This window comes from Zingiber officinale, chromosome 5B (genome assembly GCF_018446385.1).
Source record: "Zingiber officinale cultivar Zhangliang chromosome 5B, Zo_v1.1, whole genome shotgun sequence".
NCBI lineage: Eukaryota > Viridiplantae > Streptophyta > Magnoliopsida > Zingiberales > Zingiberaceae > Zingiber > Zingiber officinale.
This window is the reverse complement of record NC_055995.1, coordinates 49941680-50085858: the sequence shown is the minus strand read 5'-3', so window position 1 is coordinate 50085858 and position 144179 is coordinate 49941680. Positions and strand designations below refer to the sequence as shown.

General features: G+C 38.2%; 1 protein-coding gene, 1 long non-coding RNA gene and 1 other non-coding gene across 3 annotated transcripts; 2 read left to right on the top strand and 1 right to left on the bottom strand.

Moving 5' to 3' along the window:
- Window positions 1-2216: 2216 nt before the first annotated feature.
- LOC121984397 lies at window positions 2217-4308 on the top strand. The gene is made up of 2 exons (XR_006112886.1): window positions 2217-2531; window positions 4108-4308. It is a non-coding gene; the product is annotated as an uncharacterized LOC121984397 (long non-coding RNA).
- Window positions 4309-17483: 13175 nt separating this feature from the next.
- Window positions 17484-17589, bottom strand: LOC121988115. The gene has a single exon (XR_006113875.1). It is a non-coding gene; the product is annotated as a small nucleolar RNA R71 (small nucleolar RNA).
- A 25439-nt stretch (window positions 17590-43028) lies between these two features.
- LOC121984396 (uncharacterized protein At1g32220, chloroplastic-like) lies at window positions 43029-129768 on the top strand. Its single transcript, XM_042537307.1, has 7 exons — window positions 43029-43246; window positions 53335-53422; window positions 53503-53591; window positions 53681-53736; window positions 124733-124879; window positions 129007-129132; window positions 129217-129768. Exons 1-7 carry the CDS (start codon window positions 43107-43109, stop codon window positions 129501-129503), a joined length of 933 nt encoding a protein of 310 aa, XP_042393241.1. The 5' UTR covers window positions 43029-43106; the 3' UTR covers window positions 129504-129768.
- The last annotated feature ends 14411 nt before the right edge of the window (window positions 129769-144179 follow it).

The window sequence follows — 144179 nt, the reverse complement described above, 5'->3', positions numbered from 1 at the left end:
TGAGTGAAGCCGGGTAGAAGGAAAATCCTAGTGAGTGAAGCTAGATAAAAGCCCTGGTGAGTGAAGCCAGGAAGAAAGAAAGTCCTAGTGAGTGAAGCTAGGTAGTGAGAAAATCCTGGTGAGTGAAACCAAGTGAAAGACCTAGTGAGTGAAGCTAGGCAGATGAAAATCCCGGTGAGTGAAGCTAGGTGAAAGTCCTAGTGAGTGAAGCTAGGTAGTAAGAATTTCTGGTGAGTGAAGCCCGACAATGGAAATCTAGGTGGGTCATGGATGACCAAACATCTAGTAATTGGAAGTCCAAGTAGGTTAAAAAATCGACCAGATACTTGGCACAAGGAGAAAAGTCCAAGTGAATCAAGGGACTGACCGGACACTTGGTGAAAAAGTCCCAGCAGGTCAAGGTTGACCGGATACTAGGCAATGAGGAGTCTCAATAGGTCAAAGTTGACTGGATGTTGGGTTTGGGAGTATATATGCACTCTGAATCAATCAGTTAATCGATTCAAGCCTCCCCAATCAATTGGTCAATCGATTGGGATATGACTGTTGCACAGGATGAAGGTGTTGGATCGATGAGTTTCGCTAGAGGGGGATGAATAGCGATTAAAAAAAATCAAGTAAGCACGCAGCGGAATAAGAAAAGCAAAAAAGAAAAAGCAACGCTAACACAAGTATTTTTTTTTACTTGGTTCGAAGCCTTCGGCGACTCCTACTCCAAGGCCTGCACTCGTCGAGTGCTTTCGTTGGGTAATTCACTAGCAATTCGAAAAGGATTACAATAGTAAAGTACAGAACTACTTTTAAGAAATTAATACCGACAATAAGAAAAGGAAAATAGCAGCACTTTATCGGAGAGACGTCGCAAGAGCACGGGAGAGCAGATCGTTTGTTGTTGTCTCTTGACTCCAGCCTTTACCCTCCTTATATAGGAGGTCCGGGGCGCCTGAATCCTTTCGGGCGCCCTGAATATGACGTAGCCAAGCCAATCATGAAGCTCCACGTGTCGATGCACGAAATGGATAAAGTTTGCTTCCGGGCACCCAGATCCATTCCGGGCGCTCGAACCCTGTTTTCCAACAGCTTCCTTCCTACAAGAAAACGTTAATCCGGAGGCAAATACAAGATATATATATCCTGTAAAATATAGTATTAGCACAGTTTAAAATCAAATAGAATATTAATTAGATTTTGTCTCCTCAAGACCGGAATCTAGTCACGATCTCGACTTAGATATCCGAAATGGATCTAAGTCGGATCGACACCTAATGTTCCCTTCCGGGAACGTGTCCTCACAGTCACTCTCCTCTAGTAACTTACCTTCACTTACCTGTCAGACGTCTGGTCAGCCCTTCGACCTGTCTAAACTTCGTGGCAGCTACCTAGTCAGCCTGTCGACCTAGCTGAGCTTCCCTGCAACACTGAGTTAGCATAGTATTAACAGAATTCAAGTATAACCTAGGGTTACCTCCTAGGGTTGTCTAGCTTCACTCACTAGGACTTCCATTGTCTGGCTTTACTCACCAGGACTTCCTCCACCTAGCTTCACTCACTAGGGCCTAACTTCACTCACTAGAACTTCTTCCACCTAACTTCACTCACTAGGGTTTGGCTTCACTCACCAGAACTTCCTCCACCTAGCTTCACTCACTAAGGCCCAGCTTCACTCACCGGGACTTCCACCACCTAGTTTCACTCACTAGGGTCCGGCTTCACTCACCGGGACTTCTATCACCTAGCTTCACTCACTAGGGTCTGGTTTCACTCACCGAGACTTCCACTTTGTCTAACCTTTGGTTAGGACTTACCTTTGCTAGTCATCTAGTCCTGACTAGACTTCTCTCTCCCAAACATCACGTCCTGTTTGGGTCAACCCTTGGTCATATTGTCAAACATCAAAACCCTAGAGGTCAATTGCACCAACAGAAGGTTTTAGACGACTGGGATCACTAGGATCTAATGTGGCAATCAATTGGAATGAGGCATAATCAGTTGAGAGCCCTAGATCGTGGAATATAAATGTAAGGTCTCACAAGCGTAAATAAAGAATTTGTTTACAAAATTGGTTAGGGTCGCATGAGCGTTAATTAAAAATTTAATTATGAAATCTTCCAGGAATTTTGAGAATATTTTTTTTAGAAATTTAAATAAACTTGTTCAACATGATTTAAGGGGATAGAGGAATAAAGTTAGAAGGAACCATATGGAGGATACCTAACTTAGGTTAGGAGTTGATTAACTTTGATTAACCTAAGTTAATTCCATAAGACCTATGTATACAAGCTCCTAGGTCATTAAGTCACTGTTCCTGATCCCTTCTCACTCTCTGCTCGCCCGAAGTCGCGCCGCTGAAGTCAAAGGCATGCCTCGCTGCGGTTGAGCTCAGGCCGAGCGTCGCCCGCAACCCGTTCTGTGGAGGACGTTTGGATCAGGCGAAGGACACCCTCGACGCAGCAATAGGGGGCGAGGTTTCCCGCGGGGGAGCAAAGAAGGACAGGCAAGTACTTCTATTATGTGGGCATGGCTTCTATGAGGTAAGGTTTAGGAACTAGTAGAAGTCGATCGTTGCTTCCGAAGCTTGATTGACTGTGAATGGAATTGGGTTCATTTTGATTGTTGTTCCGTGGTGTTAGTGTTCTGTGTTCCTGCGGATTTCATGTTTGTTTAAATGCTTGAATGAGATGCTCGATAGATGAATGAACTGTGATGTTCTGTTTTCCCTGGTGATGTTTCTGGAATTTTTCTATCGGATTCGGGGCGCTCACAATTGGATTTGGTATAGATCTGTTCTTCTTGATGAATCAAATTTCGGGTTAGAAGATGTTGGTGATTTTGGTTATAGATAACGATGATTGTTCTCCTTACTGTTTGTTTCATTTTGGGTTTTTCGGTGGATTAGGGATTTGAGTTGGGTTGTCGATGCTCTATTTTCATTGAGCCTTCCAGATTATTGATGGAGTTGGGATTCTAAGTTCGTTTCAATGACATTTTCTTTCTTCGTGATGGACTCCGAAATTTGATATTGCTTTGTTTTCCTCTTTACTGCCATGATCACTGTCCGCTTGGGAGGTTCCGATCCAACTCAGATGTTGTGCTTAATTCCTTTGTGTTGATTGAATGTTCTACTATAGAAAGGGGAGGTTGTAAATCCTTTTCGATGAAGCATAGACTATTGTGATGGGTTTTGGAGTTCTGATATCTTGCAATAGATTAGGTTTCGCTTGGATTTTTGGTATTTCTGTTTGGGAGTTAAGTTTGGAGGTTGTGGCGGCGTCATTGCGTGCGAAATTTCAGATCAGTTACGGTTTGATTTCAATGTGTGCTCATTTCTTCGCTGTTGGTAGAATGTTTTAGACAGATTAGCATGGTTCTGAATTTGTTTCAGTTTGTGTTCATGCCTCGGTATTGGTTGATTACTTTGGACAAATTCATGTGTTTTTGGTTGGGTTTTAATGCTGTGTTGGTTTTCTCATGTAGGCTAAATTTTATAGAACAGATTTAATTGATTTCATGATTTCCATGTCAGTTTCATTTTTGTGATCTTCCTCTAGCTGGTTATGCATGATTTTGGTATAGAGTTTAGTTTGGTTTCCTTATACGTATGTATGCTTTAATTGTTTCCCTTCCAGGTAGAGATGTTTATAGAATGAATGGAATGATCAATGAACAATTGTTTATGGTATAATGAGGATAGATTATGTTTTCTTATATAGCTAATAGGATGGGTATGAGCATATGTAGTGGCAGTACGGGTTGGGTGACCCGAGATGAGCTCCAGGGAGGGCTCTTCCAAATATGACTGATACTGTAATTTATGACTGATACTATAATTTATTGTTAGCTTCGGCTATATGACTGCATGTTCTCTAAGAGGTACATCTAGGATCATAGGACTGTTGACTTGTTCTAATTGTGGTTACTGGATATGCGACATGCTCACCCCTTTTAGCTATGTAGGACCTTTTATGATATTGTATTTCGTTTTGTAGTTGTACTGCTTATAAGTTATGATAGGCTCTGCTAGTTATTATTCCTATTACTTTATGGAAGTCATACTTTTCATATAAATTATACTTGCTAGGTTCATAGACTCATGATGCCTACGTACAGGTGAGGATGCCTTCCTGGACACCACGGAAGACATGCGGACGGAGTAGACGAGGAGGCGGGATGGACGCATGGCGCTGTCCGGACATTAGGAGTGCGGAGCTTACTTCTTTCTGGGGTTCTTGGGAGATATTGAGGATGTATTGTTCTTTTTGTTAGGCTCATATGTGAGATGTTGTTCTCTATCTTCTATAAAATGAGACTTGTGATGGGTTTATTCTACAAGTACATGCATAGTTTAAGATTAGTGAGTTGTTATTTTTTTTAAAAAAATTGAGAGTTGATCATGGGATGTTTCAATAAAGGCAACAGTGAGTTCAAATGAAGCAGCGCTTACACGAAGATCTCTCCCGATTCTTCTCCACCAAGCTCACGAGTCTTTTGCCAATTCTTGGAGTATCTTGGGGACAAGTGTTGCTGCACTTCCAAGAGTCAAGAGGCATATACAAGCTACATGAGATCGAACAAGAGAGGTTATTGATTATATTGTTTACTTTTACTTCTTGTTTCGAGTTGTATGTGTTAGTATTAGCCCTAGTACCAATTATGAGATGATTGTAAATGGCTCATTTTGTATCATATATCATTATTAATAAAAAGACAAAATTAGTTATTATATTTATTGCAGTTCAGTGCCGATTGAATAAATATAATAATGTCCTTGGGTAGTAGGTTTTGTACCAATTATGAGAACACTACTCTTAACTATTCCTAGTCGAGCATTAATATACAAGGATAATATTAATGCGTTGAGACTAGCATGTAGGTCAGCGGATGACTTAATCTCATAAGTCATGGATATAAGATATTAGGTTGACACATGGGTATATATTAGAGAATATATACTGAATGACCCACCATGAGAATGTTTCATGGATCATCGTATGAGTGGCATAAATATTCTCATGTGACTATTGGTATGAATAGTCCTTAGACCTGAAGTCACTACGGTTCTCTACATAAGGAGTTGTATACTTTGGTATCGTCAAATGTCACCCGTAACAGGGTGGACTATAAAGTCGATCACTAGGTATGCAATGAATTATGCGAAGGGATGTGAGTGATGTAGATGAGATCTATCCCTTCCATATAACGGAAGCGATATCCGTGGGCTCCTTGATTAGTAGAACACAAGAAAGCATGTCCATGCGTAAATGAATCTGTAACGTCCGCCCCTCTACTACCCTAAGGGAGGGACGGGGTTACTTACTTGAATCATACAAACACACATATATATACATATGAAATCATGGCAGCGGAAGTGAGGTTTAAAAGTTTGATTTAATCATAAACATATTAACTAAACATGACATGTGAATAATATAATCATATCACATATTAAACATGCTAACAGGCTAATCCTTTAACATAACATGTGAACATCCTAGTATTCATGCATATAACTTGATTTACTATCAACCATTTGAGATATGATTCATGATATCATAAGCATATTAACATGAAACAAGAAGAACATAAGTGCATAAACTATCCATACTAGCTCAAGTTATTATCAAAAGCATAAAGTCAAAACATGTTTCTCATGCACAACTTAGATACATATAAGTTTGAAACCCAAATGGATCTATTCCACCATGTCACTGTCGCATACATCCTTGCCCTTCCTGCTGCTCCTCTTAGTGTAGTCATTCCTTACTCTTTTCTGCAGTACAAGGAAAACATAAAACTATAAGCACATAGGCTTAGTAAGTTCCTTTCCTACTCACAAAATCATAAATCATAAACCAGCCATAGAGTAGTGACATGTTCATTTAAGTATCATAGGCATATCTCAAAAGAGCATAAGCATAACATATGAGAGCATAATCAAAAGGTAGTAGCATATTCATCTAGGCATCATAAACATATCTCAAGGGAGCATTTTTTTATAAATCATAAAGATCACATAACATGAAATATCTCCATAGAGCATTCTTCTAAAGCAAAAGAAATCATATATCATGAGACATTTAGATGCAAGATGTTCTTTTGAAAACATGTAACGTATAGCATGAATGAGTAGATGCGAGATGTTCTTTTGAAAACATATATCATATAGGTACTTAAACATAATCTCAACATGAGGGTCCGGCTTTGTACCACATACATGAATTTGTGCGCATCCTAAATAGATTCAAGGTAGCTAATCTTGAACCTACTAGGAACTAGGCCCGTTTCTTTGACCATCGACCTAGGGGCAGCAACTTAGGAGCTCATCCCTTTTTACTAGGCTCGTTTCTTTGACCATCGACCTAGGGGCAACTTAGAAGCTCATCCCCGGTACAAGCCATACAAAAGTAAAATAGCATATCATGATTCTTGTCACATCATAGCATATCATGTTCTTGTCATATCAAAGTATATCATGTTCTTGTCATATCATGAAGAGTGCTCTTAATCCCAACCTAAGGGAAGCATCTCTTAGGCTTTTCATCATACATAAGCCTTACATAAGCATAACATGATGACATAAAGTGCACATAACATATGACATGTCATAAGGAAAACATAACATGATAGCATAAGTGCACATACATATAACATATCATAGGTAAGCATAACATGATGGCATAAGTGCACATATCATATGGCATATCATAAGAAAACCTAGCATGATGGCATAAGTGCACATATCATATGGCATGTCATAAGAAAGCATATAATGATGGCATAAGTGCACATACATATAACATATCATGGGTAAACATAACATGATGTCATAAGTGCACATATAAATTAACATGGTGACATGAAATTCATATCATATTATAAGGAACATATAAGCATGAATCATGGGTTTCAAGCAACATAACAACATGGAATCAATATCCTAATATCTCATAGTATTTAGCATGACATGTGAGGCCCTTTGGAACCCTAGGTAGCTCATTAACATAGTTTCCTTGTCTTGGCCGAAACATGTAAGCATGACTCTATTCTTTTTTTTCCAATTTAAAGCATGAAACCTTTACACCATACATAGCATAGCAAGTGAAACTCTTGGTAAGCATATAGAAGTTTCTAACCCTAATGCACAAGCCTTGGCCGAAACCTATAAGCATGTGTCTAGGTTTCTTTTAACAACCTAAAGCATGAAACCTTTAAACTAACATCATATGGTGGGTTACTTATCATGAGGAATTATAACAAGCATAATTAGGTTTCTACATTTCCTCTAATTGCTTTTATTTTTACTTGGCCGAACCCCTAAGGCATCATAATAACTTCTTGTGCAACCTAAAGCATGAAAACATTTAACTAGCATCATATAGTAGGTTACATATCATGAGAAGTCATAAACAAGCATAGTTAGATCCTAAATTTCATCTAACCCTTTTTATTCTTCCTTGGCCGAAACCCTAAAGCATCATTCTAACTTCTTGTGCAACCTAAAGCATGAAAACATTTAACTAGCATCATATAGTAGGTTACATATCATGAGAGGTCATAAACAAGCATAGTTAGATCCTAAATTTCATCTAACCCTTTTTATTCTTCCTTGGCCGAAACCCTAAAGCATCATTCTAACTTCTTGTGCAACCTAAAGCATGAAAACATTTAACTAGCATCATATAGTAGGTTACATATCATGAGAAGTCATAAACAAGCATAGTTAAATCCTAAATTTCATCTAACCCTTTTTATTCTTCCTTGGCTGAAACCCTAAAGCATCATTCTAACTTCTTGTGCAACCTAAAGCATGAAAACATTTAACTAGCATCATATAGTAGGTTACATATCATGAGAAGTCATAAACAAGCATAGTTAGATCCTAAATTTCATCTACCTTCTTTTATTCTTACTTTGCCGGAACCTTAGGAGCATGGATCTAACTTTTCATTCAACCTAAAGCATGAGATCATTAAACTAGCATCACATAGTAGGTTACATATCATGAAGAGTCATAACCAAGCATAGTTAGGTCCTAAATTTCATCTACCTTCTTTTATTCTTACTTGGCCGAAACATGTAAGGCAAGACCCTAGTTTTCAAGCAAACTTTAAGCATAAAAACATACGAAACTACTTGTACTGCAGGTGAGGGGAATACTTACATCCTCTCGCTTGATTCACTCAGAGAATACCCTTGCTTCGTGAAACTTCCCTAGGAAGGGGACCTTAGCTTGGTTCGGCAATGGTGAGGAAGGATGGCTTGATTTCGGTGGAGAGGAGGAGGAATGAGGAAGAGGGAAGCAAAAATGAAGTTTTCCTTTCCTATTTTCCTATTTATTCTCAATGAAGGAAGAAGGCAAAACCAACTTCTCATTGAAAATGGAAGAAGAAAACATAAATTTTTCCTTCTTAGTGAAAGGGAGTCTTCTCTTTCCCTACCTTTAACTACAATTTCCCTCTCTTTTATAACAGCACACCCCTGCTGGGGCTACTGGTTATTACCTAGAACCACTTGCTAAGAGGTCCAAGGTTCAAACATTGGTCATGCCTCTTTTTGATTCTAATTTTTCCTTTTATTTTGGAAAAATCTACATAAGGCCTATTCTAATCATGCAACAATTCATATGAAATCATTAGGGATCCTATGGGTGTTACAGAATCAATATGAGATATTGAGTTCATTTGTTTAAGTGTGTCTACTTGGAGATCAAGAAATACAAAGATTAATAAGAGGATGACACGGTCTATGCCTCATTGATCAATCTAGATATCAAGGATAGAGGGACCAAGTCATACATGATGAAAGTCACGGGCAGGTTAGGTCGGATCTCGACTTTCTCGTCACTTAGGTAGCAATGATGCCTTGCTAGATGTCACTCATTGTTTATGCATCGCAAATGTTGATTTGGGTACATTTCCAACATTACAAGAGTCTATAGGGTCACACACAAAGAACAAGTTGATATGGAGATGAGTTCATGTGATGAATCAATGGATTAAGTGTAATCCGAATTTGACTCATTGAGTTAGACTCAAAGGGATCCAATTGTTGGATTGAGTCGAGTTGCTTGAGAATCAATGGGTTGGACTCATTGGGTGAACTTGAGTTCACCAAAGAAGTTGAATGGTCAAAATTGAACCATTAGATTGAATGGTTGATTTTGAGCCATTAGATTAGAAGATGAAAGGGTGGAGACTCTTGGTATACCATGGGATGGTTATAAATATCATTTGGATGCTAATTTTGAGAAGATGAGCAAGTGTTGAGACCCTTGGCATTCTTCTTCTTCCTCCTTCCCCTCTTGGCCGAAATCACCATTGTGGTTGCTAGCACAACCTTATGATTTCTTCTCCATCTTGCTTTGTTTGTGAGACAAGCAAAGACAAGGCTTGTTCATGTGGATACCATAGAGGTGTGGACGCTTGAACGCGCTAAGATCTGGATCCAGAGAAAATGGTTATTGTTGGGATTGTGAAGGGCACGTAACAAAGGTATAATCATATCATGTAGCTTAGTATAGTCTTCAGAAAATGTTTCTTCCCTTCGCATGGATCTACTGGATAAGAGGATCTAGTAATTTTTCCGCTGCGTTTCCGCGTCTTTGGCGCGCTAGATCCCAACAGTATGCTTGTGTGAGTTTGTACGAGGTTTCTCCACCTCCGGTAGTTACCGAGAAGGAGTGTTTTTCATAGTAGAGAGTGCTTGTGTGTGTGGATCCTTGGATTAGTCACCTCTTCTTGAGGTGGATACCAAGTAAATCTTGGTGTTAGCATTATGAGCTTGCTGTGAGATTTTTCACTACATCATCATCATCTTCGAAGCAAGCAAACAAGCGTGACAAGTTATTCACCCGCTTCTAGCTCCCGAAGTGACCCAACACTTTTTGACATGCATGATTTGCCTTTCGATATGATATATCTGTTGAGGTTGCAAGGTTGCAAACATAGTCCCATATTGGAAACACATGGGAAAAATCATGGGTTTATAAGAGAAAAGATATCTCCATTGGCATGAGGCCTTTTGGGTAGAGCCCAAGAGCAAAATCATGATAACTTAGGCCCAAAGTGGACAATATCATGCTATTGTGGAGATATCTAAATTCTTTTCGATCCTACAATTGGTATCAGAGCCCGGACTGCCAGAAGGTTTAACCGCCGACTGCGCACAAGAGCTATAGTCTGATTGAACCATGTGAGTACAATATTGACCTCGAACAAAAAAGTGGGGGCTCCTATGTTCGGATCAAGATGACCAGACACCAGGCAGGAAGTCCTAGTAGGTCGGGTAGACCAAGGGGCAGGAAGTCCTAGTAGGTCGGGTAGACCGAGGGGCAGGAAGACCTGGTGGGTCAAGGATCGGACGTGGGAAGCCCATGGTCCTTTGTTTGAGGGGGGGATTGTTGAGGTTGCAAGGTTGCAAACATAGTCCCATATTGGAAACACATGGGAAAAATCATGGGTTTATAAGAGAAAAGATATCTCCATTGGCATGAGGCCTTTTGGGTAGAGCCCAAGAGCAAAACCATGAGGGCTTAGGCCCAAAGTGGACAATATCATGTCATTGTGGAGATATCTAAATTCTTTTCGATCCTACAATATCTACTATAAATCATCTTCTCATATCTTGTTGAATATTTCTAGGTTTATACAAATCTACATAGACAAATTAACTTTTAATCTTAGAAGCTATAAAAGAAGTTGTGTATATAAGATGATCAACATTTTCTAAGAAAAGATCGCATTAGTGTTCTTATAAATATTTTGTAATAGTCAACTCTATTTCTCCCCTTGTAATTATTGCCCATGTGCAATTTACTCCAACACATATTACTTTAACTCTTGTTTTCCTGGAGTTCTTTATTTTGTAAATGAAATGCAGAGCATATTCAACAAGTGCATCTTTAAATTATTTTTGGGTTGGGAATTTCTACACAAGAATCAAAAGTGTTTTTATTTACTAATACTGGCCTTTAGTGTTGTGATGAATATGAAAGTTAAAAATAATACATCTAATTCAAATTAGTACCCATTATATTGTGAAGGGGCAAAAAAAATATCTACACTAGTGTTTAAAATTTAAACAATATGTTTCATATTTACATATTAAAATTTTAATTTAGCAATATGTTGTAGCATCTACAATTTGTTAACTATTACAACGTATTGTTGGTCTTTACAGCCAATAATATGTCATAGCAGCTATGATTCCGTAGTTACTACATTATGTTATTGATCTTCAAAAGACCAGCAACATATTGTAGAAGCTACAATTTCGTAGCTACTATAATTATAAGTTATTGAAGTACAAGACACGTATTATATCAAATGGAAGCTTGTTGAAAGATATTTGATTTGACATATCTTGTGTCCCATTATTAAATCTTACTCAACAAGTGTATCTTTATTTTTTTTTGATTGAGAATTTCTACACAAGAATCAAAAGTGTTTTTAGTTCCTAATACTCCCATTGAATGTTCTGAGGAATATGAAAGTTAAAGAATAATATATCTAATTCAAATTAGTGCCCATTATATTATAAAGGGTCAAAAAATATATCTACACTAGTGTTTGAAATTTAAATAATAAGTTGTTTATTTACATATTAAATTTGAAGATTAGAAATACGTTATAGCAGCTATGATTCCGTATCTACTATATCGTATTGTTGATCTTTAAAGGACCAGCAACACATTATAGTAACTATAATTTTATACCTGTTACAACTATAAGTTATAACTATAAGTACCCCGAGTTAATTTTGATGTGGTTAACTGAATTAAGTTAGGTCATGTTATTTTTGATGCCTTATGTCTAAGTCTACAGGAGCTTAGAAATATAAGAAGTCAACCAAAAGACTCAGTGAGCGAGAATTATGGCACGGAAAGTGAGTCAATAGGCCTGGTGCATCCGAGAGATGAGGAGCTGTGGAAGAGTACACTGGAAAACAAGAAGGAGGCGCATGACACTTTCAAGGGATGAGAAGTCGAGGAGGAAGACTGCTCGAGGAGAAGACCAGAGTTGAGTTCAGGTGAGCTCAACTCTGGACGATCAAAGAATCACCCAAGGCCAACTAGGTCTAGGCGCCTAGAATGTTCCGCCATGTCAGCGAGTTGTTGGTCGAAGAGGATTAGCATAGAGTCTATGTCAGCCGAGTCTAGGCTCTCAGATCGGGTCCAAGCACTCGAATCGAGTCCAGGCGCCCGGGAAGCCTTGATCCATTGGAAAGAAACTATTGCAGAGTGGATCAAGTTAACCAAGTCCAAGCGCCCAGACTGGGTCCTGGTTCCCGGGAAGTGCCATGTCAGTAAATGGCTAGTTGCGACCAGTGAGATAAATAAAGCACTCATACTCGAAGTTTAACAACGCACTCTGTACTTTCATTTACAGATTCTATTTTTATTGTTTGTGCTTAACTACTATAAGAGGCTACTCCACCTTCACGAAGGAGTTCTTTTAGTGATATTTATATTACCTTAGATTAACAACCTCCTTGGTTGCAAACCAAGTAAAATCTTCTGTATCTCTATTTTGTTTATTTTTTTTATTTGTTTAAAATTAATGTGTGTTCCTTGCTAAGTTTGGTAGCAAGAGATTTAAATTTCTAACTTACAGTTTATTCACCCCTCCCCCCCCTCTAGCTAGCCTATCGGGACCTATAATAACATGTTGAGAGAGTCATAACTTTTAATTCAGTTTGAAGTATATGACATATATTATATCAAATGGAACCTCGTTTAAATATCTTCAATTTGATGTATTTTTCCTCCCATACTTTCTTAGTTAGCAAGTGCATCTTTAAATTATTTTTGGGTTGGAAATCTCTACAAAAGAATCACAATTTTTTTAGTTACTAATACTCCCATTGAGTATAGTGAGGAATATGAAAGTTAAAGTCAGTAATAAAGTTGTTGTTGGTTTCCGAAAAATAACAACACATTTAAAAATCATCATCATTTAATTGTTGATTTTCAAAAATCAACAACAATGTGTTGTTGATTTTGAAAATCATTGTGTTGTTGATTTTGAAAATCAACAACATTGTGTTGTTAAAAATCAGCAATACAATGTTGATGATTTATCAAAAATCAACATAAAAAATTAGCAATAGTATTATGATGTTGATTTTGGAAGCAGCAATATTTTGTTACTAATCTTTCAAAATCAACAACACAGAAAAAAAATCTAGTTCAACAAATTTTTAAATGAATAGTAAAGGGAAAGATAGACATGTATAAACAAAGATAATGACTACATTGTTTGGACATTTCCAAAACCACAGGCGTGATCAGGGAAAAGACATATTCACCTAAGTTGTTTGGTAAATTGCTGAAACTTTACATTACCTTACTAGCATAAAAAACATCTCTCTCATCCGGTTCTTCCGTTTACAATTCGGTTATTTTTGAGTTCATTACATACCCATCTTTAGATAATGGAAATGCATCTTCAAGATCACTATACTGAATCATTATGATTGCCAGATCTATTGAATAGTGCATATCATTCCCTATAAATTCATCCCTATACACATCTCTTTCAATTTCGGTTGCCATTCTAATATCGTATTTTTCTTATTGAGTCCACGTATCTTTAAATAATTCTTCCAAAAGACTCTGACCTCTAACATTGTCAATACTGATAGCTTCTTCTCTCAAATTGTATATACAATTCACACTCTCTCCAATACTCACCACAACACTAGCAAAAGTGGAAGATGACATTTTACTACCACTAGTATTTATGTTTGGTGTACCATCACTGAGTTGGTCTTCATTTTTTAAATCAATTGATTCCATCTTATGTGACACAACTTCATCAGAAAATGTATCCATGCATTGATGCAATTGTGAAGAACAATCATTTCTATTAAATATGTGAATATTTCTATAACACACTAGCCAAGTGAAGGAAGACAATAGATCATCACATGTTGCTAATTTTCTAGTTACCAATTTCAAATTTTAAAATTTCACATACAAGAAACTTTAATCTCATAACAACACTTTTTATGTATTAATTCAGACTATTCTGAAAACTCTCAAGAGTATAAGAGAAGACATTAAAGTCTAGATGCAAACATTAAGATCACATGAAAATTGTCTATTTACTAAACCATGTCACCAAGGTTCCATATAATGCAATTATACACATCATATTAATTGATTTATACATTAGTAGAATAACGCTTACATGTTCTCTATAAGATTGATCAGAGAATAAAACTTCGTCCACACTACAATATCAACTATCACTCCTACTATGATTGGTTTATCTATAATAACAAAAATAATCATTAGATGAATATAACGAATATTTCCCAGCGTACAACAATGGTAAGGCCAATTTGAGATGTTACCATCGTTGAACTAGGTTTACAGCATCTCTGGTAGGCTGGTTCAAAGTATTTTACAAATACTTGAATTTTTTTAAACCTTGTGCTACACTTGCTTATACCTCCCTTCAACTATTCTCAAATCAAATAACAGAGAACTAGCAAAGTCACTGGCTGGAGCTAGGTTTCATCACTTTCAACTTCAAGGTTATGAGGGAATCATAAGGTCGGGATCGGCTACCTCATTAAGACCATTAGAGCTATACATTACACTATCCACTAGAGAAGAACCTACACCAGAGCTACATTTGTTATGTTCTCTCTGATCAACTTTTCTTTTCCATGTACAATAACCTGCAAAGTTCCTAGAAAGCTATAGGATACTAAACTAGAGGGATATTTTTTACCTATGCTACATTCCACATTTTCTATGATAAGAACAAGCACCGTTCACCGAAAAATATTCCCCATCCGCTTGAAGTTTGTCAGCTTGTCGCCGTTTGACTTTTTCACTCAGCATAGGTTAACCGTTCACCAAAAAATTACCTACATCATTCTTCATAAATTTAGCTGCACCGTTCGTTGCTGGTCACCTTTGCTTCGAGAGTAGGTCACTTTTTCTGAGAAGGACACATTCCGGTTCAGAATGCTCCTTTTTTTTCTTTGGAAGGGTAAAATGGGTATTTGACACATGGCAGACTATGCGATTTAGACATTTCCAAAATGCCTATGTGATTTAGGGAAAAGGCAAAACTGGCTACGCTCTTTAGTAAATTACTGATGTATTTTAGTCATTTTTAAAATTATCAAATTAAATTTAAAAATTATAATAATACATTCAAATTATATATTTTTTTATATATTATTTTTTAACTCTAAATAATGATGTTCTTTTCACTTGCTCGGGTTTCTCCTCTTCCTTCTAAGTTATAGTGTCATGGACTCTTTGGTGTATTCGCTGTCGGAGTCCTGTGAATCAAAGAACATCAGTTTAGAGTTGATGTGCATAAATTATATATGATTTTAGACTTTGATTGATGCACATTTACTGGTATTTATTGATTATAATGTACGTTATCGCACTTCATTCATTCATTCATTTTATCATTATAATTACTTCTTTTTGTTTGGAGATCTGATTTTACTTTGTTTTGATTGACAAGATATGAAATGGAGTGGAAAGGGAAAAAGAATACGAAGTGTAGCATATTTCGAAATCTAGCATGGGTATGATGTGCCCTGAGGCACGGTCGTGCCCCGAGGCACGGTCGTGCCCCCTGTAGAGATAGGCAGGGTTATGCCTACTAGGCACGAACTAGGCACAACTGTACCCTTGTTCCAGATAGTGGCATGACAAGGCCATGCTTGGAGACACAACTATGGTATCCCCTTTCATCATTTGCATGGCTCAATCGTGCCATATTGTACGGTCGTGCTTGCTAAGGGTAGGGGTTGTGCCCTCTGCTATAATAGGGGGTTTTCTCCCCTTTTCATGGATCCTTGGTTTGGATGCCCCGTCCCTTCCTTTGGAAAGAGTTTTTCCTTCTAGGAGAAATTATAGAGCTTCCAACTTTGCCGATCCGCACTATCCGTCCACTTTTGGAGCAAGGGAACGCCTCTAAAGACGTCGGGCTTCATGGATAAACACTCTCTTCTCTCTATTTTCATATAATGAGTTGTAGTTTGTTAATTTCTTCATCCTTGGTTGTATTATCTTATAATGGAGTAGATTCTTTGATTCTTAGGATGCAAGAAGTAGTTATGATATGATGTTAATATATGAATTATGTATATGTCATTTTCTTATTTAATGATATATTTTATGACTTGTTCTTGTGTATTGTTCCTTATATATATTTGATGGAATGTGTGTGAGGTTAACACATTTAGATATAGAGTTTTGTTCACCATTTAGAGGAGGTGCTTTGGAATGTGTAATCGGGAACTTTATGACAGAGGGTATCCTTACTTTCTAAGGCATTTCCATGAAACAGAGAGTAATTCCCTATAAGGAAAGTTAATTAGAGTTTGAGGGGGTATTTCTCACATTAATGTTAGGAAGTGACTTATGCAATATAGAGATTGTATGACCAAAGGGGCCCTGTGACAAAGGGTAACCCTTTAACCAGACTTTCTATGTTACCTCTTCTACTTATTTATATTAATTTACCATTAGGAAGTAAATCAGATAACTCTAGGGATAGTATGACTAGGGGCCTTAAGGTTAACCCTTTAATCGAACTTTCTAAAGTTACTTCTTTACTTAATGGCATAAGATTTGGGTAAACTCTCCGGTGTAATCTTAGTGGTCAAGTTAGACTTTAGTTAGAAATCCTACAAGAGTGTAGGCATGAAGGAAAGAAGATGAACAATGCATAGGAACATTAACTAACATCATAATGAAATTGAACTACTGGAATCATTTCCCCAACCACTCTTTCTCCCCCTCTCTCTACTCTCTCCCTCTCAACCTTAGTTCTTAAAGACTTTTCCCAACTTTTGATTGTCTAGATAATTTGTTGTATAAAGTTAACTAGTACTTAATCAACAGTTCCTGTGGTTCAATATCTTTTATTACTTGATGATGTTTCTGTACACTTATGGATACACATCAAGTTTTTGGTGTCGTTACCAGGGATTATTTTCAATTAACATTAGTTGATTAGTATATGCGTTACTTTAGACATTTTTCTTTTTTATTTTTCATTATGCATCTTCCTTTTGTCTTTAATTCTGCATTTTTGTTTGTTCTTAGAATTTTTTAGAATACAATGAGCACTAACATATCAAGAGGCCTTTGAGAGAATTTTACACACCAATATCTGCAAGAGGATTGGATCCCATTGTAAAACCTTATATCAAAGAAGCAAGTTTCCAACTAGACCCAGAATTAATTACCATGACACAAGGCCACAAATTTAACGGAGAAGTTTCAGAAAACTCATACTTGCACCTTGAAGCATTTCTTGAATATTGCAATGTGGTACAATGTGAGGGGGTCTTTGCTGATGCTATCCAGTTGATGACATTTCCATTCAGCATCAAAGATAGAGCAAAGACTTGGTTTTATTCTTTTTGTCCTCAAAGCATTACAAGTTGAGAACAGTTGGAGCAACGATTCCTGAATTACTTTTCCCCTCTAAGCAGAATTATGTATATGAGAAATTACATCACAAAATTTTCTCAAGTAGATGGAGAATCACTATTTGAGGCATGAGATAAATTTAAAGGTTTATTAAGACAGTGTCCTCGCCATGGTTTGGAAAGATGGCTGACAGTGCACATATTCAATATGGGGATTTCCTTCTCAAATAAGTCACTATTAGATTCATTTGCTGGAGGCTCTTTAATAAACAAACGTTTGGATGAAGCTTATACATTAATTAATCAAGTAACATTGAATCTCTAAGAATGGTCAGACAAAAGTTGGATGGAATATCCCCCAATAATTCTTGAAGTGCAAGCCAAGAATGCAATGACAATTGTCACACAAGAGTTGTTACAACTGGCCATATACAGAGAGGAAACTTCATCAAATCACAAAATAAGGGGTTGAAAAGAATAGAGAAGTCCAGTGTAAAATGTAATGTTATCAAGTTGAGAAGTGGCGAGAATCTTGGAAAACTTCTAGAGAAAGATTTGTATAGAAATGAGGAAAAGAACAATAGAGAACTATAAAAACTTAGTTCCAACACTCTAGAAAGTGTCCATAGGCCACGAATACCTTTCCCTCAATGGTTGATCGCACTAATACTAGACAAGCAATTTGGACCTCCACCACAAGATCAAAGAGAATTTGGGGAAAAGATAGATTAATTTTTCCAAAGACCTCCACAAGGATTCCTTTTCCACAAAGACTAGTGGGGGCCAATAAAGATAAAGATTTTGACAAATTCTGTGATACTAATATGGTTGAGTGTAGATTTCTTGATATATATAAAAATAAAGACTCTTCAAATGATGATTATAATGATAATGCAGTGGATTGTAAGTTTTTAGATCTTCCTACTGGAGTTATAGTGAAATAGAATTTTTAGATGATGAATGTGTTGAGGTTGATCAATTTAAGACTACAAGTAAAGTTGTTGATCCTCCTGTAGTTGATTCTCTTGCAGCTGATATTGATGTTGGTATATGTTTTACTATATGTGATGATATTCATGTTATGAAAGAAAGTGTAGGGAATTGTGTTGTGGAAGTAGTATCTCAAGAATCACTTTCTTTGAGCCCACAACCACTTGATAGTATGAGAGTGGTAAGAATTGAACAAGTTGTGAATATAAATATAGGGACTTGTGCAGAGATAGCAAAGCCCCAAGAATCACCACCTTTAGTTGGACTACCACTTGAGCTAGAGCCAGAACCATCATTTGATCTAGAAGAAGTCACATCCATTTATTTAGAACTTTCAGGTACCTTTCAACAATACAAGATTAGTATTCTTAGTGATCTTTTAGAAGCTTTCATATAGGTACCTATAATCGATTTTATGGAATATGATTCATTTTTTCATTCATGCTCCATCAAATTTAATATGATTCTAGTTCATTCTTATATTTCATGCTTATGGGAGACGTGTTTTTCTTTTGGGTGTGCAGATTTCACTTGGACCAAAATTGAAAGCTCAATCTGAACCATCTTCGACCTCTAGAATGAACTTGCAAGGAGATGAAGATGGAGAGAGAGGTGTTACACTATATTAATCGTATGATGACAACTATCTCTATAATAAAATAGGCCAATGGAAGAAAAGTCTAAGAGTTTCTCACTCTGGCTAGAACGATATTTCGAAAAGCCCAAATAAGGAGTCGAGCTAATGATCTAAAATAAGTGCTTCTTGGGAGACAACCCAAGTTCTTTCTTATTTTTTATTTAAGCTTTTAATTTCTTTATAGTTTCTTTTGTTTCTTTATAATAACCCAAATCTCTCTACTTAATTTTTCTTATCTAATTTCTTTTTGTAGAATTCAAAGTTATGGAAGAATGTGAGCATCAGAAAGAGGAGTATTTTCAAACATATAAATGTCTCATCCATTTAGAGCTAATCACTTGGTAACTCCTCTTACTTCAAAACCTCCTCCATATTATTAGTTAGAGCCCTACAACCAATCATATGATGATCATTGTATGGACTCAATGTATCATATTCCTATATATATTTATAAAGATATTTCTTTATGGTTATTATACTTACTTGTATTGGTGTCAAATAACTAAGTATAATAGCGTCCTTGAGTAGAAGGTTCTTATCTATATCAATCGATTGGTTGAATTGATAGTGAGATGATATAGAGAGCACTACTCTTAATCATTCCTAGTCAAGTATTAACATTCAGGGACAATGTTAATGCGATGAGACTAACATGTAGGTCAACTCAATGACTTGATCTTACAAGTCATGGATATAGAGATATCAAGTTGACACATGGGTATGCATTGAAGAATGTATACTGAATGACCCGCCATGAGAAAGTATCATGGATCGTTATATGAGTGTCATATACTTTCTCATGTGACTATTAGATTGACTATCAGTCCTTGGACCTGAAGTCACCATGGTTCCCTACATAAGGAGTTGCATACTTTGGCTTCCTCAAACGTCACCCGTAACTGGTGGACTATAAAGGCGATTACTGGGTATGTAACAAATTATGCGGAGGGATGTGAGTGATGTAGACGAGATCTATCCCTCCTATATGACGGGAGTGACATCATGATTCTTGATAGAGTGAGACCACTAAGTGCATGGTCATGCCCAAATGAGTCAATATGAGAAATTGAGCTCATTTGTTTAGAGTGAGTCTACTTGGAGTTCAAGATATAAATTGATTAGAGAATGACACGGTCTATACCTCATTTGATTAATTTAGATGTTAAGGATAGAAGGACATTGTCACATATTGTGAGAGTCATAATTAGTAGTCACAAAGGTGATGTTAGATCTCAACATTCTTGTAACTTGGGTAGTAATGATGTGTTGCTAGATACCGCTCATTACTTATGCTTCTAAATGGGTTTAGGAGCATTGCCAACGTTACAAGAACCTATAGGGTCACACACAAAGGGCAATTAGATGGAGAATAGTTTCATATGATGGACCAAGAGGATTAGGTTCATGTGATGAATCAAATTGGATTAAGAGTAATCCAAATTAGACTAATTGAGTTGGACTCAATTTGATTCATGTGTTGAATGAGTCTAATTTAGATTATAACTCATTGAATCAATTTAATTTAATGAATAGAGATTCATTAAATCAAATTGACTTGAATCAATGGTTATATTTGATCAACCATGGGAGATAAATGAGTTAAGTTTGACTTGACTTGAGAGGGAAGATGAAGGGTCAAGTTTGACTTGACCAAATGCCACTTAATTGTGACATGGCATGTGGGTCGGCCAATGATGATGGTCCACATCATCAAGGCTACATCAAGTGTGTGCCACCTCATGAGGGAGACCAAGAGTCATGACTTTTGGTATTACATGGAGGTTTAAAAGCCTCTAAAAGTGGTCGGCCACTTAATTGTGTGCATTAAGCATTTTTGTGTGCTAATTGAAGTCATCTTCTTCCTCCTCTCTTCTCTACTCTCCCTCTCCTCCATTGCCGAGCCACCCAAGAGTGCTAGCACACTATAAGTGGTTCTTCTCCACCTTTTGTCCGTGTGGATACTTCTAGAGGAGTGTTCACTTGACACTCTTCGAGATCCGACACTTTTTGGACGAGCGGGATAAGCGAAGGGCTTCGCTACAAAGGTATACTCTCTTTTCATGTAGATCTAAGGTAGATCTAGTGTAGAAACATGTACATGATTTAATTTTAAATATATCTTTGCACGGATCCGTGGCTAGAATTGGGGGTTTCTGCAACGCAAAAAGCGGTTTTTACGGCTCGAATTGCTAACAGTGGTATCAGAGCCACGTGCGAAGCATGTACTCGTTTGTATTTTGTTTTTATGAAAAGATTTCAGATCTGTAAGTTTCTGTAAGTTGACTATTTTTATGGATTTTGTGAGTATTTTTCTCGTAGAGGCGAAGCAACAAGTGTTTGGACGCTTGTAGGCTTCAACTACCGAGAAAAACTTTCCGAAACGACAAGGTCTCGCCCAAATTATTTTAGGGCAGCGGCTTAAGGCACTGTTAGATCAAGATGGGACACTCGCGACATTCATTTCGTGAGTAGGGGCGCTGCCCCTAACCCCGCAAGGGGCATTGTCCCGCGATCGCGCCCGAAAATCGCTAATCGGGACCGCCGAGAAGTTGTAACTCATAAAATTCATAAAATCAGTAGTAAAATTATAGAAATTTATGTAAAATACATAATTTAGAATTTTGTATGATATTGTGATGATCATGGCCCAAAAACCCCAATTTGATTGGACAAAAATTGTGTTGTAATTCATAATATGGCCTGCGCGCCATTTTTTTGTTGTGCGTGTTGTATGTGATTTGCGACCTGCACGTCATGCCTCCTTTATTTATATTCCTGTTGTAAAATAGTTTTAGACTCGAATGTAACTCGAGTTTCAATTTTGTAATGTACAATTGAAGATGGAGTTACAAGAAGGAAGCCGACAACACAAGGCGGTCAAAGGAGACGCTTGAAGAAACTGTTGATCCTAGGTTGACCGTTCGATCTTCTCATTGGCTTGAGAAGATCGTAGTAGGGTCATAACCTCATCACAATATATGTATATATCTTGATATATTTGCTTGTATGTATGTGATGCATGCTAGTGTAGGGTAATTGGTGCCTTGATGCGTATATGATACACATTAACGATTAGATTAGATCTTAATCAAATCAACTCAAGATGCCTACCAAGTTTTGATACCCATCACTACCTCGATCATTTGTTGTTGTTGAATCTGCCAAATCAGAGCAACGCATATTATCTTGGTAGGGTGCGGAGGGACAATCTTGGTCCCGCCTATCAAAGCTTGGGTGAGTGCAAACTCAATTAGATTGAGTATAACTAGTTAACTCAATTTGATCGGGTATAACTATAGACATTTTTTTCCAACGGTTCGAAGATAGGATAAAAATCACATTTATACTAAATTTTGGGCGATTTAGCCAAAGCTAACTTAAGGTTTTCTATAACTGAGGATTTTGATCCTATAAACAAGAGTTGCATAGAGATGTAATTGATAATTCGTTATCTACCGATCATACTAAGTTTTTGGCGATTTAGCCAAAGCTATCTCAAGTCATAGTATGATGTGGATCTTGTCCCACGAAAATTATAGCCAATTGGTATGAATCTAGTAGTGTGGTTTGACCACATCCATGATTTGATTCTACAAAAGCTCTAAATTCAGTGGGAGCATCATTTAGTTAAAGGTCTAATTAAATGATAAATGGAATATGATATTTACTTTCTGCATTATTTCTGTTGTAGATTGTCATGTCGACAAACACGAACACTTTCTCCTTGTGTTCTGTCCTTGATAAGGACAAGATCAATGGAGCTAACTTCCTGGACTGGTACAGAAATTTGAGAATCGTTCTCACACAAGAAAGAAAACTGTACGTCCTGGAGCAGCCCATTCCCAAGGTACCTCCTGCCACTGTCACGCGAGCTGACCGAGATGCTTATAAGAAACATCAAGATGATGCATTAGATGTGTCATGCCTCATGCTCGCGACCATGAACTCTGAGCTTTAGAAGCAACACGAGTTGATGTCTGCTTATGATATGGTTGAACATCTTCATCAACTATGTCAAGGACAAGCGAGGCATGAGAGATTCGAGATCTCCAAGGCACATGTTTCAGTGCAAGATGCAAGATGGGACTCCCATAGGTCCATATGTGCTCAAGATGATTGGGTACATAGAAAACCTACAGAGGTTGGGATTCCCACTTGGTCAAGAGCTTGCCACTGACTTGATCTTGCAATCCTTGCCTGAGAGCTACAGTCAATTTGTCATGAATTACAACATGAACGAAATTGACAAGCCACTACCTGAGCTGCTAAGCATGTTGCAAACTGTTGAGCTCAACCTTAAGAAGGTAAAGCCCAACTCCATTTTGATGGTGCAAAAGCATAAAGGCAAGGGCAAGCCTAAAGGTAAGGGAAAGTCCCAAGCCAAGGGCAAAGGAAAGATAATGAAACCTAAAGGAGGGCTTGCCAAGGATGTTATATACCTGCTTCCACTGCGGTCAGACCGGGCACTGGAAGAGGAACTGCAAAGTATATCTAGAAGATCTTAAGAAGAAGAGAAGTGAGACTTCTACTTCAGGTATATATGTTATAGAAGTCAATTTATCTATTTCTGCATCGTGGGTATTGGATACCGGATGTGTTTCTCACATTTGTACTAATGTGCAGGCACTGAGAAATAGTAGGGCATTGACGAAGGGCGAGGTGGACCTACGAGTTGGTAATAGAGCACGGGTTGTTGTTGTTGCTGTAGGAACTTACTATCTATCTCTGCCCTCTAGGCTTGTACTAGAATTAGATGAATATTGTTATGTGCCTACTCTTACAAAGAACATCATTTCAGTCTCTTGTTTGGACAAGAAAGGCTTTTCTTTTGTAATAAAGAACAAATGTTGTTCCGTTTACTTAAATGATATGTTCTACTGTAGTGCACCTCTGATGAACGGACTCTACATTCAAGACTTAGAGAACCTCATCTATAACATAAGTACCAAAAGGTTCAAGTCAAATGAAATGAACCAAACCTATCTCTGGCATTGTCGCTTAGGTCATATAAATGAGAAACGCTTATCTCAGCTCCATAAAGATGGTTTGCTGGACTCATTTGATTTTGAATCATATGAGACATGCGAGTCATGCCTACTGGGCAAGATGACCAAGACTCCCTTTAGTGGACACAGCGAAAGAGCGACTGACTTGTTAGGACTTATACATAGTGATGTATGTGGCCCTTTCAATGTGGTTATAGGTACTTCATTACATTTACTAATGACTTCAGTAGATATGGTTATGTGTATCTGATGACACATAAGTCACAATCCTTTGAAAAGTTAAAAGAATTCAAGAATGAAGTACAAAACCAGCTAGGCAAGAGTATTAAGATACTTTAATCAGATCGAGGTGGTGAATACCTTAGCCATGAGTTTGGTGACTATCTAGCTGAGTGTGGGATTCTATCCCAACTCACTCCTCCTGGAACACCACAGTGGAATGGTGTATCTGAAAGGAGGAATCGTACCCTACTAGATATGGTACGATCTATGATGAGTCACACAGATCTTCCTATATCTTTTTGGGGATATGCTCTAGACACAGCAGCCTTCACACTTAACCGTGTTCAATCCAAGGTAGTGATAAAGACACCATATAAGATATGGACTGGGAGAGATGCCCAGATGTCTTTTATGAGGATTTGGGGTTGTGAGCCTTACGTTCGACGTCAAGTCTCGGACAAATTGGGACCCAAATTTGATAAGTGCTATTTTATAGGATATCCCAAGGAAACGAAGGGATATTACTTCTACATTCCCAGTCAACACAAAGTGTTTGTGGCTAAGACTAGGATATTTATAGAAAGGGACTTTGTTTCTAGAAAAACTAGTGGGAGTACGTTCAATCTTGAAGAAGTTCAAGATATGGACCATAGCACTGAAGCCTTGACTGAAGTTGAACTGGAACCACAAAGTGTTGTGGATGATGAGATTGTTCCAGAAGGAGTTGAGGAACAACAACCAGTTCAAGTAGACCTACCTCTTCGCAGGTCTGATAGGGTACGTCGTCAGCCTGAGAGATACTCATTTCTCTTGTTTGACCATGATGACGTTGTGCTCGTTGAGAATGAGCCTACCTCCTATCAGGAAGCTGTGATAAGACTAGATTCTAAGTCATGGCTAGAGGCCATGAGATCCGAGATGGAATCCATGTACACCAACCAAGTATGGACTTTGGTTGATCCACCTGAAGGGGTAAAACCCATTGGGTGTAAGTGGGTCTTTAAGAGAAAGACTGACATGGATAGACTTATCTATAAGGGTCGCTTGGTAGCTAAAGGTTTCAAGCAGATTCATGATATTGACTATGATGAAACCTTTTCTCCAGTAGCGATGTTTAAGTCCATTCGGATCATGCTTGCTATTGCAGCCTACCATGACTATGAGATATGGCAGATGGATGTCAAAACCGCGTTTCTGAATGGAAACTTGCTCGAAGATGTGTACATGACACAACCTGAGGGTTTTGTAGATCCACAGCATACTAGCAGAGTATGCAAGCTACATAAGTCCATTTATGGACTAAAGCAAGCTTCTCGGAGCTGGAATCTTCGATTCGATGATGCGATCAAACAGTTTGGTTTCATCAAGAATGAAGATGAACTCTGTGTCTACAAGAAGGTTGTTGGGAACACAGTTATCTTCCTTGTATTGTATGTGGATGACATACTACTCATTGGAAATTACGTCCCTTTGTTGCAGTCTGTAAAGACTTGGTTGGGGAATTGTTTCTCAATGAAGGACTTAGGTGAAGCAGCCTATATTCTAGGCATAAAGATTTATAGAGATAGATCTAAGAGGTTGCTTAGCCTAAGTCAAAGTACATATATTGGCATGGTATTACTACGGTTTTCCATGCAGAATTCCAAGAAAGGATTTCTACCGATATCACATGGTGTGAGTCTTTCGAAGACTCAAAGTCCCTCTTCTAGAGAGGAGAGAGGCTGCATGGATAAGATCCCTTATGCCTCAGCCATAGAATCTATCATGTACGCCATTCTATGTAGTCGTCCTGATGTTTCGTATGCTTTGAGCATGACGAGCAGATACTAGTCAGATCCAGGTGAGCGTTACTAGATAACGGTCAAGAATATTCTTAAGTACCTGAGAAGGACTAAAGAATATTTCTTGATATTTGGAGGCGATAACAAGCTAGCTTTAAAGGGTTACAGTGATGCTTGCTTCCAAACTGACCAGGATGATTATAGATCGCAGTCTGGGTTCGTGTTTTGCTTGAATGGTGGTGCTGTGAGCTGGAAGAGTTCGAAGCAGGACACAGTTGCTGATTCTACAATAGAGGCCGAGTATATTGCTGCATCAAAAGAAGCAAAGGAGGCAGTTTGAATCCGCAAGTTCATTACTGAGCTTGGGGTAGTTCCTAGCATAGCCGATCCTATAGGCTCTATTGTGACAACAATGGAGCAATTGCACAGGCTAAGGAACCTCGCTCACACCAGTGGACCAAACACATACTACGGCGCTTCCATCTCAATCGAGAGATCATCGATAGAGGAGATGTGAAGATTTGTAGAGTACCCACAGAAACTAACGTTGCTGATCCCTTGACCAAGGCGTTGGCACAGAGAAAGCATGATGGTCACACTAGGTCATTGGGCCTTAGAGCCTACACTGATTGGTACTAGTGCTAGTGGAAGATTGTTAGTTAGAGCCATAGAGCCAATCATATGATGATCGTTGTATGGACTCGATGTATCATATTCCTATATATATTTATAAAGACATTTCTTTATGGTTATTATACTTACTTATATTGGTGCCAAATAACTAAGTATAATAGCGTCCTTGAGTAGAAGGTTCTTATCTATATCAATCGATTGGTTGAATTGATAGTGAGATGATATAGAGAACACTACTCTTAATCATTCCTAGTCAAGTATTAACATTCAGGGACAATGTTAATGCGATGAGACTATCATGTAGGTCAACTTGATGACTTGATCTCTCAAGTCATGGATATAGAGATATCAAGTTGACACATGGGTATGCATTGGAGAATGTATACTGAATGACCCGCCATGAGAAAGTATCATGGATCGTTATATGAGTGTCATATACTTTCTCATGTGACTATTAGATTGACTATCAATCCTTGGACCTGAAGTCACCATGGTTCCCAACATAAGGAGTTGTATACTTTGGCTTCGTCAAACGTCATCCGTAACTGGGTGGATTATAAAGGCGATTACTGGGTATGTACCAAATTATGCGGAGGGATGTGAGTGATGTAGATGGGATCTATCCCTCCTATATGACGGGAGTGACATCATGATTCTTGATAGAGTGAGACCACTAAGTGCATGGCCATGCCTAAATGAGTCAAAATGAGATATTGAGCTCATTTGTTTAGAGTGAGTCTACTTGGAGTTCAAGATATAAATTGATTAGAGGATGACACGGTCTATACCTCATTTGATCAATTTAGATGTCAAGGATAGAAGGATATTGTCACATATTGTGAGAGTCACAATTAGTAGTCACAAAGATGATGTTGGATCTCAACATTCTTGTAACTTGGGTAGTAATGATGTGTTGCTAGATACCGCTCATTACTTATGTTTCTAAATGGGTTTAGGAGCATTGCCAACGTTACAAGAATCTATAGGGTCACACACAAAGGGTAATTAGATGGAGAATAGTTTCATATGATGGACCAAGAGGATTAGGTTCATGTGATGAATCAAATTGGATTAAGAGTAATCCAAATTAGACTAATTGAGTGGGACTCAATTTGATTCATGTGTTGAATGAGTCTAATTTAGATTATGACTCATTGAATCAATTTAATTCAATGAATAGATATTCATTAAATCAAATTGACTTGAATCAATGGTTAGATTTGATCAACCATGGGAGATAAATGAGTCAAGTTTAAGTTAACTTGAGAGGGAAGATGAAGGGTCAAGTTTGACTTGACCAAATGCCACTTCATTGTGACATAGCGTGGGGGTCGACCAATGATGTTGGTCCACATTATCAAGGTTACATCAAGTGTGTGCCACCTCATAAGGGAGACCAAGAGTCATGACTCTTGGTATTACATGGAGGTTTAAAAGCCTCTAAAAGTGGTCGGCCACTTAATTGTGTGCATTAAGCATTTTTGTGTGCTAATTGAAGTCATCTTCTTCCTCCTCTCTTCTCTATTCTCCCTCTCCTCCATTGCCGAGCCACTCAAGAGTGCTAGCACACTCTAAGTGGTTCTTCTCCACCTTTTGTCCGTGTGGATACTTGTAGAGGAGTGTTCACTTGATACTCTTCGAGATCCGGCACCTTTTGGACAAGCGGGATAAGCGAAGGGCTTCGCTACAAAGGTATACTCTCTTTTCATGTAGATCTAAGGTAGATCTAGTGTAGAAACATGTACATGATTTAATTTTAAATATATCTTTGCACGGATCCGTGGCTAGAATTCGGGGTTTCTGCAACGCAAAAAGTGATTTTTACGGCTTGAATTGCTAACACATATTACATTTCTAGTTTTCATTAGGACAATGAAAGATTTAAGTCTAGGATGATGTATTGAATTTAGATTAGTTTTTGTCATATTTCTTTTTACATAATAAAATTTTTCTAGTTGCATTAGATATCATGTCATGATTGTTTATTTCTTAATACAAAAATACTAGTACGTTTATTTTAGATTTCATGTGGTTCATTGTTACTTATGGTGCTAGTATGTTTAATGATCTATCTTTTTCTATCCATGATAGCATGAAATGAGTGAGGTTTCTTCTTTAAGAGTTTAAGTATTGACCTTATTTTAGGATTTTTCCCACACTTTGCCTAGTTTTGATGGTAGATAACTCTGAAAGTAGTCATGATTCATAGAATTGAACTAGTACTTATATTTCTACAGTGATCTCTCAATTACATTTTGATTACTGGACGATCTCAGATCATGGAAACTCACTTGGAAAAATCAAAATCCTTGCATTTGTATTAGTGCAACACCTTTAAAGCACAAAAAAATCATTTGAATAAGTAATATAAAAATAGTTATCTTGAATGGAAACTAATAATTTACTCCTTTGAGATCGAGTTAGATTATTAGGAAAATAAATATTATGTTTCTCTTGATTACGAGTAATCCTTTAAAATCTTGTGTAATTTTAGAGATATGAACCATGTGTGTGGCAGGTAAGTGTCTATCGCTGGGAGTATAAGGAACATGGTCTTATGACAACTTGACTAGGCTTAGGAATTGAAACTTAAAAAATTTAGATCACTATTGCACTAAGCACGGAGAACTATTTCTTAAGCCACACTCGAACAACTTTTGTATCTTCCTTACTAATAAAATTATTTGATAGGATTAAACTGATTTGCTAAACATTACGATGCACTATTTAACCATAGGAGTTTAGATTGTAGTTTTTTCTTGAGGACAAATAAATGTTTAAATCTAGGGGTGTGTGCACATAGATTATATATGATTTTAGGCTTTCATTGACGCACATTTACTATATTTTTTTATTATGATTTATGTTATCGTACTCCATTCATTCATTTTATTAGTATAATTACTTATTTGTGGTCGAAGATATGCTTTTGCTTTATTTTGATTGGCAGGATGCGAAATGAAGTGGAAGGGGACAAAGAACGCGAAGTGCAACCTATTCCAGAATCCATCATGGGTTGGTTGTGCCCTGAGACATAGGCAGGTTGTGTGGTGAGGCATGGTCATGCCCCCTGCAGAGATAGCCATGACAGGGTTGTGCCTACCAGGCACGACTGTGCCCTTGATCCAGAGAGTGACACAGTAGGGTCGTGTTAGGAGGCATGACCATGCCAGGAGGCACAATGATGCCTCTTACTCACTGAAAGGGACATGACCTGACCATCCGCTTTCATTGTCTGCACGGCCCAGTTATGCCATTTGGCACGACCGTGCACACTAAGGGCAAGGGGTCATGCCTGTTGGGATGTATACTATAAGCCTAACTTTTGTATGAACATTTGTTTTGAAATATTTTGAAATGAGAATCACTTTGGTCAAATGTTTGCATTTTATATTTATATATATGTCAATGCAGTTGTCCATTTAATTTATATTGTAGATAACATGGTATGTGGTGTCATACAGAAGATCATGTTATCGGTTCCTTATAAATTATAAATAGTAGCTCACAACCAAGATGGATAGGGACAAACCATTGGAACAGTTGTAGTGTAATTTGATATTAGTTTGTCTTGACTATAAAATTACACTAGTACACTATGTATGTATTGAGCAGGACCATTTGAGGTTGTTTAATTTATACTGACTACATAAAATAGCAGAACCTCTGTTATTATGGATGTGTGTCCTCTTAATCCCTATATAATAACAAGCATATATACTTAGTATTTATTTCTTTAACTTATCAATGGGTGAGATTTATTCGTTAAATTAATAGACCTGATGAGTTGGGAGATAGTATTATTTATATGGTGTGTTGTTGATTATAGAAGAAATTTGTGTCCTAATTATTTAGGCTGATGATGTCCCCTTGAGGAGCTCATAAGGATTATCATGTAAACTCTGTAGGTGGACTTAGTCCGGCATGATAATAAAGTTGAATGGTACTACTCTTGGAATCAGATGTTAATTAATTGAGTTGTCAATAACTCATTTAATTAACGGACATACGATATCTTAAACACAGGGAGATTAACGCACTCATGATAAGTAGGAGCCTATATTGTAATATGGAATTGGTGCGGTAGTTCAATAATAATCCTTTAGTAATATGGGTTATTATTGATGGACTTGGGTTGGGTGTTCGGGTCGAACACAGGAAGCCCAAGCCCATCAGGAGGCCTAAACCAATTCCTCCTCTAGGTCCCTGTTGTAGCCTCTATATAAAGCCTCACACCCACCCATCCATAACTTGGTTTGATTTAACTTGGTTTTGGTTTGGTTTTCTCCATCCTCTTAGGGTCGGCGGCAAGGTTATAGAAAGGGAGATTTTTTCTAAACAGAATTCTGTTATTTTTCTTTCTTTGTAACCGACGGCAAAGGTTATAAAAGGAGTAGGTGGTGCCCCCTAAAACCTAATTTTCCCTCAAGCCTCCTCTTCTCCTTACCTAGGGTCGGTGGCATCCCACCTCTTCCTTGGTGATCGGCGCCCCCCCTCCTCCTTAGTGGCCGGTGAATTGGAGAAGAAGAAGAAGAAGATTAGAAGGTGCCCCATCCTAGAGCCTCCTTTTGTAACCGGCGGTTTGGAGAAACGAGAGGAAGGGTGGTTATTATCTTGGTAGATCATCGCCCACACGATGTCCAAGAAGAGGAGAGGAATACAGCAGAAGATCAGGAGAGGAATACAACTAGTTCTTTAATTCCGCTGCGTAATTAGTTTAGTTTTCTTTGTATCGATTTTAAATACCAACACAAGAGGTCAGCGATCTTGTACTTTGATCAAGGTGTGCTTTGATCCATCAAAAACTTGCTTGATTGATCAAACACATGTCTGATTGAACATATGGGTTGCTAGGAAAAGTTCTGTACTTGTATAATTTTTTACAGGGAAATTGAAACAGAACGAAATTCCAACGCCTTCAAGTGGTATCAGAGCGAGTTTTTTGGTTCTGTGTGATTAGTTTTCGGTTAAATTATGCACTGATCATATACAAGTTTAGGCAGGATAATAGTAGGATGTGCTAGAAAGATTAACTCTATGGTTGTAGGCATCCTAAGTCCAACTATTATGGCTTTTTGTGCGTTGTGTGTGATTTGAACCCTCGGGCATGTCGAGGTTGTTGTGTGTGCATGATTGTAATAATTAAATATGGTCGGTTGCCGTATTATTATTATTATTATTATTTTACATTCTGTTCGATCTAGATTACATGTAAATTCCTTTGGGGAATATAGGATTGATAAATGTAAATTTTATTTCTTTTCGCGACGGCTTGTATCCTTGCTATGCGTGGTGCTATTTTGAGGACCAGAGGCGCGGTGAAGAAGGAAGCAAGATAGACGTGACGACTTGATCCATCGACGACATATTGGAGGACAACGTTGGATGAGGCCGTAATAGTTGGAAATTTTATTTTCATATTTATTGCCTTTATATGCTGTTTTTATGTGCTGTGTGCTGTGATTTTATGTGTTATAATATGTGTACATGTTAAAATTCCTTAATTTAAATAACTAAGTAGGAGAGGGATTATTTAAATAAATTCTACGATCTCCATTACTGGTTTGTAAGTGATGCATTCAAACTTGCGCGTTGGCTCTAAGTGTCTTCCTCCATATCGGATGAGTTTGTTTGCGGATCACTAGATCAAACTTCCTCTATGGATGATTATAGGAAATTATTTAGGTATGTGTGATCTTTTCCATCTGATGGGGCACAATCCTAATTAATGAACTAAGTATCAAGTAATGGTATATACTTAGACATATTTAATAGTATCCTCCACATCGGAGTCACTGCTATTATTTGTGCGACAGAAGATGAACCAAATATTAATTTTATTTATCATAAAGTTTGGTTGATAAGATAATAAAATTAATGGGTAAAATCTCCTCTTACAAATGTTTAAATTAGTATACGTCCACACTATCGTGGCATACGAAATTCACGGTGTTTTAAGGTGTTGGTGAATTTAAATTATATTGTTTGAGGAATCAATATTATTTTAAATTCTAAAGTTTTGACTAAATATTTTATTTTGTGATTCTCAGGATTTTAAAATGACTTTCAATCCTCTTGCTGTTATTTTAAAAGAAAACAAACTTACTGGTCCAAATTATATTGATTAGAAACAGAACTTGGACATTGTCTTAACTGCTGAAGAATACAAAGGTAGATCCGCTACCTTAGCGGCCCCCCTAGTGCCGGCCCCACGGATATGGAGGGAGGTTCATGCAGGTACATAGGCCATAGGCGCATGGCGGGGTAAACCCCAGGTCGTCAGTTCCTGAGAATCGACCCCTGACCATTACGCCAGAGATGCCATGCGCCCACCGTCTGCGCTACGCCCCGGGGGCAACTGCTGAAGAATACAGTTCATATTTTTTGAGGTCTGTCTTAGCATGCCTGATAAGGATTCTAGTGAAGAGGAGATAGAGAGATATAGGAAATGGGTCAAGATAGATGAGATGACGCAGTGTTACATTTTGGCTTCTATATCAAATGTACTGCAACATCAGCATCAGGCCCTACCCACTGCATATGACATGATTCTCAATCTCAAAAAACTCTTCGGACACCAGAATCGGGCTGCTAGTCAGGAGGTCATGAGAAACTTAATGACGACCACCATGATTGGGGGGACACCCGTAAGGGATCATATCCTCAAGATGATGACTCATTTAAATGAGATGGAAGTCCTTGGAGCTGAAATCGATGGGGAAACCCAGGTCGATATCATTCTCCAAACGCTGCCCAAGAGTTTTGAGCAGTTTCGCCTGAACTACAACATGAACAAAAGGATTTATTCGTTGGCGGAACTTCTGACAGAACTCCAACTGATAGAAGGGTTGTTTCGTCAAAGTTCTTAAGTTCACATTGCTGAAAACGTTTCTGCCTCTAAGCCGAAAGGCGGAAAGAATAAGAAGAAACAAGTTGGTTCGGCAAAGAAAGTGATTCGACCTCAAGGGACTGGGTCGCAGGCAGGTGTGAAGAAGTCGAAAGGCAAGCGCTTCACATGCAAGCAGTCTAGACATTGGAAGGTGGACTGTCCTCACAGAAAGAAGAACAATAAAGGTATATCTTATTCATTAGTTGTTGAAACATGTTTAGCGGTGTTATCTACCGGTACCTGGTGTGTAGATACGGGAGCCACTGATTATGTCTGTAATTCATTGAAGGGTTCCAGGAAATCCGACACTACATGAAGGAGAGATCACCATCTACATGGGCAATGCTACGAGAGTGGTGGTTGTTACAGTGGGAGATATTTATTTATCTTTTGATAGAATAAAACTTTGATTTTGAAAAATCATCTTTACGTACCATGTTTTAGAAAGACCTTGATTTCAATTTTTAAATTATTTATGGATGGATATTCTGTTTCTTTTGATGACAAAGTGGTTGTCAAGAAAAATAGAGTGGTTATCTGTTCTGGTGCGTTGGTTGACAATTTATATACTCTTAATCCAATAACTCCCACGATACAACAAATAGAAATTAATAACACATCTTCTAATTCTAATAAAAGAAAGCAACCTTCAGAAATGAACCAAATATATCTTTGGCATCTAAGGTTGGGTCATATTAACTTGAGTAGGATTCAAAAGTTAATAGCCGATGGATCTTTCGGTTCATTGGTAGTAGAAAACTTTCCGACCTGCGAGTCTTGCTTGGAAGGAAAAATAACCAAGAGGTCTTTTAAGGCAAAGGAGTATAGAGCCAAAGAAGTATTGGAATTGGTTCATTCTGATTTGTGTGGGCCTATGATAATCCAGGCAAGAGATGGTTTCGAATATTTTATCTCTTTTATAGACGACTATTCGAGATATAGGTACATTTACTTGATGCGCCGCAAGTCTGAGTGCTTTGATAAGTTCAAATAGTACAAGGCTGATGTGGAGAAACATCATGGTAAAAGTATCAAGACACTACGGTCTGATCGTGGTCAAGAGTACCTCTTAGGAGAGTTTAGGAGTTACTTATCAGAGGTCGGGATTAAATCCCAATTGTCTGCACCTGGTACACCCCAACAGAATGGTGCGGCAGAATGAAGGAATAGGACTCTTATGGAAATGATTAGATCAATGATGAGTTATTCAGAATAACCAGATTCATTTTGGGGATATGGTCTGGAAACGATGACGTGCATTCGAAACTTAGTTCCATCTAAGTTAGTACCCTTTACTTCCACAGAATTATAGAATGGGCGTAAGCCTAGTTTGAACCACATTCGGATTTGGGGTAGTCCAACACATGTGCTGAAGGGAGACGCTGATAAGTTGGAATCACGTACAGAAGTTCACTTGTTCATGGGATATCGCAGAGGAACGAAAGGTGGTTTGTTTTATAGTCCTAAAGATCAGAAGGTCATTGTTAGCACCAATACCCGATTTTTAGAAGAGGACTATGTAATGAACCACAAGCCCATGAGTAAAATTGTTCTTGAGGAAATAAGAGAAGACACATCTACTTTAGTACCAACGGTACAAGATGAGATACCACAAGAAACTACAACGCATGTCACAAACGATGCACAATTACAAGTAGTGCCTCGTCATAGTGGGAGGGTTATTAGGCAACCTGATAGATTCATATTTTTAGGAGAATCTTCGGACGTGATCCCTGGTGAACATGAACCTGATCCCTAGACATATGATGAAGCACTCCAAAATAAAGATGCAGCATCTTGGCAAAGTGCAATGAACTCTGAAATAGAATCTATATACTCTAATCAGGTATGAGAGCTTGTAGAACCACCAAATAGTGTAAAAGTCATTAGATGTAAATGGGTCTACAAAAGGAAAAGAGGAATAGACGGAAAGGTGGAAACCTTTAAAGCGAGGCGTGTTGCGAAGAGGTTACTCAGAAAGAGGGAATCAATTATGAGAAAACTTTTTTTGCTGATAGTCATGCTTAAATCTATCCAGATTCTTTTATTTATTGTTGCTCATATGGATTATGAGGTTTAGCAAATGGATATCAAGACAGCTTTCCTTAATGGAAGTCTTAAAGAAAACATCTATATGAGGCAATCAGAGGGATTCATTGTGAAGGGCAAAGAACATCTTGTACGTAAGCTCAATCGATCCATTTATAGACTGAAGCAAGCTTTAAGATCTTGGAACATCTGGTTTGATGAAGTGATCCAGTCTTATGGATTCATTCAGTGTCCGGATGAGTCTTGTGTATACAAAAAAAGTGACGAAAATGTGATGATATTTCTTGTACTATACGTAGATGACATTTTGCTCATTGGCAACAATGTCAAAGTGTTGTCAAACGTAAAGGTATGGTTGTCCAAGTAGTTTGATATGAAGGACTTGGGAGAATGTGGACATATTCTTGGGATCAAAGTAATAAGGGATCGCAAGAAAAGTATGTTATGCTTATCCCAAGCTTCATACATCGATACTATCCTAGCTCGTTTTAGCATGCAAAACTCCAAGAAAGGTTTTCTACCTTTTTGGCATGGAGTACCTTTATCTAAAAAGATGTGTCCTAAGACATCAAAGGAGATAGAGGAGATGAAGGTAGTTCCTTATGCTTCGGCTATAGGAAGCCTAATGTATGCGATGCTATGTACGAGACTGAATATCTGTTTTGCCATGAGCATGGTTAGCAGATATCAAAGTAACCCAGGACTAGGACATTGGACTACCGTAAAGCATATATTAAAGTACCCGAAAAGGACTAGAGATTATATGCTGGTTTACCAGGCAGATGATTTGCTCCCTGTGGGTTACACGGATTCGGACTTCCAATCAGATAGGGACAGTAGTACGAGACAGTAGTAAATCAAACCTCGGAGTATGTGTTTACTTTGGGAGGTGGAGCCATAGCATGGAGGAGTGTTAAGCAGAAATGTGTTTCAAACTCCATCATGGAAGCTAAGTATGTGGCAGCCTCTGAGGTAGCCAAAGAAACTGTATGACTCAAAAACTTCTTGATGGACTTAGATGTGATTCCTGATTTGCCCAAAATTATCACAATTTATTGTGACAACAGTGGTGCAGTAGCAAACTCAAAGGAACCACAAGCCCATAAGGCAGGTAAATACATTGAGCGCAAGTACCACCTAATACAAGACATCGTAAAACGATGAGAGGTTGTTGTCGCCAAAATTACATCAGCAGATAACCTAGTAGTTCCTTTCACTAAGGTCCTTCCGGCGAGAGCTTTTGATAGGCATGTTGAGGGGATGAGAATCAGATATATGGCAGCATTTATGGAAACATAGTCTTTTAGTATAAGTGGGAGATTGTTGGGATGTATACTATAAGCCTGACTTTTGTATGAACATCTGTTTTGAAATATTTTGAAATGAGAATCACTTTGGTTAAATGTTTGCATTTTATATTTATATATATGTCGATGCAGTTGTCCATTTAATTTATATTGTAGATAACATGGTATGTGGTGTCACATAGAAGATCATGTTATCAGTTCCTTATAAATTATAAATAGTAGCTCACAACCAAGATGGATAGGGACAAACCATTGGAACGGTTGTAGTGTAATTTGTTATTAGTTTGTCTTGACTATAAAATTACATTAATACACTATGTGTGTATTGAGCAAGACCGTTTGAGGTTGTTCGATTTATACTGACTATATAAAAGAACAGAACCTCTGTTATTATGGATGTGCATCCTCTTAATCACTATATAATAACAAGAACGTATACTTAGTATTTATTTTCTTTAACTTATCAATGGGTGAGATTTATTTGTTAAATCAATAGGTCCGATGAGTTGGGAGATAGTATTATTTATATGGTGTGTTGTTGATTATACAAGGAATCTGTATCCTAATTATTTAGGCTGATGATGCCCCCTTTGTAACACTCGTAAATTTTCCCTATTTTTAAATGGGCAAAAAGAAATATAAGAAGAGAAAAGAAATTAAAATATGTTCATAAATGGCCCGGGCTAGGATTTGAACCCTAAACTTCTCATTTAAAATTAGTTTAAGTAACCATTAGGTGGTGGTAAAGCATTACATTAGGAATATGAAACAATTCATTATATGTAGAATATATGTGAAGAGATGCTTCAACTTCCACTTGGTATAAAAGGGAAAGGATGAGATGAAAACCTAACTTTTCATCTCCCTCTTCTCCTCTCTAGCCGAAATACTCTCTTTCACCTTTATGGTTTTCGACCAAGATCTAGGACTAGGGTTTCTAAAGTTCTAAGTATTCAAGGGGAGGATCTAAGAGGATAATTCCATAAGGTTCTTACACACGTGAAGGGTGTTTTAGAGATCAAGGCATACAAAAGAGAGGATTTTCTTCCCTTCACCCTCCATAATAGTAAGATCTAGCAAAAGGATGTAAGTATCTCTCACCTGCAGTATAAGTTGCTTCGATGTTACTTAGATTGATACATTTTAAGCATGTAAAGGAAGATGCATGTTATGAGATGTTTATTGCATGTTAAGAAAAGATAGATGCTATGATATATGTGATGCCCCTAAAAGTTTTGGAATTAAGAGCATGTTTAGATTATCTTGATTTGCTTCCCATAAAGTTTTGGGATTAAAAAGTATAATCAAGTGCCTAAAGTGCTTCCCTATAGATACGGGGGAAATAAGCGCACATAAGGTGTTTGGTTAAATGCCAAGCAAGTGCAAGTACAAGAAATTAAAGGTAAAAGAAAGTATTTTACTTTAGAAAGGCATGTACCGGACACAAGGTCCATGGGTGGGCTCCTAGATCGCCCCTAGGCTCCTAAACTGCCTAGTAGTACCTTAATGGGTTCGGGATTAACTATCTCGGATCTTATTAAGGATGCGCACAAAGTGGTACAATGCCTGGCCCAAAGCAAGTTGATTATTATTTTTACTAGTATGTAAGATAAAGTTTTCAAAGCTCATTGATTTCTTAAAGTGAAAACATTATTAAGGTGAGAACTAGAGTTAGAGAGTGCAGGGTCTGATCTCTATAGCATAGCAAATTTTATGTTTTTCATTGCATAGTTTTAAGTGGATATTTTGCAGGATAAACTGATTTTAAAATGCATGCTATATACATATTTCCGAGTTATGTAGTTCATGGTGAATTATGGACAAGTGCATGTTTTGTGTTTCCGCAAACAATTTCGAAAGCATGTTCTCTTTTAAAAAGCATGATATCTTTTAATGCATTATTTTGTGAGTAGACGGTACTTACTAAGCATCCGCTTATAGATTTACATTTCCTTATACTACAGATAAAGATAAAGGAAAGCTCGAGTAGGATGAGGTAACAGGAGCGGTGCTTGGGGGTGTCCATGTGTGTGGCAGAACAATGGAAAGAGATCTGAGATTTGGTTATTTTGGGGAACATGTAGAACTTTAGTTTTGTTTCTTTACTCAGCTTTACCTAAGATACTGGCACTAATTGGTTTAGAATGGATTTAATGGCTTAACAAGATTTTGAATGGCAAGTGAAAGTGAATAAGAGGAGAACAAGCTTTTCCGGTGGAGAAAGGGGGTCTTTCGCACGGCCTGTGGCACGACCGTGCAGGTTCGCACAACCCTGCGCTGCCTCCTCTCGACCAAGGTGACACAATCGTGTGGAAGCACACGACCGTGCCCTTCCTCCTCTCGGCCAAAGGTGACACGGCCGTGTGAAAACACACGGCCGTGCACCTCCTCCTCTCGACTAAGGCTACACGACCGTGTGAAACCACATGGTCGTGTCCCATTCCCTTTCGGCCAAGGTGACACGACCGTGTGGATTCACACGGCCGTGCTCCTCTTCCTCTTTGTTAAAGGGGACACAGCGGTGTGATCCTCACATGACCGTGCACTTCTAGGTGACATGGTCGTACGACCCCTCACACAGTCGTGCCCTATGTCAATTGATAGTACAACATCTGTCAGGGCCACACGACCTAGACCCACTAGAAGCTTCCGACTCCCTTCGGGCCTACGTGGCTGCAAGTTAAGTCCTACCAGTCATAACAGGTTAGAATAGGTCTATGGACTAAGTAGCCTGTAACAGGTAAGAATGTCGAAAATTTAAGACAGTACGAGGAAAGCGTAACGTTGCCCTGTAGCTTAAGGGTATGAGTAAGGGCGGACGTTACACCCTTGAGGAACTCATAAGGATTATCATGTAAACCCTGCAGGTGGACTTAGTCTGACATGATAATAAAGTTGAGTAGTACTACTCTTGGAATCATATGTTAATTAATTGAGTTATTAGTAACTCATTTAATTAACGGACATACGATATCTTAAACACAGAGAGATTAACGCACTCATGATAAGTAGGAGCCCATATTGTAATATGAAATTTTTGCAGTAGTTCAATAATAACCCTTTAGTGACATGAGTTATTATTGATGGACTTGGATTGGGTGTTTGGGCCGAACACAGGAAGCCCAAGCCCATCAGGAGGCCTACACAAATTCCTCCTCTAGGTCCCTGTTATAGCCTCTATATAAAGCCTCGCATCCACTATCCATAACTTGGTTTGGTTTAACTTCAAGCCTCCTCTTCTCCTTACCTAGGGTCGGCGGCATCCCACCTCTTCCTTGGTGGCCGGCGCCCACCCCCCCCCCCCCCCTTAGTGGTCGGCACCCCTTCCTCCTTGGTGGTCGGCAGATTGGAGAAGAAGAAGAGAAGGAAGAAGATTAGAAGGTGCTCCATCCTAGAGCCTCCTTTTGTAACCGACGGTTTGGAGAAACGAGAGGAAGGGTGGTTGTTATCTTGGTAGATCGTCGCCCACACGACGTCTAAGAAAAGGAGAGGAATACAACAGCAGATCAAGAGATCTTTAACTACAAGGAAAGATACAACTAGTTCTTTAATTCCGCTACGTAATTAGTTTAGTTTTCTTTGTATCAATTTTGAATACCAACACAAGAGGCCAACGATCTTGTACTTCGATCAAGGTGTGCTTTGATCCATCAAGAACTTGCTTGATTGATCAAACACATGTTTGATCGAACATGCGGGTTGTTAGGAAAAGTTCTGTACTTGTATAATTTTTGTATAGGAAAATTGAAACAGAACGGAATTCCAGCGCCTTCAATGCCCCTGCTATAAAATGAAATTTTCTCCCTTTTTCACGCATCCTTGGTTTGGGGGTTGCGCCCCTTCCTTTGTGAAGGGTTTTTTCTTCTAGGGGAAATCCTAGGGCCTTCACTTTCACCGATCTACACTATCCGTCCACTTTTGGAGTAAGGGAACCATCTCCAAAGAGACTAGACTTCATGGATAAACACTTTCTTCTCTCTATTTTCTTATATTGATTTATAGTTTGCTAATTTCTTCGTCCTTTGGTTGTATTCTCCTATAATGGAGTAAATTCTCTAATTTTTAGGATGTAAGAAGTAGTTATGATGTAATATTGATGTATGTACTATGTATATGCCATTTTCTTATTAAATGATATGTTTTATGACTTATTCTTGTATGTTGTGTCTTGTATGTGTTTGACGAAATGTGTGTGAGGTCAATATATTTAGATGTAAAGTTTTGTTTGTTGTGTAGAGGAGGTGCTTTGGAATGTGTAACCGAGAACTCTATAATAGAGGGTATCCTTACTCTTTAAGGCATTTCCATAAAACAAATAGCAATTCCCTACAAGGGAAGCTAATTAGAGTTTGAAGAGTTTTTTTTAAAAAAAATATTATTAGGAAGTGACTTGTATAATCTAGAGATTATATGACTGGGGTTCTATGACAGAGGGTAACCCTTTAACCGAAGTTTCTAGGTTACCTCTTTTACATAATTGTATTAATCTATTGTTAGGAAGTAAATTAGATAACTTTAGAAATTGTATAACCGAGAGGCCTTAGGATAACCCTTTAATTAGACTTTCTAGAGTTGCTTCTTTACTTAATTGTATTAGGACTTGGATAAATTCTCCGATACGATCATCGTAGGGTTGTACCAGTCTTTAGTTAGAAACCCTACAAGAGTGTATGCATGGAATTAAGGAGATAAACAATGCATAAAAATATTTACTAATATTATAATGAAACCGAATTTCTAGAATCATTCTCCTAACTACTCTTTCTCCCTCTCTCTCTACTCTCTACTCTCTCAACCTTAGTTCTCAAAGACTTTTTCCAACTTTTGATTGTCTAGATAATTCTCTATGTAAAGTTAACTAGTGTTTAATCAAGAGTTTCTGTGGTTCGATATCTTTTGTTACTTGATGATGTTTCCGTGCACTTGCAGATACACATCAGGAGTCGGGCAACGTACGCGACCCCTTTGATAGTCAAGTTAGTGATGGGCTGAAATAAGGGTCTCGCTAATGCGTGAGAGGAAACAAAAGAGCTTGGAGGAGAAGAAGGGAGTTGCTTTTACATGAGAGAAGAAAAACATACCTTTACTTAGCTTCACATAATCTTATATAGGCATAGAGGTTGGAGGTCCATGTAAGGTGCCACGTAGCCTTGGCTGAGTGGACGACTACACAAGCAAAGCGCCGCCTGCTGGCTAGCCGGATGAGTGGTAATTGTAATAAGAGAGACAATTGTCGAGCCATCATACCCTTGACCCTGTTTGGTCATTAGCTCGAGTCACTCTCAAGATAGATAGTCTTGTTGGGGTCGGTTTCACGTCAGAAACAGTCAGAGGTTGAGATTAGAGGGAACCTGCTCAGCTAAGATTCTTCGTCATTTGTAAACCATTATCGTGTGCTAGGGGAGGTCGGTGCCCGATGAGACTCAATTGTTGTGGAAGGTGTCAATTGGCAGACTGCATCACTATATATATATATATATATATATATTATTTGTTATTTGACAGCTCAAACTTAAATCAGTATAAACAAACACATATTATTGTTTGCTTTTAACAAGAACATTGAGAGCACAGAGCTCCCACTATGACGTGGATGCTATGAAGGAGTTCCCTCTCCTAATAGGAGAGAGTTCCTTCATTGATTTCGAGGAAGCGGTTTAGGGAGCCGCTGCTTTGTGTTTTTTTATTAAATGTTTTTAATTTTGATTTAAATAAATAAAAATAATAAAAATATTTTAAAAAATTGGTAACATTTTTTCCTTGTTAATTTATCCATTTAAATTTTATAAAAATTTAATTATATATAATTTAAAATATGAAAGGAAAAAAAGAAATATATATAATAAAAAGTATGAGATCCAAAAAATTATTGAGAGAGTTTTTTTTTTTTTTTTTTTTATAATAGAAGGATGTGTAAAATTTTTTACTTTTTAACATAGTAACGATATGGTAATGAAGAAACTCATCAAGAGGTTCTATAACTTTAGTTATGAATGCTTGAGCTATTAGCCACGTGGCACAATTAGCCTCATAAATATTTCACAAAAAGTTCAGTGGTAATGCGGAAACTGGAAAAAGTAGATAATAACATAATAAATCAAAAAATGAATTTAAGGGAAACCAGAGGAAAGAAACAAGGCGGTGAGTGAGTGAGGGAAAGCCCTTCCTGTGCTGCGGCTCATGGCAGCGATGTCGCTATGGTCTTCCGTTTCGTCTCTCCCGCTTCTTCGCAGACTCCCGCCTGCGCCGGAGAATCGGACGAATCCTTTTGCGGTCACCCTAACCCGATGCAGCTCGTCTTCTCGGCCATTCTTATTGAGGTCAGGCCATATAATTTTGTTTTTTTTAGAATTCTGGGGCGGTCTTTGGAAACTAGCTAAGATTTTATATCTTCTCTTTCATGTCTTCTCCATTACTATATCGACTAATAGTGGTTGTCAAACAAACTGTATAATAGACTAATTTTAGATAATATCTACTTAACCCTGTAAAACAGTGTTTCCCATTCTCCATGTGTGCATGAGATATTTTTTTTTAGTTGGCAGCAGTATCCAGCATGTGTGCATGAGAATTGGTCCTACAGATTGGGGATAAATAGCCAATATGTGTAATCATACATTAATTTCATGGAAATTCAATCTAATATTTTTATGTCCTGACTTTATATCAGGGTTACATGTCTAACAATGCCTATGCCCTTCTTGTTTACCATTGTTCCTAATGTTGCTAGTAGTTCCTATCTTCCTGTACCCACACATCCTCAATTTTGTGTTGCAGTTTCTCATTCCATAGCTTGCCAATGTCAACCTATTGTGGTATGATGTTGATCTTATTGCCAGTGGATTCCTGGACCTTCCTATCCTTCATCATCCACTATCATCCATAACCTGAAGGTTGACTTCAAGCAGCAAATTCTCCATAAAAGCAGTGTGGTTAACCCTATCAATCTCTTCTTACTGAAATGCCTCCACCCATCTTACCTCTTCACTAAGTTTGTGATCCTCCAAGAAGCATCACATTGTTAAAGATTCCCATGGTCTACCGCCTCTAGCTCCTCTCTCTAATAGGTTTTAATTTGAAGCATCTAGTGTCACTCTTCCTCGCCTTTGCTGTCACCATGCCTTTGACCTCCATGACAACAAGAGCTATGCCACCTCCTATTCTAGTGCTCCATCAAATCAAGAAGATCAGTAATGACTCATTCCTCTTGCTTCAAACCTAGTCTTGTTCTCATCCAAGAACTTCATCCTTTTGTACCTGTGGAACTAGCGGTAACAACTCCACAAGGAGCACCTTCCTGTAGTTCTCTGATTGGCTCCACATTAGTGGATGACAATTTCAATGGTCACATCCACCATTCTTATGTGTAATATTCAGCATTGCACGAGCCTGCTTGTGTATGTTTTTCTTCCATCATATTTGTAGAATCGGTTGGAGAGGCCAAATGGGTGTGTGAATAACCTCCAGCTAAATCACACTCTTTATTTTGAAGTTCAATGTTATTGGTAGTTGTATAGCGGAAATATAAACAAATAATAAAAAAGAATAACAATTGTTAACACTTCTCTTTATGTGGTTCAAAACCTTTGGTTTATACTCCACGGCATATAACTCGTTGGTGAATCTCTCTAACACTTCTCTTTTTCACAACTTTCTGGATGTAAAGAGACCTTTCACAATTCCTTTCTTACAATTAGTACAAGATGACAATACATGCAAGGAAAACAACAAGAAATACAATTAGGAAATAATACAAATTTGGTCTTCTTTGGATTTGCTTTCACTTCATTTCATTCCCTTTTTTACATATTATTAGCCTTCAAAAGCTACCTTTGCTTCCTTGTAGCTTTTAAGTTCTATTAGCATCCTTCTATTCTACATCAATCCTTATGACTCTTTTATTGAGTTGACTGTATACGCGATCGCTTCAACCTTATGTGTGACAATGAATCTATTAGTTAACTGTGTTTGCATCTAGTTGATTGTTCTGCCTAGCAATGAATACATTCGGTCAACTGCTCCCGTCTCTAGTAGACTAAAGTGTTGGAGCTCATAGATTTGTCATGATCATTTTTAAATTTCTTATTAAAACATCAATCAATTGTTGTAGATTGTGGGTTGTCAACTGAGTCATAAAGAGAAATATTCTATTTGTTGCAAATGATCTTGAATTGATTGTCTAGTTGACTCTCATAATGTACTACTATTAACTCTAAAGTTGAGTTGTCACATAAGACAAAATTTCGCCAAAACTCTAAGTATAGATCACTTGCATATTCTCATCTCACTTAAACTTCTTGCCAAGAGATCATGCCTTTTGTTCTTCCTTGGCTTACTAAGAGACCTCGCCTTTGCGACTTTCTTGCCAAGAGGCCTCCCCTCTGCGACTTCCTTGTCTTGCCAAGAGGCCTCACCTCCATGATTTCCTTTGCCAAGAGGTCTTGCCTCTAGGATTTCCATTTCTAAGAAGTCTCGCTTTTATGACTTAGTCATTTACCAAGAGGCCTTGCCTTTGAACTTCCTTTTCTTTGCTAAGAGGTCTCACCTCTAGAATTTCATTTTTTTCTTGATATCCAATCAATTATAACCTAGCAAGATTTCCATTTGCTAAAAATACAGTCAATGTTGATTCACTTAGACTTCCACTTGCTAAGCACTCAATCAACCTTGATTGTTGATACTTCTCTAATTGCCAAGTGTCTGATCAATCTTGACCTACTTAGACTGCTGAACTGCCAACACTTGTTGAACTTCTAGAATGCTAACACCTTTTGAACTTCTTTGATTGTCAAATATCCGATTAACCTGGACATATTTAACAATCAAAATTCTAATTTAGATATTTAGATTAAATATAAACCTTTAACCAAATATTACCTTTGTCGATCTCGATCACTTTAGCGTGATTGTACCAACAATGAGTGATTGTACTAGTAATGTTCCTAGTCATCTCTTGGTCAGGTTCGACCACTTAGGGCACGATTGCACCAACAACATCATCCACTATTATCTCCATGTGACCTTGCTAATGGAGTTCTCTTCTTGTACTTTGATTGCCCAACAAACTTACTAGGCTACACTTGATCTATATAATATCTCTATCACATTCTATCATATGTTTTTTCACTCATTTATTCAATATTTGGTTACAAACATCCGTCTTCATCCTTCAACCTTAGAGAACTTTGAGCATATATTAGTCGAGGACATAAATATAGGCATTTCTAGTCAACTTCATCCCTGGTCATTTTGCACATCAAGGCTAGACATTTTGTCTAGACTTTTGTTGGTGGTCTTCTATCTATTGCCAACAAAAGTCAATTGAAGCTTCAAACTTGGGACTCTGATTCAGTTTCTTTTTTGGGTTTGGGTTTTAACTTGAACTTGTACATTGTTTTGACTTCATCATCTTTACTTGCAATTAAAGCTATACTTTTCTCCTTCTGATAAAGATTAATGCTCGTATAATTCGAAATCATTGGAAAAATCTAATTTAATTAAGGAAAGGTCCTTCGATATTTTATAAGCATCTACCATAGATGCCCATAAAGTTGTCCTAAGGAATTCTTTAAGAGTGTACCTTATCAAATTGTGATTCACGATTTGTTCTTTGATTGTGTGGATTCCGTTAAGGATTTACTTGAACCTATTATGGAATAGGCTAACTGATTCACCTTCCTTCATCATGATGGTATGAAGTTTACTTAGCAGCTGGTCCTTTTTAGCGGTTCTTGAATTTGTTGAACCTTTGTGAAGTTCAATGAGTTTTTTCCAAAGCTTTTTAACACTGCCAAATGGTCCAACCTTAGTCAGTAGTTCCTGAGTTAGACCACATTGCAGTGTTGTTGTTGCCCAATTCAATGCAAGGGCAACAACAATTGAAAAGTGATGAAAACTGGTTACCTCGTTATTTGACGTGAGTTGAACTACATTGCGAGTTCACGCTACTTCTCTAGTGATGAAAACTGGTTAGCTCGTTATTTGAGTCTCTTGGTAGGTCAAAACCTTGTCATTTGAGTCTCTTGGTAGGTCAAAACCTACTTTGATTATTATCCAATTGTTGATCTCATTCATGAGATAATACTGTATCCTTCATTTCCTCTAGGCGAAATTGTTGCCATTGAAAAGAGGACGGGTTGTACGAAAGCCTTTATGTAAAGCCATTAAGATAAAAAATCTCTAAGATTTTGACAAATCTTGGGTAAGTAGCACAAATTTTTTTTTCAAGCAAGTGGTTAAGTTTGATTAGGTCTAAGCCAAGGATGAGGTTTGGTTTAAGTTAAGCTTGGTTGAGATTAGGGTTAGGACTTGGCTCGGGCTAGGCTTGAATTATAATTTATTATAAAATTTTAATTATGGTTTGATCTGACTCAAAATGCAAATTTGACCTTCGGTTAGATTCGAATTTTGCATTGGGTTAATCAAACGACTATTTCATAAACCAATTCCTGGTTGTGGCAAGTCACATGGGCACTACTTTGGACCATGGTTTAAAGTGCCGTGCCGTGCCGAGACGGTCGAAATGAGCGAAACATCTCGTTTCACTCGACGACCGGCACCGGCACAACCCGGCACCAAACCCATGACAGCTGCGACGTGTTGCGCGACCCGTGGCCGCAGCGGAGGGGTCGCTCGACCTCGCAACAACAACAAGAGGATCACATAACCCTTTTACTGCCGCCACGGAGGCGTTGTGCGACCCTGCGGTGGCTACAGAGGGGTCGCACGACCACCGTGGTCGTGCTGGAGGAGTCACACGATCTTCGCGGCCATGACTGAGGGGTTGCGCAACCCCACGGTACAGCCGAAGTAGCGTGAACTTGCGAGTAGTATCGGATTTCGAATTTTTTTAATTAAACTTAGGTTAATTATTTTAATCAACTCCTAGTTATGATGGAGATAATCTAAATAGGCTTTATTAAATCCTCATAAAATTTTTATTTATTTGTTATCTATTTTTATATCTTTTTATTTTTTTAAAGATTATTTTTTATATTGTTTATTTTTTAAATATTTAGGTTAAATATTTTATTTTTAATTAATATATTTTATATTTAAAAAATACCGAAATTATATCGTTCCGGTCAGAATCGAAACCTCGGTACGGTCGAAATTTTAAACCTTACTTTGGACAACAATTTCCTTACACCAATCCGATAAAAGATTCAACATGCTTAAACAAACTTAATTACAAAATCCTAATCTAATTGGTTTAGAATGGTGTGAGTTACACCTAGTAGGATATGTCTTATCCACAGCCTAGACATGCACCTAACTAAGCATCCTTAATGTACTATCACCTCAACCCACTTTGATACTAATTTGTAGGAGCATTTATACGCTAGAGAGGGGGGGGGGGGGACATCATATAAAATTTAAGACTTGATAGTAACCAATTCTAAGCCAATAAACAAAGCACAAATATGCTGTGGAAATGAAATAAATGCTTTGACATAAATACTAACTTAGTTAATCAAAACTAAACTATCTAACCCCAAGATTAACAAGCAATATCTAATAGAATACCTAGCAATTTAACATGCAAAATCTAATAAAATACTTAACAAGATTAGCATGCAAGATCTAATATGACAAGATTTAGATTAAAATAAAAATAAATTCTTATTAAAAACTCTCCTATATAGAAAGCTTCTGGAGGCAGAGAAACCCCTTTAATAAGAATCGAGAAGTAATCTCTACATACTCCCCCTTGATTAAGAGGTTACTGTTGATACGACATCGAATTCTTTCGGATGCGGGCTCGCCGGTTGCTGTTGGACAAAGATTGACAATTTGTTTTGCACAGGACGGCAGAGTGGCTCGAGCATATGAATCCATTAGACATCCAGTGTAAAGAAGGTATGAGAGGCTTACTTGCAGCCTAGTTATGCTACCACTTGCTGGATGCTCGCCTTGGGGCGTCTTTGCACTAAAGATAGGCAGGAGTACATGGAGCATAGGTAGTGCGCACACGCAGGTGCATTTGTTTTTTTGGGTGCTCCCCTCTGAGTTATGAGGGAGGGTCAGAGATTGGGTTTATATGCGGCAAGAGATGTCCATTTTTAGACGGGCTCTAAGAGTGTTTGGGAGATATTACGGTGGGAATAGGATATTAACGAAGACTCGACACTTGGCTTTGTCTTCGTTAATACACTATGTATGGAGAGCTTGAAATAAATGTATCTATGAGGATGAACAATTGAATGTTGAGCGGAGTGTAAGTATACATATGTACGGGGTCTTTAGGGGTGTACTCTGATTTGATGTTGTGTCAGACATAAGTATCCGCTATATACCATTTTTTGTACTCTTGTCCTATGATATGATATATTTTCTTATACAAAAAAGGGAGTTTAAACACAATAATAAAAGAATGTACGACAACTTTAAAGAGAAGGAAGTTACAAAAGGGGGGGGGGGGGGGGGGGGGGGGGAATAGCGTGTGTCGCTTTTTCACGTCTTTCGAAACTTGAGAGAGCATGTAGTGGAAATAAAGAAAACAAAAACAAAGCTAACACCTTTCTTTTTACTTGGTTCACGACTTGTGCTGCTAGTCCAAGGTCCGCGATCGTTGATCACTTTTGTTGGGCAATCCACTATCAATTCGTCGTTTACAAAAGATTAGGAGCGGTAACAAGTTTCCCTGCATTATAAAACACATACGAAAAAGACAAATGCAATAATAAAATTATAATGACAATATTGAGATGTGGACTTCTATGCATTTGTCGGAGTAGTGTCTTGGCGTAGCGTTGGTGTTTTGGGAGTGATATAGCAGTTTGAGCACTTAGAAGCTTGATTGAAGTTGTATTGAACCCTTGGTCGAAGGTGCTTTTTATAGGCCATTGCAGGCGCTCGGACCAGCTCCAGGAGCCAACATTGAGGTCTATTCAATCCACCTTCGAGTTATCCAACTCCGACGGGATCACTCTTGGTGCTTGGACCGCTGATATGGCTGCACTAGGGCGTAGCTCTATCCGAGTCACTATTATTCCTTCCTAGGCACATGGATCCCTTCGGGCGTTTGGAAGCTGACATGCACCGGCCAATCAGAGCGTGCCAACTCAACTGCACACGTGGCTGGATTTGGGCCATTCCGGGTGCCTAGATCTCTTCTGGGCACTTGAATTCCTTCTGGGAAATCCCCTGACTCCGGCCACTTTCTTGCATCGCAGAGTTAGCATAACAGACATAATAATAACATAAAAGTATAAATAATTTGACAGTCTCGAGATTGTCTGGTCCTGACTTTTGGATTTTATGTGAAATCCTAGGTTGGACCGACACCTATTGTTTCCTTCAAGGGAACACGTCCTCACTTCTCTGTGGAGAAGTTGCTTGACTTGCTAAACATTTGGTCCTCCAGATCTGTTTGGATTTTGTGCTTGGCATTTGATCCTTTGATCCCAGGGCTTCCTCTCGATGTCCGGTCCTCCAGACCCATCAAACTACTAGACGTTCGGTTTTCCAAATCCCAGTTCCACATACTAGGACTTCTTTGCCTAACCGTAACTGCGATTTTCCCTTTGCGTAATATTCACTAGGACTTTTGCTTACTTAGTATCTAGTCAACTTGACCTACTAGGACTTTTTGGTTGAACTACTTGCACACTTAGTCAACCTTATTAGATTATTATGAAACTTAACTTTGAACCTTTGCCAATATTAAAACCTAGGTTCAACTATCTGGTGATCCTGCACCAACAGATCTTTGAAGAGCATGTGTTAGTACAAGGAGAATAAGAGCACTTTAGAAGAGAGAGTGACAAAATTTCAATGTCTGAAACAAGTGCTTCGAGTCTTCATTTATAGAACTCAAGTCAAACATTGATCTAGCACTATTCCGATCGATTGGAATCTTTTCAGTTGCTTGAGGCATGCTGATGTGGCTACAAGGAGAATAAGAGCACTTTAGAAGAGAGAATGACAAAATTTCAATGTCTGAAACAAGTGCTTCCAGCCTTTATTTATAGAACTCAAGTCAAACATTGACCTAGCACTATTCTGATTGCCTAAGGCATGCTGGCGTGGCTACAAACTTTATCCGTGTTGATAATGATTCAGTGAACTCCGATTGCTTGGATTTGTTTCAGGCGCTTGGAGCATGGTCAAGTGTCTATCTTGTCGGTCTCCTGAAAGCTGCTTCAGTCATCTAAACCATCGAGGTTGCCCACACCTCTCTCCGGTTGCTTAGAAGTTCTTCCGTTAGTTAGAACTTATCCCCCAGTTGGTCACCAGAATCCCATCCGTCTAGAACCACCAAATAGCTTCTTGCGATAAAGAGTTGGCATAAAAATAGTGGTAGTGAAAATACTAAGTTTAGAACAACACCCATTGCTTTAAAACCTCCAGGACTTTAACCTTTACCAATGTTAAGCCGACCTATCTGGACTTCCATTGCTTGGTTACCAACAAGGACTTGCCACTGCTAAGACTTCTGCCTAGTCCCACTAGAACTTCCATTGCCTAGTCCTACTAAGTTTTGCCATTTCCTGGTTTTCAATCAGTTCTTTGTATCTTGTCAAATTGCTTGCACCTGCAAACTTGATAACCTTGTTAGATCACAAACAAATTTAACTTTAAACTTAACCATACATCAAAATATAAGTTTGGTGCTCCTAGCACCAACACCAACATCTAAAATGGCAAACATAAACCCAAGATTAGCATGCAACCAAATTAATGTAGCAGACCTTAATCTACTATAGACTATGAGCTGCAATTGTGACTCCATCTATGTGCCACAATGCTCTACAATCATGACGACAATCAACAACAATTATGACAAGGGAAAGTAAGGTCATTGAGTGTTGTTTCTACAATGGAATGCAAGGTCTCACAATTGGAAGGGCTGCTGCTCGCATAAGAGAAGATGGAAGATGCTCGCATTGTCCAAGCATTGCTGCTATAGTTTAGGGCTACTAGTACTTGGTAGTTGGTATGCCTGGGAGAGAAGAGCAAGTCATTTCATTCAACAAGGGACTCCATGGAGATGCCATGCCCGAGGGAGGGTGTGGCTTCAATGCTACTTGTTGAGGCAGCAAAACTCCAACTAAAAGGACTCAACCTGAACCGAACTGGTTCAAGTTGGCTCAACCATAAAATCACTAAAACAAGTCTGATTTGAGTCTTGGTTGAATCCAAAACAAACCCACTTAGCCCAATTCTTAAAATAGTTTAATTCACCTCTAATTAACTTCAAATGTTATCCAAACACCTCAAAATCAGCCTTTAAAGTGGTTCAGTCATAATTTAAACAACTCAATGTTAAATGACCCTAACTACAACTAATTAGCTACACTTCATATAGACGTCAGAATATTACATGCACATATAGGTATTTATTCCTTGAAAATTACCTATATAAGTCTGAGGTATTTTAACTTGTATGTCTGATAAAACTAAAGAGTGGTCAAGCTACACCAAATGGCTATTTTGGAGCATGCATCTAAAGTGTTTAATTACTTGTGTAGTATCAAGAAAATTGTTTGATTTATCAATTAACGATTCCTGCCAAAATTGATTCCAAGGATATCAGGTGATAGGAGTCATTAGCAATGTGGTGGATAACTACATATACAACCATAATATACAAATATTCTTGCATGCTTTTTAATTAAAATCCCATTTAATTCATCCTATTTCAAAACTTTGCCTGCTGACCTGGCACTATAATGAGTAAAGTTGAGGAATTCATTTTAGGCGCATTAGTTTGAACGTACATATGTCACCTCTTCAAATAGCATTCCACGTAACCATTATATTAATACCTCCTTTTATTAACACATACTGACATTCATTTTAATATTAATATTGATTATTTATGGGTCCCACTATCCCTTTATTCATCTTTATTCTTTATATCTAAAATTTATTTATTTTTTTTAAAATTTTTTTATATAAAATCCGCACATTAACAGGGTTCAAAGAATTGAACGTTGTTAATATGTGGATGTTATAACACCCATCTACATTGGTTTGTAACACCATTTGAGTGTTATAACACCTATATATTAATATCAATGTGGATGCTCTTAAAAAAAGATGAAAGAGGCCAAAAAAAAACTTGGGTTGCTACAGAGTGCGAAACTGGGGAGAGAAAGGTGCAAATGATTGTAGAAGTTTAATGTAGAGCATTTTTTTTTAGGATGAATGAGAGAATTAAATAAGAGATTTTTTGTGGAAGTTTCTCTTATGGATTTGACCCTGTTTAGACTTAAACCATGTTATTTAATTATGGTTATTAGAAAATTTATTGATGCGCACCCACATATTATGAGTTAATGTTTGTTATTCAATTTTTGCATGAAACTAAAAGTTTACCAGTAACTCTAACTTTCAAGCCAAGTTGCAATTACACACTATTCTGTTGATGGGATATTCATCTTGTTTCTTCATGTTGACCCAGTTTTAGATGCAGTTATGCGACACCAAACACAGTGGAAGATTCGTCATCAGTGCCAATTGATGTTTCTGCTCTTGTAAAAACAGAGAAGGTATGCACCTAGAAGGTGAAATTTTGTATGTTTGGACAGACAGACTTATGCTTTCATTATTTTTTTCTTTTGAAAATTAGATTGTTGTCTTGGGTGGCACTGGATTTGTTGGTTCTGCTATTTGCAAAACAGCAGTATCCAAGGGAATTGAGGTGGTCAGTGTAAGCAGGTGCATGCAGTGTGCAACATATTATGTTGTTAGAATTATGCTTCACTTTCTTAACTGAACTTGTATGAAGAAAATCTTGTTATTTTCAGATTAGGGAGGCCTTCATACACAGACTCTTGGGTTGATCAAGTTAGATGGATTGCAGGCATGGTTCTCCTTCATATTTTAGCATGTTTTAAATCTCTCATACTTCCGCAACATCATTGTCAAAAAAGCTTCAGATAATCTCTCTCTAGTACCTAAGTGCATTAGTTGTTTTCTTGGAGAATCCAATGAGTTATGGTTTCAAGTGCCAATCAATATTCAGTCAACATGGTTGAAATGAATAGTTCTGGCCGAGTTATATGATATCGAGCGTAGGAATATTGATTTTCCATGATTCATCCTTTAGTTTTATCTGCCAATCATTGAGAGGATATGAAACAATGAAAAGAGGGGAGAGGAAGAGGAAATGCACAAATAATAATAAAAAGAGTGATACTAGAGTTTAGAGAAATGAAGATTTATCGATATGTTTTACCTACCTATTCCCATTCGAGTCTCAACTATATTAATTCAATTTCAATATTAGATATAATGGGAGCATTATTTAATGACTTAAAAAATTATGATTATGTACTTAGGCGACTAATAAATGCTTTAGGTAATGTGAGACTGATAGATATGCACATTAATCGAGGAGGAGACAAAGAAGACTCGGTTAATAATAATATAATAGGATCAAATTCATTTAAATATAAACGAGGATATAGTAGGATTTAGGAGGATTCATATAGTCTAATTAGCTCATTAGTAGGATGAAGGCTTGATTGCTGTTATAATTTTAGCATCTCAGAAAGATGGATGTTACAACAACTAATGTTTCCATTCCATGTATATGTATGACACTTATTTTTAGTATTAGAAATCATTAATTTTATATTTTATAACTTTTTTCTCCTAAATTATAATTCAATTGACATTATAAATACTATAGGCTTCTATTATAGGTAGACAAACAAACTACTAGAAAATTATGGAATTATATTTGAGATGGTCTTGAAATGTTTTGAAGCATGCCAAGTGTTAGCATAGTATTGAATCGTACCATTTTGATGGAAATTGAAACTTCAACATGAAACAACATTTTAAACCTTGCTCTTCTAGATTATTAGTAAACCAAATCGTAAGAACAGTAAAGCCTGACAATGAATAATCTACAAAAGGAGGAAATTTAAATTCTTGGTTCGATCAAAAAGGAAACATGTGACACCAAAGGGAAAGGAGTTGTCTATTCTTAATGCACATGAGTGTAGTTCTCCCCTTTTTTGTAAATGGATGTTCATAGTGAGAAGAAAGTGTTGGGTTTTTCGGGTCGCGATGAAACCAAACTGTTTCATGTGACACCAAAGGGAAAGGAGTTTGGTTCTTGATGAAACCAAACTGTTTGATTGCATCATCGAATCGAAGATTCCAGCTCCGAGAAGCTTGCTTTAGTCCATAAATAGACCTATGCAGCTTGTATACTCTGCTAGTATGCTGTGGATTTACAAAACCCTCAGGTTGTGTCATGTACACATCCTCGAGCAAGTTTCCATTCAGAAACGCGGTTTTGACATCCATCTGCCATATCTCATAGTCATGGTAGGCTGCAATAGCAAGCATGATCCGAATGGACTTAAACATCGCTACTGGAGAAAAGGTTTCATCATAGTCAATATCATGAATCTACTTGAAACCTTTAGCTACCAAGCGACCCTTATAGATAAGTCTATCCATGTCAGTCTTTCTCTTAAAGACCCACTTACACCCAATGAGTTTTACCCCTTCAGGTGGATCAACCAAAGTCCATACTTGGTTGGTGTACATGGATTCCATTTCGGATCTCATGACTTCTAGCCATTTCTCGGAATCTGGTCTCATCACAGCTTCCTGATAGGTGGTAGGCTCATCCTCTATGAGCATAACGTCATCATGGTCAGACAAGAGAAATGAGTATCTCTCAGGCTGACGACGTACCCTATCAGACCTGCGAAGAGGTATGTCTACTTGAACTGGTTGTTGTTCCTCAACTCCTTGTAGAACAACATCATCCACAACACTTTGTGGTTCAGTTCAATTTCCATCGAGGCATCAGTGCTATTGTTCGCATCTTGAACTTCTTCAAGATCGAACGCGCTCCCACTAGTCTTTCTAGAAACAAAGTCCCTTTCTAGAAAGACCCCAGTCTTTGCCACAACTACCTTGTGCTGACTGGGAATGTAGAAGTAATATCCCTTAGTTTCTTTGGGATATCCAATGAAAAAACACTTGTCGGATTTGGGTCCTAATTTGTCTGAGATTTGACGTCGAACGTAAGCCTCAAATCCCAAATCCTCATGAAAGACACCTGGGCATCTCTCCCAGTCCATATCCTATATGGTGTCTTTATCACGGCCTTGGATGGAACTCGGTTGAGTATGAATGTCACGCCCCGAGGGAGTCCCTGTCCGAAGAAATTTCGGCAGCACCTCCCCTGTACAGGTGACAATCTGAAGCAATTCTACATACAAAATATACATCAGCCACAAGCGGCTGGAATATACACACAACCACGCAGTTTATATCATCAGCCCACTCGGCTGGAACAAAATAAACAACCACGCAGTTATATATATATTTAACAGCCTACACAGCTGTACTAAAACCAAAAACACAGCGGAAAAAGACAACACATACAACCCAAAACGAAAACTGCTAGCCGGCAAGGCTTACACAATAAATAAAGCAACATTTCCAGAAACAAAACCGGAACACAGAACCAAAAACTCACATATCATATACCATGATAAAACAGCAAAAAGACAGCGACATGTCTTCTGATGTGACGCGGGGACCAGCAAACAGGATGCTCCAAGCGACACCATAAATAACCTGGTACCTGAAAAAATATAGTATCCACGGGGGTGAGTTCAACAACTCAGCGAATACCAATAGACATGCCTAGTAAGATATATCTAACAGCAATCAACATGGAATACAGCTTTCGAATAATATATAGGAAATATACAAACTGAAAAGTAACCAAGGAAGCTGTACTCACCAGGAACTCCTATCCTGAACTAAAGGGTCATCAAACCGATACGCAGTATGTCTCCTGTATGCATGTCAAACAAATGCATCCACCAAAATGCAGCATATAAGTGCAGCAAACACAAGCAAATAAATACAATCAATGCATGTGATGACCGTGCACTCTAACATCACTGTTCCTGAACAGTGACCGAGTGGACGGAATGCTGTCGGAGTACTCCTGTCCTCTGACCCCAAATCATAAATGGGGGATATCTCTGCCGGCTACCACGCTGAGTCACCTGACCAACGGAGCCAAACAAAGTCCACCGTCTGCCGGCTACCACGCTGCTACACTAAATGCCAGCGGAGCCAAACAGAGCGGAACTGTCTGCCGGCTACCACGCTGAGTCACCTGACCAACGGAGCCAAACAGCAGAACCGCCACACACCTGCCTGATAAACCACTAATCCATGAGTGGTGGTGTGTGCAGTACATGTAACTGGCGATGGGCTCAACCATGGTGGAGCCGACAATCGCACAGCATGCAATCATGATGCATGACACTAAGCATAGCAAAACTGATCAACATAACCATATCCATATATATAAAATGAGTACTGTAAAATCGATGGTCACATACCAAGATCTAGAGTACACAGGTCAGATAGAATATCAAAAACCTATGTCCTGAACATAATAAGTATGGAATATCCTGATCAGCATAGAAAAATCCATATATACATAATATGGGTACCACAGTATCAGTAGGTCAAATCCACGGATCTAGAGTATACAGGTCCTCTATGGTATAACAACCTAGATCCTAAACATATCCCCCTTCCATAGCATATGTACCAACAATATGCACAGATCAAAGCCACAAGGTCTAGGTACACGAATCATATATGATATACCAATAGAAATACACAATCCAGGCATGGCATAAAAACCTAAGTATCAGATAATTTGGATACACATGCCAGAAACAAAAATCCAGAGCCTAATCCTAACCTCAGTAAAGCATAGTATGTCACTCTAGAAACTAAGATACTCATGGCAACAAATCACGAGATATAAGCACGGATACATCACAGGCGACAAACCTAACATGCTATGGATATCAAACAGTGACATACCAAAGGCAAACATGTTCATTGCTTGTAGTTATAAAATACTATGCATATCCAAATGACAATATCATAAAAGATAAGTCAAGAGGTACCCGCCTCAAAATAACAAGATCCAAATCGGTCCAAATCCGCCGTCGAGATGCTCGTCTCGCGTCAAAGTCCTGTGATATCAATGTGTATATTTTTTTTTTAGCTACAATCCAAAGAAATGGCTAATTAAAATCCTTAAGGCTAAATTAGGGTAAACTCTAATCAACCTAACCATCCAGTATAATTCACCTACAACCGAAATAATCATACCTAAAACAACATGTATCAAGAACGTGCCAACTCAACCACACTCCAAACCCTTACCTTAGGGTTGCTGGACCAAAGACTTTGCTGGAGACAGAGGTTGCTGCTCAAGCAGGAAACTCCACCGACTGTCCAAGCAAGAATCAAGAACTGAGATCAACCACAGGAATCAAACCACAACCCTAATTTCCAAAATAACCTGAGCACTTTACTGCTTGCAACGACCAAGGACCGGACAAGGCTGCTGCTGGAACCCTAATGCCAGAAACTCAAGCCGATAACAAGGTGGCTACTGGCACTCGACGGCTAGCCGACCGACGCTAGATCATGAGGGCGGTGGCGAGCGAAGGACACTGCAGGAGGGTAGTGTCGGAGATAGCTAGGGCAGAGTGGGACGGCGGCGCTGCAAATCTAGGACACAGCGTTGCCCTGGTCCGTCGGCATCGGCTGTGGCGACCGGAAAACACAATAGGGCAAGGGAGGCAGCGACGCTAGGGCACAACCCAATCGACGCTGGCGTTGTTGGACGGCGTTGGTCGATCAACTCACTTGTGGCGTCGGCGGAGATGCTAGGGCACAGAGGAGAGGCCGGCGACACTGCGGTGGTCGGCGCTGGGGATTGCAGAGAGGCTAGGCTCGGCGCTGCTCGGCGTCGGAAGAAGGAGAAGAAGAGGAAATCGGCTGGGGAAGAAGTAGAAGGAGGAGGCGTCGACGCGAGGTGGTTAGGGCACAGTCGCGGCAGGGAAGAAATAGAAGCGTTCGACGAAAACAAGGAAGAAAGAAAAGAAAAAGAAAATAAATAAGTAAATCCAACTTTTCCTCGCTTAAATGGGGTAGCCTAAACAGGCTTTCCTTGGTCCTATTTTTATCCCCGTAAACTCGTCCATATGAGTTCTGAAAAATTCCCAGAAAATTTCTACAAATTTCAGAAAATTCCCTTATCATTATTCGCCATTTTTTCGGTATTTTACAATGAAAGCTGTCATGTCTAAAGCATAACCCCAAAGGTATGTCGGAAGATCTGTGTGACTCATCATAGATCGCACCATATCTAATAGTGTACGATTCCTCCTTTCGGATACACCATTCCACTGTGGTGTTCCAGGAGGAGTGAGTTGGGATAGAATCCCACACTCAGCTAGGTAGTCACGAAACTCATGGCTAAGGTATTCTCCACCTCGATCGGATCGAAGTATCTTAATACTCTTGCCAAGCTGGTTCTGTACTTCATTCTTGAATTCTTTGAAATTTTCAAAGGATTCAGACTTATGTGTCATCAAGTACACATAACCATATCTACTGAAGTCATCAGTAAATGTGATGAAGTACCTATAACCGCCTCTAGCAGCGACATTGAAAGGGCCACATACATCACTATGTATGAGTCCTAACAAATCAGTCGCTCTCTCGCTGTGCCCACTAAAGGGAGTCTTGGTCATCTTGCCTCGTAGGCATGACTCACATATCTCATATGATTCAAAATCAAATGAGTCCAGCATACCATCCTTATGGAGCTGGGATAAGCGCTTGTCATTTATATGACCTAAGCGACTAGAGGTAGGTTTGGTTCATGTCATTTGACTTGAACTTGGTATTTATGTTATAGATAGGGCTCTCAAGGTCTAGAATATAGTGTCCGTTATCGAGGTGCACTACAATAGAACATATCGTTTAAATAGGCGGAACAACATTTGTTCTTTATAGTAACGAGAAACCTTTCTTGTCCAAACAAGAAACCGATATAATGTTCTTAGTTAATGCAGCACATAACAACAATCGACTAACTCTAGTACAAGCCCAGAGGCGGAGATATAAAGTAAGTCCCTATAGCAACAACAGAGGAACCCGTGCTCCATTGCCTACTCGTAGGTCCACCTCGCCCTGTCCTGCTATTTCTCAACGCCTGCACATCAGTACAAATGTGAGAAGCACATCCAGTATCTAATACCCATGATGTAGAAATAGATAGATTGACTTCTATAACATATATACCTGAAGTGGAAGTCTCACTTCGCTTCTTCTTAAAATCCTCCAAGTATACCTTGCAGTTCCTCTTCCAGTGCCCAGTCTGACCGCATTGGAAGCAGGTAGCATCCTTGGCGACCCCTCCTTTAGGCTTCAGTGCCTTGCCTTTGCCCTTGGCTTGGGACTTTCCCTTGCCTTTGGGCTTGCCCTTGCCCTTATGTTTCTGAACCATCAGAACAGTGTTGGGCTTAGCCTTCTTAAGGTTTAGCTCAGCAGTTCTTAACATGCTAAGCAGCTCGGGCAGTGGCTTGTCAATCTCGTTCATATTGTAGTTTAGAACGAATTGACTGTAGCTATCCGGCAAGGATTGCAAGATCAGGTCAGTAGCCAGCTCTTGGCCAAGAGGGAACCCCAACCTTTGTAGGTTCTCTATGTACCCAATCATTTTGAGTACATATGGGCCTACTGGAGTCCCGTCTGACATCTTGCATTGAAACAGTGCCCTTGAGATCTCAAATCTCTCATGCCTCACTTGACCTTGATATAGTTGACGAAGATGTTCAACCATATCGTAAGCGCCCATTAACTTGTGTTGCTTCTGAAGCTCAGAGTTCATGGTCGCGAGCATTAGACAAGACACATCTAATGCGTCATCTTGATGCTTCTTGAAAGCATCTCGGTCAGCTCGCGGGGAAGTGGCAGGAAGAGCATCCGGAATGGGCTGCTCCAGAACGTACAGTTTACGTTCTTGGGTGAGAACTATTCTCAGGTTCCTGTACCAGTCCAGGAAGTTTGCTCCGTTGAGCTTGTCCTTCTCGAGGACAGATCGCAGGGAGAAGGTGTTCGTGTTCGACGTCATGACAATTCTACAACAGATATAAATACAGAAATAAGTATCATATTCTTAATCATTTAATTAGGCCTTTAACTAAATGATGCTCCAACTGAATTTTATAATTCATGTGGGACAAGATCCACATCATACTAACCCTTGAGTTAGCTTTGGCTAATACGCCCAAGACTTAGTATGATCGGTAGGTAACGATTACCAATTACATCTCTATGCAACTCTTGTTTATAGGATAAAATCCGCATTTATATTAAAACTCGAGTTAGCTTTGGCTAATACGCCCGAGAGTTAATATATATGTGATTTTGACCTAACTTTCCAACCGTTGGAAGAATGCCTATAGTTATACTCGATCCAACCGAGTTAACTAGGAATACTCAATCTAATTGAGTTTGTATTCACCCATGCGTTGATAGGCGGGACCAAGATTGTCCCTCCGTACCCTACCAAGATAGTATGTGTTGCTCTGCTTTGGCAGATTCAACAACAGCATGCGATCGAGGTAGTGGTAGGTATCACGGCATGGTAGGCATTACGAGTTGACGCGTTTTAGATCTAATCTAAACGATGATACGTATCATATACTCGATAGATCTAATCTAATCGAAGGGTGCATCATGTGCACGACTTAGATCTAATCTAATCGTTAGACACTAATTAATTACTTAATTAACTAGCATGCATCACATACACATAAAAGCAATTAATTAAATTAATTTGTGATTTAGTCATGACCCTACTACGATCTTCTCAAGCCAATGAGAAGATCGGATGGTTAACCTAAGGTCAACAGCTTCTCAAGCTTCTTCCTTTGACCACCTTGTGTTGCTCGCGCTCTCCTCGTAACTCCGTCTCGTGTGGACCTTCCACCGCTTCAAAATTACATTATAATTTTGAAACTCGAGTTACATTCGAGTCTAAATCTAATTTACAACCAGAATATAAGAGAAAGGCACGACGCGCAGGTCGCGAAAATAAAATAAAAATAAAATACAAGCACGCACATTACATAACGGCACGCAGGCCGTATTATGAATTACAACACAATTGTCCAATCGAATTGGGTCGTTGGGCCATGACTATCACATAAATAATATATAATTCAAAATTATTTATTTTTCATAATTTTCTGTAATTTTTAATAATTTTACAGATTTTATGAGTAAATTTTTCCCGGCGGTCCCGATTAGCGATTTCGGGCGCAATCGCGGAGCAAATCCCCTTGCGGAGTTAGGGGTAGTACCTCTACCCGCGATCTAACCATCGCGAGGTGCTCCTAAGCGATCCAAGAGCGCCTTAGCCCGCTGTCCCAAAAGATTTTGGGTCGAAACATTACCGTTTTTGGAAAAACTTCTCGGTAATCGAAGCCTACAAGTGCCGAAACACTTGTGCTTCGCTTCTACGAGAAAATTACCCATTAAAACTATAAAAACATGAATTTACAGAAAGTTTATAGATCTATATTTTTCATACCACCGTTGGGTTTTTCGGGCCGCGAAAATCGCGTTTTCGCGTCGCGGAAACCCCGAATCACCCTAGCCAACGGATCTCGTGCGAAGAAAAGATTTAAAACAAAATTACGAGTACGAGTTTCTCCTTAGATCTACTCCTAGATCTACATGAAAAGAGTTATACCTTTGAAGCGAAGCCCTTCGCGTTCCCGCTCGTCCAAATGGTGCCGGATCTCAAGAGTATCAAGATAGATACTCCTCTAGAAGTATCCACACGGACAACTTAGGTGGAGAAGACCTAAACAAAGGTGTGCTAGCACCTTGATAGGTCACGGCAAGAAGAGGAGAGGGAGAGGAAGAGAGCTCCAAGAGGAAGAAGAAGGAATAATGCACTTGAATGAGGAAAATCAATTTGATTCCCATTCAAAAGTGGCCGGGCACTTTCGAGTTGTGTAACTCCCAAAAAATTGCATTAAGTGCAATTAATGTGAAGTTATTAAAGAAAATGACTTTGTAACTTCCATGAGGTGGCACCCATGATGATGTGGAGTAACATCATTGGTCCACATCAATGCCAACTCACAATGAGGTGGCATAAAGTCAAGTCAAACTTGACTTTTAATCTTCTTCTCAAGTCAAGTCAAACTTGACCAAATCTCTTCCATGGTTGATCTAATCTAACCATTTGATTCAAGCCAACTTAATATAATGAATCTAATTCATTAAATTAAATTGATTTAATGAGTCATAATCTAAATTAAACTCATTGAATACATAAATCCACTTGAGTCCAATTCAAGTTAGCCCAATTAGGATTACTCTTAATCCAATTTGATTCATCAAATGAATCTAATCCTCTTGGTTCATCATATGAACCTAATCTCTATCTAATTGTCCTTAGTGTGTGACCCTATAGGTTCTTGTAACGTTGGCAATGCCCTAAACCCATTTAGGAGCATAAGTAATGAGCGGTATCTAACAATACATCATTACTACCCAAGTTACAAGAATGTTGAGATCCAACATCACCTTGTGACTACTAATTGTGACTCCTCACAATATATGACAAGTGTCCTTCTATCCTAAACATCTAGATTGGTCAATGTGAGACATAGACCGTGTCATCCTCTGACCAATCTAAATCTTGAACTCCAAGTAGACTCACTAAATCAAATGAGCTCAATATCCTATATTGACTCATTTGGGCATCTACATCACTCACATCACTCTGCATAATTTGTTATATACCCAGTAATCGCCTTTATAGTCCACCCAGTTACGGGTGACGTTTGACGAAACCAAATTACATAACTCCTTATATAGGGATCTATGGTGACTTCAGGTCTAAGGACTAGTAGTCATACTAATAGCCACATGAGAAAGTATATGACACTCATATAACGATCCATGATACTTTCTCATGGCGGGTCATTCAGTATACATTCTCCAATGTATACCCATGTGTCAACTTGATATCTCTATATCCATGACTTGTGAGATCAAGTCATCGAGTTGACATACATGCTAGTCTTATTGCATTAACATTGTCCCTGAATGTTAATACTCGACTAGGATTGATTAAGAGTAGTGTTCCCTATATCATCTCACTATCGGTTCAACTAACCGATTGATATAGGTGAGAACCGTCTACTCAAAGACATTATTATACTTAGTTTATTTGGCACCGATACAAGTAAGTATAATAACCAAAATCAAAATGCCTTTATTTATATAGAATATGATACAATATGTCCAAAATACAATCATTAAATGATTGGCTCTAGGACTCTAGCTAACAGAAAGATGGTTGCAGAATAAGTAGGAAGGTGGACATGATATCACTTACTTTAGATATCATAGATATCTATTATACCACTACAAAAAAATAGCTTTTTAGGGACGAGTTTTGAGATGAATTTGTTAAAAAAATTTGTTGCAAAAAATTTTATGATAAATTTTGGAACGAAAATATATTCATCCCAAAAATGCTGTTGCTAAATTTTGGGACGAATAAATAATTTTCGTTGGAAATTTTTGCGACAAATTTTATTTTTTTGTCACAAAATTCATTGCAGATTTGCAACGAACATTAATTCGTCGCAAATTTCATAATCTTAAATCTGCGACAAACATAAAATTTGTCCCAAATTTGCAACGAAATTTTTCTTCGCAAAAAATATTACATAATTACAAATAACCATGGTAAAAAAAATCTTATTTTCATCACAATTTTGCGACAAAAACAGATTTTCGTTGCAAAACTGCAACAAATTCGCATATCTGCAACGAATTCGTCGCAAATATGCAACGAATCGTCGCATATCTGCAACGAATATGGATTCATCGCAGATTTGCGACAAATCTAGATTCGTTCCAGATTTGCGACAAATATGAATTCATCCTAGAAAATGTAGCTTTTTTCACTGTAAAGCTTGGCCATTTTATAAATTTGCAACGAATTTTGGGACGAATCTAGATTCGTCACAAAAGTTGTTCTTGTTGAATCGCGTCGGCCGGCTGGCTAGAAGGGGGGTTGAATAGCCTGAAAATAAAAAGCAAAACCTTTCTCGAACTTTCTTAAACTAACACTTGCATAAATTAAGAAAGTAATAAATTAAAAATTGAAAAAGAAGAGGCACCAGATGTTTACTTGGTTACAACCGGGGAGGTTGTTAATCCAAGGAAGATGTCGCACTAGAATATCTCCTTCAGGCGGAGAAACCTCTTACAGCAATGAAAGTGCAAAAGAAAGAAGCTAAACTACAACTGAAAACACACAAGTGTTGGAATTACAATTTCTGAGTTGATGAAAAGCTTCTGGACCAAGGTTGTATTTATAGCCTTGGTCGGGACGCCCTGGAGGATAAAACTTTATCCCCTAACGTTCAGATCGCGATTGACGCGTTCTGGTCAAAAAGTCAACTCCGGGTGCTCGGAAGGGTTCCAAGCGCCCACGAGGGAAAAGTCAACCCCGTTGACTTTTTCCAGCCCGGGTCTTCTGCTCCGGCTCCGTTTGCCTCAGATCGAGTCTTCCGCTCGCTTGGGTGATCTCTGTCATCCGGAATAGGGCTCACCCGAATCCAACTTCCGATCTTCTCGAGCAGGTTTCCGCTCCGGCTTCTCATCCTTCGGAATCGCCGCATACTTCCTTCCCGTCCGCTAGCGTACTCATCCGCAGTCTTCGTCCCTCGGTTGCACCCCGTGCCGACTTTCTCACTAGCTGCGTCTAGTGCTCCTCGAGCAATCTTCCGTTCCGGCTTCTCGTCCCTCGGAACCACCGCACGCTTCCTTCTTGTCCACCAGTGTACTCTTCCGCAACGCCTCGTCCCTCGGACGCACCACGTGCCGTCCTTTTCGCTAGCTGCGTCTTCCGCTCGACTACCTGTGCTCCTAAGCTCCTGCAGACTTAGACACAATGTTAAAAACACACAGGACCTAACTTAACTTGTTGATCACACAAAAACAACCTTGGGGTTTCAACAATCTCCCCCTTTTTGATGTGAGCAACCCAAGTTAAGGTAGGAAAAATAAACTAACTATTTTTGCAATAAAGTGCAAAAAGATAGAAAAGTTAAATTTTGGTCTACCTCCCCCTAGACTTATACTTTTCCTTCTCCCCCTTTGATCACAAAAAAAAATGGGGTTCTGAAAAAATCTAAGGGTTTTTATTTTTTTTTTCTAACTTAACAAAAATTTTAAGTTGAATAAATTCTAAGTTAGAGAGTTTGTAATAATTTTCAACAAAAAATATTCTAAGTAGAACTTTAGGTACGAGAATTTTCTAAGAAAAACTCCAAAAATTTCTAAGTAAAGTTTTAAGTAACAAAAATCCCGACTTAGGAAATTTTGCAAAAATATTTTTGAAAATTTTTCTAAGTAAAGATTTTAAGCAAATATTTCTAATTTGAGAAAAACTTTTAACTTTTAAGTAAAAGTTTTACGCACAAAGAAAATCTCTAAGTAAAACACAACAACAACAATAACAACCAAGCCTTTTCCCAGTAGGTGGGGTCGGCTGTATGAATCCTTTTACGCCATTGAGCTCTTTCTTCTATTATATCATCATTTATATTTAAATAAATTTTATCTTGTTTTATTGTTTCTAACCAAGTCTTTTTTGGTCTTCCTCTTCCTCGTTTGATATGCATGTTTATCATAGTTTCACATCGCCTAACTGGAGCATTTATTGGTTTTCTAAGTACATGTCCGTACCATCTTAAATGTGTCTCTCGGAGTTTGTTCTCAATAGATGCAACTCCGACTTTATCTCTCTAATGCTCTCATTCCTTATTTTGTCCATCTTCGTATGTCCACACATCCACCTTAACATCCTCATCTCTGCAACTCTCATCTTATGCTCATGTGCTCGAGTTATAGTCCAACATCTAGCTCCATATAACATAGCAGGTCTAACAACGGTTTTATAAAACTTACCTTTAAGTTTAAGAGGTACTTTATGGTCACATAAAACACCCGACGCTCCCCTCCATTTCACCCATCCTGCTTGTATTCTATGTAAGACGTCTCTCTCAATCCCTCCATCATTTTATAAAAATGATCCTAAATATTTAAATCTTTCCGTTCCGGACAACTCGTTCTCTCCTATCTTAACAATTGTTTCATTACTTCTAATATTGCTAAACTTAAATTTCATATATTCTGTTTTTAATCTACTAAGCTTAAAACCTTTCCCTTCTAGTGTTTCCCTCCAAGATTCTAGCTTATCATTTACTCCTTCACGTGTCTCATCTAACAAAATAATATCATCTGCAAACAACATGCACCACGGTACTGTGTCTTGAATGTGCGTAGTGAGTTCGTCCATAATTAGTGTAAAAAGATAGGGACTTAGGGTTGATCCTTGATGTAATCCTATCTTTATTGGAAATGCTTCAGTTACTCCGCCTGAAGTCTTTACTCTGGTCGTTACATCCTCATACATATCCTTAATTAGTTCAATATATGTTACGCTAACACCTCTCTTTTCTAAAATTCTCTATATAATTTCTCTCGGGACTCTATCATAAGTTTTTTCTAAGTCAATGAATACCATGTGTAGATCTTGTTTTTGCTCCCGATATTTTTCAATTAATTGTCTAAGGAGATGTATAGCTTCTATTGTCGACCTTGCATGCATGAACCCAAATTGATTTTCTGTCACTGTTGTCTCCTTCCTTAATCTTTTTTCTATTACTTTTTCCCAAAGTTTCATAGTATGACTCATTAGTTTAATATCCCTATAGTTTGCACAATTTTGTATGTCTCTCTTGTTCTTATATAAGGGAACTAGAGTACTTATCTTCCATTGATCAGACATTCTTTTCGTTTTCAATATCATGTTAAATAATTTTGTAAGCCATTCAATACCGTATTTCTCTAAGCACTTCCATACCTCTATCGGAATATCATCTAGTCCAACGGCTTTTCCATTGTGCATCTCATTTAAAGTTTGTTTTACTTCTGAAGTTTGAATTCTACGATAAAAATTAAAATTTCTATGCTCATTTGACCTAATTAAATTAGCTAAGTTAAGTTGGTCACCTAAACCTTCATTAAAAAGTTGATGAAAATATCTCTTCCATCGTTTTTTTATTTCTCCATCATTTACTAATACCCTATTACATTTATTTTTAATACATTTTATTTGGCTAAGATCTCTTGTTTTCCTTTCTCTCACTTTAGCTATTCTATAAATGTCTCTTTCCCCTTCTTTTGTATCCAATTTTTGATATAACCGTTCAAAAGTTTCATTTTTTGCTTCACTCACTACTTTATTAGCTTCTTTCTTGGCTATTGTATATTTTTTTAAGTTTTCCTCGTTCTTACAATTATATAATTTCTTATAAGCTATTCGTTTTTCCTTCACTTTCTCTTGTACTTTCTCATTCCACCACCAAGATTCTTTACTTAGTGGTGCATGTCCCTTTGACTCACCGAGTACACTCTTAGCTATTATTTTCAACTTTGATACCATCTTATCCCATGTTCTAAATTTTAGATTATTAGTTTTCCTATCATATTTGTTCTTATCTAACGTATGGTGTGAGAACTTTTTCCTATTTAACACTACACCCAAATTCTCATGGAGATGTAGCGGTCTGAGACGTTACAGTCAGACCTTGTAACGCGAACTCTTGTATATTTATCACTACACCCGAGTTTTGGAGATGTAGCGGTCCTTGCCGAGACGTTACAGTCGGACCCTGCAACGCGTTCCTTCCGGGGAACAACCTAGCATTAACACTATAGTTTAATGGATTCATTCATTTAATATTTGCCATAGTTTGACGCTGGCTGACAACTTAACGCAACCCTCCTCCTTTATCCGGGCTTGGGACTGGCCATGACCGGTCATCATGGGCGGAGTTAAAATCTCTAAGTAAAACAAATTTTGAAAATTTTAAAAAAATATTTTAAAACTTTTTAAAGTATTATTAAATTTTAATTTTAATGCTTTATCAGTTAATTAAACATTTTATTTTAATATTTTGACTTTCAGGTCGTGGCGAGGCACTAGACCTTCTTGGTTATTGGAGCAACAACCACTTCCTTAGACAAAGCCTCATAAAGAAATTTTAATGTCTAATTTTCTTGCTGAAAGCTCTAAATGTAATTAGTTTAAATTCAAGTCAGACAGGACTTTGGAGCCCAATATAGGTTCTAGCCTACTGGATTGACTAGAAATTTCTTAGGGATATTTTTCTTTGAAATATTTCTAATCTGTCCCTTATGATATCGAAAATACCAATTTAAATTGTTATATTTTCTAAAATATGTTTTATTTGAACATGCATGATTTTTTAGACTATTTATTTGCATTTTCAAATTATTATTTTCTGATTTCAATTTTTTATTTTCTAATTTTGATTTGTCTAAATCTTCTAGAGAGCAAGATTTAGCTAGTATTACTTTTAAATTTTTATTTTCTTTTTCTAACTTGTAACAATCTTTGTTTAATAACTTTACAAATTTGAACATTTGGTCAGGTGGTAGGGAGCGTATCTGACTTACCGTGTCTCCTACTGATGCTCCCCCTGTTAAGTTGCTTTCTTCTGAAGACTCGCCTCCTTCATCGATGCTCTCGATGTTCATTGAGGATGAGCTTGCTTCGTCTTCTGGTAGATACTCAGCTATTAAGGTTGTTCCGGCGATTTCCTCGGTTTCAGATTCTTCCGATGATGACTAGGTGTCCATTGCGGAGTTGGATGCGGCTTCTTTTGGTTCTTCATGGAGCTTTAAGAACTTTTCCCAAAGTTCTTTTGCACTCTGATAGTCGCCGATTTTGTAGAGATCTTCAACCGGTAGTACGCTTAAAAAGTGAAATTCAATCTTACCATTTGATGTAAAATCATCACGCTGTTTTTTGGTTCAGAGGCGTTTTTCGATTTCTTCTTCGTTCGTATTTTTCGGTGCTTCATAACCATATTTCATAATTAATAAGATACTAAAATATGTTTTAATAAATACCTCCATTCGTCGTTTCCAAAACGCGAACTCCCCCTCGAATGTTGGTGGATAGATGTTAGCTCCGACCATCTCGTTGCTTCAGTCCGCGGTTAGTCCTCCTGTGGCGTACTCGGCTCTGATACCACTTGTTGGATCGCGGCGGCCGGCTAGAAGGGGGTTGAATAGCCTGAAAATAAAAAGTAAAATCTTTCTCGAACTTTCTTAAACTAACACTTGCATAAATTAGGAAAGCAATAAATTAAAAACTGAAAAAGAAGAGGCACCAGATGTCAACCAGGGAGGTTGTTAATCCAAGGAAGATGTCGCACTAGAATATCTCCTTCAGGCGGAGAAACCTCTTACAGCAATGAAAGCGCAAAAGAAAGAAGCTAAACTACAACTGGAAACACACAAGTGTTGAAATTACAATTTCTGAGTTGATGAAAAGCTTTTGGACCAAGGCTGTATTTATAGAATTGGTCGGGACGCCCCAAAGGGGTTCCGGGCACCCTGGGGGGATAAAACTTTATCCCCTAACGTTCAGATCGCGATTAATGCGTTCTGGTAAAAAGTCAACTCCGAGCGCCCCGGAGGGAAAAGTCAACCCCGTTGACTTTTCCCAGTCTTCTACTCCGGCTCCGTTTGCCTCAGACCGAGTCTTCCGCTCGCTTGGGTGATTTCTACTATCCGGAATAGGGCTCACCCAAACCCAACTTCCGGTTTTCTCTAGCAGACTTCCGCTCCGGCTTCTCATCCCTCGGAATCGCCGCGTGCTTTCTTCTCGTCCTCCAGCGTACTCATCCGCAGTCTTCGTCCCTCGGTCGCACCCCGTGCCGACCTTCTCGCTAGCTGCGTCTCTTGCTCCTCGAGCAATTTTTCGCTCCGGCTTCTCGTCCCTCGGAACCACCGCACGCTTCCTTCTCGTCCGCCGATGTACTCTTCCGCAGCGCCTTGTCCCTCGGACGCATCACGTTCTGTTCTTCTCGCTAGCTGCGTCTTCTGCTCGACTACCTGTGCTCCTAAGCTCCTGCACACTTAGACATAAGGTTAAAACCACACAGGACCTAACTTAACTTGTTGATCACACCAAAACAACCTTGGGGTTCTAACAATTACTTTTTACGACAAAAAATTAATTTTTGACCCAAATTTGCAACGAATTTTGCGACGAAAATATATTTGTTGTTAATATCCACGAATTTATTCCGTTGCATATTAGTTGTAATTAGGACAAACTAATTTTTGTCTCAAATCTGCGACAAATTTTGAGACGAATTCTGATTCGTCGCTTATTTGGGACGAAATCATATTTGTCGCAAATTTCCAACACATCTTAATTTGTCTCTAAATTATGATAATTTTGCGACAAAAAAAATTTATCGCAAAATTTGTCCCTTAAAAAAAAATATTTCCATAATATTTCTTATAGTTTTTTTTAATCTTATTTACAATAACACATACAACATTTTCAACAAAATAATATCCAACACATATCCAACATATCCATATCAAACATCCAAACAAATCATCCCAAAACTAAATACAACCATATCCAACATCCAAACAAATTATCCCCAAATTAAACACATTATATTCATATATACAAATAACCAAAATCCAAACAACAACAACAAGTTCAACAAATCATAATATCTAAACATGAAAGTTCTATCATAACAAGACATTCAAAGGGCAGCCCGGTGCACGAAGGTTCCGCCATGCGGGGTCCCAGGGAAGGATCCATTGTACGCAGCCTTACCCTATTTTTTGTAAGAGTCTGTTTCCAGGATTCGAATCCGTGACCTTTTAGTCACATGGCAACAACTTTACCGTTGCGCCAAAGCTCCCCTTCATAACAAGGCATTCAAAGCAAAAAAAAAAAAAAATACAAATTGTTACATCTCAGGAGCTTTGGTCACCTTCTATGCTTCTTTTTCTACGTTAAATTACAAACAAACAATAAGTAACATTTATAACTTAAAAAATATATCAAACATATTAATGATATCTTTATCTAACATTTGAAATTTGTAACTAAGATTGTTTGTCAGAACATACAAAGTATCACCATGACATAAAATACAAAGTGTCAAGGTGAAATTAAAGTTGTTTGCAATTCATATCCTTTGTTCAAAACTCATGTTTCTAGTTAATGTTTTGTTTCATATTTCTTGTAGAGAGTTGTAATACCTACTAATGTCAAACTCATAATATTGTTTTGAATATTTTTTTATACAGTTATGACATATAATGTATATGTCAAAATGCGTAACAAACATGACATAATATGCAAAGTATTTAGGTAAAATAAAAATATAGAATGAACTATAATATCACGTGAAAAAAATTCAACCATAAAATTTACCATAAATTTACGAAGAATCACCACCACCGCCATTATCATCATCACCATTATCATCGTCACCGGGAGGAATTTGACTTGGAACAGAACTTAACTGAAGATGCTGTATAATAAAGTCTTGTTGTCGGCGCATTTCTCTCATTTCTTGATCCCTTTCCTTTATAATGCCCTTCAACTGGAAAATCTCTTCAGTCAAGTTATACATTTGCTGAGTATGTGAGGAGGAAGAAGATATATGATCAACTCTATGGGTTTTGCCCAAAGAACCTATTCCGAATATCTTTCCTCCACTTTTTGGCCCCCTACTCGCTTGTAGCCATAAATTGAAATCAGCACCAACAGACGACTCAGACCCCTCAATATCAGCACTAGCAGAAGCTGAGCATCTCTGTGCTGCTTCTAGCTTAACATATTTTTCCTATATTATAATAAAAAAAATAAAATAAATTTACAATAATAAAATTTTAAGAATGCGAAAGTATAAAGTTAGAGCAGGTACATTAATAATAGAATCTAAGTGTTATTAATTAAAAATCAAAATTTATGCAAACCTTAATTGCTTCAACTCTGTCCCCGCTCCAAGTCTTATCTTTTTTTTCTGAAATGTGCGAGTAAAAATATCTATAAAATCAGGTTCCTTTCCCATTTCTTTAGTATAAAAAAGATAATATGAAATTATTAAATAGTGTAAAATAGATTAAGAAAATATTGGGAGAGTTAAAAAATTATCAATCTGTGTCTATTCTCATTCATATTGATAGAACCTCCCGTATATGTCACAGAGATATCTCCAGAATTAAAAGGTTGATTTATTTTATTCCGGCCACTTCTTTTTTTAAACTCCTCACTTTCCCAATAATTTGAAATCCTTATCCAATTTTCCTTGATGATGAATGGTGGTTTTTCCCCTTAGACTTTGCATGACTTAGTGAATGTGATCGCCACATTTTTTCATGAAAATTCTCCTAATTTTCATCTCATCATTCTTGTCCCAAGTGAATGATTACTGCAATGGAACAAAAATAATTATTTATATTTACTTTTATTTAAGATATGAAATGAATGAGATATACCTTAAATTCACTCCACCATAACTCGCTTGTCGGTATTGGAGTGCTTGTATAACTCATCGAGTCTCCTCTCCAATGGTTATTCACGATTCTATTAATCTCGTGAACAACACGAACAAAATTATCAAATCTATTATAAATTACAAAAAAATATTAAATAATTAAAATAGTTTTAAAAAATGAAATAGTTTGATTCTACTTGCGAATCTCCATAAGGGGATATAAACTCTCGAGTGTTTGGCCTCATGGTAATCGAGTGTCGGGAAGGAACAAAAGAGGGCACAGGCGACTCGATCGGTGAAAGTATTGCCGAAGGAGAAGGCGATCCTGTAGAGGAAGGTACTGGCATAGCTGTATGCGACGGTACTGGCATAGGTGCATATGATGGTACTGGCATAGGTGTATGTGACGGTGTTGCCTGATCAGATGGGGGCATAGGAACATTGTTTGTAGGTGCTGTAACTTGAGATTTTCATCTGCGACCACCCCGTCGAAACATATTATGAAAATTCAAAAATATGATAAAGTAAATATAAATATGATGCATAATGAATAATATGAAAAAAAACTTACCATATTTCCTAAAAATAAGAGAGTGTACGAACCCCTGAGACAACGATAAGATATAATTTCTAATCATCTATAGAAAAAATACAGAGTATTAAGAGATAAAATATATAAATTTAAAAATAAAATAATTTTGTACCTAATTGAGACAGATAAACTAATTGAGCTATGAGTTTTATAATCTACAGATGACTAAATTTACTTCAAAAAAATCAGTATCATATATGAAAATAAAATATCATAAAGTTTATTTTATTAAGATAACAAAACTTACCCATTATAAAAAATCAAAGTCCTCATTGTCATTATCATCCTCATCGTCGTCGTCATCATCCTCATCCTCCTCCTCATCATCATCAATTTCAGTTGCATCTATGTTTATCACTTCTCCGCTCGGATCTCGTAACGTTGGAATAATATATTCCTCAGTATGAAATGTATTTGTAACTTTCTCTTGTTGATAGCAATGTCCTCCCAACGTGCTTCAATTTTTTTTCGTGCTTTTGTTTTACAAACAACCCACCAATCAATTTTGTCACATTTCAAACTAGGATATGAAGCATAGAAAACTTGAATTGCTTGCTATGCCAACACAAATGGTTCATATTTCTTATACAATCTCTTATGATTTATTTCAACCAAATTATATCGTGGATACACCTTCATCCCTCTGATAGGGTCAAACCAGCGACACATGAATAGAATTACTCGCATTTTTGGGCCAGGAGATTCTACCTCTATAATTTCATCTAGCACACCATAAAAATTATTACTTGTATCTCTATCGTTAGATGACTTAACATAAACTCCACTATTCATTGTAGTTTTTCCTATTCCATAAATTTGAGTATGAAAATTATATCTATTTATGAAATATGCTGGCCAAGTGCGTATCATTGCTTTTGGACCCCATGCCAGATGGATTAGCAATTCTTGCTCAACGTGAGTTTGATTATCATGAACCTTAAATCAAATATGGCAATTAGTACAAACATTCTTATGTGAACACCAAATTTAAATTGACTACTTACATATGATTTGAATCATGGTGCAAATTCTTCTTAACATAAGCGATCAAACTCTTGTGTCGATAATTGAGAATATAAGTTTGCAAAAATTCTACGATAAAAAAAATAAATTATAACTCTAAATGTTATGAGATAAGAAATATAATATATATATATATATATATATATATATATATATACACTAACTCGTAATATGATGATACTTCTGGACAATTCAGTAAAACATATATATGGGCTGCCCACCATTCTTGGCCAGTTAAGTATCTCTGCTTATATGGTCCACTTGGTTGATCAAGGTAGTTACAAATTGAAAATGAGTTTAAATTGGGATCAATAGGGCCCTCATCATTTTTTTCCTGGCTTTTGCCTTTTGCTCTGAACGTGAGGCTCAAAATAATATGATGCAAAAGTTGTTGTTTCCTCGACAGTGTATGCATTAACAATAGATGCTTCAACATGTGCCTTATTTTTGATTTTTTTCTTCAAATGATATAAGAATCTGATTATAATAAGACATATTGTATTAGATATTAATATATAATAAAATTAGTATATTTTTATGCATTCAGATTATTGAAGTATAGAAGATGAAAAATTTACCTTTCAAAAGGATACATCCATCGAAAATGGATAGGTTCTCCAACTTTGGCCTCATATGACAAGTGAATCAAAAGATATTCCATGGAATCAAAAAATGATGGCGGAAATATCATTTTCAAATTACACAAAATGATTGGAATATCTCTTTCTAATTTCTCCATGTGTGAATGTCTTAAAACTGTCGAGCAAATATCATGTAGAAAAATACTTAACTCTGTAATAGTAACCATACAAAATTTAGTAAGAGTTCCCCAAAGACAATAGGAATAAGCCTTTGCATGAGTATATGATAGTTATGACTTTTCAAACCAATCAATTTGCATTCTTTCGTATCGACACATCTTCCAAGATTAGAGACATACCCATTTGGAAATTTTAATGATTTTAACCATTCACACACAACACGTCTCTGATCCTTATTCAATGTATAAACTGCCTTCGGCTTTGGTCCCCTACTATTTTCATCGACATCAAGAGTGGGCCTTTTACAAATGAGTCGTATATGTTTTCTTGCATTCAGGTTGTCTTTGGTTTTTCCGTTAATATCCATCACTGTATTTGTGAGATTATCAAAAACATTCTTCTCAATATGCATTACATCGAGATTATGATGAATCAAATGATTAAACCAATATGGTAAATCCTAAAATATACTCCGTTTAGTCCATTTATGTGTACTTCCATATTCATATGTTGTACCATATGACTCTTCAATAACAGATGGAAAGTTAACTACTCGCCACCAAATTTGTTCACCAATCAGTCTCAATGGTGGAGGAGTTCTTTTAATTCTATTCTTAGTGAATTCATCTTTATTTCTTCTGAAAATATGGTTTGGTGGTAAAAATTGTCTATGATAATCAAAATATCTCGTCTTTTTTCCATGTTTCAATCGGATTGACTTTGATCTCTCCATACATATTGGGCATCCTAATCTCCCAGCGGTACTCCAACCTGATAGCATACCATAAGCCGGAAAGTCATTTATGGTCCAAAGAAGAGCAACCTTCATTACAAACATCTAATTAGTTTGAACATCGTACGTAGGAAAACCTTTATCCCATAATTGTTTCAGTTCTGCAATCAATGGTTGCATATAAATATCTATTAACTTTTTTGGATTTTGCGGGCCAGGGCAACCAAAGTTAAAAACATATAGGGTATTTTCATGCACATCCCAGGTGGAAGATTATACGGAGTTACGATAACTGGCCAACATGAATAATTTCTTCCTGATTTACCAAACAGAGCAAAACCATCAGCACACAAACCTAATCTAATGTTTCGAATCTCTTTTGCAAATTTCGGATATGTTCTATCAAAATTTTTCCATGCCTCTGCATCTGATGGATGACATATTAACTCCTCTTCTGTTTGATGATTTGCATGCCAAGTTATGTGTTCAGCAGTTGCCTTTGATGTATACAACCTTTGTAACCTAGGAGTTAAAGGCAAATAAAACATCTGACTGTATGATTTACGTCGCTGTTGATTCCTTCTGGTGCTCTTGTACCTATCTTGATTACATAATTTACAAACATCTGCATCTGCATTATCTCCCCAATATAACATACAACCACCTCTACATACATTAATTCTTTCCATCGGAAGACCTAGTTCTTTAGTAAGTTTTTTCATACCGTAAAAATCATTGGGCAAATATATGATCACGCGACAATGTCTCTTCAAAAGTTTGAACAAATCTATTAAAACAATTTTCCGAGACATTACACTCTGCCTTGACATTCAACAGTCTTGCAGTGAGAGATAATTTAGTGTGAGTGTTACAACCAGCTCATAATGGTTCATCAGCAGCACGCAACACTTCTTAAAATTTATTATATAGTTCGTCAACACCTGGTACTTCTAGCTCCTCCAATGGTGATGTATAAGTATTACATTTGTTCAACTGATGGAGGATAACTAGAACTTGTACCATACATGTCGGGATCGAAAGTCTGACCTACAACATCAATTATCATCCTTTGATATGGATTTAGTTGATTATAATAACTGTGATCACCACTAACTGACTCTTGTATATTTCGTTCATAATCCTCATCAGATATGAACGGTTCACCATGAGATGTCCAATTATAGTAATTCGAGATAAATCTAAATCTACAAAGATGTTCTTCAACTTTATTAGAGGGTAAAAATTTTCCATTGTGACACTTTCTACACGGACACCTTATCTTATTGCCATCCATATACTTAACTTGACTACATGCAAAATTCAAAATTGCCTCAAGCCAGTGATAAAATCATCGTTAAATCCGACGATCAGGCAAATTCTTATTATACATCTAACCTCTTTCATTCTGCATTTTGTCTGTTTACAATAAATTACATTAATAAAAACTTCTAAACAACAAACTAATGGTAAATATATACCAAGTGCATATACATATGAAAATACAATATAACAACCAAAATAAAAATAAGAGATGGTACGATAGACAAACACAGTATCATTATTACTATCATTATTAATAAACAAATCTAGACACATATACCTGACAAAGGAGAATAACAACGATCTTATTAATGGGGGCAAACATAATTTTTAACAAATATACTGACGATTATAAATTTTTTACCCCGAACGAGTAAAAAATATTTGATTCTTGTTCCAGAAATTTATAAACGTCAGTGTATTGGTTATAAATTATGTTTGAGTCCATTAGTAAGATCAGGAGATCGATGCGAACCCATAGACACTTGTTTCGTGTCATTTCGAGCTCTCTAGGGTCATCTTACAATTTTTAAAAGTCTAACCTAACAAACAAACTTTTGGGACGAATTTGAAATTTCTTCCCTAATTTGCAACGAACTTCTGAGTTCGTCCCAGATTTGGGACGAATTTCTAAGTTCGTCGCAAAATTTATTTTTTTCAAAAATCAAAATAAATGCGTATAAAATATGGAAGATGAGCCTAGAGAGTTCGGAATCACATGAAACAAGTACCTATGGGTTCGTATCGATCTCCTGATTACAATGATGTCCTCAAACATTTTTTTCTCAATATATTTAGTTGAGTGATTTTTGGATATCAAAATCACACAATCATTTTCAAACTTTAACTCTTTTTCACCGAGTCTTAAGGTTTATGGACTCCATCTAATTATTATTACGATTAAAAAATTTTATTAGATATTTGAGGCCATCATTGTGATCAGGAGATCGATACGAATCCATAGGTATTTGTTTTATATAATTCGGAGCTCTCTAGATCCATCTTTCGTATTTTAAACATATTTTTTTTTATTTTTGAAAAAATTAATTTTTGCGACGAACTTGGAAATTTTTAAACAAGTTCGTCCCAATTTTTTTTTTAAGTTATACTTTTAAAAATTGGAAGATGGTCCTAGAGAGCTCGGAATGACACGAAGCAAGTTTCTATGAGTTCGTATCGTTTTCCCGATCTTATTAATGGGGTCAAACATAATTTTTAACAAATATACTGACGATTATAAATTTTTTACCCTGAACGACTAATAAATATTTGATTCTTGTTCCAAAAATTTATAAACGTCAGTGTGTTGGTTATAAATTATGTTTGAGCCCATTAGTAATATCAGGAGATCGATACGAACCCATAGAAACTTGTTTCGTGTCATTCCGAACTCTATAGGGTCATCTTTTAATTTTTAAAAGTCTAACCGAAAAAACAAAATTTTGGGACGAATTTAAAATTTCGTCCCTAATTTGCGACAAAATTGGCGACGAATATATATTCGTTGACAATTAGCAACAAATCTAGAGATTTGTTGCAAGATTGCGTAAACTTTCCAACGAAATTTATACTTCGATTGGCAACGAATTCTGCGACAAAAATAGATTTGTTGCTAATATCCGACGAATTTATTGCGTTGCTATTTTCGTTGTTAATTAGCGACGAATTTGTTTTTCATTGCAAAACCTGTTGCAAATTTGCAATAAATATTATTCGTCCCTAAATTATAGTTTTTTTGTAGTGTACTTGCTGACGTCATTGTATGATTGAGGTTATAATGAGCCTCATGTGACGTTGATGTACCATGCTTGTCATTTTTTTTTTCTTGACCTTTATGTTTTGTTTGTTGTTTTCAAACTGTGTAGGTTGGTTGTTTTGTTTCTATGTTCTATCATCCAATGAAAAGTATCACATGTTAGTACTGTAGGATCGTGTAGAGTGAGTAGGGTAGGTGGATTTTTATCATTCTTCGATTGATTGACTCTATACTTTATTAGTTTTCATAACAAAAATATATGAAAATAAAATAAAATAGAAAAGAAACAATAAGAACTCCGCTAATGATGATCGGTCATGGCCGGTCCCAAGCCCGGATAAAGGAGGAGGGTTGCGTTAGGTTGCCAGCCAGCGTCAAACTGTGTCAAATATTCAATGAATGAATCCATTAAACTATTGTGCTAATGCTAGGTTATTCCCCGGAAGGAACGCGTTGCAGGGTCCGACTGTAACGTCTCGGCAAGGACCGCTACATCTCCAGATCTCGGGTGTAGTGATAAATATGCAAGAGTTCGCATTACAGGTCCGACTGTAACGTCTCAGCAAGGACCGCTACATCTCCATGAGAACTTGGGTGTAGTGTTAAATAGGCAAGAGTTCTCACACCATAGGTTAGATAAGAACAAATATAATAGGAAAACTAATAATCTAAGATTTGGAATATGGAATATAGGAACTCTCATTGGTAAATCAATGGAGGTAGTAGATATGATGATTAGGAGAAAAATTAGTATTTTGTGTGTACAAGAGACAAAATGGACAGGCAAGAAGGCAAAGATGATAGAGAATTCGGGTTTTAAGTTATGGTACACTGGAAAGAGTAAAACAAGAAATGGAGTGGGTATCATTGTAGATAGTTTGTTAAACGATGAAGTTGTAGGAGTAGTTAAAAAAGGGGATATAATTATAGCCCTTAAGATAATAGTGGCAAAAGAAACTATGAACACAATTAGCGTATATGCACCACAAGTAGGATTAGATGAAGCTACCAAATCAAGATTTTGGGAGGACTTAGATGAAATATTACAAAATATTCCACCAAATGAAATGATTTTAATAGGAGGTGATCTAAATAAGCATGTCGGAGTGAAAAATGAGGAAAATGAGAGAGTACATGAGAGTTATGTATTTGGAACGAGGAATGAGGAAGGGAAAATTATATTAGATTTTGCGATAGCATATGACCTTATATTAGCTAATACGTTTTTTAAGAAAAGAGAAAAACACTTAGTCACATTCAAAAGTGGGAATAATAAATCGCAAATTGACTTTCTTATGGTTAGGAAGAAGGATAGAAAGATTTGTAAAGATTGCAAAGTCATCCCTGGAGAAAGCTTAACTACCCAACATAGGGTAGTAGTGTTGGATATACGCCTCAAATATAGTATCAATAGAAAGAAAATATATACAATTCCTAGAATTAAGTAGTGGAAGTTAAAGGATGGGAAACAAAATATATTTAAGGAGAAGGTAGAAATACAAGCATTAGGTGAAATATACGATGACTCTAATACAACATGAGATAAGATGATATCAAAGTTGAAAATAGTAGCTAAGAGTGTACTTGGTGAGTCAAAGGGACTTGCGCCACTAAGTAAAGAATCTTGGTGGTGGAATGAGAAAGTACAAGAGAAAGTGAAGGAAAAACGAATAGTTTATAAGGAATTATATATTTGTAAGAACGAGGAAAATTTAAAAAAATATACAATAGCCAAGAAAGAAGCTAAGAAAGTAGTGAGTGAAGCAAAAAATAAAACTTTTGAACGATTATATCAAAAATTGTATATAAAAGAAGGGGAAAGAGACATTTATAGAATAGCTAAAGTGAGAGAAAGGAAAACAAGAGATCTTAGCCAAATAAAATGTATTAAAGATGAATGTAATAGGGTATTAGTAAATGATGGATAAATAAAAGAGCGGTGGAATAGGTATTTTCATCAACTTTTTAATGAAGGTTTAGGTGACCAACTTAACTTAGGTAATTTAATTAGGTCAAATGAGCATAGAAATTTTAATTTTTATCGTAAAATTCAAACTTCAGAAGTAAAACAAACTTTAAATGAGATGCACAATGAAAAAGCCGTTGGACCAGATGATATTCCGACAGAGGTATGAAAATGCTTAGGGAAACAAGGTATTGAATGACTTACAAAATTATTTAACATGATATTGAAAACGAAAAGAATGCCTGATCAATGGAGGATAAGTACTCTAGTTCCCTTATATAAGAACAAGGGAGACATACAAAATTGTGCAAACTATAGGGATATTAAACTAATGAGTCATACTATGAAACTTTGGGAAAAAGTAATAGAAAAAAGATTAAGGAAGGAGACAACAGTGACAGAAAATCAATTTGGGTTCATGCTTGGAAGGTCGACAATAGAATCTATACATCTCCTTAGACAATTAATTGAAAAATATCGGAAGCAAAAACAAGATCTACATATGGGATTCATTGACTTAGAAAAAGTTTATGATAGAGTCCCAAGAGAAATTATATGGAGAATTTTAGAAAAGAGAGGTGTTAGCGTAACATATATTGAAGTAATTAAGGATATGCATGAGGATGTAACGACCAGAGTAAAGACTTCAGGCGGAGTAACTGAAGCATTTCCAATAAAGATAGGGTTACATCAAGGATCAGCCCTAAGTCCCTATCTTTTTACACTAATTATGGACGAACTCACTACGCACATTCAAGACACAGTACCGTGGTGCATATTGTTTGCAGATGATATTATTTTGGTAGATGAGACACGTGAAGGAGTAAATGCTAAGCTATAATCTTGGAGGGAAACACTAGAAGGGAAAAGTTTTAAACTTAGTAGATTAAAGACAGAATATATGGAATTTAAGTTTAGCAATATTAGAAGTAATGAAATAATTGTTAAGATAGGAGAGGACGAGTTGCTCGGAACCGAGAGATTTAAATATTTAGGATCATATTTACAAAATGATGGAGGGATTGAGAGAGATGTCTTACATAGAATACAAGCAGGATGGGTGAAATGGAGGGGAGCGTCGGGTATTTTATGTGACCGTAAAGTACCTCTTAAACTTAAAGGTAAGTTCTATAAAACCGCAGTTAGACCTGCTATGTTATATGGAGCTGAATGTTGGGCTATGACTCGAGCACATGAGCAGAAGATGAAAGTCGCAGAGATGAGGATGTTAAGGTGGATGTGTGGACATACGAAGATGGATAAAATAAGAAATGAGAGCATTAGAGAGAAAGTCGGAGTTACATCTATTGAGGACAAACTCCGAGAGACACGTTTAAGATGGTACGGACATGTACTTACACGACCAATAAATGCTCCAGTTAGGCGATGTGAAACTATGATAAACATGCATATCAAACGAGGAAGAGGAAGACCAAAAAAGACTTGGTTAGCAACAATAAAATAAGATAAAATTTATTTAAATATAGATGATGATATAATAGGAGATAAAGCTCAATGGCGTAAAATGATTCATACAGCCGACCCCACCTAGTGGGAAAAGGCTTGGTTGCTGTTGTTGTTGTAGAAAAGAAACAATAAGAATATGCATACCAATTTTATAAAATTCAGAACCTTAGTTCCTACTTCATGGCCTATAACCTTTCGATGGGTCAATCTAGTAACACTGCTAATTTCCTCTTTTTTGAACATCTTTCTAAGGTGGAGAAACCTCTTACAATCCTATCTCGCAACAAATATAAGGAGAATGAAATAGAAGCCAACAAAAATAAATAAATAAAATAATGGAAATAGGTTATCGAAAGAAATGACTTCTTATTGGTATAGATCATTGTAAATTGCTCAAATAGGCCCTGAAATATAGTAACACTCTCCTTGGAACTGAACAAGAGTAATGATAGTGAAATATTTATGAAATCAACTTATATAAAACTTGTTTACTATTTTTGGGTGACCAAAATTACATCTTGGTTGACCAGATCACCCATGCACTAGATCTCGCACGTAGATTGCCTCTTCGGATCTGACTTGTTCGATTAGTTTTTTACTACTTTTGGTCGACCAAGATTCTAATTTTGGGAAAAAAATATTTTCACATACTGCGATTCAAACTTGCAACTTGTTAAATGATAGTTTTGCTTTCTACTAACTAAGCTATAACTTATTGCTCAAATACATAGTTTTTAAACTTCAACTCTATCATTTGGACTTTAGCATTGCCTAGTATCTTGACAAATTAGGACATCTTGTGGTAAGAGACTTATCATCTCTAGGATTTCATCTATTGTCCAGCCTTATTGTTAGGACTTCCACTTGCCTAGCTTAACTACTAGGACTTCCACTTGTCCAACCTCACTACTAAGACTTCTACTTGCCCACTTGCCTAACTTCACTATTAGGACTTCCACTTGCTTAACCTCACTACTAGGACTTCCACTTACCCATCTTTGTTACCATGATTTCCACTTGTCTAGAGTTTGCTCCTTCAAGACTTTTACACCAACCTAAAGTTCACTCCTCGACCTCCTCACCTGCCTATCCTTAAGTTAACCTTGACCTAGTAAGACTTTATATCAACCAAGTCTAGTCTACCTTGACCCAAGACCGATTGGACTTTTAACTAATGTCAAGTGTTTACCTGACCCAATTGGACTTCTATAATCATATTGCTCAAATATCAAAACCCTAGACTGGCTGATGGTCAACCTTGACAGACGTCCATCACACCAATAGGTACATCTTCCCAAGTTGTTCAAGGATCATAAATGTTATAATAGTTAATATAATAATAGTCTTACATGGGTTATTTTATTTAGACTATGCAAGATGCACCATAACACTTCTTATTACACTATTTTCTATCACATTGCCTTCTAATGTGCAGATTATATTCTTTATGGGGACTATATTCTATTAACAACAACAACAACAACTAGGACAACCGAGATTTTATTTAAATAAATTTATTTTGTTTTATCATTGCTAACTAAGTCTTCTTTTGGTCCTCTTCCTTTATTAATGTGAGTATTAGATGCCTAAGTACGTTCGTTACCATCTTAAACTCATCTCTTAGAGCGTTCCCTCCATAGACATATCCCTAATTTTCTTTTTAATATTCTTGTTTTTTTTATCTTGCCAATCCTAGTATGCTCGCACATCTATCTTACATTCTCATCTTTATGGTTCTCATGTTTTGTTTGTGTGCTTGCTTCATAGTTTAATATTCAGTTCCATATAACATTTTAGATCTAACCATCATTTTGTAAAACTTCCTTTTAAGCTCTAGAGGTGCCTTACAATCACAAAGAATAGTTGACACTATCCTTTATTTCAACCATCTTACATGTATCTTATGTAAAACATCTCTTTCAACTCCTTCATCCTTTTGTAAAAATGATCCTAGATACTTAAAGCTCTTAGTTATAAGTAACTCGTCATCTTGTAGCTTAATAATTATTTTGTTATGTCAAATACTACTAAACTTAAATTTTATATATTTTATTTTTACTCTATTAACCCTAAAATAATGATTTCCAGCATGTTTTTGCCAAGACTCAAGCTTTGCATTTAATCCTTCACATATCTCATCGACTAACATAATATCATTTGCAAATAAAATACATCATGTGACCGATGTGTCTAATGAATTCATTAATCATTAGTGTAAAAAGATATAAACTTAGAATTGATCCTTAATATAACCCACCATTATAGGAAACCCTTTAGTTAATCCACATATGACCTTCACTCTTGTCATTACATCATTAAATATATCCTTAATTGTTTCAGTATATGTTGTGCTAACACTTTTCTTTTGTATAATTCTCTCTTTAAATAATTTTCCTCGGAACTCTATTAAATTTTTTTTTCTAGTTTAATGAATACTATATGTAAATCTTACTTCTTCTAACAAGATCTATAGATTCTATCGTTAACCTTTTAAGTGTGAATTCAAATAGATTTTTGATCACTTTGGTCTCCTTTGTTAATTTTTTTTCTATCCCTCTTTTCTAAAATATCATGGTATCTGTTATTAACTTAATTCTCATATAATTCATATAATTTTGTATATCTCTTTTGTTTGTTTACAGAAGAACTAGCGTACTTACCTTTTAGACATTTTCTTTGTTTTCAATATTAGATTAACTTCGTGGTCTATCAATACCTTACTTCCCTAGTTATTTCTATACCTTAATTGGAATATCATTTCGTTTAACTACTTTCCTATTTTGCATTCTATTTAATGTTTTAACACATATTCTAATTTTAAAACTTGAATTCTCCGATAAATTTAAATTTATATACTTTTTAAACCTACTTAAGTTTCCTAAGTTGAGTTGGTCATCTAAATTTTTTTAAAAGGTTGATAAAAATATTTCTTTTATTGCTGTTTTATTTCCTCATCTTTCACTAGTATCCTAGTGGATTTATCTTTATTGCATCTTATTTGAGTAAGATTTCTTGTTTTTCTCTCTTTCTCTTTAGCAATTCTACAGATATTTCTTTTTCCTTGTTTTGTATTAAGATGTCAATACAAACATTTGAGAGTTTATTCTTGATTTCACTCACTACTTCTTAGCCTATTTCTTAGCTAGTTTATACCTTTTAAAGATTTCTTTGTTCTTACAAGTATACAATAACTTGTAAGCAGTTTATTTTTTCATCACTTGTTCTTGTATTTTCTCATTCCATTACAAAGATTCTTTATTTGGCAGTGCGTGCCCTCTTGACTCATAGAGTACACTTTTGACCATCATTTTCAAATTTAATGTCATCTTATCCTATGTAATAATCAAATCGCCATATATTTCTCCTAATACTCGTGCTTTTATCCTCTCCTTGAAGATACTTTTCTTTCCATTTTTTAATTTCCACCACTTAATCTTAGGAGTCATATACGTTTTCTTTATAGTGAAACTAGTTTGCGACATGTATCTAACAATAATAACTTATATTGTGTGGTTAATAACGCTATAATCTTTATAAATTTTTTATCCTAGTTTCGGACCATAAGAAAGTAAATTTTTGACTTATTATTCTCACTTTTGAACGTAAATAGGTGTTCTTATTTGTATTTGAAAAATATATTAACTATTATGAGTTCACATACTATCATAAAATCTAATATAGTTTTTCTTTATTTCTTAGTACAAAATCATGGTCTCTATATATCCTATAATATTTCTTATTTTTTACTCCTATATGCTTATTTAGATCTTCTCTTATTAAAATTATTTATATATATTCTAAAAATCTATATTTGGTTTCTCTATCTAATCCTACTTGAAGTGTCTATATACTAATTACATCAATAGTTTCTTTTACTTCCACTATTTTAAAAGCTATAATGCTATCTCCCTTCCCCTACTACTTTATTCCTTAATGAATTATCTACCATAATACATACTTTATTTTATGTTTCACTCTTTCTTATGTAATATAACTAAAAACCTGACTTCTTTGTCATCTTTACCTTCTCCTTTATCCTTTTAATCAACACAATATATTAATTCTGCTAATCATTATATCTACTAAAGTTTAAAATTTCGAGCCATACTTGAGTTTTAATTTAGGACCAAAATAATATGATTTCGATACTTTTTTTAAATATATAATCTATTAATTAAGAAAATCACAAATTGACTTTCTATGGTTAGGAAGAAGGATAGATAGATTTGTAAAGATTGTAAGGTCATCCTTGGAGAAAGCTTAATTACCCAACATAGGTTAGTAGTATTGGATATACGTCTCAAGTATAATATCAATAGAAAAAAAATATATATGACTCATAAAATTAAGTGGCGGAAGTTAAAGGATGGGAAGCAAAATATATTTAAGAAGGTAGGAGTACAAGTATTAGGTGAAATATATGGTGACTTTAATACGATACTAGATAAGATGGTATCAAAGTTGAAAATAGTAGCTAAAAGTGTACTCGGTGAGTCAAAGACATGCACCACTAAATAAAGAATTTTGGTGGTAGAATGAGAAAGTACAAGAGAAAGTGAAAGAAAATAAATAGCTTATAAGGAATTATATATTTGTAAGAACGAGAAAAATTTAAAAAATATACAATAGCTAAGAAAGATGTTAAAAAAGTAGTGAATGAAGCAAAGAATGAAATTTTTTAACGATAATATAAAAAATTGGATAAAAAAGGGGAAAGAGATATTTATAGAATAACTAAGGTGAGAGAAAGAAAGATGAGATCTTATCCAAATAAAATGTATTAAAGATGAATGTAATGGGGTACTAGCAAATGATGGAAAAATAAAAAAACAGAAGAGTTGTTTTCATCAACTTTTTAATGAAGGTTTAGGTGGCCAACTTAACTTAGGTAATTAAATAGGTCAAATGAGTATAAAAATTTAAATTTTTATTGTAGAATTCAAACTTTAGAAGTAGAATAAACTTTAAATAAGATGCACAATGAAAAAATTGTTGGATAAGATGATATTCCGATAGAGGTATGGAAATGAATAGGGAAATAAGGTATTGAATGACTTACAAAATTATTTAATGTGATATTGAAAATAAAAAAAAAGGTCTGATGAATGGAGGATAAATACTCTAGTTTTCTTATATAAGAATAAGGGAGACGTACAAAATTATGCAAACTATAGGGGTATTAAACTAATGAGTCATACTATAAAACTTTTAGAAAAAGTAATAGAAAAAAAAGAAGGAAACCATGGTGACCGAAAGTCAATTTGGGTTCATGCCCTGAAGGTCGACAATAGAAGCTATACATCTTCTTAGACAACTAATTGAAAAATATAAGGAACAAAACAAAATCTACACATAATATTCATTGATTTAGAAAAACCTTATGATAGAGTCCTAATAGAAATTATATGGAGAATTTTAGAAAAAAAAAGTGTTATTGTAACATATATTGAATTAATTAAGGATATGTACGAAATCCAAATCTTGTCGCGAAATGGGTATCAAAAGAATTAAGTAACCGAATTTATTATACACTAATATAGCATAGAGATGGCTCGGGTCGTCTCCCAACGAATGTAACAATGATGGTATCTTAGGATTGATTTGTTGTTGCTTTTGGATTTTTGATAAGAAATTGGGGTTTTGATTTGTTGAGTTCTTAACCTAAGGAATGAAATATCAAGATAAGTATGAAACTAAACCTAATGCAATAGAAGGAAACCCTAACTAATCATCAACAATTAATCCACAATATACTGTCACGCTATGCTATGGATTACATTATTAATATATTCAAATGGATTGGAACTAAACAATGACTAAATAAGAACAAAACAAGATTAAACCAAACAACAAAGATTCATTGCGTAAGAGATCAACCAACCATTCGTCATATGGAAGGAGATCTATTCAGATCCATGAAGAGGGACAGAACTAAATAGAGCTAGGACTAATAAAAGCAAACAGATCAGATCCAATTGATGCCAAGAACATAACCAATTGCACAACAATTGGAAAGAGCTCATGAACCAAGCAAACTCAAATTCAGATCTCTACTCAAGGAATCAGCAACATTCAGTTGAATTGAAGACAAGAAAACATATCTAAACCTTAATCTAACTCTAACAACTTGAGCCAATGAAACTGAACAGTAAAGAAAGCAAGAACGAAGTTGGAAATTTGGAAGAACAGAAATTAGAGAGGAAAAGTGATGAACCAAAATGAGCTAGGGCATTCCCAAGCACTCATTGGATTGGACGAAGATGTCCGGATCTTGTAATCGGCGAAGAACCGAACCAATTAGATGATCTCTGCAGATGCAATGAAATGACACAAAAATTAGAAATTAAAGGAAGAAACAAAGAGAAACGCCTGTCACCACTTAGTTGTGATCGGAGCTTCACAGGAAGAGGATCGCCGGAGCAAGGTTAAATGAACCCATTGAAACCACGAACTCCTCCAATTCTTTGCTTCTTCTTCCTCACTCGAACTCGCGGCAAGTCGGTGGAAATCAGATCTGAATAAGAGGGATGAAGTGGCGTCGCCAGCGGTGGAAAAGATGATGATCGGAGGAACGGAAGTGCCCTTGACCTCGCTTGCTTACCGGCGGTGGAAGTGGATCAGGATCCGCTGGAGAAGGATCGCGCCTCCTCTGTTTTGACACAAGACTTGTAGCAATTGACGAAGGAACATTGTAGCTTCCCATGTGATTTAAATCAGATCTCAGATCTGTGATGGACGGCTGTGATTCTTCCGCCTCTGATCCAATGATGAGATTTGATCTAAATCTGATCTAAAGGTTCAAATCTTCAAGGGACTTGATCTATTCTTTTCTAGCTCGGATGGACCAGATCTTCAATGGATGGTTTAGATTGCTCTTGATCTTGATGGATGGTTCAGATGACTCCAAAGCTTGATCTCCTCGTTTAGTCTTAGATTTGAACTCAAATTTAGTTTTACCTGATCAAATCAATACCCCTTTGATCCTACAAAGATCATATTTAAATATTAGCATCAAATATCGTAATAATGAGATAGTTTGCAATTAAGTCTAAGAATAAATGCAATTCATGAAATGTGATGTAAACATGAGTTTAGCCTATGAGAAGATCATAAAAGAATGCATTTATGAATCAAAATATTATAGTTAAATCATGGTTATCATAACGACTAGAGATTACTTATTTCAAACGGAGTAACTGAAGTATTTTCAATAAAGGTAGGGTTACATCAAAGATTATTTATGAGTCTCTATCTTTTTATACTAATTATAGACGAATTCACTATACATATTTAAGACACTACCGTGGTATATGTTGTTTGTAAATGATATTGTTTTAGTAGATGCTAAACAAGAATCTTAGCGGAAAACACTAGAAGGAAAATGTTTTAGGTTTAGTAGAATAAAGACAGAATATATATAATTTAAGTTTAACAATTTTAGTTGTAATGAGACAATTGTTAAGATAACAGATGACGAGTTGCCCAGAACCAAGAGTTTTAAATATTTAGGATCTTTTTTGTAAAACAATGTAGGGATTGAGAGAAATGTCTTACATATAATACAAGCAGGATAGTTGAAATAGAGAAGTGCGTCGGATGTTTTATGTGATCGTAAAGTGACTCTAAAACTTAAAGGAAAGTTCTATAAAACCACAGTTAGACCCGCTATGTTATATGGAGCTGAATGTTGGACTATGACTCGAGCACATGATCAGAAGATAAGAGTTGCACAGATGAGGATATCAAGGTGGATGTGTAGACATATGAGGATGGACAGAATAAGAAATGAGAGCATTAGAGAGAAAGTCAGAGTTGCATATGTTGAGGAAAAACTCTGAGAGACATGTTTAAGATGGTACGGACATGTACTTAAACGACTAATAAATGTTCTAGTTAGGCAATGTGAAACTATGATAAACACACGTATTAAATGATGAAGAGGAAGATAAAAAGACTTGGTTAGTAACAATAAAATAAGATAAAATTTAAGTATATGTTGATGAACACAACTTAGTACCAAGAATATCTAATACCTCCATTGCTTTATAGTAAATGTTCCTACATTCCATGCTGCAAATGTAAGATAATGAATATTCCTATAATATTTGTTGTTATCCAACAGTGTGAGAATTCTTATATATTTAGCACTTCACCTAAGTTCTCATGAAATTATAACATTTTTTGCCAACATGTTGCATTCAAGTGTAGTTGAGTTGATTCTTGGGTGACAGAGTTGCTTCATTGAGCAAGGTACGATTCTCGCAGGATTCATTCCTTTGAGGACAAAGGATTTATATGTTATGATGCTGCCACTAATCGATTATGTGTTTCTAGAAATGTGGTTTTCTTTGAACATGAGTATTATTTTCAATAGCAAGATCTCCCTTCAAATGTGTTCTTCTTCCTAACTTTGATGATATATCTCTCTCGATTAAGCGTTTTAAACCTGGTTTTGTCTATACGACAGGCTATCATCGCAAATCCCCTAATCCAGTGCCCATTTCAGTGGCTCCTTGAAGATTAAATTGTATCAGTCATCCTCTTGATCGTTATGGTTTTTTTTTTTTTACTATTTTAGCTGATATTACAGTTCCTACCTCTTATTTTTAGGCCACTAAACATGTATGTTAGGAGAAAGGTATGAAGGTCAAGAGAACCATACTTGGGATATTGTTCCCTGTCCCACTAGTATCAAACCCATTGATTGTAAATGAGTATATTCTATTAAGCTAAGATCTGATGGCTCACTTGATTGATACAAAGAATGTTGGTGACACTCGGAAATCGACAAGAGTATGAAGTTGATTATGAGGAGATATTTGTACCACTAGCAACAATGACAACAATGCAACTTATTCTAGCTATTGCTGTTTCTAAGGGCTGATCATTACGACAGATGGATGTTAAGAATTCCTTTTTATATGGGAATCTTAAAGAAGCAATTTATATTACTCCACCACTAGGATTATTTTCTACACCCTTTCTGATGTTTGTAGACTAAAAAAGTCACTCTATGATTTAAAACAGGCTCTGCGTGCTTGGTTGGATAAATTTTGATCCACTCTTATTCGCTTCTCTTTTGTCCAGAGTCGATATAATTCCTCTTTGTTTCTTTGCAAGACTACTAAAGGAATTGTTTTGCTTCTAGTATATGTTATTGATATTATTATTATTATAGGGATCGACTTTGAATTGATTTCTCAGCTTCAATAGCGCCTTCAAAACTCTTTTCATATGAAGGACCTTAGTCCTTTATGCTATTTTTTAGGCCTTGAAGTGAACTCTACGGCGGTTGGCATTTTCTTAAATTAGCATAAATACATTCAGGAGATAATTACATTGACTGGTCTTCGAGATGGTCGATCTGTTGATACTCCCTTAGAAGTGAATGTTAAATATTGTCATGATGAGAGTGATTTTCTTCCTGATCCCTTCTTATGTAGATATTTAGTGGGGAGCTTGAATTATCTAACTATTACTCGACTTGATATTTCTTTTGCTGTCTTACAAGTTAATCAATTTATACAGGCCCCTCGACACCTTCACTTGGCTTCATGGTATTGTTCGCTATTTGCAAGACACTTCTACCTGAGGTCTTTTCTTTCCTATGAATTTTCCTATTCTCCCGATTGCATATAGTGATGCTGATCGAGCTGGTTGTTCTGATAGTTGACGTTCCATTATTGTTGGTGCATGTTCATGGGCAACTCTCTTGTCTCTTGGAAAAGCAAGAAGCAAGATTGGGTGTCGAAATCTTCCATTAAGTTTGAATATCGCACTATGTCCTTTGCATGTTCTAAGATTGTTCTATTGGGTGAGCATGGATTTCCTTAAATGGAACCTACTCCGCTTCATGTGGGTAATACTAGTGCTATCCAAATTATAACTAACTAGTGTTTCACGAGCGCACCAAGCATATAGAAGTGGATTGTCACTCTATTCGTGAAGCATATGATGACCATGTCATTTCTCTACCTCATATCACTATTGTTCAATTGACTGCTGATGTATTTACTAAGATTCTCTCACGACAACGATATCATTTTCTAATTACCAAATTGATGCTTTCTGATCATCCAACATCAATTTGAGGGGAGGGGGGTATCAATGGCAAAGTTTATGGATTGTCAATTGTTAAGATTATGACAGAAATTATAGCAGAGATTTCAAGATCTAATTTACCATAATTTGTGTATTAGCTATATATATTTTTATCTAAAATAGATTAGCAGTAATTACGATATATATTCTTACCTAAAATAGATTAATAGTAATTAGTGTAATTGCTGTAAATATTTTCTTATCTAAAATAGGTTGTACAACAATTCTTATTTAAAGGAAAGATCATCAAAAAAAAAGAAAGAGGTATTCAGTCATTTTATCAAATCTTGCCAGTTAGCAACAATAAAACAAGATAAAATTTATTTAAATATAGATGATATAATAGGAGATAGAGTTTAATGATATAAAAGGATATATATAGTCGACCCCACCTAGTGGTATAAGACTTAGTTGTTGTTGTTGTATAAAATTAAAAATTAAATAAAAATATGGTTAAAAAAGAAAACCCAATATTGTTTTTATAAAACATGTGAGGTTGTAGCAGCCACGATGACCTCGCAAGGCCACTACGACACAGCGGCCTCACGATGCCAGTACCAGTGTGTTGAGGTTATGAGTACGACATAGATGCGTGCTTTAGATGTTTTCACAAAATGTGTGCAGCAGAAAAATAAAAATATAATAAATTCCTAATTTATTACAGCACACATCCATGCATGTAAGATACAACACGTACAGACATAAGCACAAAATAAAATTTTACGAAATAAAAGAATAAGAATTATTCTAGGCATACCTTTCAAATGATGTGAAGGGAAAATGACATCAACTTTGCGACGTTCACGAATCTTAACTCTATTCGTATCCATGTCGAAATCTTCAAGACAACTCTGGTGAGCAACAAAGTTCGCCTCTAATTGGTACTAACCAAGCGTGGAGGCGATGCGATCCTAGAGGAGAAGAAGCAAAGAAGCTTTGGAAGAAAAATCTCCCTTAGCTTCTTGGTGGCCTACGACAAGGAGAGGGAGAGGAGGAGAGAGAGGGTGGCTAGGGTTTTCCAAAAACCTAAACCAATGGACTTACGTTTTAATATGTTTCTCCTCATAGATGAGTATTTATAAACCTCTATGTGAATTGGGGAGAAAATCATCTCCTCAACCCAATAAGCAAAACAAAACCGATCTATTACCATTAAGAATAAGTTTGGTTCAAAACCAAACTATCTTGGTTCATAATTAAACCAAACCTATTTGATTTATTATTAAACTAAGTTGTTTCATAACTAAACCAAAACCTTTTTGATTTATTATCAAATCATTATTAAACCATATCTTCTACAAATAGTCATGACTTATCTGCACTTCCGTTTCGACAAATATCTTTCCATATTTGTCTTTTGTTTGGTCCTACCAAACATCTTATCTTTTGATCTGAGAATCAAATTCTCAAACTTGTTTTACAACTTTTAGATACTCATAGTGCATGTGACTCATAGGTTCCCGATTTATCTTAGCCGTCCATAATTAACTATTTAATTATAAATCGATCATGAGTGACACCTAGTAGTACATCATGATCCCCCAATTAACCAGAAAATCATTGTTGATTTCAGAACAAGTTTTGAACCCTTCAGTAGCTACAGTGAGTTGTGCCTCGTTCCTTTCACTCATCTTATATCCACTTGATTTAGGACATCTGCCCTCACGAGGCTGACTACATCACATCTAGTCCAAGTAATATTTACTTGTTCTGTTAATTCGAATTACTCCAATTATGTATCTAAGAGTCTCATACTTTTAACATGTGATACTTTGCAAAGACTTTGAGTAACAAACCTGACAAGTGACCATAGAATATACGTCTTCTTTCAAGGAGCGGTAAATTCTCTGTGGGCTATTCAAACATCTTCGGACACTTCCGACTTATACCCAATCATCTCGAGTTCATATCTCCAAGGAGACGTTTTGCTTAAAATGTCAAAGTATAAATTTTTATGATCAAGGTGACTTGAATATCTCAAGTTTAAGAAAACTTGCACTAGAGTTGCGGTAAGAACTTCATAGACATTCATATATGTAGAGAATTATATGAAGTGCTATAGCAGGTCACTCCAATGAACTAGTTACCATAACTAGCATCTACATTTTACTCTCTACATCCCAATGTCTCCAGCTAGTGAGTAACAGCTGTTGGGTTTTTCGGGCCGCAAAAATCGCTTTTTGCGTTGCGGAAACCCCGAAAGTCCCATGCCACGGATTCGTGCGAAGAAATAAAAATTCGTAAAAACTTTCACGTACGAGTTTACTAACCTAGATCTACTTTAGATCTACAAGATAAGAGTTTTACCCTTGATGTGAAGCCCTTCGTGTAATCCTGCTCGTCCTAGGTTCGCCGGATCTTGAGAGTATCAAAGTAGATACTTCTCTATGTGTATCCACACGAACAACTCGATGGAGAGAACCTCTAAGGATGCGCTTGCAATCTTAGAAGATCAGTAATGGTGGAGGAGAGGGAGAGAAGATGAGAGCGTGAGGAAGAAGGAGGTTTCAAAACAAAATGAAACTTACCACTTGAATGAAAGTGGCTGGCCACCTTAGGTGGTTTGTAACCTCCATGGGATGCCAAGAGTCACAACTCTTGGTAACTCCCATGAGGTGGCATCCCACTTAAGTAACCATGATGATGTGGAGCATCATCATTGGCCCCACTTAATGCCAACTCACCAATGAGGTGGCAAATAGTCAAGTCAAACTTGACTCTTCATCTTCCTCTCAAGTAAGTCAAACTTGACCACTTCTCTCCCATGGTTGATCAAATCTAACCATTGGTTCAAGTCAATTTTAATTTAATGAATCTCTATTCATTGAATTAAATTAATTAAATGAGTTTAAGTCCAAATTAGACTCACTTAACATATGAACCAAATTGAGTCCAACTCAATTAGCTCAATTTGGATTACTCTTAATCCAATTTGGTTCATCACATGAACCTAATTGTTTAGGTTCATCAAATGAACCTAATGTTCATCTAATTTCCCTTTGTGTGTGACCCTATAGGTTCTTATAACGTTGGCAATGCTCCTAAACCCATTTAGAAGTATAAGTAATGAGCGGTATCTAGCAACACATCATTACTACCCAAGTTATAAGAATGTTGAGATCCAACATCACCTTGTGACTACTAGTTGTGACTCTTCACAATATATGACAAGTGTCCTTCTATCCTTGACATCTAGATTGATCAATGTGAGGCATAGACCGTGTCATTCTCTAATCAATCTAAATCTTGAATCCCAAGTAAACTCACTCAATCAAATAGCTCAACATCTCATATTGACTCATTTGGGCATGACCATGCACTTAGTGGTCTCACTCTATCAAGAATATCGATGTCTCTCCCGTCATATAGTAGGGATAGATCTCATCTACATCACTCACATCCCTCCGCATAATTTGTTACATATCCAGTAATCGTCTTTATAGTCCATCCAGTTACGGGTGACGTTTGACGAAGTCAAAGTATGTAACTTCTTATGTAGGGAACCATGGTGACTTCAGGTCCAAGGACTAATAGTCATACTAACAGTCACATGAGAAAGTATATGACACTCATATAACGATCCTGTATACTTTCTCATGGCGGGTCATTCAGTATACATTCTTCAATGCATACTCATGTGTCAACTTGATATCTCTATATCCATGACTTGTGAGATCGAGTCATCGAGTTGACCTACATGCTAGTCTCGTCGCATTTAACATTGTCCCTGAATGTTAATACTTGACTAGGAATGATTAAGAGTAGTGTTCCCTATATCATCTCATTATCGATTCAACCAATCGATTGATATAGGTAAGAACCTTCTACTCAAGGACGCTATTATACTTAGTTATTTGGCACCAATACAAGTAAGTATAATAACCAAAACAAATGCCTTTATTTATATACAAGAATATGATACAATGAGTCCATACAACAATCATCAAATGATTGGCTCAAGGGCTCTAACTAATAATCTCCCACGAGCACTAGTGCTAATCAGTATAGGCTTTAAGGCCTAATGACCTAGTGTGACCATCATACTTTCTCTGTGCCAAAGCCTTGGTCAAGGGATCTGCGATGTTAGCCTCTGATCCTGTCCGAACCAGAAGTCAACAGACGCTGGGCATGTGGCGCTCTTCGATTCGCTGATGTAGATCTCCAACTGGTGGCGCGATGCTCCGGCGAACCTGCACTGAAGTCGAGCCGGGAAGGGGGTTCCCGGCGGCGACCCTCCGACGCTCAAGTTAGGTAAACAACGATGAAAAAGGTGGCTACCGAAGTCTCAGAATACCTAGCCAAATCTTACCTCCGGCGAAGTCTGAGGCTCTTTATATAGAGCTGTGAAGGGTTTGGGTACGCGTACCGAGGTGCACACGTGTCCTCTGTCCTTTCCTAGGTATGCGGCTGTCAGAAAGGTTACCTGACCCATATCGCTACAGTCGAAGCATGCCCTCGATGGGACAGCACAATTTCCTGTCACAAGATCTGGAGCATGGCACACACGTGAAACCTACCGGTTGTCAGAGAAAGAAGTCCCCTGTCCTTTTCCCTTGCTCCAAACTTGTTGTCCGGGCGGACAGCTCCCTTAACATCCGGCCGGACATCCGTAGTGGTTTACTTGTGCTTTGTGGAGACTAATAAACAGGGGTGCTTTATGACCTTGGTCGGTCAAAAGGTCAGCTCGGTCCATGACCTTTTCAACTGAGCGTCGGAACCCCGATTTGACAAGGTGTCTTCCAACCATAAGTGCGAGCCGGCCGGACCCATCCGGGTATTCGATTCCATCGTCCGGCTGGCCTTCCGGTCGGACCGGCCGTAGACGGCCGTCCGTCCGGTCGGACAACACTCTCCCCGGATGGGTGGCTGCTCTGGTGACTTCCACTTGGCGTTGACTTTGCAACAAAAGGGGGGGGGCCCCGCTCTTACTACCGGATCACTTGCCTCCCCTTCAAGTCTAGTCGAAGGAGGCGAATACTCCGACTGACTGGAATGTGAGTCTAGCCGAACGGCTCCTCCATGTTAATACTCTCCGCCCGGTCAGCCATAGAGATATCCTTGAACGAATCAATGATGGCCTTCACCGGATCTCCTCGCGTTCTGCACCAATCTTCGACATTAAGGTTGATCATACCTTCATTAAATGCTCCGAATGATTGACCGCCACGTGGAGTAATGCCATCAGAGTACGGGGGCGGTGGCATGATATTTTGATGTGATCGAGGCGATTCGAAATAAACGGCTAGATGCATGCTTTGATTCCCGTGACCTGGATTCGACGGTGGAGGCCGCCCGGCCCGCACCCTATAAATTCTTCGTTTCCTTCTCACCTTCACTCGCCTCCGTTACCTCTACTGTTGCCCTCTGCGCTTCGGAGCTTCGGCGATCTTGTTTCTGCCCTCTGACGCTCTCCGGCGCCTTTCCTCGATCCCTCTCCCCCCAGTAAGGTTTTAGATCTTTCTTCCTTCCTTTCCAGTATCTAATTCGCATTTCTTCCTTTAGCTCCAGTCTTTGAAACTTCTTTTCTTCGTCTTTGAAACTTCTTTTTTGATTTCTTCTGTTCGGATCATGGCCAGTTCTTCTAATCCCGAAGAACAATCCCTAGGCCCATGGTATACTACCATGCGGTCCCGTTTCGAACAACGGGATTTTGATATTTTGGCTGACAATTTCGAAATCCCCGAGGATTTCGAAGTTCGCCTAGCTGGTCCCGCCACAGACCACCACGTGGCGGTTTCTGTGTCTTTCGTGACCAATTTACCGCCGGTCTGCGGTTCCCCGTGCATCCTTTTATAGTAGACGTCTGTAATTATTTTGGCGTGCCGCTCGGAAGTTTAGTACCAAATACCTTCCGTCTCCTCTGCGGTGTTGTCGTTTTGTTCAAGATTCACAACATTCCCCTCCGACCGGAGGTCTTTTTTTATTTCTATTACCCTAAGCAAGCCGAGCCGGGCACCTTTATGTTCCAAGCTCGGCCCGGTCTGGTCTTCTTCAATAAACTACCCACTTCCAATAAACATTGGAAGGACTATTATTTCTACCTCCGCATGCCCAGTCAGCCAAACTTTCCGACCCAGTGGCAGGTCAGTCTACCTCCTACTCCCGAGTTGAAGAAATTCAAGACCCGACCGGATTATCTTTACGCCGCAAATGTACTAGCCGGTCTACGGCTTGACATCAACAAACTTCTTCACGAGGGAGTGATGTACATTTTTGGGCTGAGTCCTATACGGACCCCACTTCCGACCGGCTTCGGTAAGAATTTTGCTTGGGCCTTTGCTTTAATTGCTGACTGATTTCTTCTTCTTTTCATGCAGCTGACATCGTCATGGACTCGGTGATGGCCGGCGTTCTGAAGAGAAAGGCAGCGGCGCTGGAGGCCGCGGCGGCCAAGGAAATGGAGGCGCTGGGTATTCAGCCGGTCGGTTCTCACGAAGGAGAGAGCGGCTCCCAGACTGAATTGGCCGCTCAGGCCTCTCAACAGCAGGTGGCCAGCGGAGCTACCTCCTCCAGGGAACCAACGGCCCCCGAGGAAGGGTCCGTTCGGGAGGAGGAACAGCCACTGCAAACGAGGCGCCGGGTGGAGACCTCCGCGGTTCAACCCTCCGACCGGGCCGCCGTGACTGCTAAAGGCAAGGCGCCTGTGCCCGAGACCATTTCGTCCGACCAGACGCCTTCTGACTGGGACGAGCTGACTGCTCCGGTTGAGGCCACTCCGGTCGACACTCTCCCCCCTGCTCGTCGTTCAGTCCCACGTTCGACCATCCATTCGCGCGGTCGAACGATCCCTGGTCACGGCCGCACAATACGGGTTACTCTTCATCTTCCAACTGAAGAGTTGCTACCAGAATCCGACCGGCCAACCGTGCCCGAGCACACCATTACTTTGAAAGGGCCCCTCGCCGAGATGTGGGCCGATGCTCGGGCGCGCGTAGCAATGATCCCCCTCCGGAACTTAGCCAACAGCTTGTTGTTGTTATTATATTTTTTTTCTTTTTTTTGAAGTTTTGCCTGAATATTTCCGCTCGGCTTTTAACAACTGCGCCTTCTTGCTTCAGAGATGGGTGGAAGAGATAGCAGTTGCCAGCCGCCTGGCTATGGCGGACGAGGAGATAAGGCAACTGCAGGCGGCAGGCGGTCCGAGCGGCTCCCAAGGCCCTTCCTACTCTGAGCTGCAAAAAGAGCTGAAGAAAGCTCAAACTCTGCTGGCGGCTGAGCAGAAGAAAACAGCTGACCAGGCCCACGCCCTAGATGAGTCCGAGCGACAAGTCAAGTCGCTTGACACAAAGATAACTTTGGCCACCACTCGGAAGAACACAGCCATCTCCGATCTGGAGAAGAAAAACGTGGAGGCCCGGGGCCTGGAGTTGAAGATAAAGGAGCTGACGGAGCAGCTCGACCGGGAGAAGGAAAGCCGCTCGGCCGATGCGGAGAAGATTGACCATCTGAATGAGGCCCTCACAAGCTCCCAGGCGACCCTCAAAGAATACCAGGATGCCGAGCCGAGCCGAGTTGCCGCTCTCCGACAAAGCCACATCCGATCGGCCGAGTTCTCGGAGAAAATTTGCGAGCGGATGTACTCGGCTTTCGACTTGGCCATTACGGCCACTATGACCTATCTGAAGTCGAAGGGCCTTCTTCCGGAGTCCACCAATATTCCAGCCGGCGATCAGGTGGAGCTCTTGAGCAACATTCCGAGGGACCTTTATGACTACATCGAGTAATTCTTGTAATTTCGCCGCTCGGCTGAACATGAATCTTTTTGTACTTAGGCCACACGGCCTAAAGTTTTAATTTTAATGAAATGCTTTCCTTTCGTGTACTCTATCTTTTCGCACTGTCCCCTTGCTAATACTTGTGCTGCCCGCTCGTCTATTATCACACCTTTGGCACTCGAGGTGTATTCTTGCAAGTGTTTTCCCCAGCTTGCCGATCAGAATATCATTCTCGAGTCTGAGCGGAACTTAGCGTCGGTCTAACGATATCGGCGGAGAATACGGATAATTGCAGTGTCGACGTTATTTCGCTCGGATTATTTATAGGCGCCGACGCGTCTCTCGATGTTTAACGTCGGAGCTCGACGGCACGGATATTTATAGCCGGACGGCGCGGCTCTCGATCTTTAACGACGGAGCTCGTCGGTTCGTCCGCTCGGATTATTTAGAGACGCCGGCTCGTCTCTCGATATTTAACGTCGGAGCTCGACGGCACGGATATTTATAGCCGGACGGCGCGACTCTTGATTTTTAACGACGAAGCTCGTCGGTTTGTCCGCTCGGATTATTTATAGACGCCGGCTCGTCTGTCGATATTTAACGTCGGAGCTCGACGGCGCGGATATTTATAGCCGGACGGCGCAGCTCTCGATTTTTAACGACGGAGCTCGTCGGTTTGTCCGCTCGGATTATTTATAGACGCCGGCTCGTCTCTCGATATTTAACGTCGGAGCTCGACGGCGTGGATATTTATAGCCGGACGGCGCGGCTCTCGATTTTTAACGACGGAGCTCGTCGGTTCGTCCGCTCGGATTATTTATAGACGCCGGCTCGTCTCTCGATCTTTAACGACGGAGCTCGTCGGCGCGGATATTTATAGCCGGACGGCGCGTCTCTACGGTTTAACGTCTGGGCTAGACGGTATTCCGCTCGGAGGGTTTATAGACGCCGGCTCGTCTCTCGATCTTTAACGACGGAGCTCGTCGGTTTTTCAAGGCTAACTCCTTACCAGGCCGAGCGGCCTTGGCCTTCGTATTCGAGCGCTTGGCTCAGATAATCTACCTCCGGCCGAACGATAAGGCTGAGAATGCTCAATGAGTAAGCCGTTCGGCGGAGGATGCTCAATGAGTTCCATCTTTTTGCTTCCTGCATTACGAGTACATAGGCGACTAGCATATACACCAGAATAAATTACATTCGTGTACCTTTCATCTAGCTCGATAAGGCTGGAGATGATTTGCACTCCACGGTCGATCCAGCTGCCGCCCTTCCTCATCCTCCAAGTAGTAAGCACCCGAACGGAGTTTTTCAATGACCTTGAAGGGACCCGCCCACGGTGCTTCTAGCTTGCCTACGTCGCCGACCGGCTTGACTTTCTTCCAGACTAGATCGCCGACCTGGAATGATCTGGGAATGACGCGCCGGTTGTAGTTTTGCTTCATCCGCTGACGGTATGCCATCAGCCGAACGGATGCCTTGACTCGCTCCTCGTCAACCAAATCCAGCTCCATGTTCCTTCGCTCGGCGTTGCCTTCATCGTAACATTGGACCCGGACGGACTCGACGCTGACTTCAACCGGAATGACCGCTTCGCCGCCGTACACCATATTAAAAGGTGTGACGCCCGTTCCTTCCTTAGGAGTCGTTCGTATGACCCATAAAACGCCCGGCACTTCATCCGGCCAACTTCCTCCCACTTGGTCGAGCCGAGCGCGCAGAATACGGAGAATTTCCCGATTGGCTACTTCGGCTTGACCGTTGCTTTGGGGGTAAGCCACGGACGTGAAGTGTTGCTCGATGCCGTAGCTTTTGCACCAATCTTTTAGCACCTTCCCTGTGAATTGCCGCCCATTGTCGGAAACCAATCGGCGAGGGATACCGAACCTACAGATGATGTGTTGCCAGATGAATTTTTTGACCATCTGCTCGGTGATCCTGGCTAGTGGTTCGGCCTTCACCCACTTGGAAAAATAATCGACCGCCACCAGCAAAAATTTCCTCTGCCCGGTCGCCATCGGAAATGGACCCACAATATCCATTCCCCATTGATCGAACGGACATGAGACGGTTGATGCCTTCATCTCCTCTGCCGGTCGGTGGGAGAAGTTGTGATACTTCTGGCATGAAAGGCATGTAGATACTGTCCGAGCGGCGTCTATTTGTAAGGTCGGCCAGAAATATCCAGCTAGCAGGATCTTCTTAGCTAGTGATCGTCCGCCCGGATGTCCTCCACACGATCCTTGATGTACCTCTTGGAGGATGTAAGCTGAGTCCTTCGAGCTCACACATTTCAACAGCGGGCGAGAGAAAGCCTTCTTATAGAGCTGATCGCCGATGAGTGTGAACCGACCGGCCCTCCTCCTGAGCAGCTGAGCTTCATCCCGATCGACCGATGTGGCTCCCGAGCGAAGGAACTCTATGATGGGTGTCCTCCAATCGCTTAGAAACGTGAGGCCTTCCATCCGGTCGACGTGCGCCACCAGCAGTACCTTTTCAATTGGTTGCTGAATGGCAACCGGCGTTATTGAGCTTGCGAGTTTGGCTAACTCGTCGGCTGCCTGGTTCTCCGTTCGGGGGATCTTCTGAATAAGAACCTCTCGGAAAGTAGCTTTGAGTTTTTCAAAGGCCTCAACGTAGAGTTTAAGCCGAATGCTGTTGATCTCAAAGGTGCCAGAAAGTTGCTGAGCGGCCAACTGTGAATCCGAATAGAGAGTCACCCGACCGGCACCCACATGCCGTGCTGCCTGCAATCCGGCTATGAGGGCCTCATACTCTGCTTCATTGTTGGTAGCTTTGTAATCCAGCCGGACGGATAGGTGCATCTTTTCTTCTTGAGGTGAGAGCAGCAATATTCCAATCCCACTTCCGAGCCGAGTGGAGGACCTATCCACATATATTCTCCACATAGCTTCCGGCTCTGGCCTTTGCACTTCGGTCACAAAATCAGCCAAGGGTTGCGCTTTGATCGCCGAGCGGGGCTGGTATTGGATGTCAAATTCACTTAATTCTGTCGTCCACTTGATGAGCCGTCCGGACGCTTCTGGATTCAACAGTACTCTTCCTAGTGGACTGTTCGTCCGGACAATGATGGTGTGAGCCAAGAAATACGGTCGAAGGCGCCGAGGGGCTAGGACCAAAGCAAAGGCCAACTTCTCGAGCCCGGTGTAATGAGACTCAGCATCTTTTAAAATGTGGCTTAGAAAATACACCGGCTGCTCTTCGCTGCTTGCCCTCACAAGTGCTGAGCCTACAGCATGCTCAGTTGAAGACAGATAAACATAAAGTGACTCACCCCCGATCGGCTTGGCTAGTACAGGCAGGGAATTAAGATACGTCTTCAATTCTTCGAATGCCCGATCGCACTCCTCGCCCCAGTGAAATTTAGTGGCCTTGCGCAAAATTTTGAAGAAAGGGAGGCTCCGGTCGGCAGTTTTGGAGATGAATCTGGACAATGCGGTTATCCGACCGGTCAACCGCTGTACTTCCCTTGTATTTCTTGGAGGCGGCATGTCTTGTAGAGCTTTCACCTTGCTGGGATTTGCTTCGATTCCCCGCTCGGTCACTATGTACCCCAAGAAACGCCCTCCTTTTGCTCCGAACAGGCACTTCTGGGGATTTAGCTTGACTTCATATTTGCGAAGCGTTCAGAAGGTTTCTTCCATGTCCTTGAAGAGATCGGCCGTTCGGACGGATTTGATGAGAATGTCGTCCACATAGACTTCCAGATTACGCCCGATCTGCTCCCTGAACACTTTGTTCATCAAGCGTTGATAGGTGGCCCCGGCATTCTTCAATCCGAACGGCATCACATTATAGCAATATGTGCCGTCGGCCGTTACGAAGCTTACTTTTTCTTGATCTTCCCGGGCGAGCGACACTTGATGATATCCTTGGTAGGCGTCAAGCATGCAAATTAATTCGCAGCCGGCCGTAGAGTCCACCAGCTGATCTATCCGGGGCAGGGGATAAAAATCTTTGGGGCATGCTTTGTTTAAGTCCCGAAAGTCGATGCAGACTCTCCACTTGCCGCCCGGCTTGGAGACCAATATTACGTTGGCCAGCCAGCTTTGGAATTGCACCTCGCGTATGTGGCCGGCCTCCAGAAGTTTCTCTACTTCCGCCCGGATGATGGCATTCTGCTCGGCACTGAAATCCCTTTTTCTCTGCTTCACTGGCCGAGCATCCGGTCGGACATGCAACTCATGCTGCGCTAGGTTCGGCGAAATTCCGGGCAACTCATGTGTCGACCAGACGAAGACATCATGATTTCGTTGGAGGCATTGGATCAGTTCCTCCTTCTGCTTCTCCTCCAGATCAGAGGCGATAAAAGTCGTGGCCTCCGATCGGGTCGGATGGATCTGAACCTCCTCCTTTTCATCATAAATTAAAGCAGGAGGTTTTTCAGTTATGGCGTGTACCTCGATTCGGGGCGCCTTCCGAGCGGAATTAGCGTCTGCTCTGACCATTTCGATGTAACATCGCCGAGCTGCTAGCTGGTCTCCTCGTACTTCTCCTACTTTGTCCTCCACGGAGAACTTGATCTTCTGATGGAAGGTTGAGACGACCGCTCGGAATTCGCTGAGCGCCGGTCGTCCCAAAATGACGTTGTAGGATGAGGGAGAGTCGACCACCACGAAATTTATGGTCCTGGTCCTCCTGAGCGACTCCTCTCCCAACGAAATAGCCAGCCGGATCTGTCCGACCGGCTGAACCTCGTTGCCCGTAAACCCATAGAGAGCGGGGTTGTCATGGGTAGCAGCTCGGCTCGATCAATTTGCAGCTGATCGAACGCCTTCTTGAATATGATGTTGACCGAGCTTCCTGTGTCAACGACTATGCGGTGAATAGTGTAATTTGCTATTACCGCTTTAATGAGCAGAGCGTCGTCGTGGGGCACTTCAACTCCTTCTAAGTCCCAGGGTCCGAAAGTGATTTCCGGTCCACTTGCCCTCTCCTGGCTGCAACCGACCGCGTGGATCTGGAGCTGCCGGACGCCCGCCTTTCTGGCTCGGTTGGAGTCTCCTCCGGTCGGCCCACCAGCAATAACGTTGATCTCGCCTCGGGAAGTATTACTTCTATTTTCCTCTTCCCGAGCGGATGGCCGGGATCGTTCTCTCGACGCTTGGCGATTCTCCTGCCTTGGAGATCGGTGCCGATCGGGCGTCTGTTGATGTCGCCTCTCGGTGCGGGTCCGGTCGGCTTCATGGGTCCTTTGTCTCCTGTCGCTGGGAGGAGACCGTCGTTCGACATTCCTAGGAACGGGATTAGCCACGAAGGGAAGACTTCGACAATCCCTCGTGTTGTGTGTATCCGTCCGGTGGAAGGAGCAGAACATAGGGGTCCATCTCTTCTCTGGCTTGGGCCGAGCGGTAGCTACTTCTTGAACTTGGGACCTCACACGAGGGGAGCGGACTGCTTCGACCCTTGGTCTTCTAGGCGGCTGATGAGCGGCCTGCTGTCTCCGGTCAGCCTGAATAGGCGTCCTCTCGGTTGGAGTTTCCTTTTTCCGGGCGGCTTGCGCTTCTTCCACGTTGATGTATTCATTGGCTCGGTGTAGCATGTGATTATAATCTCGGGGCGGCTTTCGGATGAGCGACCGGAAGAAGTCCCCATCCACTATGCCATGTGTGAAGGCATTCATCATCGTCTCCGATGTGGCCGTTGGAATATCCATCGCCACTTGGTTGAATCGCTGGATGTAAGCTCGAAGCGCTTCTCTAGGCTCTTGCTTGATGGCGAACAAGTTGACACTTGTCTTCTGATAACGTCGACTGCTGGCGAAGTGGTGGAGGAAGGCCGTTCGGAAATCCTTGAAGCTAGTGATGGATCCGTCCGGCAGCCTCCGAAACCATCGTTGAGCCGATCCCGAGAGAGTGGTATGAAAGACTCGGCACTTTACTCCATCTGTATATTGATGGAGCGTAGCTGTGTTATCGAACTTACCCAGATGATCATCTGAGTCTGTGGTTCCATTGTACTCGCCGATCGTCGGAGGCACGTAGTGCTTGGGCAGAGGGTCTCGTAGAATAGCCTCCGAAAATTGGCGATTGATCCGCTCGGGAGATGAGTCCGCCCGGGGAGCTTTCCCCTTTCTGTCATCTCGTCTGGGCATCTCGTCTGAAGAAGATCCTCTATCTCTTCGAGCTGGTACGGCTTCAGGGGTGCGAAATAAGGCCTGATGAAATGCGAAGGTGGCTTGAGGTGCTTCCGCTCGGCCACCCGACGCAGATGTTGCTTGTTGCTCCGGTCGCTCGGCTTCTGCTTTCTGTTTTTGCTCCACAAGTTTGGCGGCCCTCATTTCGACCAGAGCGTCGAGTTCTTCCCTTGAAAGCGTCACCGTGTGTTGTCGTCCAGCCTCGTCCATTGTTCTCGTTCGGACGCAGGTGCGTTCCCACAGACGGCGCCAATTTGATCCTGTCCGAACCAGAAGTCAACAGACGCTGGGCACGTGGCGCTCTTCGATTCGCTGATGTAGATCTCCAACTGGTGGCGCGATGCTCCGGCAAACCTGCACTGAAGTCGAGCCGGGAAGGGGGTTCCCGGCGGCGACCTTCCGACGCTCAAGTCAGGTAAACAACGATGAAAAAAGTGGCTACCGAAGTCTCAGAATACCTAGCCAAATCTTACCTCCGGCGAAGTCTGAGGCTCTTTATATAGAGCTGTGAAGGGTTTGGGCACGTGTACCGAGGTGCACACGTGTCCTCTGTCCTTTCCTAGGTATGCGGCTGTCAGAAAGGTTACCTGACCCATATCGCTACAGTCGAAGCATGCCCTCGATGGGACAGCACAATTTCCTGTCACAAGATCTGGAGCATGGCACACACGTGAAACCTACCGGTTGTCAGAGAAAGAAGTCCCCTGTCCTTTTCCCTTGCTCCAAACTTGTTGTCCGGGCGGACAGCTCCCTTAATATCCGGCCGGACATCCGTAGTGGTTTACTTGTGCTTTGTGGAGACTAATAAACAGGGGTGCTTTATGACCTTGGTTGGTCAAAAGGTCAGCTCGGTCCATGACCTTTTCAACTGAGCGTCGGAACCCCGATTTGACAGGGTGCCTTCCAACCATAAGTGCGAGCCGCCCGGACCCATCCGGGTATTCGATTCCATCGTCCGGCTGGCCTTCCGGTCGGACCGGCCGTAGACGGCCGTCCGTCCGGTCGGACAACACTCTCCCCGGATGGGTGGCTGCTCTGGTGACTTCCACTTGGCGTTGACTTTGCAACAAAAGGGGGGCCCCGCTCTTACTACCGGATCAGCCTCAGTGGGTACTATGCAAATCTTCACATCTCCTCTATCGATAATCTCTCGTATGAGATGGAAGCGCCGTAGTATGTGTTTGGTCCGCTGGTGTGAGCGAGGTTCTTTAGCCTGTGTTGTTGCTCCATTGTTGTCACAATAAAGCTCTATGGGATCAGCTATGTTAGGAACCACCCCATGCTCTGTGATGAACTTGCGGATCCAAACTGCCTCCTTTGCTGCTTCTGATGCAGCAATATACTCGGCCTCTGTTGTAGAATCAGCGACTGTGTCCTGCTTCGAACTCTTCCAGCTCATAGCACCACCATTTATGCAAAACACGAACCCTGACTGCGATCGATAATCATCCTGATCAGTTTGGAAGCTGGCATCACTATAACCCTTTACAGCTAGCTCATCATCGCCTCCATATATCAAGAAATATTTTTTAGTCCTTCTTAAGTACTTAAGAATATTCTTGACTGCTATCCAGTGACTTTCACCTGGATCTGACTGGTATCTACTCGTCATGCTCAAAGCATACGAGACATCAGGACGAGTACATAGCATGACGTACATGATAGATCCTATGACTGAGGCATAAGGGATCTGATCCATGCGGTCTCTCTCCTTTCTAGAAGAGGGACCTTGAGTCTTCGAAAGACTCACACCATGTGACATCAGTAGAAATCCCTTCTTGGAGTTCTGCATGGCAAACCGTAGGAGTACCTTGTCAATATATGTACTCTGACTTAGGCCAAGCAACCTCTTAGATCTATCTCTATAGATCTATATGCCTAGAATGCGGGATGCATCACCTAAGTCCTTCATTGAGAAACAAGTCCCTAGCCAAGTCTTGACAGATTGCAACAAAGGGATGTCCTTCCCAATGAGTAGAATGTCATCTATATACAAAATAAGGAAGATAACTGTGTTCCCTACAACCTTCTTGTAGACACAAGGTTCATCTTCATTCTTGATGAAACCAAACTGTTTGATTGCATCATCGAATCGAAGATTCCAGCTCCGAGAAGCTTGCTTTAGTCCATAAATGGACCTATGCAGCTTGCATACTCTGCTAGTATGCTGTGGATCTACAAAACCCTCAGGTTGTGTCATGTACACATCCTCGAGCAGGTTTCCATTCAGAAACGTGGTTTTGACATCCATTTGCCATATCTCATAGTCATGCTATGCTGCAATAGCAAGCATGATCCGAATGGACTTAAATATCGCTACTGGAGAAAAGGTTTCATCATAGTCAGTACCATGAATTTGCTTGAAACCTTTAGCTACCAAGCAACCCTTATAGATAAGTCCATCCATGTCAGTTTTTCTCTTAAAGACCCACTTACACCCGATGGGTTTGATCCCTTCAGGTGGATCAACCAAAGTCCATACTTGGTTAGTGTACATGGATTCCATCTCGGATCTCATGGCCTCTAGCCATTTCTCGGAATCTGATCTCATCACAGCTTCCTGATAGGAGGTGGGCTCATCCTCTATGAGCACAACGTCATCATGGTCAGACAAGAGAAATGAGTATCTCTCAGGCTGACGACGTACCCTATCAGACTTGCGAAGAGGTATGTCTACTTGAACTGGTTGTTGTTCCTCAACTCCTTGTAGAACAACATCATCCACAAAACTTTGTGGTTCCAGTTCAACTTCCATCGAGGCTTCTGTGCTATTGTTCTTATCTTGAACTTCTTCAAGATCGAACGTACTCCCACTAGTCTTTCTAAAAACAAAATCTCTTTCTAGAAAAACCCCAGTCTTAGCCACAACTATCTTGTGTTGACTGGGAATGTAGAAGTAATATCTCTTCGTTTCCTTGGGATATTCAATAAAATAGCACTTGTCGGATTTGGGTCCCAATTTGTCCGAGACTTGACGTCGAACGTAAGCCTCACAACCCCAAATCCTTATAAAAGACACCTGGGCATCTCTCCCAGTCCATATCCTATATGGTGTCTTTATTACAGCCTTGGATTGAACTCGGTTGAGTATAAAGGCTGCCGTGTCTAGAGCATAGCCTCAAAGGAATGTAGGAAGATCTGTGTAACTCATCATAGACCGTACCATATCTAATAGGGTACGATTCCTTCTTTCAGATACACCATTCCACTGTGGTGTTCACAGGAGGAGTGAGTTGGTATAGAATCCCACACTCAGCTAGATAGTCACGAAACTCATGGCTAAGGTATTCCCCATCTCGATCTGATCGAAGTATCTTAATACTCTTGCCAAGCTGGTTTTGTACTTCATTCTTGAATTCTTTGAACTTTTCAAAGGATTCAGACTTATGTGTTATTAAGTACACATAACCATATCTACTGAAGTCATCAGTAAATGTAATGAAGTATCTATAACCACCTCTAGCAGCGACATTGAAAGAGCCACATACATCACTATGTATAAGACCTAACAAGTCAGTCGCTCTCTCATTGTGTCCACTAAAGGGAGTCTTGGTCATCTTACCTAGAAGGCATGACTCGCATGTCTCATATGATTCAAAATCAAATGAGTCCAGCAAACCATCTTTATGGAGCTGGGATAAGCGTTTGTCATTTATATGACTTAAGCGACAGTGCCAGATATAGGTTTGGTTCAAGTCATTTGACTTGAACCTCTTGGTGCTTATGTTATAGATAGGGTTTTCAAGGTCTAGAATATAGAGTCCGTTTATCAGAAGTGCACTACAATAGAACATATCATTTAAATAAACTGAACAACATTTGTTCTTTATTATAAATGAAAACTCTTTCTTGTCCAAACAAGAAACTGATCTAATGTTCTTAGTCAAGGCAGACACATAACAACATTCATCTAATTCTAGTACAAGCCCAGAGGGTAGAGATAGATAGTAAGTTTCTACAGCAACAGCAGTAACCCGTGCTCCATTGCCTACTCGTAGGTCTATCTCGCCCTTCATCAATGCTCTGCTATTTCTCAGCGCTTGTACATTAGTACAAATGTGAGAAGCACATCCGGTATCTAATACCCACGATGAAGAAATAGAGAGGTTGACTTCTATAACATTTATACCTGAAGTATAAATCTTATTTCTCTTCTTCTTAAGATCTTCCAGGTATCCTGTGCAGTTCCTCTTCCAGTGCCCTGCTTGTTCTTGATATAGTTGGCGAAGATGTTCAACCATATCATAAGCACACATCAACTCGTGTTGCTTCTGAAGCTCAGAGTTCATGGTTGCGAGCATGAGACTTGACACATCTAATGCATCATCTTGATGCTTCTTGTAAGCATCTCGGTCAGCTCGCGTGGCAGTGGAAGGAGGTGCCTCCGGAATGGGCTGCTCCAGAACGTACAGTTTACGTTCCAGTGTGAGAATAATTCTCAGATTCCCGTACCAGTCCAGGAAATTAGCTCCGTTGAGCTTGTCCTTCTTAAGGACAGAACGCAGGGAGAAAGAGTTTGTATTTGACGTCATGACAATCTACAACAGAAATTAAAGCAGAAAGTAAATATCATATTCCTTTTATCATTTAATTAGGCATTTAACTAAATGATGCTCCCACTGAATTATAGAATTTTTGCAGAATCAAGTCAGTGATGTGGTCAAACCACACTTATTAGATTCTAACCAATCAGCTATAATTTTTGTGGGACAAGACCCACATCATACTATGCCTTGAGTTAGCTTTGGCTAAATCGCCTAAGACTTAATATGATCGGTAGGTAACTAATTACCAATTACATCTCTATGCAACTCTTGTTTATAGGATCAAGATCCGCATTTATATTAAAACTCGAGTTAGCTTTGGCTAATACGCCCAAGAGTTAATATAAACGTGATTTTGTCCTATCTTCCAACTATTGGATAAATGCCTACAGTTAAACTTGATTTAACTAGTTGTACTCAATCTAATTGAGTTTTACTCACCCATGCGTTGATAGGCGGGACCAAGATTGTCCCTCCGTACCCTACCAAGATAATATGTGTTGCTCTGTTTTAGCAGATTCAACAACTACATGTGATCGAGCTAGTGATAGGTATCATGGCATGGTAGGCATTACGAGTTGTCGCGATTGAGATCTAATCTAATCGACGAGGTGTATCATATACTCGATTTAGATCTGATCTAATCGTTAGAGCGCATCATGTACGCGATTTAGATCTAATCTAATCGTCGAGGTGTATCATATACGCGATTGATCGAATCGAATCGTTAAGGCGCTAATTAATTACTTATTCTAGCATGCATCACATATACACACACAAGCAATTAATTAAATGTTTTGTGATTAGTCATGGCCTACTACGATCTTCTCAAGTCAATGAGAAGATCGGATGGTCAACCTAAGGTCAACAGCTTCTCAAGCTCCTTCCTTTGACCACCTTGTGTTGCTCGCGCCCTCCTCGTAACTCCGTCTCGAGTGGACCTTTCACCGCTCCAATTTTGTACATTACAATTTTGAAACTCGAGTTACATTCGAGTCTAAACTATTTACAACAAGAATAAATAAATAGAAAGGCACGACGGGCAGGTCGCGTATCAAATATACAACACGCACAATCACATGACGACACGCAGACCGTATTGTGAATTACAACAGACAATATCCAATCAAATTGGGTCTTTTGGGCCATGACCATCACAAAATAATACATAATTCTAAATTATGTAATTTCTATAAATTTCTGTAATTTTTCTTACAATTTTTACAATTTTTATGAGTAAAAATTCCTGACGGTTCCGTTTAGCGATTTTCGGGTGCAATCGCGGAACGAAGCCCCTTGCGGGGTCAGGGGCAGCGCCCCTACCCGCGATATAACCATCGTGAGTGTTCCTAAGCGATCCTACAGCGCCTTAGTCCGCTGTCCCAAAACGATTTGGGGCGAAACCTTGCCGTTTCGGAAATATCTTCTCGGTAGTCGAAGCCTACAAGTGTCTAAACACTTATGCTTCGCTTCTACGAGAAAAATACCCATAAAATCTATAAAAACAGTAAATTTACATAATGTTACAGAACTAAAAGTTTTTCATAAAAACACAAAATAAACTCGTACGCGCTTCGCACGTGGCTCTGATACCACTGTTGGATTTTTTGGACCGCAAAAATCGCTTTTTGCGTTGCGGAAACCCCGAAAGTCCCATGCCACGGATCCGTGCGAAGAAATAAAAATTCGTAAAAACTTTCACGTACGAGTTTACTAACCTAGATCTACTTTAGATCTACAAGATAAGAGTTTTACCTTTGATGCGAAGCCCTTCGTGTAATCCCGCTCGTCCTAAGTTCGCCGGATCTCGAGAGTATCAAAGTAGATACTCCTCTATGTGTATCCACACGAACAACTCGATGGAGAGAACCTCTAAGGATGTGCCAGCAACCTTAGAAGATCAGTAATGGTGGAGGAGAGGGAGAGAAGATGAGAGCTTGAGGAAGAAGGAGGTTTCAAAACAAAATGAAACTTACCCCTTGAATGAAAGTGGCCGGCCACCTTAGGTGGTTTGTAACCTCCATGGGATGCCAAGAGTCAACTCTTGGTAACTCCCATGAGGTGACATCCCACTTAAGTAACCATGATGATGTGGAGCATCATCATTGGCCCACTTAATGCCAACTCACCAATGAGGTGGCAAATAGTCAAGTCAAACTTGACTCTTCATCTTCCTCTCAAGTAAGTCAAACTTGACCATTTCTCTCCCATGGTTGATCAAATCTAACCATTGGTTCAAGTCAATTTTAATTTAATGAATCTCTATTCATTGAATTAAATTAATTAAATGAGTCTAAGTCCAAATTAGACTCACTTAACACATGAACCAAATTGAGTCCAACTCAATTAGCTCAATTTGGATTACTCTTAATCCAATTTGGTTCATCACATGAACCTAATTGTTTAGGTTCATCAAATGAACCTAATGTTCATCTAATTTCCCTTTGTGTGTGACCCTATAGGTTCTTATAACGTTGGCAATGCTCCTAAACCCATTTAGAAGTATAAGTAATGAGCGGTATCTAGCAACACATCATTACTACCCAAGTTATAAGAATGTTGAGATCCAACATCACCTTGTGACTACTAGTTGTGACTCTTCACAATATATGACAAGTGTCCTTCTATCCTTGACATCTAGATTGATCAATGTGAGGCATAGACTGTGTCATCCTCTAATCAATCTAAATCTTGAATCCCAAGTAAACTCACTCAATCAAATAGCTCAACATCTCATATTGACTCATTTGGACATGGCCATGCACTTAGTGGTCTCACTCTATCAAGAATATCGATGTCTCTCCCGTCATATAGGAGGGATAGATCCCATCTACATCACTCACATCCCTCTGCATAATTTGTTACATACCCAGTAATCGTCTTTATAGTCCATCCAGTTACGGGTGACGTTTGACGAAGTCAAAGTATGTAACTTCTTATGTAGGGAACCATGGTGACTTCAGGTCCAAGGACTAATAGTCATACTAATAGTCACATGAGAAAGTATATGACACTCATATAACGATCCATGATACTTTCTCATGGCGGGTCATTCAGTATAAATTCTCCAATGCATACTCATGTGTCAACTTGATATCTCTATATCCATGACTTGTGAGATCGAGTCATCGAGTTGACCTACATGCTAGTCTCGTCGCATTTAACATTGTCCCTGAATGCTAATACTCGACTAGGAATGATTAAGAGTAGTGTTCCCTATATCATCTCATTATCGATTCAACCAATCGATTGATATAGGTAAGAACCTTCTACTCAAGGACGCTATTATACTTAGTTATTTGGCACCAATACAAGTAAGTATAATAACCAAAACAAATGCCTTTATTTATATACAAGAATATGATACAATGAGTCCATACAACAATCATCAAATGATTGGCTCTAGGGCTCTAACTAACAACAGCTACTTAGGAAATTTTACTCACTAGGAAATGTTTCAATACTTTCATAATTACACATGTAGAGACTCTCACTAGTTGTGATCCAATCACAAGTTCTCTTATGCTATGAATCATATTGCGAACATTCAGTAAATGAGTTTAAGACCATTCAAATATATAAGTAAAGTGTACTCAAATAGTGAATCTATATTTATCAAAATAAATAGTACAAACTATAAGTTGATTGCCTTAGGACATCTCTCAAATATAACACAATGTTGGTTGGCGGGCAAAATAGTAAATTTAATTTATGTCGACGGACACGATTTAGTACCAAGAATATCTACTAGCTCCATTGCTTTGTAGCGAATGTTCCTACCTTCCCTGTTGCATATGTAAGATAATGCATATCCCTATAATATTTATTGTTATCCAATATAGGATGTGAGAATTCTTGTATATTTAGCATTTCACCTAAGTTCTCATGAAATTATAATATTTTTTTGTCAACATGTTGCATTCATGTGACATTTTTTTGTCAACATGTTGCATTCATGTGTAGCCGAGTTGATATTAAGGTGACAGAGATGCTTCATTAAGTAAGGTACGATCCTCGCAGCGTTCATTCCTTTGAGAATTAAATGCCCTTCCACCTAAGAGGCTGCTTGGTACCTGATTAATCTCCCTTCATCTTGTTGTGCGGTCGGCGATGAGGGACACTTGGGGTGAGCAAAATAATTTTTTTGCTTCATTAAATTGATTGATTTATACATAATATTTGTCTTTATTTAATATTAATTGATAATTTAACTTAACCCTCTTTCTTTACGTGGGATTAGAATGGACCATGACAGAATTTATTTGTCATGAATAGAATTATATATTATATTAAGTTGCAACTTCTTTTATTTATGGGATAGAATGCATATGAAATCCCCCTATCTCATTCCATCTCTTCTCTCTCTTTGTCCAACATCTTTGGCAAGCTGCATAAAATAAAGGAATTACTTGGAAATTTTCCCACTAAACATTTAAATATTTCTATTCCTCAATATGCAAATTTGCTTATATTTGAGACCGACTTCAAGTTAATAGGAGTTATTTGTGTGTCATGCCTTGACATGGACTTTCTTTTTTTTTCCTCGACTAAAAATGTTGCCCCTCGAGCCACAGCAATTTAAAAAAACTACTAAAATTTTAAAAGAATTTTAGAGTCTCCCCTATATTTTCAATGTATAATTTTTCTTTACAATTATAATGCTCATGTACAAAGCATTTAAATCATAATTACAAATACTTGCCCACAATTAGATTTACAATCTTATTTACATACTACTACAAGAACAAAAGAGAGAACAAAAAGCACAAGATGACACCATTGAAAAAATGGTGGCTGAAAATGCTTATTTAACAAAATTGATCACTTTTTAACATTTTTTTGGTTTGTCCTTGTACTGACTTATCTAAACAAATCCTAATCATTTATATCAGTTCCTTATGAAACTAAAAGCCAGGTGGAAATCTAGTACAAATGTACTAAATGCTACAAATATGATGAGCAAAATAACAATTAATATGCAAGGTTATACACATACGACAACTAGTCATACATAACAACTAGTGTGTACAAGAAGTCTATAAAGTTATATCAATTAGGGAATGTTTGATTAGGGATTATCCTTGATAACTTTGATTATCTATCAAGGTTATCAACAAAAAGTTTGTTTGATTTAGGTCGACGATCAACAAAAAGTTTCATGCCCGATACGTCAGCAAAAGGGGCATGCAATCCAGAATCGGAAAACCTCAGAAAATGAGATTTTTCTTAATTTTAGTGTCAATGAATTTTTTTTGGGAAAAATATTCTCCGATATTTATACTCTGAGACAAAAATACCCCTAAAATTTTTATAGCGAAAATTTCATTTTAGTTATATTTTATTCCCAATAATCTTAGTTATATGATTATCAGCTAATCATATAACCAAAGTTATACATGATAACTAAACTAAATACACCCGTAATGTAGTGCTCATTATGCCATCAAAAGCATGAGTGGTAGTGGGCCAATGACTTGGGTTTCCTCCTGAAGCATTACACTATGCCTGCCATTCAACAAAATCATCAGAAGATTATGTAATCAGGTTCCAAGAGAAACTTGTTTTACTTGAGTTTCTCATATCTAAAGAAAGCATGAAATGAACTAGTCAAATGGGAAAATGTCCATAATTTCTTCTGTAGTTGGTGATCCTTTAATTTCTGCTCTACAATATTATCGTCATCCTTTGCTTTGCTCCGTACTGCCCACCAAAAGGAGAGGGAATGAGAAGTGGGCTTTGAAGTAATCAAGGAGAAGACTCAAGGCATTTTATGCATCATTCATTGATCTTGTCATTGTTGGTCCAGGGAGCACTAGACGATTGAACCTAAGTTTTGATTATGGAAAAAGGTCCAAAGTTAAGGTTACTTGTTGTCTAACAAGGTTGAATGAGTTTGCAGGAAAGTCCTAAGTATGCTTAGGCAAAAGTCCTAGTAGATTCTAGACAGGTGAAAAACCTTACGGGGAGATAACCGTAGGTCCTAGGGGGTAGCCCTAGGTCATAGAGGAGGTAACTTTAGGTGGTGGAAAGTCCTAACTGCAGTGAGGCAAGGTGAAGTCTTGGCGGATCGAGAACTTTGCGCGAAATCCTAAAGTCGGGGACTCTAGGTGAAAATCTTGGTGGTCGCGGACCAATGGAAGTATGGACGGGTCGTGGAGCAGACGTTCAGCATGAAGACCTGAAGTCTCGGACGCGGAGCAAAAGTTCAGACGGTTGTGGAGGACCGATCTTGCAAAAGGTAAACTCTCCTGAGAGGAGTAGGTGAAGACGTGTTCCCCCGAAGAGGGAACAGGAAGCGTCGGTTCGACCTAGAGTTTCAGTAAAACTCAAAGTCTAGAATTGGACAGTGAGAGACTGTCAAATTTATATTATATATATTATTTTTTGCCTGAACTAATTTTGTTTTGCAAAAAAAAGGGAGAGGCTGAAAAAGCTGGTCCGGGCGCTCGGACCAACGTCGCCCAGGGCAGGCGGCAAGCGCCCAGGCAGTCCGGGCGCCCGGACCAACGTCGCCCAGGGCAGGTGGCAAGCGCCCAGGCAGTCCGGGCGCTCGGACCCGGTCCAGGCGCCCAGACTCAAAAAATCATCCATAAGCCTACATGGAGCGCGTCGATTGGCCGGGACAGTGGTCCAAGCACCTGGAGGGGTTCCAGCCGCTTGAATTGTACTGTGTAGGAACTCAATCAATTTATCTTACAATCCTTTTAAATTGTACTGTGTAGGAACATAACGATTTAGACCGGATGTTAGATAGTGGATGCTCCAAACATATAATTGGAGATCAATTGAAGTTCACCAAGCTAAAATTCAAAAAACTAGGGTCGGTTGCGATCAGCAACGACGAAACACTTAAGATAATCCGAACAGGTAATATCGAATTGAGTTCCGATTTTGTTATTAGAAAAGTTCTATTAATTGATAAATTGAATTTTAATTTACTTAGCATAAGTCAACTTTGTGATTCTGGATACTTAGTAACATTTTCAAATTTTGAGTGCTTAATTAAAAATGTCAAAAATCCTGAAATCACACTTAAGGGAAGTAGGAATAAGAATATCTACACAATTAACCAACCTCCTCACTCAAGTGTCTTTTGACACAATAAGAGGAAACTAAGTTGTGGCACAGAAGGTTGAGTCACACTCATTTTAAAAATGAGTCAAAATAGTTCAGTTAGAGGTCTACCTAAATTAAAAAATTTAGAAAATACAATCTGTAATGCTTGTCAATAAGGTAAACAAACTAAGTCAACCAACAAGCCAACTAACCTGAATCGAACTAACTTAATACTTAAACTCCTACACTTAGACCTATTTGATTCACATGGAGCCAAGTCACTAAGCAGAAATGAATACTGCTTAGTCATAATTGATGATTACTCAAAATTTACTTGGGTAAAATTTTTAAAAACCAAAGATGAAACTCTTGAGATCTTTAAGAGTTTTTGTAAGTTAACAGAAAATGAAAAAGATACCAAATTAAAAGAATTAGAAGTGACCATGTAGAGGAATTTGACAATCATAGGTTTAACAAATTTTGTCAAACTAATAGATACAATCATGAATTTTCATGTCTTAGAACCCCTTAACAAAATGATCTTAGTAGAACGAAAAAATACAATATTATAAAGGCCGCTAGAACCATGTTAAACGAATATAACCTAAGGAATCAATTTTGGGTTGAAGCAATAAATATCGCTTGTTACATTCAAAATAGAATATTAATCAATAAATTTCAAAATAAAACTCTATATGAAATATACTACAATAAACTTAAATTATCTAAAAATATTTGGGTGTAAAGTCCACATACTAAACATTAAAGACTATTTAGGTAAATTTACATCAAAATCAACAATAGGAATCTTTTTAAGGTACTCTACAACTAGTAGGACCTATAGACTTTATAACAAAAGTATCCTAAAAGTTGAAGAAACAACGAATGTAATTTTTGATGAAGAAAACAACCTACTTGACTTAATCAAAGAAAATAATCAAATTATAAGAAATACAGAAGATGATGAAATTAGACCTAAACTTAGAGAATCACAGGAACCAATTGTTGACCCTAACATAAGACCTTCTAGAACAAGTTCAAATCACCAATCTGATCAAATTTTGGATGATCCAACTCTAGGAGTTTAAACTCGATCATCTTATAGAAATCCAAGTCAAAGAGCTCTAATTTTGAAAATTGAACCCAAGACTATAGAAGAAGCTCTACCGGATCCAGACTGGATAATTGCAATGCAAGAGAAACTAGCTTAATTTGAAAGGAAACCAAGTCTGAGAACTTATACCTAAACCCACAAGTAAATCCATAATTGACACTAAGTGGATATTTAGAAATAAATTAGATGATAAGAGCGAAATAGTAAGAAACAAGGCTAGATTAGTAGCAAAAGGATTCAGCCAAATAGAAGGGTTAGATTATGATGAAACTTATACATTCGTGGCTAGACTTAAATTCATTAGGATGCTGCTAGCCTATGCAGTACATAAAGGATTCAAGATATACCAAATGGATGTAAAATTCACATTTCTAAATGGGTTCATCCAAGAAGAAGTTTATGTAAATCAACCCTAGGTTTTGAAGATTTAGACCACCCAAACCATGTCTTTTGGTTAAAGAAAACCTTATATGGACTAAAACAAGCACTTAGGGCTTGGTATGAACGACTATTAACCTACCTAATATCCATAGGGTTTAACCAAGGTAAACTAGATCAAACTTTATTTGTTAAAATCTTAGAAAAAGATATTCTTATAGCTCAAATTTATGTAGATGATATAATTTTTAGTTCAACCAATACTAAATTTTTAAAAGAATTTACTAAATTAATGAAAAGTGAATTTGAAATGAGCCTAGTAGTAGAAGTTAATTTTTTCTTAGGCTTACAAATAAAACAAACAAAGGAAGTAATTTATATTTTTCAAACCAAATATGCTAAGGAATTAATTAAAAAGTTGGAAATAGAAAATTCTAAAAATATAAATACCCCAATGACAACTAATGTTGAAATTGACTTTGACTTAGAAGGAAAATCAGTACACTTAAAATATTACAGAAGTGCAATAGGAAGTTTACTATAACTAATTGCAAGTCGACCTGATATTTTGTTTGCAGTAGGTATGTGTGCTAGGTACCAATCTTGTACAAAAGAATCACATTTAACTAATGTAAAAAGAATACTTAGATACATTAAGGGAACCCTAACTATAAATATTTGGTACCACTAGCACGTTTGACTTAGTTGGGTGCTTTGACTCAGACTATGTTGGCGCAAACTAGATAGAAAAAGTACAAGTAGAAGCTACCAATTTCTAGGTCAGTGCCTAGTAAGCTGGTCAAGTAGAAAACAACACTGTGTTGCCTTATCCACTACTGAAGCAAAGTACATAGCCACAGGAGAATGTGCATCTCAATTATTATGGATGATGCATACTTTAAAAGATTATCAAATAGAATATAAAAATATAAAAAAATTCAATTGATAACAAAAACTCAATCAATTTAACTAAAAATCCAATCCACCACTCAAGGATTAAACATATAGAAGTCAAATATCACTTTGCAAGGGATCATGTAGCTAAGGGTAACATTGTACTTGACTATGTTGAGTCTAAGTCAAACCTACCTGATATTTTCACAAAACCCTTACCTGAACTTGAGTTCAGTGTACTTAGAAGACAATTAGGTATGTGCTTAGTAGAATTGGTACTAAAACTATCAAAATCATCTCTTTATAGTATTACTTTTTCAAAAAGTTATGTTTTTTAATTAGTTTGGTTTTAAAATTCTAAGAAAAATTACTTTATTCAAAATTCCCAATTTTAACTAGTATTTTCAAAAGATTGGACTTAGCCTAGGTATTTACCCCCTAGAAATCATGTATCCATAGGTTTCAGCCAGAGCATCTCACAAGCACACTAGGAATACCTTACTTGTGTATGAAAAGTTCTTAAAATGGAGTAAGATACATAGGGTATTGCCTGGACTTCAGAATGCTTATGTTTGTGCATTAACATAAGTCTGGGCAATAAATACCAAGTTAAATTGATCAAGTTAAGTTATCCACTTTACTCAATCTAATTGGAATACTAGTTTAACTTGACTAACTAAGTAAAAGTTTTATCTCATGATGAACAGCTAATAGCTAAAGGTTAGACACTTGTTTAAGGAAAGTAAATATCTGTTTTGAAGGTTTTTTTTACTTTGAACTCTCATGTTTGGACTCTATGACCCTAAAAATTAAATAATTTTCGTAATTTTTTTTTGGCATTAATCAAGGGGCAGTGAAAAGACTTAGGTTCAATTATATAATTTTTGATTAAATATTTTCTCAAAGTTAAAATTTGTTAATTACTCTCAAACTTAAATATTCTCTTAAGTTAAAGCATTTTCTTTAAGTTAATTTTTTTATTTTCTTTTGGTTTAATTATTTTTGAAAAAAAAGTCTTAACTATTTTTGAAAAGTAACTTTAAATATTTTATTTGGAAAGGGAAGTTCAAATATTTTTATATAAAAAAATAAGTTTTGAAAAAGTACTTATAAGTTTTTAATGTACTTAACTAAGTGTTTTTTAAATCTTTTTAAAAAAGTTGAGTACTTAACTAAGTTTTGATAAAGTTAAGTATTTTTAAGTATTCATTTTCTTAGCTAAGTATTTTTACAAGGATTTTTTTTAAAGCTAAGATTTATCCAAGTTTTTCGAAAAAGCTAAGTATTTAGTTAAATTTTTAAGAAAATCTTTATAAAACTAAGTATTTAATTATATTTTTTAAAGAAAATTTTTCTAAGATAAGTATTTAGTTATATTTTTTTTTTAAAAAAAGGAAATATTTTCTAAAACTAAGAATTTAATTAAACTTTTTAATCTTTCAAAAAGCTAAGTATTTTAAATTCCTTTTAAGTTAAATTTGTTTAAAGTGATAAATTCAAAGGGGGCTTTAAATTAAAATTTTGAAAGAAATTAAGAGTTAGTATTTTTTTTCTTACTTTTCTCTCTAACTTAGTATCTTTTTGATTAAGTCAAATGGGGAGAGAAAGTTAAATGTTAGAAAGATAAAGTTAAGTTAAACATATAACTTTTGATTAAGGGGGAGCATAAGGGAGACTTTTTTTCAAAATTATTTTGCTTGTGGATAAGTTCTTTTAATTATTTCACTTATGCTCATGCTTAAGTTCTTTACATTATTGTTATGTTTTACTTAACTTTGAACCAGGTTATCATAATAAAAAAGGGGGAGATTGTTGGTGCAGAGAGCACCAGACGATCAAACTTAAGTTTTGATTATGGGAAAGTGTCCAAAGTTAAGGTTACTTGTTGTCTAATAAGGTTGAATGAACTTGCAGGAAAGTCCTAAGTGTTCTTAGGCAAAAGTCCTAGTGGATTCTAGGCAGGTGGAAAACCCTAGAGGGAGGTAACTCTAGGTGGTGAAAAGTCCTAATTGCAGTTAGGCAAGGTGAAGTCTTGGCGGGTTGAGCACTTTAGGTGAAATCCTAGAGTCGGAGACTTTAGGTGAAAATCCTGGTGGTCGCAGACTAGGTGGAAGTCTAGATGGGTGGAGCGGACGTTCAACATGAAGACTTGAAGTCTCGGACGCTGAGCGAAAGTCCAGACGGTTGTGGAGGACCGATCTAGCAAAAGGTAAAGTTTCTTGAGAGGAGTAGGTGAGGACGTATTCCCTCGAATAGGGAACAGTAAGCGTAGGTTCGACCTAGAGTTTCAACGAAACTCAAAGTCAGAACCGAACAGTCAGAGACTGTCAAATTTATATATATTATTTTTTTTCCTGGATTAACTCTGTTTTGTAGAAAAAAAGGGGGAGGCTGAAAAAGCTTGTCCGGAAGAGGTCCGGGCGCTCGGACCAGCCTCGCCCAGGCGGTCTAGGCGCCCGGACTCGAAAAATCATCCATAAGCCTACATGGAGCGCATCGATTGGCTGTGACACGTGGTCCAGGTGCTCGGAGGAATTCCAGGTGTTCGGAACATCCTATATAAGAAGCATTCAACCAGGGGCCCAATAACAACATTCAGAACGACTTCTGCACTTGCCCGCTGCTCCGATAAAGCATCTCGATGTCCAAAAGCTGCTCTGACGACGACTACGCTGAAGATCTATTTCTCCAAGTCGTCGGTATTGTTTTATTTAAAAGTTACTTGTACTACAATTGTAAATCTCTTTGTAACTTTCGATTGATTAATGGATTGCCCATCGAAAGCACTCTCACGTGCGAGCTTTGGAGTAGGAGTCGTCACAGACTCCAAACCAAGTAATTTTTGGTGTTCGTGATTGCTTTCTTTCTACCTTGTCTTTCTTATTTCGCTGTATTTTACTCGAATGTTTTCAAACGAACGTGAAAGCCACGAGCGCTATTCACCCTCCCAAGAGAGGGCTCAGTAACTCAGTTGCTAAAGCAAACTAAGCCCTTATGACTTGGTCACCAGAGGAGATGTGGTTGGGGCCGAGAGGTGATTGTGTCATAAGCAAGACTCAGTTGTTTGCAATAAATATTAGAGCTAGAACTTTCTATCTCAAAGCTTGGTTTTGACATTCAATTGATGGTAGGTGGACAAGAGAGGCTTAGGTAGCGAGATGAGTGGGTTGATAAGGAGGTTGTGGTGTGGCTAGGTCATGAGACTGCCGATGCAACCAGATCAGGAATCCGTCTTCAGTTGTGGTAGTCACAAGGAGGGGTTGAAAATGGATGAGTTTTTTGGTGGCAAGAAGGGGACTACTGTGGGAGGCTGTGGCTCAGTAGTGGGTATAGGCCTCTGATGAACAAATCACTGGTGTCATATTGCCGATGCCACAGGAGTCAGCCAGTGGACATGCAACCCCCTTTTCTGTCTGGATCTATTTTATTTTATCTTAAGTTGGTTGGTTAAACATGTTAAACCATTGGGTATCCAATATCTAATGAGGGTAATTGGTCTGTGACCTTTTTTTTTTTAAACATTCTATGATTTACTGGTTAAACGCATTAACATATTGGACAGTCCAATATCCAATAAGAGTAATGGGTCTGAGCCTATAAGCTGAAATCCCAAGATTAAGCCCAAACCAATGGATTTAATTCTTCAATTGCCCAATGTTTTTACTAGAACTCAACCCTTAATTGTTCCTAAATTCAGTTTTAAGCCTAACCACATGGAATATATATTAAATCTGGACTATATTTTTATTCATTAATTACTGTAAGTATGCATAAAATTTTGAATCATGATGGTCGGGATCATAACATGTTTTACAACTTTTGAGTCCCGTAAGAAGCTTTGCCTTTTATTAGACTTTGCTTCCTTTAATGAGCCTGTATTGATTGTAAAGAGGCTTTAAAACAAGGAATTCATTTAATATATGTCTGAGAAAATTCAGTAAAATGTATATCTGATTCATGCAGGAGATGTTTTCTACCTAATGTGGGATGAGGTGTTGGTTGGGGCAACTGCAGTAGTATCAACCCTTGGAGGATTTGGAAATGAGGAACAGATGAAGAGGATAAATGGGGAAGCTAATATCCTAGCAGTAGGTGCCGCAAAGGATTTTGGTGAGTAATCTAGAATCAAGTGTGGTAAAATTTTCAACTGTGTATTTTCCTTGTTCTTTGAACCGTTCTTGTTCAGTGTCTTATATATGTATTAATTGTCATTTTAATTTTCCTCAGCCTCCCTATGCACATTTCCTTGTGTATGGCTATTTAAACTGCCTTTTGAATTTTTGATATTTTCCTCCTGGTCTCTAGATTTATGTTCTGTTTCAACCCTTTTTTTCATGAAGCAATCAATTCTTCTGAAAATGCTAACCATCTGTAGTAATGAGAATATTCGATTACTTCTGTTATAAAAGCAGGTCAATACTCTTACAAGAATGCCATGACAAGTTATCCACATAAAACTGTGAACATGATATTTCTTATTCCATGAACTAGTCAAATTTAATACTCTTGATGATAGTTTGAAAAAGAACAAAACATATCAAGCTAACATGATCTTTGTTGGTGCAATCCGGCGCCAAGTGACCAAGCTTTTTCATCGTGTTTTGATTTTGATGTGGTTGGTAAAGATTTAAAGTTAGACTTGATTTGGACTAAGATGTGTGTCATGAATGCAGGTGCTGACACAATTATTGCAAGTGTAATAGAAAAGTCCAAGTAGGTCAAACTTGATTGGACATTTGATCGATGGGAAGTCGAAAGACTAGACATTTGACAATGGAGAAATCCAACTGATGTTAGTAATGGAAGTAGGGGTGAGTATTTGGTTAAAATTGAACCGAAATAATCGAACCAAATCGATTTTTTTTCGAACAAACCAAACCAAACCAATTGAATTTTAAAAAAAATCGAAACCGAAATGATAAAATATCAGTTAATTCGGTTTTCGACCGAATTAACTGAATTAACCTAATTTTTTTAAAAATTTGTTTTTTTAATAAAAGTCGGGGTTTTTTAAAATAAAATTTGGTTTTGGTCATAACAAACAGGGTTAAAAATTCGGTTTGGTCTAAAAATTCGGTCTATTCGGTTTAACTTAATAAGAAATTTGAAAATCAAAATCGAACCGAATTAACCGATTTATTTTAGAAAAAAAATTGAATTTCCGAATAAATTGAACTGAATTTTAAAATTCGATCGGTTTGTTCGGTTTAACTGAATTTTTGCTCACTCCTAAATGGAAGTGCTAATATGTCATGGAAGACCGAATGTTAGACGTTTAAAGGAAGTCTTGATAGGTAAAGATGAACCTCTAGATTACAGATGAAGTCCTAGTTGGCCAAATATGATAAGAGACTAAATATTGATAAAGTCAATGAGATAAATTCTTGACATGTAATATGTGAGAGACTTTACACCCTTGGCGATGGTAGCTGTATGGTTTAAAGCAAAGCTCCCAGGGTTTGGTATGAACACTTTTCTACTTTTCTTATATTGAAAAATTTTAAATGTGGTAAGTTGATCTCATATTATTTTTAAAAACTAATAAAAATGATATTTTTATTTCTCAAGTTTTAGTTAATCACATAATTTTTGGATCTACTAACAAAGAATTTTTAAATGAATTCATCACTCTCGTGGAGAGTGAATTTGAAATGAGTTTATAAAAAAACTAAATTTCTTTTTGGGACTTCGAATCAAGCAAATCAAGGAGGATATCCAAGTACATCGGGCAAGGTATGCAAATGAAATTATTCAAAAATTTAGGATGGAGAACTTTGATGGGAACAAATCTCAACTTTGATAATAATCGTGAAGGTAAAAAGGTTGACTCTTAAGTATTTTTGTACTTTATTTGACAGTCTACTTTATCTTACAGAAAGTCGTCTAGATATTCTTTTTGTTGTTACTTTATGTGCTAGATTTAATCAAACCCTAAGCAATCACTTCTAGTATCTGTTAAAAGAATCCTTATATATTCCGACTATGTGGGTTGCAAGTTGAAAAAACACAAGTGGAAGATACCAATTCCTTGGCTCATCACTTGTTAGTTGGAGTAGTTGTAAATAATACTATGTGACACTATTAGCGATGAGTTCTAGAAGGGGGATAACACTTTTAGAAATCAAGTGTTATTTTAAAAGTTTGTCAGATATGCAGGGGAATAGACTTTTGTTTTTTCAAGATCAATAAAGAGTTAATGCTAAGAGCAATAAGAAAGATAATGATTTAACATGGTTCGCTAATTCCTAAGTTCCTACTTTACGACGAATGATTCCTCACTCATTAAAATCCCATTATATATTCTCCTTTTTAAAAACCTTTTAAAGGTGGAAAAGCCTTTTTACAAAATACTAGCTTTTAAAAATATTTAAAAGTCAAATGCAGAAAGCCTAAAACACAATCCAACAAACAAATAATATAACATCTATTAAATAAATAACTAAAATAAAAATACCAAGTTATTGAATATCTGAGCTGCCTGTAGCGAACTTCTGGATGGAAGAATTGCTTCTAAGTTTTTCTGAGTGATTCTTAGTTTAGATTTCTTGGATGTTCTGAACGTACAACACAATCCTCTAGTTATAGTCTCAATTTGGCAAGCTCTAATTGACTAACTCGTCCATCCTGGTCGACCAAACTAAGATATTCAGTTGTTATCCGAAGCAATAGTTGTCGACTTTGTGGTTCTAGTTGTCTAACTCATTTGGTCAACTAGATCAGCTATTACGTACGTTGCTTCAACTGGTTTAGCTGTCAATTGTCATCTGATAATCTTGTACATTCTCATCGACTAAATTGGATAGGCTTCATTGATTAAACTTTATGTCCTTGCTTTGTGTTGACTGGGCATAAGGTCGATCAATACTATTCATATGGTTGACTTTGAGTTGTGATCCTTATCACTGTCTGTCTTTGGTCCATATCATCTGCTGATCCAGCCTGTGGTTGATCAGCACTATTTATGTGGTCTACCAATTTGTGTGACATACCTTTGATTGTTCGTCTTTGTTGACTTTGACTTTTGGTCGACCAATTTAGATTATTTCAGAATTACTTGATTTCTTCTCAAGAATTGAACAAGATGCCAATGTAGTGGGCTAAGTCCTGTAATCTAGTCGACCAATATTCAATTTTTTGAAATATTAACAAGTAAATATAGAATATTTAAATTATATAAAAAAACTGTAAATAAAGATTAAGTAGTGATAATTATGAATATGGCTTAAGAAGCAATTTGATAGGGTAATTATGCACAACTCAGTTGACTCTAATATTCAATTTTTTGAAATATTAACAAGTAAATATAGAATATTTAAATTATATAAAAAACTGTAAATAAAGATTAAATAGTGATAATTATGAATATGGCTTAAGAAGCCAAATTTGATAGGGTAATTATGCACAACTTAGTTGACTCTAATCAAGTACTTGTTTGACAAACTTTGCAAACCCTGTTAGTTCTTAGTCAAGTCAACTGTCTAAGTTGTAAAAACTTACTCTCATCCCAATATGGAGTTTAGCTCAAAGGCTTATCTGATAGTATAGGATTTTCTTAGATGAACTTAGATGGTGATTAGTTTAGCAGTTGAAAGGGTATTATTGAACAATGAAGTCAAAAGCAGCAAAAGTGGTGATTTTCACAATATATGCAGAAAAAGAACACATGATAGGTACAGTTTAGAAAGATCATCATGAAGAACATGTGGCGCCAGATTTTGAAAGACAATTGCACTCATGAAGTAAAAGCTTATAGGTTATTGACTCTTTCTATAAACATGTTCCGTCAGAAATTTCCTAGAAACTCAGAAGTGATCATTTACTAGAAATCATGCCCTATTTCTTGATGAACCCAGTGAACTGGTCTAATAATGGAGAACCCATGGCAATTGCCTTGAAACTATATAAATTGTCCTGCTAATGTATTGGAGTTCCATCTCAAAGCTTCTAAACTAATGCAAGCATAATTCTTTGAACTAAATATCAGATAGGTCAAAATATTTTTCCTTTGTTTTTATTTTGTTTATCTATATTCACGAAGGTCTAAATCCTTACCTGTGTTGTAAACTATCTTTTGTTGAACAAAATATCTTTCAGTTTTTTTGTTTGTTGTAAGTTTAATTTAAGTTGGCTAGGGAATGTATGAGTGTTCTAGTTTGGGACATTCTACGTTTCTGTGCAATTGTAAAAATGCTGTATATTATTTGGTTCTGTTAAATTCCTTATACATTCAAATGTAGGGGTCTCCAAGTTTGTATTGATATCTGTCCATGACTACAATCTTCCTTCATTCCTCCTTTCTTCTGGGTATTTCACTGGAAAGAGAAAAGCAGAATCTGAGGTCCTCTCCAAATACCCAAGATCAGGTTACTGACTTCACTAATTTCTGCATTTGTTCACCATGGTATGATCGTGTCCAACTTCTAATTTCCCGACATATGCTTCACCAGGTGTTGTGCTAAGACCTGGCTTCATTTATGGAAAGAGAAGGGTAGATGGCTATGAGATCCCACTCAATCTGATAGGTGAACCATTGGAAAGGATACTGCTTGCTCTTGAGAATTTTACAAGGCCTTTGAACTCACTCCCTGCATCTGATCTAATTTTGGCACCCCCTGTGAGTGTCGATGATGTTGCCTATGCAGCCATTAATTCTCTCACAGATGATGATTTTTATGGCATTTTCACAATCGAACAAATCAAGGAAGCTGCTGCTAAAGTGAGGTCACTGAATTGACAATATGATCCTCGATCATATGGTTCAAAGTGCAGAGATTTAAAGGCTTTGCGTGTTTCCAAGTCAGTGTACCAAAGCTATCGCGATCAAGCACAATCACCAACAAACTAGTAAAAAATTTCACTATATGTACCTGATAGTGTTGTATCCTTCAACCTGTTTATCTGTCATCAAGTTTATATGTCATCAGTTACTATAAGTAACCTTTTGCAAACTGTCTTTAGCATACTTTAACCATATTCAAATGAAACTAAACTTTGTCAAAGTTTGCGTATCATTTAATATTGTTCTGTTAATTTGTGAAAATATATTGCCGATACTCAACTGACAGACAGACGGATCTAAAAATTAAAGATGGGTTGGGCTGATCTTGAGTTGGCCTTTTCCTATATTTTATTGAATTTTAAATTTTTATTGAATGATTTTTTTCATTATTTATGAAATTATTAAATTAATTTTCCGAAGAATTCGCTTACAGTGCAGGCTGATGACTTGCTCTCTCATATGTTGAGCTTCGTCTAGGAGTCTATGATTGTCATGTGAGAAGGGTCGCCGTCGTCGAGGTAGCCATCGTGATCAAGAAACACCTTCGTAGCACCGGAAAAGATGTGTGGATTGTTGACACCATCTTTCTCATCCTCATAGTTCCCCTTATCATCGAGATGAACCATGAGTAGTAGCTGAACAAGGTGGAGATGCAACAGTCAGCCCTCCTACTCACCCCACCAAGTCAACCCTCCTACTCACCCCACCACCTCGACACCCTTTTACACCATTGTCACACCATCCAAGAGAGAAAAGGAATAAGATTGTCACACCATCCAAGAGAGAAAAGGAATAAGATGATTATCATCTAATCTCATGCTTAGATAGGTGGTAATAGTAATTCCTATTTAAGTTAGTGCATTAAATTTGATGAGTTAAAAAATACTTCAATATTCTTATCTAATTAAATCTTGGATTTTATTACAGATAGCTATCTTTATTTATTTTATTATTCTCTTAAAGTTGACTGAAAATTATAGATAGTCTTCTAATTGATTTGTTCCAAGACTATAGCTTTAAGTTAATCTAATCTTTTTCATATAACGATTGGTTTGTTGGACTTTCTTGTTGGATCATAGAATTCGTTAGGGAGGTGGGGTGAATAGCGATCGTCGAGAATTCGAAAATCGAATCGAGTATGCAGCAAAAAAAATAAAAGGCACAATGCTAACACAAACCAATTTTACTTGGTTTGGAGCTTTCGTCGACTCCTACTCCAAGACCCATGCTCGTCGAGTGCTTTCGTTAGGCAATTCACTTGCAGTTCGAAGAATGATTACAAATGTAAGTACAAGAATTCTTTAAAAAATACTGACAACAGGAAAATAAACTCGAGTTGCAGATTGTCGGAAAAGCCTCGCAGCGTCGCAGGAGCAGTGCGCAATAGAGCAGTCGTAGAAGAAGTTGTTGTATTTTGCTTCAGATGGTGGCCTCCTTATATAGGAAGCTCCGGGTGCCCGGATCCATTCTGGGCGCTTCCAAGCGTGACGTCGGCCCAGTCAATCAGCGCGCTCCACATTGCGTCGGGATAGAATTTTGCATTCCGGGTGCCCGGACCACCATTTTCCAGCAACTCAATTTCCTACAAGAAAATGTTAGTCCGAGGCAAATGCAAATTATACTACCCTGCAAAACAAAGTGTTAGAACAATTATAGGGTAATTAGATTTCGTCTCACCGAGATCGGAATCTAGTCACGATCTCAACTTAGATTCTCGAAATGGTTCTAAGTTGGATCGACGCATAAGTTCCCTAACTAGGAATGCGTCCTCACCAAGTCACTCCCCTCTAGTGACTTACCTTAACTTATTAGCCAGACATCCGATCAGCCCATCGACCTGTCTAGACTTCGTGCCAGCTATCCGGTCAGCCCGTTGACTTAGTTGGACTTCGTGCCAGCTATCCAGTCGACCCATCGACCTAACTGGGCTTCGTGCCAGATATCCGGTCAGTCTGTTGACCTATATAGACTTCTCTTGTACACTCAGTCAAAGTGTTAGATCACAACGAAACTAACTTAATCTATTTTGTCATTTATCAAAACCTGAGTTAGATCATTAGTGCTAACCGCACCAACAATCTCCTTCTTTTTGATGCAATAACAATCTGTGTTAAGTTAGTAAAAATATGCAAAAATAACTATTACCAAAGAAATGATTTTGATTTCCTTTTTAATTAGTTTGGTGTTTGTTTAGTCTAGTTTTTGCTAACTTAAGTCACCTAACCCTCCCCTTTGACATTCATCAAAAAATAACAAGCATAAACAGGTTAAGAAAAGTGGCTAAGGAAAGACAAAAATTTAACAAAAATTTGTCAGGATTACTGGGAAGTTTAACTTAGAAAACAAGGAAAAATTTTGGAAGAGTCTGTAAAGGCATCATATAAAGTGATTTTTAACAACATAAGCTTTAAACTTTTATATCAAAAATAATTTTTTAACATCTACTAATTTTGCCTAATTTTCAAAATAGTTAAGCTTTGTAAGATAAATTTTGAACATATATTCAAAAACCTACCAACTTTTCATAAATGTCAAATAGCTTAGTTTTTAAGATAGCTTAAAAAAAATAAATTTTCCAAAATATTAAGGTAGTGTTCAAAGACAGTTTCCAAAAATGAGATTGCAAAATTAAAGCACTTTTCAAATCAATTTTCAAAAGTAAGTTGACAAAATTAAAGTAATTTTCAAAACTAAGTTTACAAAATTAAAGTAATTTTTAAAAATAAGTTTGTAAAATTAAAGTAATTTTTAAAAATAAGTTTGCTAAAGTATTTTTAAGGAAATGAAAAACACTTTAAAAATTAATAATTTTGTAAAATATTTTTAAAGAGGAGAACATAATGTTGGATTGTGAAAGTCGACGGGGGAGGTGAATATCGATCGAGAAATTTTAAGCGAGTATGCAGCAGAAAAATGAAAATAAAACAATGCTAACACAAATCAATTTACTTGGTTCGGAGCCTTGGTCAACTCCTACTCCAAGGTCCGTACTCGTTGAGTGCTTTCGTTGGACAATCACTAATAGCTCGTAAAAAGGTTTACAAATTTGAGTACAAGAACTAAAAAAAATGAATAATACTGACAATAATAAACAGAACTTGAGTTGCAGGTTGTTGGAGAAGCAGCGTCGCAGGAGCACAGCGCAGTAGAGCATATGTCATTTTTTTTTTTTTGCTTCAGGACTCACCCTCCTTATATAGGAGGCTCCGGGCGCCCGGATCCCTTCCGAGCACTCGGACCACCTTTCTTCAGAAGGTCCTTTTCCTGCAAGAAAGTATTAGTCCAAGACAAAATAAAAGTTATACTATCCTGCAAAACAAAAGTTAGCACAGTTAAAGAAAATGAGTAGTAATTAGATTTCCTCTCACCGAGACTAGAATCTAGTCAAGATCTCAACTTAGATTTCTGAAATGGTTCTAAGTTGGATCGACGCCTAAGTTCCCTTCCCGGGAATGCGTCTTCACAGTCACTCTCCTCCAGTGACTCACCTTAACTTACTTGCCAGACGTCCGGTCAGCCTATCGATACGTTTAGACTTTGTACCAGCTATCAGATCAGCCCATCGACCTAGCTGGACTTCGTGCTATACATCCAATCAGCCAGTTGACCAGTCTGGGCTTCTCCCACAATACTGAGTTTGTTAGTATTTGCCCTAGTACCAATTATGAGATGGTTGTAAAGGACTCATTTTGTATCATATATCATTATTAATAAAAGGAAAAGTTGATTATTATATTTATTTCAGTTCAGTGTCGATTAAATAAATATAATAATGTCCTTGGGTAGTAGGTTCTTATCTACAACATATCAATTAGTTGAATTGATAGTGAGATATATAGAGATATATATAAAACACTACTCTAAACTATTCATTGTCAAACATTAATATATAAGGACAATATTAATGCATTGAAACTAGCATGTAGGTCAATTCGGATTAGACTTAATCTACTTATTCATCATATGAACACATCTCCAAATCTATTTGTTCTTTGTGTGTGACCCAATAGGTTCTCGTAATGTTGGCAATATACCCAAATCAACATTTAGATACATAAGCAATTCTCATGGCGGGTCATTCAGTATATATTCTCTAATATATACCCATGTGTCAACTTGATATCTCATATCCATGACTTGTGAGATGGAGTTAATGAGCATTATGTATTTTCATTGGATGAAAATATTTAAGCCAATTTTACTCTCATTTTTCTTACTTCTTCATTATCTCCTCCCTCTCTTCTCCTCTTGGCCGAATCCTCCTTCATAGGTTGCTAGCACAACCTTAGGTGGTAGGCATCTCCTGTAACGACCCGGCCCTCTTGGCCTCTTGGGCGACCCTTATGTCGTCGGCCCATTTGGCGACCTCTCATGTCGTCGACCGACGACCCTTTGGCCGTGCCGTTACTCACTAGGGCTTTCCACCCCTGGTCAGTGGATTTTTGCCTCCCCCAGGATTCGAACTCTAAACCTCCAGGCTTAAGTATTAGAGTTTATGAATCCTGGTAACCAAGTGAGATGATCTCACTTGGTTACCAGGATTCATAAACTCGAATACTTAAGCTTGGAGGAAAGTCCTAGTGAGTAACGGCACGGCCAAGGATCGTCGGTCGACGACATGAGAGGTCGTCAAATGGACCGACGACATAAGGGCCGACGGTCGACGACCCGAGGGTCGCCAAATGGGCCGCCAAATGGGCCAAGAGGGTCGGGTCGTTACAATAAAAGGCGCCTTTTATTGGTATCAGAGCAGTGTTCCATTCTCCAGCATCACACACACATCAGCATCATCCTCGCCGTCTCCAAGTAAGAAAGTATTTAAATCCTTTCTTTATTCTGCTTTCCTTATTATTAACTGCAGTATAGAGTATTTGTTTTTGAATGCTTAAGTAAGATAGAAGTTTTGTTTCTCTTTTATTCATATACATATGTATATTTAGAAAGGATAGAGAAACGTTTAGAAGTACCTACTTATAGGTGTTGAAAGTCAAGTATCATGTATAAGTAAGATAAAAGATTTAGTTTCCCTTTTCTTTATTCATATTTATGTATGATTAGAAGGGTTAAAGTAAGATATCAAGTCTTTTCTTTGCATAATTAGATGTTAAGAAAAAGGATGTCCCCGTACCGTTCGTACTGAGAACCAAGATCAGGAGAACGAAGGGCTTAGATCAACTGAGCCAAATCTCTCTGAAGTTGTTGCCTAACTCCAGAGACAAGTAGCAGAACAGCAGCAAGTGATTGCCAATCCGATGGCAAACCAGCAAGCAGTTCCTCCCCCTCCTCCAGCCATCGCTACAGAGGTTCCAGTGGTAATTGAGACTCCACCCGCTACTCAGAGAGCCGTCACAGCATCCCAGAGACTAGAAGCATACCTTATACAATGGCTGAAGCTGAAACCAGAGAGCTTCTCAGACACGACTGAGCCCTGGGATGCCCAGGCTTGGTTTAAAACACTAGAGAGCACTATGGAGCTTCTTGACTGGCCAGAAGTCGAGAAGGTCAAGTGCGCCTCTTTCTGCCTGTCTAGAGATGCTCGTATGTGGTGGGAGAAGATAAGGACCAAGAGAGCAGCCGATCAGATGAGCTGAGCAGATTTTCAGTTAGAGTTCTATGAAGAGTTCTATCACCAACAAGCACTACGAGGAGTTTATAGAGTTCAAGCCAGCTAAGATAGAAGACAAGACAGTAGGGAGCCGGAGCCCCAGTCAAGTAAGTGCGGAAGAACAGAAAGAAGGTAAGAAAGAGGGGGTTTGGGTGGTCTGTGAATATCTCGAGGTATTCCCAGCAGATCTACCTGGACTACCTCCTAATAAATGAATGGATTTGAGATTGAATTGGTTCCTGGAACCGGTTCAATTTCAAAAGCTCCGTATCGCAGGTCTCCAGCAGAGCTGAAGGAGTTACAAGAACAACTACAGGAGTTACTTGACCAAGGCTTCATTCGCCCTAGTCATTCACCCCAGGGAGCTCCAGAGTTGTTTGTTAAGAAGAAAGACGGATCCGTGCTAATGTGCATAGATTTCAGAACGCTGAGCAAAGTAGCAGTTAAGGACAAGTACCCCCTTCCTAGGATCGATGACTTATTTGATCAGTAAAGAGGAGCAACAGTGTTCTCAAAGATAGACTTGCGCTCTGGGTACCATCAGCTGAAAGTGAAAGAAAGAGATATACCCAGAACGACATTTAGAACCAGATATGGACACTACGAGTTTGTAGTTATGCCATTTGGAGTGACCAATGCACCTGCGGTCTTCATGGACCTAATGAACAGAGTGTTCAGAGAATATCTTGACAAATTTGTCATCGTATTCATCGACGACATTCTGGTCTATTCAAGGACCCCAGAGGAGCATGACACGCACTTGAGGATAGTACTGCAGACTCTTCAGCAAAAGCAGGTTTATGCTAAATTCTCAAAGTGCTAGTTCTGGTTAAATCAGGTGGCATTTTTAGGTCATATTATTTCTAAAGAAGGTATTCAAGTGGATCCAGCCAAAGTGGAAGCGGTCAACAACTGGAGTAGACCCAAGAACGTCAGAGAGATCAGAAGCTTCCTTGGTTTAGCTGGGTACTACAGGAAGTTCGTGGAGGATTTTTCCATGATAGCTTCTCCGCTAACAGCCCTCACCAGAAAGAACAAGAGATTCGAATGGTCAGATAAATGTGAGCAGAGCTTCCAAGAGCTAAAGAAGAGGTTGATCAGTGCTCCCATTCTGACTGTTCCACAGAGCGACAAGAGTTTCGACATCTACAGCGATGCTTCCAAGATGGGTTTAGGAGCTGTACTCATGCAAGAAGAAAAAGTCATAGCTTATGCTTCCAGACAACTCAAAGACTATGAGAAGAACTACCCTACTCATGATCTCGAGCTGGCAGCTGTAGTTTTTGCACTTAAACTCTGGCGACATTATTTGTATGGAGTCCAGTGTAGAATTTTCACAGATCATCAGAGTCTTAAGTACTTCTTCACTCAGAAGGACTTAAACATGAGACAGCGTAGGTGGCTGGAGTTGGTCAAAGATTACGACTGTGAAATTCTCTACCACCCAGGCAAAGCTAACAAAGTGGCAGATGCACTCAGCAGAAAATCTAGTGCATCACTGATGTCTTTGTCATCACTAGCCCTGCCACTGCAGAAGGAGTTGTCAGATTTTGGGCTTGAAATTATCGAAGGACAGCTCTCTACATTGACCTTAGAGTCTACACTGCTTGTGGAGATACAGAGAAAGCAAAGTGAAGATCCGGACATCCAGAAGATCAAGCAAGGGATACAGAAAGAAGACAACTCAGAGTTTAGAGTGACAGATAGCGGAATTCTTTATCAGGGGAGTCGCATTTGCGTGCCCAATGATGAGGAACTGAGAAAGAAGATCTTAGAGGAAGCTCACAGTACACCATATTCCATGCATCCTGGTTCTTCCAAGATGTACCAAGATGTGAAACAGAGGTTTTGGTGGTCAGGACTCAAAAGAGATGTAGCTAAGTATGTCAGTACCTGCTTGACATGCCAGAGAGTCAAAGCAGAACACCAGAGACCAGGAGGAGTTCTTCAGCCTCTTCCAATACCAGAATGGAAATGGGAAGACATTTCCATGGACTTCATAACAGGTCTTCCAAGAACCACCAATGGATATGATGTGATATGGGTAATAGTAGACCGATTGACCAAGTCTGCTCATTTCCTAGCCATCAAGGTGTACCACTCCATAGAGCAGTTGGCCCAGCTATATGTTAAAGAGGTAATCAGACTTCATGGAGTTCCTAAATCTATCGTTTCTGATAGAGATGGGCGCTTCACCTCACACTTTTGGGAGTGCGTTCAGAATGCACTAGGCACTAAACTCAAGTTCAGCACAGCTTTCCATCCACAGACTGATGGACAGACAGAGCGAGTGAATCAGATTTTAGAAGACATGCTCAGAGCTTGTGCGCTAGATTTCAAAGGAAGTTGGTGCAAGTATTTGTGCTTAGCTGAATTTGCTTACAACAATAGCTATCAGGCCACCATCAAGATGGCACCTTATGAAGCACTTTATGGCAGGAAATGCAGATCACCCATATGCTGGCAAGAAGCAGGAGAGAGAAAAGAGATGGAAGCAGAGCTGGGCATTCAGACAGAGGTGATAGACGAGACTACTCAAGCAATCCAGAAAATCAGACAGAGAATTGAGACTGCCCAGAGCAGACAGAAGAGTTATGCGGACACGCGCCGTAGGCCATTGGAATTCCAAGTAGGAGATTCGGTTTTCCTCAAGGTCGCTCCTATGAAGGGAGTGATGAGATTTGGAAAGAAGGGCAAATTAAGTCCTCACTACGTAGGACCTTACCTAATCATAGAGAGGATTGGGAAAGTAGCTTACAGGCTGGACTTACCACAAGACATGTCAGCAATACACAATATATTTCATGTCTCCATGCTAAAGAAGTGTCTCCATGACCCGAGCCAAGTGATTCAGCCTCAGTCAGTGTAGATCCAAGAGGATCTTAGTTATGAGAGCAGACCTACACAGATAGTGGACAGAGCAGTCAAGAGATTGAGAAACAAAGAAGTACCACTAGTGAAGGTCGTCTGGCAGAACCAGAAGCACGAGGAAATCACTTGGGAGCGGGAGGACAGTATGAGACAAAAGTATCCAGAGCTATTCTAAGTTCGAGGACGAACTTTTTATAAGGTATGGGGGATTGTAACAACCCAATTTTCCCTATTTCAAGTTCTAAAAGTCCATAAAAATATTGGTAAATACCTTTAAAATATTCTAGAGATTTTTAGGAATTTTTAGAGTATTTTTACGTAATTTTTGGAGATTGTTTGGTATTTTTACTAAATGAAAGAAGTTTCAGCAAAAATGATATTCAAGCCGAGATTCGAACCATGGACCTCGGACTTGAACCGAGCCTTAACCGAACCAAGCCAACCAACTGATCCGCGGGTATTTCGTGAAAAGATATGAAACGAAATATGTTTAAGTTATAGTAAGGATCAGAAATTAAACCTAGGTTATAAAGGGTTAATTTCTTTCCCTGAGCCCTAATCCCTTTTCTTCTCGTTCCTTTCTCCCGACGCGTGCGACGGCACTGTGCTTGGGCGAAGACGAAGCCGAGTTAGGGCGCTTCCTCCGGCGGCCGGCGAGGGGTTTTTCCGAGAATCCTTCTCATCCTCGTGACCTCCTCGACGTGAAGAGTACATAGACGCGTAGAAGGCGCGGTGATTTCAAGTCTCGCCGAACCCTAGCAGCCCTCTCCTTCGGTTGTAAGTGCAAGCACATCGCGGTAAGTACTACTCACCTGTGGTAGGAGTTGCTCCGAGTTTCGATTTTCTTCCTTGCTCCGAATTTAGGGTTTCCGATTCCCTTTGTTGCGGATTTTGCTGTGCCGAGTGGATTTATAAGCTAGGGCTTTTATTCTATGCTCGGTTTATCTAGCCGAATTGCTAAGGTTGGTTTGAGTTGTACAGGGTGCTTGCTAAGACCTGTTGATTTCGGTATGAATTGTAGGTTGTTTATTCTGTTCGGATTTTCTTCCTATGGTTTCCGGATCATGCTTTACAGAATAGGGTAGCTAGGGAATCAGCTTTCTTGTTTCTGTTTTGGATTAAGCTGTGTAGAAAAGAGAAGTTGCCTGCTTAAGTTCGGTTATAGCATGCTTAAGGGATTTATTGGCTAGCTGGTTGTGTTCTGTTATAGCATGCATGTCCTGAATTTAGTCCTGTACATGTGCAGATTGATATTTCGTTTATATCATTGAAACAAGCGTTATAAGGGTTTTAATTTCAGCAAGTATTAGGGTTTGAAGTTCAGCAAGTATTAGTCTTGTTTGTGTTAATTTGCTGGTTATGAATAAGCATGTTCTTAGCAAATGCAGAATTTAGTTCGAGTACTTTTCATTACCGTTTGGTATTTTTTTTCTGATGAAGCATGATTAAAGAGATTAGCCTTGTTTTTATGATTTGGAGTTTGCTTGTTGTGCTACTTTTCTAGCACTCTAGTATTTGGTTGTTTGGCATTTCAGTTGCTTAGTTCCTTAGCATTTCAACCTGAAATTCAGAATTTCACAGCTCTATTTTATAACATGTTTAGAAAGCTCAAAGTTGCATTCTTTTGCCCTATTTTACAGCATGTTTAGTAAGCTTAAAGTAGTTCTCTTTTGCTCCATTTTGTAGCATGATTAGCAAGATCAAATAGTTTTCTTTGTGCTTTATTTTATAGCCTGATTAGTAAGCTCAAAGTTGCTTCCTTTTGCTCTATTTTGTAGCATGATTAGTAAGATCAGATTAGCTTACTTTTGCTCTTATCACAGCATGTTTAGAAAGTCCAAGTTAGCTTTCTTTTGCTCTATTTTACAGCATGTTTAGTAAGTCCAAGTTAGCTTTCTTTTGCTCTATCACAGCATGTTTTAAAAGTTACAACTAGCTCTCTTTTGCTCTATTCTAGAGCATGATTATTAAGTTCAGATGTGCTTTCTTTTCCTTTGTTTTACAGCATGTTTAGAAAGTTCAGATTTGCTTTTCTGTTGCTTTGTTTTATAACATGCTTAGAGAGAGTTCAGATTTGCTTTCCTTTATGTTATTTTTTTATATAGCATGCTTGGTTAGTTGTAATCCTATACTTGTTAGATATATATCTAAAGGATTCTAATAAGCTCTAATAAAGGATTATGAGAAGTATGAGTAAAGAAAAAGACCAAGGTCTAATTAAAAAGAGATAACAAGTAAATTAAAGTAAGAGGCTAGTGCCCGACATCCAAGAGCTTGTCGTTAAACAAATCCAGGTGACCATTTCCGAGGTCTTGGCCTTGGTAGACCGAGGTCTGCTCTTTTAGGATTGGTGGCTCGCAACCCCAACCTATTAGGGAACGCGCATGAGTTGGTACTAAGCCTGGACCCAAAGAAGAAAAGAAGAACAAGAAGAAGAAAGTGAAAGAGAAATTAAAAGATTAATTTCTAGTATAAGAAAAGAAGAAGAACAAGAAGAAGAAAGTGAAAGAGAAATTAAAAGATTAATTTCTAGTATAAGAAAAGAAAAAGAAAAGAAGAAGAAAGTAAAAGAGAAATTAAAAGATTAATTTCTGGTATAAAGATATAAGAAAATGAAACAAGTTTTATGCTTAGAATCAATAAAAGTTTAGTTCTTTAATTCTAAGCTTACAGTAGTTGTTTCATTACTTTCCTGTCAGTTAGTGAGCATGTTTAGTATTCAGTTTTATTTCTGTATACCATGAGTACATGCAGCTTTGCTTTTAGCATTTCAGTTTTAGTATTGTTGCATTCTTTTTATGCACGTCGATGTTTTTGTGAGATAGATTAGTACTTACTAAGCGTTTTCGCTTATAGATCTTTTGTTTTTTTTTCCTCCTACCGCAGATAAAGGAAAAGCTAAGATATGAAAGGGAGGCGACAGGATGGTGGTGATGATGAAGGTGTGTGATGACTGCGACTATGGAGAGATCCAGAGAGTGTTATCAAACCTGCAGGACCTATTTGATTAGAGTTTATGCTTTAGTTCTTTTCTTTAACACTATTATGAAGTTTGTGAGATTGTAGTTGAGTTTATTTCCGCATATGCATTTAGTCACTTTAATTATTTGTGGAGTGATATAGTTGGTTGTCTTTACTGATGTTTTTATAACTGCGTGGTTGTGAAAAATGAGTTCTAGCCGCCTGTGGCTGCGTATATATCTTATGTACTATGGATTTGGTCACCGGTATAGGGGAGATTCTGCTGAAATTTTTCGGTAGGTTTTCCTCTGGGCCGTGATAAATCTAAGTGTCGCTAATAATAGCATAAGTGACACTAGTAAGTAGAGTAGTAGTTAGGTAACGGTCGCCCTTAGAGAGTAGTAGTAAGAAGGGTGGGTTGTTACATCTCCACTTAGCGAGTTTGTGAGACAAACGACTTGTTCATGTGGATACCGAAAGAGGCACGGACGCTTGATCGTGCTGAGATCTGAGCTATCGGGAGATCGTGTGCACGCTACAAAGGTATACTCTATCATGTTCTTAGATATAAACTTAGTATATAATTTTGTTTCCCTTCGCATGGATCTTCTGAAGGAAATATGTTTTTTCGCTGCGCGTTTGCGTGTTTAGCAACATATTTCCTTACAGTGGTATCAGAGCCACTTGCGAAAGGATATACTAAGTTTTAGAGTTTTATATGTGATATAGAAAAGCATGATAGGTTTATTATGATCTGTAAAATTATGAGTTTCGACAAAAAATTAGTGTTTTGTTGAGAACAAAACATAGTTGGTATGTGACCAGCAAGGTCTCAACCAAAGGTGTTTTATTTGGAACGAAACATAGTCGCTTAAGGGTAGTAGGGTCTCAGGCATGGCAGCAACTCCCGACAGCTCAGATCTCAACACGATCAAGCGTCCGTGCCTCTTTCGGTATCCACACGAACAAGTCGTTCGTCTCACAAACTCGCTAAGTGGAGATGCCTAGCACTTAAGGTTGTGCTAGCAACCTATGAAGGAGGATTCGGCCAAGAGGAGAAGAGAGGGAGGAGATAATGAAGAAGTAAGAAAAATGAGAGCAAAATTGGCTTAAGTATTTTCATCTAATGAAAATACTTAATGCTCATTAACTCCATCTCACAAGTCATGGATATGAGATATCAAGTTGACACATGAGTATATATTAGAGAATATATACTGAATGACCCGTCATGAGAATGCTTCATAGATCGTTATACGAGTGTTATAAACATTCTCATGTGACTATTAGTATGAATAGTCCTTAGACCTGAAGTCACTACGGTTCCCTACATAAGGAGTTGTGTACTTTGGTATCGGCAAACGCCGCCTGTAACAAGGTGGATAATAAAGTCGATCACTGGATATGCAATGAATTATGCGGAGGGATGTGAGTGATGTAAATGAGATCTATCCCTTCTATATGACGGAAGCGATATCAGTAGGCCCCTTGATTAGTAGGACACAAAGAAAGCATGACCATGCTCAAATGAGTCAATATGAGATAATGAGCTTATTTGATTGAGTGTGTCTACTTAGAGATCAAGAAACACAAAGGTTGATAAGAGAATGACACGGTCTATGTCTCATTGATCAATCTAAATATCAAGGATAGAGGGACCAAGTCATATAAGATAATAGCCACGGACAGGTTAGGTCGGATCTTGACCTTCTCATCACTTGGGTAGCAATGATGCCTTGCTAGATGCCACTCATTGCTTATGTATCTAAATGTTGATTTGGGTATATTGCCAATGTTATGAGAACCTATTGGGTCACACATAAAGAACAAGTAGATTTGGAGATATATTCATATGATGAATAAGTGGAATAAGTCTAATCCGAATTGGATTTATTGAGTTAGACTCAATTGGATCTAATTATTGAATTAAGTCCAATTCAAACTAGACTAGAGAAAGTCAATTCAAATTAATGAATAGTGATTCATTGAATTTGAATTGCATGAGAATTAATTGAGTAAGACTCGATTGAATTAGACTTGAGTTAGACTTGAGTGAGTTAGACTCAAGTGAGGCTTAATGATGATATTCATTGAATTTTGAATTCAATGATAAATGGTGACATTCATTGAATTTTGAATTCAATGAATCATTGGATTCAATTTTTCGAAATTAAATATGAAAGATGAGGAGTTTCAAAATGGCCCAAAATGAAGAGTGAATACTCATTAAGGCTCATTAATGGAGTTAATGAGCATTAAGTATTTTCATTGGATGAAAATACTTAAGCCAATTTTACTCTCATTTTTCTTACTTCTTCATTATCTCCTCCCTCTCTTCTCTTTGCCGAATCCTCCTTTATAGGTTACTAGCACAACCTTAGGTGGTAGGCATCTCCACTTAGCAAGTTTGTGAGACAAACGACTTGTTCGTGTGGATACCGAAAGAGGCACGGACGCTTGATCGTGCTGAGATCCGAGCTGTCGGGAGATCGTGTGCACGCTACAAAGGTATACTCTATCATGTTCTTAGATATAAACTTAGTATATAATTTTGTTTCCCTTCGCATGGATCTTCTGGAGGAAATATGTTTTTTCGCTGCGTGTTTGCGTGTTTAACAACATATTTCCTTACAGAGTTTTCTGTTTAATTTTATATATTAATTTTGAATTTTCTTTAATGTTTAATTTTAAATTTATTAAATTCGGTTATGGTTTTATTGAAATGTTTGAATTTATCTTTATATTTTCTTTATCTTTTAAGTTTATATTATTAGTTGAATTTATTAGATTAGTTTTATCTTTAAAATTTAATCTTTTGTTAATTAAATTATCTTAGTTTTGGATAGAATTTTCTAGATTGATATTGTCTAGATTATTAAATACTTTATTAAGGTATTTATTGATTTTATCTAAATCTATGTTCTCATTTTTAATTTTTAAGTTCGAATTTATTTTAATGATTGAATTAATTATTTTTGAATTTTTACTTAATTTTAGATTTTTTGAATTATTTGAATTGATTTAGTCATTGTTCTGTTTGACCAAGTCAAGGTTAATGCTGATTTGATCAAATTCTTGATTGACTTGATCAGAATCTAGATTATTTTGTAGTTTTGAATTTGAATCATGTAAATTTAGATTATCATGTACTATACTTGGGATAATTTCATACTTATCTAAATTATCATGCAGAT

What these genes read in the sequence shown, in the direction of transcription:
- LOC121984396 (XM_042537307.1), top strand. Translation starts at nt 43,107, where the DNA reads ATGGCAGCGATGTCGCTATGGTCTTCCGTTTCGTCTCTCCCGCTTCTT. An exon ending in TCAAGTTAGATGGATTGCAG is followed by an intron (nt 53,737 to 124,732) that starts GCATGGTTCTCC and finishes TGATTCATGCAG; the next exon opens with GAGATGTTTTCTACCTAATG. An exon ending in AGGTGCCGCAAAGGATTTTG is followed by an intron (nt 124,880 to 129,006) that starts GTGAGTAATCTA and finishes ATTCAAATGTAG; the next exon opens with GGGTCTCCAAGTTTGTATTG.